This window comes from Thermobia domestica, chromosome 8 (assembly GCF_964235325.1).
Source record: "Thermobia domestica chromosome 8, izTheDome1.hap1.1, whole genome shotgun sequence".
NCBI classification, from domain to species: Eukaryota; Metazoa; Arthropoda; class Insecta; order Zygentoma; family Lepismatidae; genus Thermobia; species Thermobia domestica.
The window spans coordinates 212287751-212431929 of NC_137461.1; the positions used below are offsets into that span (position 1 = coordinate 212287751).

General features: G+C 35.1%; 1 protein-coding gene and 1 non-coding gene across 2 annotated transcripts; one reads left to right on the forward strand and one right to left on the reverse strand.

Moving 5' to 3' along the window:
- Positions 1-9340: 9340 nt before the first annotated feature.
- Positions 9341-80095, forward strand: LOC145691942 (fatty acyl-CoA hydrolase precursor, medium chain-like). Its single transcript, XM_081767244.1, has 11 exons — positions 9341-9657; positions 19921-20085; positions 24744-24885; positions 32045-32230; positions 38614-38801; positions 43205-43382; positions 49718-49810; positions 57551-57654; positions 62240-62381; positions 63889-64003; positions 79608-80095. Exons 1-11 carry the CDS (start codon positions 9448-9450, stop codon positions 79765-79767), a joined length of 1683 nt encoding a protein of 560 aa, XP_081623370.1. The 5' UTR covers positions 9341-9447; the 3' UTR covers positions 79768-80095.
- Positions 44802-44873, reverse strand: TRNAW-CCA (transfer RNA tryptophan (anticodon CCA)). The gene has a single exon. It is a non-coding gene; the product is annotated as a tRNA-Trp (tRNA).
- Positions 80096-144179: the final 64084 nt, after the last annotated feature.

Sequence of the window (144179 nt, forward strand, 5' to 3'; positions counted from 1 at the left end):
ACTGGGAATACACTATTCGAAGTGTCACAGTAAATGACCGTAAAATTTGGAGATACTCCAATTCATCACAACGTGCTACAAATGCTTCCAAAGCTAGAGTCATACAAGGACCTCAAGGACTGACACAAGTTCCTCAGCCGCAAGCGGTCATTTTCGCTGATTCTCTGGAAGAACTGTTCCAGCCCAATAGAGTACGCCCCGATCGCTATCTCAAACAGCACATCCAAACCACATTATGTAGCATAAGGACACAAAACCCTACACATGACATCACCATAGTAACACCTCGGGAAATAGAAAGACATTTAAAATGTCTGGCAGCAAAGAGATCATCTGGGCCCGATGGGATTCGATCTGATATTCTAAAACATCTAACTAGAAAACTACTGGCATTTTTAACGTATTTATTTAATGCCATTTTCAACTATGTTACCTCCCCAAGACCTGGAAAGAAACACGAGTCAGCACCATCCTCGAACCTGGGAAGAATCCTCTGCTCCTGGAAGACTATAGACCGATAAGCCTTTTGTCACACTTGAGCAAACTCTTTGCACTTTGTTTCTGTATAGACTGAAACAGCATGCAGTTAATAAAGACATTCTACCTTTCCATCAGTTGGGCTTCCTGCTCAACACAGCACTACTACACAACTCGTACGAGTAGTACATCACTTAACAGCGGCTTTTAACAGGAAACAACACTCTCTTGGAGTATACCTGGATGCCTCAAGGGCATTTGATAAAGTCTGGTTAGCAGGACTATTATTTAAACTATACACTCAAGGTTTTCCAGATTTTCTTCTACATTTACTTCGTTCGTACCTCATTGACAGAAAATTTCATGTGTCTGTCGACGGTGTCAAATCCACGTCTAGACCTATTGAAGCAGGTGTTTCACAAGGTGCTGTACTTTCACCGCTTTTATAAAATCTGTACATGGCAGATCACCCGCTTTATCACATTGCTTTTTGGCTACATATGCAGACGATACTGCCTTTTTCACTACCAATAGTTCACTTTCACAATGTTACATCTACATGCAACGACAACTAAACAGTTTTCAGCAATGGGCAAGATGTTGGAGGATTAAGAGCAATGCAAACAAAAGCTGTGCTGTCAACCACAGTAGGAGACGCATGCATGCTCCACAAAATTTAATCTAAGAGAACGCTCGAATTCCTCACACTATGCACGCCAAATACTTTGGTGTGACTTTAGACCGTGGTCTAACGTTCGTGGCTCACATCAGGGACATAAAACAAAAAGCATTACGAAAACTCTCAGCGTTATACCCCATCTTTCGCCGCAGTTCACTTTCCCATGAGGTCCTATGGGAAAATGTAGATTCCCAGAAAAAGGATTTTTTTTTGTTCTTGTTATTACACAATGATGTGTGCTTTGAATAAATGTGAAGAGACACACTGTGTATTATGAAAAAGACAATCCTTTTAGGCTTTAACACAGAATAAATACACACCCCTTCTTTGTTTTTACCACATACTTAGCGAGGAAAAAGAATTATTACTTGGTGATTTTTTTTTAAAAAAAGACTGCGTGCGACTTAGGGTGTTTTTTTTTTTTTTTTTTGGCCATGACCGTGAGAACCAGTGAAATTTTGTAGTGTTGGAATGACGGTGGAACGAAGAAGGGAAAAGGGGCAAGAGAAATTCTGGGGAACTTGGTTGTTAAAAAGACATAAAGAGGCATACTCATTTTATTATTTACGTAGCATTGCGCTTGAAGTTGGTATTTGTTTCTTCTGTGCTTAATTCTATCTGTTTGATTTTTCTGTGTTCAATTTCATTTGTAGTGATAAACCGAGTGCTTCTTCGATTAATACAAAATTAAGGTAAGAAATTTTATTTATTTTTATGCATTTGGAATGAAAAGTAAAGATAACATAGGGAGGGGCGTTTTCTCCTTAACGGGTATATGTTTGGACCAATGAATATCTGTTGATTGGTTTGGGAATAATGAAACATTAATGCTTTATGAGATACATTCATTTATTTGTATTAGTGGCATTGGAATGTGATTGCGGTAAAATGGATTTGGTTAGAAGTAAATATATTGATTGCTTGATTGCACAGAAGACAGTTTATGTACGATTGAAATCATATTTCTTTAATTGTTAGGATAATAATGTAGAAGATACATGATTTGTGCGTGCATGGAATCGATGTCTGAACTTTTATACGGCCTATTGAAGATATAAGTGTTATGAATCACTTTTTCACAGAGTTAGAACCTTAAGTTATCAGCTTTCATTGTAAACGTATGCTTTATAAGAGACGACTAGTATTATGACGGAAATATATTTGTGAGTTTCTCTTATTAGAAACAAATGAAATTCTAAAATTAGTCGAAGTTCATAGAATAAAATGTTATTAATTATGCTAATTTTTATTCATCTTAAAATATGTACGAATTATAGGTATTTTTTCGCTTTTAGTAACCAGGTTAAAAGAAGCGAATAGGAGGAAGCATTTACTATGTACTGAATGAATGCATGAACCATTGGATATGCATACTGTTTGTTTATATTACGGTTACTGCGACGAGAGAAAAGAAAGTGAGTGATCTTTCATTGATGCCTGATCATTCGCTTTTTTTTCCTTACCGGGAACAGTCTTTCCGCCTGTCAATCAATGAAGGTACATGGCAAACTGCATTGCGGAGGTAATTTTATTTCTTTTTTCTTCCTTTTAGGTTTGTTTACGGGGACCTGTGAATGAAGACAGGTTGGGGACGTTTTCTGACATTCTCAGATATACGATGAAAAAAGTCATCCTTGTGTTGATTGAATAAATTATTTTTCTATTTTTTATTTAAAAAAATTAGATTAAAAAATTTAAAGATACTCATGAACAGGACAGGAAAAAATCTATTGAATTCTTTTCCATTTAATGTTTAGTTTCTACAAACTTTTAACTCTCAAAAGACAATGGAGTGTGATGGAAAGTATTGTAATTCTCAACTTTTTCTATTTAAGTTGACAACTAACAAATGAGTTGAATGTAACGATCGGAATTCAAAAAAACATTTTCAATCACAAACTGTAGTTTTTCTTTTCATTTAGAAGCAGAAGAGGTAAGATGAAGGGTAGGATTTTTTATTTTAGATATGATTAGATCTTTGATAAACGACGAACATGACATAAATGCTTACATTAAAATCCATATGTAACGAGTAACTAATAGTTCTAACGTAAAAAAAGGTAATACACTATATTTATATGAATTATGTTTTGTGTACATTTCTATCACATTTCCCGCGAATTTAGGTTTTAAACTACTTTCTCATGGTATGACTTTTTTAAAACTTTCCTAAACGCCGTTTTAAATTTGGCTTAGTCAGCCAAACTGTTGACGTAACTGAAAAGTTTTAGATGTAAACTTATTTATTTTATTTGTTGTGTATATGTCTTTCACTTTATTTTACGGAAATTGTTTGCACTTTCAGTAAGACTCCCTATTTAAATATTTTAAATAGTCGATGTAGAATCAGGTCTTATTTTAAAATGTAAATAAAGTTTGGTTTGTGTTCCGTGGCTCTGGAATTCTTGTGTAATTATTAATGGAATACACATATTTTTTAAATTTCAAGGAACTAGTCAATAGTCCGGCTATGTTCACGTGAACTCAGCAAAAAAATTACTTTTCGACTTTCTCAAATTTGAAACCGGAAAAATCGAAATTTCTTACGTTACAATCCTTTACAAACGTAGTATAAACGATTCGTAGAGAAAAATCTTCACATTTGTAGAAATTTATTTCTTGGTCCTTCTAGATATACTTGAACTTAGCAGGATCACTTTACTTCTCGATTATGTCGAATTTGAAACCGGTACAAATGAAAATGTTTACGATAAAATCTGGTACGATCGCAGTAAAAACGACTAGTACAGAAGGATTTTCAAATTTGTAGACATTTGTATTCTGGTTCTGCTAGGTATACGTGAACTCAGCAGGATCACGATATTATACTATTTTCTGCAATTTGAAGCTGATACAAACGAACATTTTTACAGTACATTCCGGTAGAAACGTAGTTCAAATGTTTGGCATAGGTTTTGTTTCGAAATTCCAAGGTGGGCCTTGCCGTTTCCACAGCCCTTCACTTTAAAACTCTTATAACTGTGTACCGGAAGTGGTACAAACAAACGTTTTTACGGTACATTCCGGCAGAAACGTAGTTCAAACGATTTGCATAGGTTTTGTTTTGAAATTTCAAGGTGGGGGCTGCCGTTTCCACAGCCTCCCCACTTTAAAACTCTTATAACTTTGTATCGGAAGTAGTACAAACGAAAATTTTTGCGGTACGTTCTGCGGTACGTTAAAGTGCATAGTTCTGTTCTCAGAGGTTTAACACAACAGGAAGTTAATCTTCTGAAAGAAAACATAAATAACACTAGTTAACAAATTTAAACTTTTTGTTTGTTACATGAGAAAAATCAGCTGATCTTAAAGGAACTTTTTGCGCTGAATTCGAATATGCACTCGGTTTCTCCCCATCACGTACAGTTTTCCCGTAACAGAGGGATTTTCGGGAAATTCCCTCAAAAATTTCCCTTTTTCAGATATTTTATTCCCCTAGCTCCTGTCCCCTTACATATAGTAACATAGAAATTATACCTAAGTATACCTTGATTTATATTTAATAAACCCTAAAAGTTTCGTAAAAATCGCTTTGTTCTTTCTAGAGAAATAAATATATTTGTATGTATACTGTGTGCACTGTTTATTGCACCTGATAGTAATGCTTTCAGATCTCCTGAGTTGGGGTAAAAACGATTTGCTTTATTACTACAAACACAGACATAAAAATGAATATTTACAATAGTCAACAACACACTTGTATTGCTCTCTGTAAATTAGAAACGTGTATAAAAATAGAATGTACTTCCAACGTATATTTCTTTTCTCAATGCAAGATAATGTGTGCGTATGTACGGATATTAATGGGTTGATGGCGGAGCTAGGAATTCCTTACGTTCCAGAAGAATGGAGGTTATTTATCGACGCGTCAAAGGTCAGTCTTAAAGCTGTCCTTTTACATAATGGAAATAAAAAACCTTCTATACCACTTGCGCACTCAGTGAAGATTAAGGAATCCTATGACACCATGTCAACTTTGCTAAATCTTATAAATTACAAGGACCATTGTTGGCAAATATGTTGTGATCTCAAGGTAGTTGGTATTTTATTAGGACTGCAGTGCGGTTACACGAAGTACCAATGTTTTTTATGTTTATGGGATAGCCGAGCTGATGACAAACATTATGAAGTGAAGGAATGGGAACGTAGAGTGAATTACGTACCTGGAGAATGCAACGTCAAATACGCTCCTTTGGTAGATCCTAATAAGATATTACTACCGCCACTTCATATCAAGTTAGGACTTATGAAAAACTTTGTCAAAGCCATGGACACATCTGGTGAAGGTTTCAAGTATTTGCGAGATAAGTTCCCTTACCTGAGTGATGCTAAGATTTCAGCGGGAGTGTTTATTGGTCCCCAAATTAGGAAATTAATGCTTGATGATAGCTTTGAAAGCAAGTTAAACAGTGCTGAGCTAGCTAACTGGACAGCATTTAAGTGTGTTGTGCGCAACTTTCTGGGCAATAACAAAGCTGAGAGTTACACAGAAATCGTACAGGACATGATACAGAAATACAAAGAGTTGGGTTGTAGGGTGTCTTTAAAAATCCACTTTTTGCACTCCCACGTCAGCTTAGGGGCCGCGGTGGCTCAGTGGTAGAGCGTTCACCTCTGGTGCTTGGGGTCCCGGGTTCGATCCCAGCCCCCGCCAAGTGAACTTTGTGGTGGACAAACACCGCGTGCGTGGGTTTTCTCGGGGTTCTCCCGTTTCCTCCCACTTTCTTCATTCCACCATTTCATTCATCACTCATCATCACCGTCTCCTTTAGCTTAACCGGCATAACCGTGGGACGTAAAACTCAAAGATTTCATTTCATTTCATTTTCCCACCTCAGCTTTTTTCCTGCTAACCTAGGTGCTCTCAGCGACGAACAGGGAGAAAGATTCCACCAAGATATAATGGCAATGGAGAAAAGGTACCAGGGACGATGGGATCCTTCAATGATGGGGGACTATTGTTGGGATCTTGTTAGAGAATGCAACATTTCTTACAAAAGAAGGAAGTAGTGTACGTTTTTGTAACCCAATGGAAGTTTCATATATTGTGATAGTTTTGATTGTCTTTTCATGACCTTTTGGTACATTTGTATTATTGTTTATTGTAAATTGTCACACTTGTAAATTATATTGTATTATATTTTATATATGTGTTTGTGGTAATAAAGCAAAACGTTTTACCTCAACTTAAGAGATCTGAAAGCATTACTATAAGGTGCAATAAACAGTACATACAGTATACATACAAACATATTTATTTCTCTAGAAAGAATAAAGCGATTATTACGAAACTTGGAGGGTTTGTTAAATATGAATCAAAGTATACTTAGGTATAATTTCTATGTTAGTATATGCAAGGGGACAAGATCTTGGGGTGTAAAATAAACGAAAATGGAAATTTTTGAGGGATTTTCCCGAAAATCCCTCTGTTACGGGAAAATCGTACGGTGATGGAGAAAAACCGAGTGCATATTCGAATTCAGCGCAAAAAGTTCCTTTAAGAACAGGTATTTCCTTTTATGTAATAAAACCTTTGTTAACTAGTGTAATCAATCAGGGGACATTTCCCTTCCAATCGTGGTGCCAGTGGCGTCATTAGAAATAGCGGGTGGTTGGGAAAGGTGTTGGCCTCACTGATAAAAAAGGATTGGCCGAGCTACAGTCACCAGCAAAATGTTTGCAACATGAACATGTAAGTTTATTGTGAAACTACGGCTAACAGCGCAGGGAATCAACATAACGTATAAGTGGCACGAGTCACACCAAGAGAAACCTCGGAGTCCTCCTTTGCACACTTAGTTTGGAGCAAAAGGCGTCTTCGTTTCACAATAACCTTACATGGTCATGCTGCAGGTTTCTTGTTGCGGACTATACGTAGATTGATAAGGAAGTGTGTTTGGATTTCTGGGCTCCTACAGTCCTTGTTTTATAAGAGGTAAAGATCGTTGTTCTTCTTTTTACTTGTGTGTTGATCAGTCTGAACTGTGTGTCGTGAGCACGTTCTTTCCTGTAGGCATTTTAATATGCAGTAAGATTTAACTTTACGGACCCTAACACTTGAAGCTTTGCTTTCGTTGTTTTTATTTGTTTTGTGAACGCGGCATTGAACCTCCGGGTTCCATAGGCCCATAGAGTTAGTTTGTTGGAGACTTTGGTGTTTCTTGTGTTCAAGAGTAGAAATGTCATCGAGAGATGTTCTAGGTTCAGAAGACAACGTGTTGGAAGAAATGGACACAGTTTCTGACTGGGATGAAGAACAGATTGATCTCCCTTCCTCAGACGCATACAAATTTAATTTTGATGACTATGATGAAACATCAGGTTCATCAAGGCCTCCCTCACCTTCATCTACTCCTCCGTCTTCGCCTTTCCCCCTTCCAAATCCAACACTTCTCTCTCAACCTACTGTTGCCTACCCATTCCCACTGGAGTTCGGGCTGCTCCAAATTTCCAACCATTTTAAGAATATACGGGACTGACTAATAGATGTATCAGTGCAAACTCTACCACCACTGGATTTCTTGAATTTGACTTTTTCAGAGGAAATATTTCTTCATCTTGTGTCTGAGACAAACAGTTTTTGTGTCTGAGCAACAATTTGTGGTTTAGACACGGGGGCCGGAGCTCAAAATATTTATTAAAAAAATTGTAAAATTCTATTTTTCCCCACCCCTAATCCATGATTACAATGGCCGAGCGTAAACCATACTGATTATGAAACTTTCATGTATTCTTCACAAAATGCTTCAACTTTCGTGAGTTTACTGATATTAGAGCCTGAGCTAAAATCATTTGAAAATAGTCCTACATTTTGAGCTTTCATTCCTAATCAGTGGCATAGACACATTATACTTTTGACGAATTTCCTAATTACGCTGTGTGTATCCTATGGTAACACTACTGTCATATTTTATTTAGAACATACCAGAACATTTTAATGCATATTATATGCGCACCTTCAACTTGTAAAATGACAGAGTGGAGGGCAGAACCCAAAATTTTTATAAAAAGAATTGTAAATATTCAATTTCCCCACCCTCTAATCCTTGGTTACATTTCATTTGAGTCAAACAGACAAATTATGAAACTTTCATGTATTACCCGTAAAATCCTTCAACGTCCGTGAGTTTACGCCTATTAGGGCCTGATCCACAGCCATTTTGAAAATAATCCTACATTTTCTTCAAAATTGGCGCCGTATTCCAGGCTTTATTTTTAAAAAAGTCTTCGTGATTAAAAGGATAATGGAGTAATAATTCCTAAAGTATTAAGATGCTCCATTAAAGGTCTTTCGTCCGAACAACAGAAAACCAACAATGCTGCACAGAGTTCGGCAGTGAGAACTTCGGAAGCTTAAGTACAAAAAAACAAAAAAACAAAAAAAAAAAAAACTTTTTCAGATAATTATTGTCATAATTATTCTTATACTGTAACATACTTTAAGGTACAGCAACTGCTAAACCCGAGATACACTCTTGAGTCAAAACGTAATTGATATGTGGATTGTGTACCTTTTCAAGCGATGTCCGAAATTGTAACTTTGCCGCCTTCTTGATCATTATATTCAGCAGTTCGAGAACTACGCAAATCGATATCTCTCTTAATTTGGAATGCAAATATTGCTTTTGACCAGAGACTTTTGCACGTTAGTGTATATAGCAACTATTTATTATTTCTATTTATTTCTATATTTATCAATATATCATAGAATCACATTTGCTTTACTTAAATATGATTATACAACTCAATTGAGTAATTGTAGCTACTCGTATCTATTATCTGCTCTGAATTTTATCTGCTCTTATCACAAAAGTAAATGAAAATCTAGATTGCTTGTTACCAAGTACGGGAAGAAACAGTATTAAATGAATCACTACCATACCACCTGAGATGTATATATACAAATAATCATTATACAATTTTTATGAACGTTAACATATTTTAGAAAAATGTATCTTTTTTTGTTATTCTAACAACATGCTTAAGTGAAAATAGGAAAAATAAATAATATTTTATGTACATTGGTTTTAAATGCTGTGGTTTTATTCTACTATTTTAGTCTGTTTATTGAAGTTGTTAGTCTTCTTTTTCTTCTATCAACACATTTATATTTGTCTGATACTATGCTTATCAGTTTGACATGACTCAATGTGACCTTGAATATATTGTATTTAGTATAATCACTTAATATCATTACCTTCCTCAATATTTTAGATACGTTTTGAAGATATATTGTTTCACTCAAGTCATAAAAGGTGAAGTTTTTGTCATATCATAGTTCTTTAACTGAAATGGATTCCTATTCAAACATGTTGACACTAGTCCTTGTTGCATTTACGGCTTTTACAACTGTGGTCTCACAAGAGTCTCCAGTACTGGAACTACCAGAATTTGGAGTAATTCGTGGGACAACATCTCAAACAACCAGAGGAAATAGATTAGTGTATGAATTTCGGACAATTCCCTATGCTAAATCTCCAAGTGGAGAAAGAAGATTCCAGGTAAAGAACATTGAGTTAGAAAATTCTTTTTCGCCTCATTCTTTCTTTTATGCTTCCTGTTCAATGGAAATTTAGTTTACTATGCAACCTAACATACAATTGAAACATGTGTAAGAGCGTTTCTGCCATTTGATACTGAACACATTGTTTGCCCGGTTGTTCTGTGAAAACTTTTGTATCGTTTGTCTTATTTAATGAAGGATAACTCGTTTCAAACTTTTACCGTACTTCTATTACTTAGGACGGGTAAAGGTATAACATAAAATGGTAAAAAGAAACAGATAACATAAATTTAACCTCAGTTCTGACACTTCAACCACACATTATGTGAAAATAAAATATCTTGCTATCATAGATACATCCCAAATTTATTCATATTATCTTAAATGAGTATATATATATATATATATATATATATATATATATATATATATATATATATATATATATATATATATATATATAAATAGATAGATTATAGAGCTTTACTATCACTCTTACCGCTTAGGATTCTGATCGCATAAGTTTGATTGGATTGATTGATTGATTTTCAGTTTTACGTCCCGTTCAGCAGCGAGGCTATATGAGACGTCGACCTACTAATTAACGTGGAATCCGAACTACATAGCTCCCGCCGGGAATCGAACCCGGGTCTCCCACGCCAAAGGCGCGTACGCTAACCGCTTAGCCACGGAGGAGCTCCAAGTTTGATTGGATTAATGTATTCCATGTTCATAAACAAATACTCAAAATAGATTTTGAAAAAGTTTTACATGTAGTATGGCTCCAGTTTTAGATTTAAAATTACATTTAGTGTCCAAACTTACCTGAATTTATAAACAAAATGCATGTCGTATTGAATATGTTTCCACTGAAGAGAGCAGAAACCAGCTATTACCTTTAGAAATAGTTAGAATTTGTGTATATGTTTGTATCCTTTCCTTTATCATTTCTAAATATTATTGGACTTATAAGGTACATGGCATATTGTGTTTTTCAAGTAAACCTATTATTTAGTGGTTAAATCGATGAATAGTAACTGAGTAAGTCTGTTTCAAACTCAGAGCTTTGCTCATTGCCTAATTTAAGAAACAAACTTCAAATAAAGACGACACATTCTTTCCTACATTTTAACAGTTATTTTTAAGGTGCAGGCCCGTATCCACGGGGCGTCTCGGAGAGCCGGGCCCCCCTAAATTTTGGCTGGCTCCTCTAAAACTTTTACGGTAGGCTTGCAAATTAACTATAATATAGTGATGACCTATAATGTGATAGGATCGGGGCCCCCTAACTTCCGACGCCCATTCCTACATTTTGGCTGGCTACCGGCCTGATAAGGTGTAAACCAGCCTAATATGATGGGATCAAATAGTCCCTAATCCAGACAAATTTTGCAGAAAAGATGCTGACCTTTAATAAACGTAACTTTTAAATTTGAGTCAAAAGCATGTTAGTCCGCTATGATATAGAATGAGGTTAAGTTTGTGGGAGTCGGGTTGTGTGTTGGTGACCAGCAACCTGAGTTTAACTTAAAAATAGTGAATATTGACGTGAACACATCATATATGAAGCGGACTTTAAATTTAAAAGAAATGCAATAAACTATGTCAGGTTAACCTGATTCTAATTAGTGAAAAATATGAGAAGGTTAATGTTGCTAAATTGCGTTTTTGCTGTTCCTATTTGAACCAGATCGCCACTAATGAATACAGAATATTTTAAAATCATATTTATAGCTAGTGAAGGAAAAACTAAATTAAATAAAATCTTTGATTTTTACATCCCATGGCTATTTCAGGTGGGCTAAAGGAGATGCTGATGGTTAGAAATAAATAAAATGGTGGAATGAAGGAAGTAGGAGGAAAAGGGGGAACTCCGAAAAATCCACTTACACTGTGTTTTCCAATATAAAGTTCACTTGCCGCGAGCTGGGATCATACCAGGGAACCATGCAACAGAGGTGAACGCTCTACCACTGAACCGCCGCTGCCCTACCCAGTGAAATTTGTTGTTGCTAGTAGATAGTCAATGAAGTTCACAACGAATGTCTTAATTGCCATGTATTGATTATACGATTGATCCTGTTGCAGAGCAGTCAACAGTAGATTACGTTCTACACGCATGAAACTATTAGAAAGGAACGAATGTACACGAAACGCCAAGTATCGCTTGTGCACACTAAAAGGTTAAAAAAAAAAAAAAAAAACGGAAATTGCTTGAGGTACTGTACGCAAAATTCAACACAACGATCCGTACCATTCTTACGTAAATCTTTAAGCAGTAGTGGTTTAAAACGGGATTGAGTAATCGAACCAATGTTGTTTGACTGACACCATATTCGAGGAACAATTGTACTTACTAAGTTTTGATACCTTATCAAATGATTTTTACAGTTTCGTGAATATATCTCGTCCTGCAACGTTTTCGGACGTTCCTAGAGCTGTTTATCTTTGATCCATCTTTCCTTGCATTTTTTTTGTGAACGTTGTTGGTTCTATGTATGTGTACGGCACAGGCAGTTTTGTCAGTTATTAACTTGCGAGTGGCTTGTTTCTTTTACGCGTAGAGGCAAGAGGCAGAAAGCATCGCTTTATAACGATAGCAATTTAATCCTTTTACTACCAATTGTTTTTCAAGGAGTGAGAATATATGGTTACTTTAAGTTGTTTTCAAACACACACACACACACACACACACACACACACATATATATATATATATATATATATATATATATATATATATATATATATATATATATATATATATAACATTTTCCACCGTTTCGTTTTTCGACGTGGGAAGGGTGGAATATATGCATCCCACTTATATATTTACGTGGGACTTAAATATGTCTCAGTGGTAGTGACATGAATGACCATCCTGTATTTTCAATTATGATACGTATATTTGGCAGAAAAACACTTGAGTCGTATTTCCCCATCAGGATTCTGCTGCCTATAGTCGGACAATTTGTCTATGCTGACCAGATGCCGCGGTCGGATTGCCGGCGCCGGCATCTTTCAGCGCGATATTCGACCGCGACGAATAGTTGCCTTGGAGAACGGTCGGCAAACAGCCGGAAATGAGCATTAAATGCGCCGGCACCGCCGTCGGAAAGTTGTCTTGCCGAGCAGTCGGTAAACAACCGTAAAGGCGCAGTAAATGCGCCGGCGCCGCCGTCGAAAAGAGGCCGGCATAAGGAGTCGGCAGAGGGTCGGAAAGATGCCTTTCCGATTGTTTTGCCGGCTCTGACAGTCGGCAACAGTCGGCAAAGAGTCGGCAAAGGGAATTTTACTTGACGATTTTCGACCGCTTGCCGCCTCGGCAAAAGGTTGGCAACTTTGAACAAGTAGATCGTCGTGCCGCCGCGGACGAGTGCCGGCTGCCTCCGGCGGCCCGCCAACGTCGACGGGGGCAATCCCTCTTTCCGACCGCGACTTTCTGATGGGGTTATTTCTATGATTACAAATATTTTAAATTTCAGCTCCCTTTTCCAAATGACAGTACATGCAACCACTGCTTTATCACTAGCACCTTCTTCTTCACTTTCATCTGTTTCATTATCACCACGTTCACATCCACTACTGTCTATTTGATCATGTTCATAAGAATTCTGTAAACCATGAGCAGGCTTCTCTTTACAGTGGAACATAGCATTAACATGCGGTAAATTACCACAGGCCCTCTGAGAATGTATCGTGGAACACATATGTCCCAATGGTAGTGAAAGGGTTAAATACCTAAAATTAATTCTTATACATTGTAAACGAAACAATAATAAACTCATATTTGTACCATTCATAAATTTGTTTACTTCAGTTAAGTAGACTGAACCCTCATAATTGAATTTCCTTTGAAATGTTATATCTGTTTCATATTTATATGACAATTTTATCTTCACTTTTTAACATTCATTTTATATTCTGAAGGGCGGGAACGAATATGGCAATCGGCTCACACAAATACATTTAATTGTTTGTTAGTAACACACGTTCTACCATCGCACGTTTGGTAAATTCAACTATTTTCACTTATATAGGGTGCTAATAGACTTTTCTCTTATCCTGCAAACACAAAATCTAAATTCGGTTAATGTAACGCATCAATTGAAAAATCAGTATATGGATTATCAGAGCACTTTATTATGCGGTATCACCACACCTATAAATCAATTACCAGTGAAATGAGTAAAATCTGCAGAGATATTACACGAGCATTGGGTATTGATGTCAAGTTACTGGTACTGAATAAGAATACTACTGCAACAGCCACTAAAAGTAAATAACTGTTATTGAGAATTAATATCTATTATTGGAACTACTATACAGTATGTTGCAAGCCCAACTGTAATGCAATGTTAAAATATAGTCTGATATCTACATACCTCTTTACTGTTATGTGATATAAAGAAGAAAACATTCTTCAGTATCCGAATATGAATACATGTCATAGTAATATTTATGAATGGCATTCTCAGAAATGCGTCATTTATGAAAAGAGCCATAATTTTTTATCACTCAATACGAATCTAATTGATATACATTATTGGTAAAGCCAGGAGTTTGCCGTGATTCCAGGTTATTTCTGCATGCTTAACCCTAGAACGGATATGTGGGGAATCACAAATCCCAGAGAGATAATTAAAGTGCCTTCTGGTATATTAAAGCTGCATCAAATGTTCATTTTTCGTGACTTTTAATATCTAAATGTGCTTTTGCATCTTACACAAGTTTAGCCTTATACAAACGACAATTTCTGAGATTTCTACTATTTTGTATGAGTAATCTAAGTTTCCATACCTGAGGTCTTTGAGACCCCGACAAGAAATATGAACATTGTTAGATGAATGCATTTTATTGTTATATAAATCTAGACTTAGGGTTTTACAGGTGTTCCATAAATTTAATTGTTAAATTAATTTCATTTTATGTCACAATGTTAATCTATTAAACGAAACCTCATCTATATGTTTGACTATAAAGAGAACTTATTGTACCGGTCTTTGTAGCCCTTTCGCTGTAAGTTTCGCGGATTATAAACGTATATATGAACGTTCCTCATAATAATAAACCTATTTTATTCATAATTTTAATATCATAGAGAAAGTACTCTCCTTCGTGGCAAATTAGTTTTACATTATTTTATGTGATTGTAATTTGTTCTTAGTTTCAAGATACGCCGACTAGTCAGTGAAAATGAGTTCGAGAAAAAGAAGGATCAGTGAGCCCAGAAGATAGTAACTTTAACAAGTTGTGTCTGAGTGGCTTGCAGGAGAAGTTTTATCTTCCGAGGAAAGTTCTGAAGATAGTCATGAGGAGAGTGATACAGAAGGATACTTCGGAAACGCACAGGATACGTGATATGCAACAAATAGTTAAAGTCAACTCGAATTTTCTAGTGGCAACGAAACTTGTTTTAGGATTTAGAAAGCTATGCATCAAATATTTTAACCGGTAGAGATGGTACAGTATGTTTTTCTACTCCCAATCCTATTATTCAGACTTGTCATCACACTGAGCACCACACTGCATCAAAACAAGTACTCGGAATGACGCATGGAGTATTTTATAACACAAGACATGTTTGAAAAATATTACATTGTACAAATCTTCAAGGAGAGAGCATAGCTTCAGAAAAGAGGAAAACATGGTAAAATGTAACTCCTACGAAGCTAAATGTAAATAGTTGGATGAATTGTATACTTACAATAAAACACCGAATTTTTTAGTTGCAAAAATGAGTGTGGATATGTCAAAATATTACTAGTATTACTAGCACATAATGACTTTATGTTGTAGTAATCGAAATATGCAATTGTAATTACTTCCGGCTAAAATACCCGGATGGGGTCTATTAGACCCCACCTATGTGAAAGTGTAAAGTTTTTATGAGTATGAGTTCTAAGGTTAAGGATAGTGATGGACAGTGGGAATATTCCCGGTGGGAAGAAATTTAAAGTGGGAATATTCCCGGGTTTTTCCCTGGCCTATAAATTCCCGGGAAGGAATTTATTTCCATTTCTTTATCTTCAAAATTATAAGAACTATATGAGTAGTTACTTTATTTTAATATATCATGACTTACTTCTACGTTTTAAAGAATTTGGAGGTTAAAAAATTTAAGATTCTTTGGCAGTACTTTATATAACTAATAATATGATTTTTTAAGTTCCATTTCCATTTGCACTAAAAAGAAGAGTAATTGTTTAGTATTGAGTGGGGGGCAAAACTAGCAAAAGGTAGGATGATTAACGGAAGAAATGAGTATTCAAGTACTCAAGAAAGTATGGAATACATTTGTAGGGCAGTAGGGGATTTGTGCAAACCGTAAAGGTAAGTCGAAGTGATTTATGTGAGAAACGAAAGTGAATTGTTGGTGACGAAGATAGAAAACAACGTGCGATGCAGGGCTTTAACCCGTTTTCCCTCGCTGACGCTCGGTCGGCAATGCTGTCTAAATTTAATGTTGGTAACGTAACTTAACCAATGAAACCATAAAACAACCGCATCGGATAAAATATCGCAAAAAAGTAGGTGCAAAATCTGACCCGCCAAAGCCAAACAATCGCCAAAAGTAGCAAAGTACTAATTTACAAATGATGAAAAAAAAAAAAAAAAATTGTAAAATAAATTTGAATTATGTAGAAATAGAAATGAAGTACTATTAATAAACCCTTAACCACCGTTAGTAATAGACATCTGTCTGTCCCCTCTGTCTCGAATTTCTGAAGAGGTACTCGAACTTCTTTTACTTGTGAATTAACGCATGGAATTTCGAGAAATGGGCAGGAAGAAAAGTGGTGTATGGCAATGTTACATGCAAAATTATAAAGACAGGAAAGTATCTGGCAAATATTGTGAACATACATATTTATGCGCAAATGTTGACAAAATGGTGGGACATGTGTGTTCTGGCAGTTACCCATCTTAATTTGTTTATAACATTTAAAAATTTAATATGTTTATAATATTAGTATATGAAGTATACAAAATCAACTAAAAGGTAAATTTAAACTGTTTAGCGGTTTAAAAGTGTGGATTTACCATATTTGAAACGTATTTACTTTCATAGAACATATTGTAAATAAATATCCATTTTGCGTATTCTCTAAATATAATAAAATATTAATAAAAAACATAACATCGTTCAGAATATACATTCTAAAGACTCCCCTGGGGACAACGGTAATAATATACTGTGATATGAAAACGAATTTAACTTTAAAATCATAATATAGTAATAGAATGCAATTTTCTTTGTGATTGTACATAAATATCCGGAAAATTCTCATTTTTGGGAATCTTCCCGGGAATCTTCCCAGGAAATATTCCCGAAAAATATCTTCCCGGGAATTTACCCATCACTAGTTAAGGAGCTGTGAATTTTATATTTCAGTGGTAGGTTACCTGCTCAAGAAGCACTCTAACCTTCTAATTATCATAGTTTGAAACAGAATAGAAGAATAATTTAAACTTTTGACAGTTCTACACACTACTAGCAATGGTTAAAAACTCATAATGTAAATACAGCTGATTTAGACAGCTTTATGCAATTCCTATCTACTGGTAAAATTTACGTTTTATTTTCATGTTTTCACAAGAGTAAAATCTGATTAAAATAGTTTTCAAAAATGTTAAAAATAGTAAAAGGCCATGTTCTATTTTGTTGTTTTCATTTTTATTTTCACTGAGTTCTGTGACTTCTGTTCACAAAATTCCGTAGAATATTACACATATTTATGTAGTGTGTAATATTCTACCACATTAAATGGATCTAACATTGGATTAATGTTGATAGAACATTCTATCTCTCTCTCTCTTTCTGTATATATATAGATGGTGATCAGAAAAATGGAAACACCTGTAGTTGGCAACACGTCTGGTGTATGGGTTGGCAGTGGTGTCGTGGCGCCCGCAGCGCCGGACCGCTGGTGGTGGTGTGTTAGGTCGGTCTCCATACTACGTCAGGCGCAGTGGAACAGCAGTGTCCAGTGGCTCAGCAGACGGAGGTAGTATAAAATGGGAGACCTCTCAGATTTTCAAAGAGGGCAAATTGTTGTTGCGCGGTTATGTGGAGTGAGTGTGACGGCAGTGGCTACTGTGTTAGGTGTGTCGCGTGGGACAGTGTCGAAGGTGATGACGGCCTACACAACACACGGGAAAACCACATCGGGGAAGCGGAACAGTGGGGGGAAGAAAATCATGAGTGACAGGTCACGCCGGGTATTAAAGCGCATTGTCACGCAGAACCGTCGTGCCACTGCGGAGCAAGTGACGGAGGAACTCAATCAGCACCTCCCCCACCCTGTTTCGACAGTCACAGTCCGCCGCGAATTACATGACATGAACTTACGGGGTCGTGTTGCACGGGCCAAACCGCTCATTAGGGACCATAACGCTTTCGCACGCCGCAAATCGTGCCGCGACCTTGCAACTTGGACCGTTGAGGACTGGAAACGTGTGATAATGTCGGATGAGTCATCCTTCACCCTATTCCCAACCACGGGCCGTGTTCATGTGTGGAGAACGCCCAAAGAAGCTTATGATCTGCAGTGTCTCCGCCCAACTGTGAAACAGGGCGGCGGCTCGGTGATGCTGTGGGCCGCCATATCATGGTTTTCATTGGGTCCTATGGTCACACCTAGCGGACGAATCACTGCCAACGATTATGTCGCAATTTTAGGAGACTACTTGCATCCTATGATCCGCATGTTGTTCCCGGACAATGACGCCATCTTTCAGGATGATAATGCACCCATTCACACAGCTGGTGTTGTTGCAGCGTGGTTTGAGGAACATCGGGATGAAGTTCAACACCTCCCCTGGCCCGCCCAATCCCCAGATCTCAACATAATTGAACATCTGTGGTCCGTCTTGGAAACACGACTCCGGCGACGATTTCCACCTCCATCCTCTCTCACAGAACTGGCCGATGCCCTGTACGAGGAATGGTGTAAAATTCCACTTGCTATCATTCACGACCTCTATGCCTCCATCCCGCGTCGCATCAAGGCTGTTCTGAAGGCGAAAGGTGGCCCGACACCACATTAATCTGGTAAGTTGCTATTTCGTTCAGGTGTTTCCATTTTTCTGATCACCATCTGCATATATATAGGGTGTTTCAAAACAATACCAACAACGTTTAGAAAGTGATTACTGACATCAAAATAAGACAAAAAGTGTATACTAACATGGGTGCACAAATGCTTCCTTTCTGAGTTATAGGCTACCGAAAATACGCAAAATTGAATTTTAAAGGTTGGTAGCTCCAAAATTACGCTACCTACGGTAGTCGGGTCAAGACTTCATTTAGGAACTAATAGGTGCACTATCCAAAAAAAAAAAAAATATTTCAGAATCTTATGATACTCACGCAACATTTTTTATAGAGAAAGTTTCGTTACGGACATATAATTTGAATTACTCACTAACTACCTCTATAAAAGTTGTAATGGAAGTATAGCACGATTCTGAAACTTAGATATTTGGATAGGACACATACCAGTTCCTAAGTGAAGTCTTGACCCGAGGCTACAGTAAGTGAGCTATGGATCTTTAAAGTGCATTTTTTCTTGATTTCGTCAGCCTATAACTCCGAAAGGAAGCATTTGTGCACCCAGGGTGGTTAATACTTTTTAGCTTATCTGGGTGTCAGGAATCACCTCTCAATCGTTGTCGGTGATGTCTTCAAACACCCTACACACACACAAACATATAGATAGATAGATAGATAGATAGCTCGGACGGGATGTATAAAACTCGCATCGCTCAGTGGAAAGGATGCTAAAGGTAAACAGAAGGCGAAAATACAATAAGAACTTTTAGAGTCTTGTTTCGACAGTAAAGCCCGGTAATGGCAATGAGAACAGGGCACAGCATTTGGCAAGATATTTGTCTAAGAGAAAACTTACATCACTGTTTAGTGTGAAGTGGGAACAACGTGGTGACTAGCAACTAAGTATGAGAAAATGTGTAGAAATCCAATGACTTTTACTACAAAATATACTTTGATTGTAGATTTTCTGACAAACACGCACATAAGTTACATACATATGCATGATGTTCGCGTTCGTTCCGCGCAAAGCGGCTTCAAACTTATCTCTAATGTGCGTGAGTATGGTTCGAGGCCCGATGCCCACACTATTATGTAAAATGGTATATTGTTTTTAATTTCTGAATTCTTCATTATCTTAAACGAATTTCAATTTAATATCTAAGCGTACTGAATAATATATTTAATTTTAATATTTTCATTCGATAGCCACCTGAAAGTGTAGATCCATGGGATGGAGAATTTGATGCCAGTCAGCAACATCGACGATGCCCTCAGTCACCGATGAGTAAACTTTCCCAATCAACCATCACTTCTGAAGCTTTCCAAGAAGATTTAGAAGATTGCCTGTCAATAAGTGTATTCAGTCCACAGGTAAGATATCATAAAGTTTACATTCGTCATGCTTTTTATGCTCACAAAAAAGACACGTTTACTCTTTAACTGTTTAGAGAACCAACTCCTCAAACACATCACGAATAGTAGTTTGAAAACTGAAAATTAGTGTAATTAACATTAATCCTAGAAAGATCAAGAAGGGAGTGGTCCATTTTGTCAGCGAGTTCATTTTTATTTAGTTTATATGGATTAATATATGTATTCAGGATTCTTTATTTCTTTGTTATTGTTCCTTCTGTTGAAAGGTTCATTTTCTCTTTTTCTCAACTGGAATATCTTGCATTATTTTTTGTAAAACAAAAAATCATATTCTCTGGCCCGATTTGACCCTCCTTGGTCATACTTATAATCCATCTTTGTTTTCCCCCAAAATTCCTAATATTCGTTTTTTATATCTAAAACTTGTATTACTTTATAAAATTTTTACAATTCTCCTTTATATAAACACTTAGGCTTTCATAGAAATTGTCCTGTGTTAGTTGTAAAACTGGTTTTCTGCATAGTATTATAAGAAATTTTGTATAATATGTAAACAGTTTTACGCAATATATTTAGCCCGTTATTTATTTATTTACAAATAAAAAGCACACTTCCTTGAAAAGTTTCCTTTTTGAAATTTAGTTCAACATATAAACTCAAATTGAACAAATATACTCTGAAAGCTACTTAAAACCAGCGCTGGCAAATTTGACCCTCCATCCTTAGTCCTTCACGTGGCGAATGCGAGCACGGATTTTCTAGGGTTAACCTTTTATTTGTTATGGTTTACGAAAGCTTTATTTCTAAAACTGTTGTAATAATTCAATTAAAATCTAAAATGCGTAATGACAATTAGTAAACGGTTTTGGGTCAGCCGTGTTAAATTTTGGAAAAGATTTAACCATGTTTTATATAATATTAATGATGAGATTATTATTATTTTCTTCTGCGTGACAAAATTTATAAGTTACTCCTTACTTAGATTCTTAATTTTCTAAATTTTATAGGTTGTATTAATTTCTTGTCTAGGGTATAATAAAGAAGACTAACATACACAATCTAACAGTATAGTACATTAGTCCTATACTGGTATGAGACATTCCTGGTAATCAAGGCAATGTAAAGTTGACAGTAAAGATTAATTCAGTCTTACGTGGGCAATTGGATGGTAGTAACTATAACATTATGATCTTAGAACCTTTCTTTCACACTCCTGATTTAACATAAAATGACTAAAATTTATTATCAAAGATTTGTTTTGTATGAAGTAGAGGACAAGAAATTACGGGACTGATTCCCATTTCTGTTTGAATTATTTAATATTGGTTCTCAAATATAAGTGTCAGATGTTCTGGTACAGCCAATGATAGTATACAGCAACAAATAAGTACCTATTTCCTAGTTTTGTACTGGTTTCCAGAATACTACACAGAAAGTGTCTTACTCACACTTTCATGACTTGTGTTCATTCTGGTAGGGTTAAAAAAACAAGTCGTTACGTATGAAATGTGGACTGTAAATGTTTTAAACGTAGTTATACTATTTCTTCAACTTTACATGAAAATAGTTATTTACCAACTTAAACCTTGCTTTGCACCATAGTACCTTCCTTGTATCTCACGCTTCTAATCTTTTGTTTCTTTTCAGTAATGCTGTATTGAAATACAACCAATTCAGCAATACGTTATTAGCATTATCTAAATCTTCATATGCCCTGACTTTGAACCTTCAGCTAGTATATGTACACGTATTCTTTTGTCAAATTATATTGATTCATATTTTACAATAGTTCTGTTTACAATAGCCTAGACAGTTTCCATAGCAACAAACAGACAATTGTTGTTTGCGAGGTGTGTCCGGAGAGTAAGTACCTTTTAAAAATATACTAAAACAGGTTTGTGCAAGACAAATTTATTTTTACATGAAAGAATACGCCATAAACTACTTTTCGATACAGTTTTCACCTATGTTCAAACACTTGTCATAGTGAGTGAGTAACTTCTCTAAATCTTTCTCAAACAAAAACGCCGACAGTAAAGACAACCAAAACGCCACAGCGTTTGCGTCATCGTCTCTTTCAAAGCGCTTAGTTCGAGCTTCAGGTGCAGGAACAAGTGGTAGTCAGACGAGACTGTACGGCGGGTGATCTAACTGTTCCAACCGAAATGCCAGATTAACGTTTAGATGGCACCAGCAATATGGTGACCATCATTGTCATGGATAAACACAGCTCCTTTTTGGAACATTCCCTTCCATTTGTTTTAGATTGCACACCGAAGTTTTCTCGAAGTCTCACAGTATCGTCCCTCATTGACGATTTAACCCTGGATACGAAGTCAACAAGCAAAACTTTTTTTTTTGTCCTAAAACATTGTGAACATAAGTTTTTGTGCTGAGATCATCGTTTTCCACTTTTGCTTAGTGGGAGATTCTGTGTGCCGCCAGTCCATTAAATGTTATTTAGATTCGGGGGTGGCATGCTAAATTCACCCACCACGTCTTGGTTTAAAATGTTCCCTCCTTCCTCTCTGAGACGGATAAGGAATGTCAGAACACTGCCAAGACCTTTGGTTTTGAGAACGTATGTAAGCATTGTAGGAACCCAGCGCGAACACATTTTGAAATAACCTAAGCTGTTGGTAACAATGTCATGCAAAATAGTTCTAGAAACTTAAATAAACTCATATGAAAGTATTGTCATTGAAACGCCTATTCTCAGAAATTTTCTCATCGATTTTCCTCACCAACTCATCAGTCAGAAGAGAAGGCTGCCCCGCTTACTGGTTCGTTTTGGACATCTTTCAGTCCTTCAATCAACTCATGCACTTTAATAATTGCCATCACTCATTGTATTTTTTATCGTAAGTCGCTACAATTTGACGATGAATTTCGGCCGACATAACCTTTCTCGCTTGTAAAAACCGGATAACAGAACAAATTTCAGTCGGCAAGGTCAGCAATTGTTTCAAACATCGTAAACGATCACAGAACACAGTACATATGCCACAACTCAACCATACTGGTATCAGAGGAGAAGTAATGAACCAGTGAAATTTGCGCTTATGCGCAAACGCCGACACTAGCGCTGCGGTGAGGTTCAATTGAAACAGTGCATACTTGTCGGACTAGAAGGATGTTTCGTTGCGAAAGGTTTGGATAAGTTGATCACCCGCTCTGAGAAGTGTTTGAATATTGATTGAAAAAATGTTGAAAATTATTTTAATGTGTATACTCTCATGTAAAAAAAAATGACTTCAGCAAACATGATTTAGTAGTTTTTTTTTTAAATTGGTACTTACTTTCCGCACACGCCTCGTAATCATCTTCGGAAATACTAATCCTTTCTATTAGTATGTTTGCTGCCACTCCTACCAATGATTGTTAGTACTGTAGTTTACTACTTAGACTTGCTCTTGTGATCTGCTGCAATGAATGTATCTTTAAATATTGTGAATATTTTAACATAGATCCAGCTTTTCTATTCGCTCCTCAGATCGACCAGTAAATTACCTTAATTATTATGAGTGTTCTACTGCAAACTACTCTCTTTCTAGTAAATTTCTATAAATGTTTCAAAAGTTTGAAATGCCCATTTACAGTCGTGCATTGTATATATTTGCATATTTCTTATCATTGTACTCATAGTCAAATTGTCGAAAACTAGCTTTCAACTTTGGCGATAATGTCTTGAAATAACAAAAATTTGCTGAAAGGCAAGTAAGCCATCTAACTGCTATTCTTCTTGGCGAGTGTCTTAAGAAGACTACTGATGCACACGTCCCCAACTGTCGAAATATATTTCAGGCCACCACTAGTATAGTCATAAGATCCGAAAAGACTGTTCAGAGAATTACCATAGTCCATGAGGATATGCAAAAACATCCTGAAAGACAACATCCAATTGGTTCTGAGAAGAATATAAAACTTTGAAAATGAAAATAGTATATCTCGTATAAATTCAAAGCTAAAATAATATTTATAATAAAACTATTAGCACTGTGTAAAATACAAACAATGTTATATTTTTTTCTATATTAAATCTACAATGTACAATGTTGTACAACAACGTGTATTTTCTGAATTAACAACATAGGCAGAGAATCTAAAAACATACTTTAACTAAACGCATCGTAAATAACAAAATACAATATTTGGAAACGAACATAGCGATACTTAGAAAAGAGAATATCTGTTTCTGTAAAGACATAACTGGGCATTTTTTAAACAAATAATAATATATTGAGTTCGCATCAATACTACATGGTAATGATAAATTAAATAGTTAATTTTAACCGTTTTAAGATGAATGTTCCTAATTGCCCCTACGCCTTTGGCGTGGGAGACCCGGGTTTGATTCCCGGCGGGAGCTCATGTGGTTCAGATTCCACGTTAATCAGTAGATCCACGTCTCATGTAGCCCCGCTGCTGAAAGGGATGCTAAACTAAAATCAACTCAACTCAACCTAATTGCCCCTATAATCCATCATCCTTACTAAGATTTTAAACTATCTGAAGGTAATTGATATCATCTGCCAAACAAGTTTAAGGAACTGGTTAATCTTTCTTATTGGATTTTAAATCACGCTCTTAATGTTTTCAAGAATCTTTAAATTTGTTAATAAATAAATCTGTAATGATTTCTCTCTCTATTTTAGATCAATGGTAGCTCAAAGTTTCCTGTTATGTTTTTTATTCATGGAGGAGGTTTCACTTCAGGATCCTCTGCATATGAACCTGGTTATCTTCTTGACTACGATGTAGTTCTGGCTGTTCCGCAGTATCGCCTTGGCTTGCTAGGTACTAAAGTATTTTAGAAACATGTTTAAGTAATAATATTAAACAATACACACTTTAAGAGTGTAATCATCACAAGTAATAAATTGATCTATAAATATGAACCAATTGAAACAAAAATATAATATGTATTCGTAATAGATCTAATGAAAACAAGCAAAAAAGATTAGAAAAAGATAAATGAAATATTTGATTTTAACGTCCAACGATAATTACAGGTTAGAAAAAGAAACAAGTTGATATTGTTAACTAAGGACTAATGGCAATAATTTCATATAGTGTACTACATGGAATCTTTTGATAACCTCCTGTATACATCTCTGTTTAATAATTTAATAGAACATAGTAAATTTCTTCCACCTTCTTCGCGTTTAGAATTATTTCATGAACCTGTGCTCTTCCATAACAGTTAATGACGATATATATAATTATTCTTGTGAAAGAAATGCTAAGCTAATACCTCTAGGTGAATCTCAGTATGGCTTGCTTTAAGAATTTAGAAGAAAAGTTCGAAAGTTAAATAGTTCAAACATTACTTTCCAAGAGCAAAGGCAGTTTCATCTAGGATTAGACGTCTAATCTTTTCTATCACAAAATAGTAGATTTCGAAATAAGAAAGTTTCAGCTAAAAAAAATTTGTTCAGTACCTGTAATGATGTTTTGGAAATTTTGTGAAGTAACTATTTATTTATATCAAAATATATGAAATGAAGTCTTTGAGTTTGACTCCCCACGTCATGGTTCGTGGGGTAAATGAGACGGTGATGATGATGAGAATGAAATGGTGGAATGAAGAAAGTGAGAGAAAATGGGAGAACCCCGAGGAAAGCCCGAGCACGGTGTTTGTGCACCGAAAAGTCCACACGGCGCGATCTGGAATGGAACCAAGGACCCCAAGCACCGGAGGTAAACGCTCTACCACTGAGCCATTGCGCCCCCTATCAAAATATAGGACTCTAATAGCTGTAAAGAAAGTCAAATGTCAAGCTGTTATCATTAAATTTGCTACTTTAAAAACTTTATAATCAATGGGCATATAACGAATTATACTTGGATGCATACATCAAATTATAATACGTAGGACATTCATTAAGAACGCTTAGTCTAATTAATGTAGAATATCAATATTCTACCTGTGTATTTACAGGTATGCTTGTGTATCTAAATTACATTTCATCTTCAACTCCTACTCATATTGTCTATGTTGCAGGCAAAAAACGAAACGAAAATGGGAATATATATTTAAAACAGAAATGTTGACCAAGTTTCTGTAATGGAAAGCCCGCTTACCAAAAGAAAACTTTGAAATGATTAAAGATTCTTATGTGGAGAGGAAGCTCCATCACATATTTTAAAGCGTGACATCATCAGTGAAATACGGTCGGATTTCTTTAGAAACGACCCCGATTAAAGCACAATCCGCAATTTGACGAAGGTACCATTGGGCAAATGGAAATTACCGTCTTGAAGGAAAGCCGCATAATCATTCGTGAACCAGCTGAAGATATCAAGATAAGTATGAAATCATGAAAAATATAATCCATAAGTTTGATGGGTTCCCCAGATAATAACACCCTTCAAAGAAAACAGGATCGAGTCGCTTTCTCCCAAGAACTCTTGTACCTGAACTAAGAAACCATGAATACTTTATTGACAGACTAATAACTGAAGATTAAACATGAGCCCTTTGATATGAGGCAAAGATTAAGACCCAGTCACGCAATGGAAACATACCTAATAAACTCCAAAGAAGATCGTTATCCAACCCCCAGCGCACAAGACAATGCTGACGGTTTTTTGGGAACATCATGTAGTAGTAATGATAGATATCCTAGCAAATTATGCTTTACTATGCTTCACTCAAGACAACCTTCTAATTCACTACTCGTATGTTACTCAGACAGAAGTACGATCCTGCTGAGGTAAAACCATTCCCCAGTGATTTATCCAGAATTTTGAACTTAAGGGGGTGTTCAAAAAATCTGGGGGGTGCAAACTTGCATTAGGATCGTATACTATTGTCGACTTTAATTAATTTTTACAAACTTTAAAATTCGTTAATACAATGAACGATTGCATTGAATTTCCTTTCTTAGCCAGAGGAAATTAGCGTCCACCTTCTCATGCTTGGTGTGACGCCGAGATGAAATCCTTGAGAATGGATTGATCAATCGTTGTTGTGACGACCACAGCCGTGTAAAGACTGATTTCCAATCAATCTTGCTTTGCGTGTATTGCTTGAAAATTTATCTTGTCGAAAGTGTTATTTTACTCTATTGACAGTTAAAAATAAGAATTCAAAATCTTTTACAAACCAAAATAGCAAGACTTTTAATGATGTCTTCCCGTTCTGCCTAAAGGTCTTCCAGAACTTTTCAGAAAATATTTTAAAATGATCTTATCTTTAGGCAGAACGAGAATTACCGTTCTGCCTAATCTTTCGAGACTAGGAATTAAGTCCAGGGAGGGATTTCTTCAGGAAAATTTCTCTTTAGTAACTGTAACAGATTCTGTTAGAAGAGTAACTATTTCTTTAAGTTTTATCATACTTTAGATGTTATTCTACTTGTTGTTCTCTGAAAAATGACTAGATACAATTCTGTTATTAACAATGTCACTCGCATCTATTTAAGTAAAAGTGAATATGATTTTAGAAAAGAGCTACCTGAGGAGAAATGCAAAATTGATTAACTCAGTTGCAAGAAAGCCGTTTGACCTTGTAGCTGAAACGAAGACTAAACACACTTACTTCGGTCTAGTATCAAATCATTTCACAACAATATTTTGTTCAGTTTTCCAGTAGTCCACCTTAAACATACTAAGACTAGCAGTCAGGGGCGACTTTAGGATTTTAATTTTATGTAGGCTCGTTCCCTCCCATATGGATACATATGCACGTTTGATTGATTAATGAAAATAGGAAATTACTTTTACAGCAGTGGTTGATGCTGTTTATTAAATGAGTATTCACCATTAGTATAGAAAGTGGAAAATACATGTACTCTTTATTGTATCTTTAAATGTTTATATAATTTTCAAAATTTTTGGGTAGACCTTCCCGGCCTACCCGCTAAAACCGCCACAGCTCGCAGTACGTAAAAGGTGTCACAGTTCACATCCTCACAGGTCCCAAACCAGTCACAGAGGTTTGGGGTTGCATGAATATGTTAAAAGGGGTCAATTCATTAAAAATTCTCTAATAATACCTAAATTATGTGCTTTGTATTGGGATCTGCAGGGGCCAAACAGTTTAGTGGGTCCAGGCTCCCTAGCCCCCTCTGGTTGCGGTCCTAAATCCTCAAGACATATTTGGTCATATTAAGCGAACAATGCAAAAGGATGGTTAAGGCTGCCCTTATCCCGATTATCCGACCTTTTAATTTAATTGAAACTACAAAAAACATACAAGCATTTCAATATTGATATTTATATTTTGTATTGCTGCTGTATACATTAACAATATAAATATGAAAATAGAAGCATATATCGTCGCATGAGAAACAGAGGAACGTAACTTCTTAAATTCAGTTTTGTTTTTCTTTATGTTTGGGCATAACTTTGAAAGTCCCACCTAGTGTAAATGGAACGTAACGCCGTCTGTTCTCGTTGTAGATCATCTGTTGCAATGTAGCTCAATTACCATATTATTAAAAACACACTTTTCTAAGAAAATAATATTTTTGTCCTCTCGCCTATAAACCTACGAAAATGGAAAAAGTTCCTCTGGTTCTCATGCGACGATATGGTACTATTGCATAGTATAAAATTATGTATATAAAACGAATCACTTGATAAAGTGATGCCAAAAAAAAGGAGTTATGATGTTGAACACTAACATTCTTCCTTAAGAGTTGGCTTGCACGTTAGAGAGAACTACTGAAAAAGTTAATAATATCTTGATGTGAAATAATTTGACATTTTATAACGAATTAAGTTTATTTTATGTTCGTTTCAGTTACAATCTCCAACGGCTTTCATGCAGCTGAGTAAATCAATTTTCCATTTACTCGCAGGTATTTTTTTAAAGTCACATTCATCTTTACCAAAATAGATGTGAATAACAATGCTGATAAAGAACTGTGTCCTGATTATTTTACAGAGAAGAACGAAAAGAATAACATCTAAAATTTATGATGAATCTTGAAGAAATAGTTATTCTTCTTACAGCCTCTGTTAGAATTACCAAACAGATTATTACGAATGCAGGACAAAATTCAAGAGGACAAATCCCAAGAAAAAATCAGACAAAACGGACTAAATTCAAGCGACAGAATCATAGGCGCAGATCAATAAAAGAATATTTTTTTTGTTCAACTGTTATGCATCTAAAATGGTATCTGAACTTTACGAAAATAACGCTTTTTAACGTTGAAAACCCAATAAAAGACGTAAAACTGTTCTAGTAAGTATATATTTCGCATTTTGATCTTTGTTTGAAAATAATCTTGATCAATATTTAAGAATTAAAGTAAATATCTATATATTACTCATATAAAAGATTGCTATATACTACTACACAAGAACGACTCTTTTAAAATCAAATAGCATCACAGTTACCTTTATTTCAAATGTATTGAAGGTATAATAAATAGGAATACCCAGAACTTTTCAAATGGGTATATGTGAAAGTAATTGTTGCTAATCTGCCCTTTTATTATAACATTTTTACTTGTTATTGAGTTTTCAGCATTGTAAAAGAAAGAAAAGTTATTTCTGTTGAAAAATGCAGATAACATTTTAGAATATATGACAATTGAAGGGAAAAATTATCATATAAGGTAAGCACTGGTTCATACAATATATACTCCTATGATTTTGTCCCTTGGAGTTTGTCCTCTTCAGAATTTTCGTTGCATTTTGACCGCTTGATTTAGTTCCCGCTCTCGTTACTACAACCATTTTACACATGAGTTCTGATCAGCTTAGAAACACGCTAGAAAGCCAAGTTTTCGGTGCTACATTTCCCTAAAAATTTCTTCCTCGCATAAAATTCCCTGTCTCCAAAGATTAGGTAGAACGGGAATTCCCGTTTTGCCTAAAGACAGATCATTTAAAATATTTTCTAGAAAGTCCTGGAGGGATTTAGGTAGAACAAGAATGATTCTTTTTAATATTGCACCCCCCTTAGTTGGAGGTGTAAGAAATTTATTTCCGGGGATGTTCGAAAATTTTAGGGGTGCTGGGGGATGTTAGGGAATGTTGATAAATCACTGCCCTTCCTCATCAATCGTGCTCATCTGACCTTGAATCATCTGACTTTCACACCTTCCCAATGACAAAGTTATTTTTGTGAGGAAAACATTTCCAAGACAATGAAACGTTGATTTGAGAGGTCAGGTCATGGTGTCTGGATCAATTTACATAATTCAATAAGCAAGATATCATTAAGTGTATAAATATTGGGAAAAGAGTGTGGCCCACTGAAGGTTCCGAAACACCGTAGAACTAATATCAGTTCAAATTTTGTTTATTCTAGTCAACGGTAAGTGGACCAGGGAAATAACACTACGTAATATAATGCTTCAAAGCTAATTCTATTTAATGAGTATGAGAAATCAATGAATTTTCCATCAACTTACATGTAGAAAACCGGTGTACTCCACGTTCTAGAATTGTGGGTTCTGGAAAATGTGAATTTCACGAGGGGAATTCAACCAGTGCAGTGATATAAATAATATAAATGCTGCATATATTCAGGGTGCTGTGGATGTTCAGAAGTGACAGAGGTGGTTCCAAAGGTTTCATTTTGGGGACACCAGCCTCGCCAATAATTCATAAGAAAGGAAACCTGCAAGCAGCGTGAACTGACATTTATTCGCACTGTTGAAGGACTATCCAGCGAACCCAATATCACCAATTGAACCACACATAGTCATCTACAGGACCTTTGGGTCTTTTCGTATCTCTATAAGTGAATATTTCATGCTTTAAATTGTGAACAAAAGTAGCAGCAAGTAGACTTTTGAGATTTCCTACTCACCTTTCACAGATGAGTCCTTTCTGGACAAAATGAGGATATCGGCTGAAAGGTGGAGCGTCTATCATAACATTATGCTTTTTGATTAGTGGGTCTCTATAGGATGTCAATGGAATAATAGATTTTAGGCCCAGCAGTTAATCAATACCGATGTCCACTACCGGCACCTTAATTGCCTACGGACTACATTGTTGGAGAAGGTTCTGCTCTGGTTTGTGACAAAGATGTCCTCATCAACGATGATAAATCTCGCCCACACACAGCGAGCAGAACCTGTGGCTAGATAGAGGAAATTGGATAGGAGAAAATTTCTTTCGCGACGTTTTCTGCAAAATTTGCAAGAAAAACTACTGTCATTTTCGCAGCAATCTTTCCCTGAAAACACTTCAAGATCAGGATGACGAACATTGTCTAGTTCTTTGTTCCAAACTTCATAATTCCTGTCAGCTGATGATTCAACAGTTGATTGATAAGTGGCAGTTTGTTGCGGTGTCCGATTGTAACTATTTTCCTGACTAACAATGGTGTTTCAGGCAATTTGTCGCTCCTTTGCTCAAGGTGCAAAAGCATGACGATATTTATAGAGTGAACAGGAACCTTAATAATGTCGAGAAAACCGTCATTTTTAGACAATAATAGTTTTAATCACTGTACTACATATGCGTTAATTTGCCCAGTTGTTGACAGTACATCTCTGGGATTGAGAGCCTGGTTCTATTCAATCTCTCGCCAAGTCGGCTTTGTGCTGGGCAAACAGCATGCGCGTTAGTATTTTCGGACTTCTACCCTCTAGTCCCACTTTCAACATTCAACCATTATCAAACCAGCTGCCTTAGCCTTGAATAGCACAATACGAAACATTAAATTAAAAGTTACCTTTAACATCACAGGTTTATTTCAAATTATTCATTTTGCAACGATCCGAAACAAGGCAATTTTTATTGTTTATTATAATATCCTATAGTCTTCGTTTGTAACATTCGCTGAATTGTATAAAAGAAACAATTCACATTATAATAATTTATTTAACTGTACATTATTTTCTCGTTTTGTTTATTGACATGTTTCATCCACAATCATTGATAATATTTTCATCAAAATTATAAGCTACTTTTAAACAAACGTGTTCATTTTCTGTAATATCCGTAAACCGTGTAATTAAAGTTTCAATAAAATATTTTGCAGGTTTTCTATCAATAGATACAGACGACATCCCAGGGAACGCAGGAGCACTTGATGTAATCCTTGCTTTACAGTGGGTTCAGAATAATATAGAATATTTTGGCGGTGATCCTGGACAAGTAACTATATTTGGTGAAAGCGCTGGATCCATTCTTACAAGTTTGATGTTGGTTAGTCCTTTGGCAAGAGGTAAATAGTAACTAGTTTTTGTAATGCTTTACCTTTCTTGAATTATGTGAGATCAATGCCCAGTTATCTTTGTAGATTAGATATCAACTGCATACTCGAAACTAAAGCAATTTATAATAAAATATTTGTGTTGCATAAATTTATAGGTAATTGAAGTAAAGATGTATACCTGCTACTTGAAATGCTTAATCTTTGCACAGAAAGAATAGGCTTATGTAAAGTATTTGCACTCCTCTCTATTTACATATATTTCAATTAATGTGTAATGCTAAAAACATTATATCACCTATACTATCCATCACTCAATCTAACATTCCTGCTGATGGAGCAGAACTTAGAGTTAAAATGCATTGGCAATGCCACCAATAATCTCAGGGTAATCGAAAATAATAAATTGGACACTAATATTGGTTTTCTTGTTGTCTTTACATGTAATCAGTCATTACCTCTCTTCGGAATGTCATTATGCATCTCAAATAGACCAAACGTTATGGATTGGACTCTAATACCACTCATTTTTGATTATTTTTTAATGTTACCCCATTCCAAAATTAAACTCACAATTAATGCAAATGGGACTGGGTTCGGGCTTGCCCGGCGTCTAATGTGTCATGATACATCTCACAGATCCCGGTAACCTGCCGTTTTGGATTATCTTTACAAGATGCCTCCTTCCCACCTTCAACTTCACTCTCCGTAATGAAACTAATGTGGACTGGAAATGCATTGGGATAGTCCCTGCACATTTTTGCCACCCCGGAATTAACTGATTGGATGCTAATATCGGCAATATTTTATTATTTTGAACACCTAATCCTGCTCACCTACAAGTCATTAAATTCACCCTGAATGTCGAAAATGAGGTAAAAAAACTTAGTTAGGTCAGGGTTCGAAAATACAAAAAGTCATCAAAATCGGTGCAATGGTCCAGGAGGCGTTGCCTTCAAAAGTCTTTACTCTCATTTTTATTTATAAAGAAAGTGCTCACTCCCGCTAAAAACGGAGAACCAAACAAACGCTGGAACATGTGTTTCGTTATTTTATTTAGCATTTTATATAATTTCATCTTCCTAATTTGAATGGCTCGGGAAATACGGCATTTTTAACGTAAACTTTTGAATTCTATATTTCACCCTTAAAGACACTCTCTTCCGAAAAACTAATGTGGGTAAAATGTAAGTTAGAATATGACTATTTGTTTGTGAAAAAACTCGTGAAATTGGTCCAGGGATCGAAAAGAAGTTACTTGCGAAACATTTTTGCATTTCATTTTCAGTTCCTGCTGTAGGCATACGGAAGTTTATAGTTTCATTCCAAGTATATATTACGGTGGCAACCAGTTATATATGAACATTTTGAAATTTATTTTAGCAGATCCCCAGACCCTAAATTTATTGATTTTGGTTACTTAAGCATGCGTGCTAGATTTCATGAAAGTATTTTAATATTTAAAGGTCGTTCAACGAGCTCAAATTTATAGCTACATTTACGTTACTTATACATTACATTCGATACTCAGTTTGTCTTAACCTGGATCAGCCCAACTTTATCTCCTTCAGATACAGTTTCCACACTTACAGTATATGACGTCCGGATGATATGTTTATGATATATATAGGGTGCGTGACGAATATATTATATTGGGCGATTGTGACTATATTATGCATGCCCTCTTTCCTGAAGGCTGTCTGTTACCAACAAGCCAAAGTTGTGTCGACCAGGCAACATCATTACACCAGAGCTGTCTCTAGCACTGGATCGAACAAAAGTCAGCTACAGAAAAGTCACTCATGTTCTAACTGCTACAGCTGAAACTTTGGGCCACAGCTCACGAGAAATCTGTATTAATAAGGAATTTATTAGAAGAGCACGCAGAAGAAACCGCAAGGAAATCGCTAGTGAAATTAGTTGGTCATTTCAATCTGGTGGTTCACTTAGAGTGCATTGGGATAAGTTGCTCTCATTTCTAAGGAATCAGTTAATCACATAGCGGTTCTCGTTTCTGGGAATGGTGACACGAAACTATTAGAAGTGCCTCCTATGGAAGTGGTATCTCCTATTCTGAAGGTGTTTCTAAATTGCTCGAGGATTAAAACTTAACCACATGTGTGCACTTCATGTGCTTTGACACAACAGCATCTAACACGGAGTTACAAAATTCAGCTTCTGCTATCTGGAACAGTAAATGCAGAAGGATCTGATCAAATTGCCTTGCAGGCATCACATAATGGAACAAATTGTTGCGAGAGTGTTCGACATGATTTTCGGTGCTTCAATGAGTTTACGCATATAACTCTTTCAACGTTTCTTTAAGCATAGAACTCAATTGACAAGCTGAAGTTCGACTTCGGAATCTAGGACGACGATGTCGCGGAGGTTTTGACCTCAGCAAAGTATGAACTGATATCTTTCTTCAAGCAGCAACTGACGCACTATCAGCCCAGATATGATTAGAGAGAAATTTTGCAACTTGCTCTCATATTTCTTAGTGAAGTTCTATCAGGCGGTATCACATTCTACATTCTCGAAGCCTACCATAGTGCTCGAAGAAAAGCGAAATTGAAGTTATATGTTTTCCGGTCACAGTTTTACCTTACATCTCGTGAGCTAGACGCGCTTCACGACTTCAACATATTTGTCGTCGCAGTGTATTTGAAGGCATGGTATTTCTCTCCTCTTCCGCTTTCAGCTACAAGGAATGACCTCAATCTCCTAAGCCAGATTCACTCCCTCAAGAATGTTAATGCAAAAGTTGTGGAAGCAACAGTGCACAGTTCCTCAGTTAAATCTGCGGTATTTGAGCGAATTGTTGTTTCACATAACACAAGGTTTTAATACTTCTTTGTTTTAGAAGTAACGTAATCAGGAATATTGGGGTTCTGGAAAAGACGCTAGGTTGTGTATTACATTCGATATATCACTGTAGCCTATCTGAGTGGTAATGTTAAATTTGTGGAAAAGTACCCAGAATCCGACCAGCTAACGATTTAACTTGGGAATGTATGCTCAACATATTGTAGGTCCTACCATCTAATTTGTTTTCGTCTACAGCTGTTTTCAGTTGGTTCCCAATCCTTAATACCCTTCACCAACATTGAAATATGTATAATCCAACACGGAAGATTCGAATATATCGCTGTACAACAGTATAGACAATTAATAAATACTTCTATTTTGCTGCTGTCAGTGCTTTGTTGTTATCACTATCCAAAGAGGATAAAATTCCAAATGATATGATCAAACTGTAGAATAGTGAATTTGAGTGAGGACTTTTACATTTCTAATACAGGGAGAGAATAGTGAGATTGGGAGAAAAGGTTAATTGAAGAATGCACGCAAGCTTTGAGAAGATGGCCACTGCTAATAAATACACCTATTAAACTTATGGATATATTCTTAAAGTTTATGAAACAATTACATGATAAAAAATTCTATATATGTTACCAAGAAGGTTCTGTCGCCTTTCCACCCACCTCCTTCGAACATCGATATGTCACCTAAGATTCGCTGGAAGATCACAAACAGTCCCCATCAGCATCTACCAACTTCTGCCAACTTTCTGGTAGGCCATGGATTCCATCGCCGTAGAACTTGGTGGGCCATGAAGCGAAGAAAGTATCAAGTGCATTTTACCCCTCTAGAAGAAATTTGAACCGGCGTCAAATAAGATGATTGCCCAAGGAATGGACAGGTGATAATCGTACGGTGCGATATCCGGTTAGTATGGCGGATGTAATAGTGTTTCACATTCAAGGCGAAGAATGGTATCCATAGTCATCCTAGCCACCTGGGACTTAGCGCTGACTTGTAACAGGAGGAAATCTTTGCGATTCAGAAGTGCTGGCTTCAGACTTTTGAGTGTTTCTTGAAGACGGCTCAACTGTTGACAGTTCACAGTTGCATTGATGCTCTGATCAGCTGGGAGCAGTTCCCGATAGACGATGCCGCGAGTAGTCAACCAATAACAAAGAATGATCTTATTCTGGTGCAGTGCTGGTTTAGGCTGATTTTGAACCAGTTCATTTAATGCTAACCAATGGTGACGGCGCTGTGGAGCTTTGTACAGGATCCACTTCTCATCACAAGTACACCCTGTCCAGAATGTATCGTACCTCAGACGAGACAGCAAACAAACATAGGTGTCTGCTCGCGTTGTGTTCTTGCCCGGAGCCAAATCATCAGGGATCTATCGACCATACTTCTAGTGCTTCCGAAGTTAAAGGTGTTATCGAATGGTTACTCCACTCACACTGAATTGCAGCCCCAGTTTCTGACTTGTATCGCCGCTGTTCGCCTCAATTGCTGCCTGAAAATCTTCATTTTTACATGTGTTGGCTTCCGACACGAGGGGACCTTGGAGTGTTTCGTCGCCATCCTTAAACTTGTTAAACCACCGCTACACTGTCCGCTTAGACATGACACCCTTACCAAATTTCTGACATATCTTCCGTCCCGCTGCAGTTGTGTTTGACCCCAGTTTGAACTCGTACAGCTTACTCGCCCTTATGGCGCTCTGTATAAGTCCCATGTTCACTCTGTCCTTATGAAAGTTCACGGTATAACTGAAGTATCACAACCAACTAGTATGTTGGATGTAAACACACCAACAAGTGATCTTTGCCTTATCTTCATTCGGATTCAACTCACAAGGTGAGGACCAATTATACACAGATCTCCACAAAAAGCGACAGATTTTTTTCTTTTGACTATCTTTAAACTCCTACCCTCACCTCTGAACCATGGGGTCGGTTTCTACAAAGCAGATTTTGTGGCGGACACACACCGTATGCATGATTTTTCTCCCGTTTCAAACACAGTCTTTATTCCAGCATTCTCATTCATTTTATAATCCTTTGCGCATAATCATGCAGCATTAAAGTTCATGACAAAAGCAAACATCGTGTCTTACCTCTTCACTAAAAGCGTCAAAAACAAAGTGAAATATGGCGCGAATATTCATGCATTTATAAAGAAATACATTCAGTTACCAATAGGAATACCACTATGATGAAAATAGGTTATTGTGTTCTATGCCCTACAAAATAAGGTGACTTAGCAAAAGTAGACAGTATCACTCAATATACTGCAAACGTTGGACTCGAAATAGGAGTATATTCTTTTTCAATCCGGTGTTATTTGCGGCTTGTTTTTTTTTTTTTTTCAGAAATAATGTGAAAAATTGCTAATATGCTTGTTTGCGTGTTCGGTAATCGAATATTGCACTTGTTTCTCGATCAGTAAATCTCTATTGTCGTAAGAAATGATCTTATATATTTTTAATATTATATAAATATATATTTGGAAACAGGGTAGGATCCAGGAATTTCTGACGGGAAGTGCACCATAACTGACAAAATAAAATAATAACTTTTTGAAACTCTTCAAAGTGACACGTGACAATATTCCTTACATCCGAGAACGCTGATGCAGAGAACAAAGTGAGGGGGGAATATTCTAAAGAGGGTCGCAAATGATGTGCAGGAAAGATTGTCCTCTCTTCCTGGTTTCTGTTTTCTTCCCTACTTGTCAAATGTTATATTCTTTTGTTTGGTGAATCCTTTTCCTTCAGCCTTCAGAAAATCGACAAACTTCTCTTTCTTTCAATCCCCAAACGAAAACATGACTTCAGAAAGTTTCGGAAAGTGTTGCTATTTTCACTGCTAGCTTCTCATTTTAGATGATGTATATTTACAACGTAGGAGGGATGCACGTGCACCCCCTTTAAATCCAGCCTTCTTGAGTAAACTAGGAAAGTTATTACGCTTACATTTCCTCCAACAGTGTTTCAAATGTTGTTATTCAAGATTGTTAATGGTAATATTGATACATATTTCCACAGCTTGAAACACAACATATCTATATTCTTTTTACAAAACATAACTAAAATAACTGTAATTGACTGGCACTACGACTCAAACATGAATTTACCTTTGGTGAAGGTAGTCCCGAATTCCATTACTTTTGCGATTGCAACTCGAAGCTTTTTGAGGTCAGCCATTCTATGCGTTTTTCCTTTGTGAATATCCCTTTTTCACATCAGGCAAGTGCTAGGATGATTCCTAACATAATGTTCGCAGGACGCTGCCTTTTTCTCCTCCACAATCTTCTGAACAGTGCGCTCTCCGAGGGATGTCATCTTTCCAACGTAAATATACCGTAGACACGTATATCGGAAAAAAGTCAGAAATCTCTTTCCTAATCCTTAATAAAGGTTAGGTTTTAAAATATACTGAATTTCATTTCCTGTGTATACTAGAATTTCAAATAATTTCCATATAATATTGTATAATATTCTAAATAACTATTAATTCTATCTAATTTGCCTGCTAAAGATTCTGTCAATCTTATTATTTTTAATGTGCGTACTGTACGTATATTTACAGGTTTGTTTCATCGCGCAATAGGAGAAAGCGGTTCATTCTTTGGTCCATATATTACCGAAGTCTCAATGGATGTTGTATATGAAGTTTCACAAGAGGTAGGATGCAATGACCAAGACATCGATAGTTTGACACTATGCTTCAAAAATGCTACAGTTGTTAGCCTAGTTAATGCAATGGATGTATACATGGTAAGTTATGTAAAATATAAATTGACTACATTTGACCATGTAGTACTAAGTACTTCTAAACACAAAGTGAAACTTATGTACAGTGTTGGAAACGTTTTATAAAAATCACAATCACATTACTGATTAGAGTGAAATTTACAAGACACAATAAATGAATGTTTGAAGTTGAAATGCTGATAACCATTTCACGGCCACGTAGTGTACCTTAGATGCCTCGTTATATATTTTTCTTTATTTTCTAATTTAGAGGATGAAAAATATTCTTATCCTTTCTATGTTTTACATCAAACAATAGTTATCTTTGGGCACGTATCATATTTTTTTCAATTACAGTTTCTATAAAAATAAACAATAATTAATTTCGGGCATCCTAGCTTCCTACTTAAAATGTATAATGTATATTAGCGAAGTGTCCCCACGGAATTCGTGTAAAATTGATTCAAATTTGAAGTTCTCTGCTCCCCGATGTGTGTGTACTAGTAGTTTGAGACGTCCATACTGGTAATATCCACATTTATGAATCTTCATACATGTGAAATTCAACCATAAACTACTTATAAGGCACAGATTTAATTTTTTTAAAAGTTTCTTTAGATATAAATGGACATGAATATGGGCATACGTAAAACAAATTGCATTAAGTACTGCTTCTCTGACACGTGTTACACATCCAGGCCACCATCTTCGATTCACCATATTGCGTTCAACTTTCTGTTTGCAAATTGAAATAGACACAAGTCAAACATTAAATACATATACAATTTTTTCGGACATTCATTGGTGTAGTGAGTTTTACCGTTCTTGTAACATTTGCAAAATATTGCATGTTAAACGCCAGGCACTTCACGAATATTCAACTAAATATAAACTTGTGCAGAACCCCGTGTGTATTGCAAGCCCGTATCCACGGGGAAGGGGATAAGGAGGGCCAGGCCTCCCTAAATTTTTACTGCCTCCCCTAAAATTTTCACGGTAGGCTTGTAAATGAACTATAATATGATGATGAACTGATTATGGTTGGATCGAACCCCCTTTACTTCTATCTTCCCTACATTTTTGAGCTGGCTATGAGCCTGATGTATTGTGCTATTGCTGTTGCCCATACAGAAGAACTTTACATGTTTGCGAGACTTCAGGAACGAGTTAAGTAAGCATAAATATATATGACACTATGAACGCAGGATGAATGAGTCATTTTTGCACTTGGGAAATGAGCTACTCAAGTCTTCAGTTTCTCAGAGAACATTGTAGCGAGTGTCAAAGAAATCACAAATAAAGGAGAATGCAAGGACTTTTCCAGGCGTGCCTAATTATATTGCTGAATATTGAAGCATTGAAAAGATTATGGATAAATGCGTGAAGATTGATAATAGCATTTCGAGCCTGAAGGTCTTTAATATGATTGAGCAGAACTCGCTGACAAAATCGCTTGGCAAACCTCTTTCATTCACGAAAAAAAGTATATATTTAAGTGCGGTCCACCGACATATACAATTTGACGATCTGTATACAATAGATCAATTAAATCCCTCCAAGTGTTTCATGAACAGACACTGTAAAGTAACATCAGTTACATTTAGGTTCTTAATGTTGACAAATGAAAACAATTTATAACTGGAAAAATATTGTACGTATAAATAAACTCTTCACATTATTGGCGTTATAATTCTTAATACATTTCTGTGAGTGAATGTTGATGTTTCCTTGTTCTACTGTAACATGTAAGTATTGTATTACACTGAAAATGTATAACGTAAATCTAGATACGACCATATTTGATTGAAGACCTACCATTTCTGTATTGACTTCTGCGTGTTTGTATGGATGTAGGTCCTGATAATATTTTGTTAATGATAAATCACTTAAAAGTTTGCCTATGCACACGGAGCTCTGCACAACTTTCTATTTGGTTCAATATTCGTGAAGTGCCTAGCATTTAACATGTATCATCTTGCAAATGGTACAAGATACGATACAACTAAGTACATCAGTGAATTTCCTAGAAAATTGTACATGGATTTGTTGTATCATTGCACCTATTTCCATTTGAAAAATCGAAAGTTTCATCCAATATGAAGGGTCCAAGATGGCGGAAGAGATGTGTAACATGTGTCAAAGAAGCAGGACTTGATCGAATTTGTTTTGCATATACTGTATGTCCAATTACATTTAAAGAAACCAAATGTGATTTATTGTCCGAGTGTTGTAGTAGTTTATAATTGAATCCGGGATATATAATTGAATGAAGATCCATAAATATGGATATTACCGGTATTGTTCTCTAAAATTAGTACAATACACATTGGTGCGCGGAGAATAATAATAATAATAATAATAATAATAATAATAATAATAATAATAATAATAAAGCAAGGCAGAGAATGGGGACAAAATATGGTGACCCTTTCTGTATACTGTAAAGAAATGTCACCATTTAAAAAAATATATATGTCTGCTTCAGCTGAAATCAAAATTTTGCTTTGAATACTAAACAGAAGGCTACATGAAAGAACAAATGAAAAAGTTGAGAGGGAACAGTTCGGGTTCAGAAGAAGTAATTGCACAATAGATGCAATTGTATTATTAAGGGTAGTAGGTGAAAGATTTATATAAAATGGGAAAGAAATGTATGTGGTGCTTATTGACTTAGAAAAGGTTTTTGACCCATTGAATTGGGAAGTGTTTTTGGGAGTTCTACAGAATAAGGAAGCGGAATTTTAGGAAAAGTAATAACAGAGGAGAGTGGAATTGGAAGAGGAGTTCGGCAGGAATGCTGTCTCTCGCCAACATTATTAAATATCCATTTAAAAGAGATAGTGAAACAGAGCTTACGTAATGAATACGGCATTTCGATACAAGGTAAAATGATTAGGCCTACACTGTTGGCAGACAATATGGTATTTCCTGAGGAATACAAAAAGAAAATGAACAAGATGTTAAAAACTTAAGGAAGGACCGTGAAGACATAGGGTAAAAATAAATGTTAAAAAGACAAGTCATGCTTATTGAATCAAAGCGGTATTTTATCATCACCAAAATCCAACTTCGTTTCCATTCGATTTAAACTACAAAATATGAGACTTACCAGCGATTTCTTGGCACAGCTTATAACATTTAAAGATAAGCATTCACAACGGATTTTTAGTATTTAAAGCATTATACTTCTGTTCCTTTTACATCTACAAAACTGACTGACTTCAAATAATTATTAAAGCTTTTACTGCCTTAAAGAAGTCAACATTCGATAAATTAAGCCTAAGATAAGAGTAATAATACCTGTAGAGGCTATGTGGAAACAATCTATGAATTGCTATTGCATTGTTATACTCTTCTCTACTGTGTTAGCTCCCAAATTATTAATCTCAATTTATAAAAATTAAGTTTAGATTTCATACTTTTTTTTTCTTTCTTTTTTTTTACAAAAGAAGGTATTCAATTGTTCATTATATCATTTTGTCGCAAGACTAGAATTATGTTGGACACAGGAAGGGCGAAGGGAAGGTTAGCATTAAATTGATGGAATATATGAGTAATATCAGTAGTTTTGTAGAAAAAGATTATTATCCACATCTGCATTTACAATGCGATCACACTTGGAAAAAGCATTACTGTTTCATTCATGTAGTGAAGTATAAGAAGAAAAAGTTGCATCTGGACCTTCTTGCATTAGTAGAAACTAACGAGAATTAAATTTTGACATTAGTACCACATTAAATGAATTTAGCTTGGTATATAAATATTTCGTGTAAGGTCATTGTTTAAATTGTGACTAGAATGTGTCTAAACTAATTATATAAATATTCTGCTTTAACTTTCTCTGCAAACGTCTATATTGTGATGCCCCATTAATACAATGTAGTTTTTATTCCTGTTGTAGCAATTCAATATGATTGCAAAAGTTTCCGTTTGCATTTGATTATATATTTAATTGCTGTAAGCATCCATCTTTGCCGGATTTTAATTCAGAACCTAGACTAAAAGAAAAAAAAAATCCTTAAAGAAATGTTCCTCTACTATTCTCTAACCCGAGTATTTAACCTGTTTTATATAAATACATATAACAAATTGTTAATACTGGTTGCATACAGGAAACGTTCTTAGAGCAACGAGATACGTCTATGTAGATTATTCCCTGCAACTGCCCTCGAGCCCAAAATTGAGAAAACATGTTTGCAGTCGATTATATCTAATAAATATCTGTATATACATAAAATTCGGTGGAAGTGATTCCTTATGCAAAACTCCTATGGTACACATACACACAATGAAATATATATTACTGTTAAATATTGTTATTAAATATGACATATTTTGGATGTAGGTGAGGACTGTCCTTGTATGGTATTTGAAGTCTATAAAATTTTTATCAGCACTTATATTTATAAATGTTTCCATCTGTTTAGAACAGAAGAAACGCACATGCAGAACTATCGAGAGAGACTCGTATGCCAATAGTTCAAAAGGCTGGAACACTAAAATTTCTAGAGAATGATCCCATTGAATTACTGACATCTGGAAATTATAATCAGGTTCCAGTTATATTTGGAGCTAATGCACAAGAAGGAACATTATTTTTATCACGTAAGTATTGAGCTTATCTTCCGACTTACAGTCCGCAGCAAAAAAACCTACAACATGAGCATGTAAGTTTATTGTGAAACGGCGAAGTCTTTTGCTCCAAAATCAGGAGAGCCCGCCGAAGTCTTTTGCAGGAGAGGCCGCCGAGGTTTCTTCTGGCATGATTCGTGCCACATGAACGTTATGTTGATTCCTTGCGCTGTTAGACATAGTATCTCAATAAACTTATATGCTCACGTTGCAGGTTCTTTTTGCTGCAAGTTCAATTGTTTACGAACTTATTTTATATTCATGAATACAGACGTTCATATCATACAAATTTATGGAATGGACGTGTGTTTATGATACTATAACTATATTTCAAACTTTAAGAACATTTCCAGAGAGAATATTAGATAAAAGTAATAATTTCTAATCTCAACAATTTGCAGTCTACCATATATATTTAAATATCTTTAGAAAATAATATTTTTCATGCACGACATTCTTTTATTTTCCTCTACGTAGAATTGAGTCGCTGATTTGAGAAACGTCGTAAGTCAAAAGCCAATGACGTCAATAATGCCTTCAGTCAATGATTTGTGACATTTCTTAACTCAGGGACACTTGTTGCAGCTCGATATTACACTAATCATTAGCGTGACGTCTCACACATTACACTTCGAAGGTGTAGCTATCCTCCAAAAATCAATCCTGAATGTAAACTCATTATCGGCATATGGCTGATATATGACGTTCACAAACCAGTAATTCAATTTTGCTTTGAGGAGACTTTGGTTATCATGCCGAGTTATGTATAACTTGAAGCGAAAACGTAATTTAAATTATATAGTCATTTTCTTAATAATTCTAAGTCTCCTACGAATTAGCCATTCACTACATAAGACATAAAACGTAGCAAAAGTTTATGTTAATATCCTGTAATGTCTTTATGTTGTGTGTATTGATTCTAGTCTTTAATTTGAATATTAATGGTATTGAATAGTACTGGCATAATTTGAATAGTACTTCACTGGAAAATATCACTGGCTGGATTATTTTGTATCCTGACAATGATTTTTCATAACGACAGTAGCAGAAATATTAGTAGTATTTGGTGAAGGATTAAAGTATCATTAATTGATATGTAGTAAGCATACAAGGCAGTGTCTAAGAAGTTAGTGCTGGAATATTAATAGTAATTATTAAGATGCATAATAATTAACATAGTAGTAGCATTAATATACTGCACACATAATCTTAGTTTGTATCTTTAAAAGAAATGAAAAACTGAAATCTTTAAGTTTTACGTCCCACGGTTATGCCGGTTAGGCTAAAGGAGACGGTGATGATTAGAGATGAGTGAAATGAAGAAAGTGGGAGGAAACGGGAGAACCCCGAAAAAGCTCAGGAGCACGGTGTTTGTCCACCATAAAGTGCACACGGCGCGAGCTGGGATCGAACCAGGGACCCCAAGCACTGGAGGCGAACGCTCTACCGCTAAGCCACCGCGCCCCCTTACTTTAAAAGAGTACTAAGGCTGTCTTGAATCCGAGATTTTATAGTATGAGTTTGAGTGTGCAATAAGCTTGACGTTAGTTGTTCAAAAGTGGAAATTTATTTCGTACTCAAATTGGAAAATTGTTAATTCTAAAACAAGTGTATCGAAGGCCACCTTTGCGTTGAGTGTATTTTTAGCAAGTATGGACTATTATGACGGTATTTGAAAATAAAAAATCATTGAGAAGGATTGTCACAAAGACAATATACCTAATGCGGCGAAAGTAACTATAAAACTCAGTAACTGGAACAAGCCCTTTCTACAATAAAAGCTTTCTGACGAGAACTATATAATCTTTACACTTGTCATTGAGCTCTTATTCTAAAATCTGGCATCACTCCGCTAAAGCTATATTTCGAAACGATTGTGCCAGAAATATAAACCTTGTACAATCAATGATCCGAAAATAGATAATTTATTTCTGCAAGTTATCTTTCTCCATGCTTTCAACAGGAGAAAATATCTAGGTCTGGCAATACCAAAGAGACATTTAATTCGACATTTGCTTCCTACTGTTAAAGATGACAGACCCTTTTTAAGTTTATACATAATTTCATCGTATTCTGTTCGTCGTCTTATTGATCCAGCAGGATGAAATTCTATATGTAATAGCATGGATATTTTAGGTGAACACATTCACCGTATAGTACAGATGTTGTTTCTTCGCAAACATACAGGTTTTCCAGGTCATAATGAACCTTCATCTTGTTAAGCATGGTGTGGGTACCTTCAAAATATTTCCTATTCACTTCCCTGACAAAGACATTATTGAACATTTGTGGTAAGTCTTAGAGTAGGATTATTTTTGGATCTGAATCAGGAATCTTGCTCAATAGTTGTTGATGTAGTAAAGTTTTACACAGCTAGAGGTGTTATCCATTATTTCTCCGAAGATAATACATGAATTATGTGTTTTAAATCAGAAACGAGTACAATGTGCATTTAAGGCCAATTGAGTAACATAGAATTAATCAGGTAGCTTGTAGTATGTTAAAGGACTTCATTACGTTAGCAAAAGTACATATTGAACCATTTATCCTGAAATTCTCTTTAATTTTTATAGTAATGGTAACTCTGAAGATTTTAACCACGCAAATATTAATAAGGTTAAATATTTTGACATAATCTGCAATACTATTTTATTGACAGTGTTACCAAGTAAATATAAATGAAAGTCAAAAGCAATACAATAGAATATTTAAAAAAAATCTACACATTAAAGGAAAAATTACAATATCACATTTATTATTCAGTAATACAAACTAACGACATTACAGTAATACAAACATTCCAACTTTTTAAGCCTCTATAACTCAAATGAAACGGACGTAGCAAAGTTATTTACTCAAGCCAGAGCACTTTAGTATAAAAGTTAATTCTATTACATAACATATTACGAACATATATAGACAGAGATACAATAGATTGAACTTGGATCTTTTAATAAGGTTTATTTCGGGAAAGCGTTTAGACGACGCTCAGGATGCATCTTGTTTTTCATATGCGGAAACAAAATAAAATTACTAGGTGGTAAATCAAGTGATTATGGGCAATAGGTCATTAATTCGACATTTTAGCTGAACAAAAGTTCAACAGTTTGGTGTGCTAAATTGAAACTGGTGTTTTCGTAGTGAAGAATGGTGAAACAATTTTGCTTCATTTTACACAATTTCTTTATTACCTTCGGCAAACATTTTATTGTGTACTACCCACCATTAAATCCTGAGATATTTTAAAGCAATGTTTGCCACATATGTAGTATAACCACAGAAACAAACAATTATTTACATTTCATCACCCATGAAGCGAATAACTAACCGTTGATTTTGCCTCTCTTGGAAATATCCAAAGTGTGAATTATTGCTTAGTTTCGGGTTGAAGTTTCGTCCCGGTATCTATGCAATACACGATATTTGACTTACCTCGTTTGAAAGTTTCAAACATTTCACTATACAAGTTGAATCGAGCAATTTCTCTTTAGTTTCCATTTAGTTGTTTTCAAGCCACACAACTTGAAAGCTTCATACGTTCAGATGACCACGAAGAGCTTTGTCAGGTAAAATATGACCATGTATTACTTTCACGTCAACGTTCAACAATGTCTAATCGCGCGTATCTCATATGATGATCTCTCTTATTCATTTTATGTAAGACATCATCATTACTGGTAAAAACACAAATACCTTACTTTCAAGAACTTTATTACTGAGAAATGTGCGACAACACTGGGATTAGAAAAAAATTACTATGCACATTTTTACTAAAAAGGTTCTTCCTCTCCAAGAAACAAATGAACTCTCTTCATGCACTGTTTCGGTAACAAAATAAATTTCAAATCATAAAAATTATTATCAGAAACTGTTCCCTTGAATTTCCTATTCCCACGCCGGACTACTTCCTCAAACTGGTCTGAAAAAACAATGAATGCACTTAAACAAACAATCTAATATAATGAAAACATAGAAAGTATATTCTCCGGAATTCTATAATAGCATAACTTTAAGACCACTATTAGTAGCAGTTACTCAGTTCTCCTATTATACCACGGACTTGCATGGTTTCTAACTGACACCATGATAATGTCAAATGTAATAATTTGATATATATGAAACAGCATTAGAGATTGGTATAGTACCGAAATAATGTATTTGTGGAAAATATTGAGAATGATTGCTGTTTTTCTTTGTTTCTTAATCTAATGACAATAGATATGGGTAGTAATAACATTATGACGATATTTATAAATATGAAATCACATCCCTAAATGTCTTCAAACTTAGTATTGCCGTAAATGATATTACGATCTTTTAAGTACATTAGAAACCATATTCTTAGACGATATTTTAACTAAGCTTATTTTAGACGAAGAACCTCTCTAAACTGGTCAATTGTTTAGTTCCTTATCCTCGCTTCTATACAAAAAATAATAATAATAATAATAATAATAACTTCTCACTTGGTTACATGCACTGTCAAGTGCCTCATCCTCTTGCATTATTGTTGTTGCAATGATGTCCTAAAAATTCTGGATGTTTTTGAAACTGCTTTGGCTTTAACTTCTAACAGTGAATAGTAAATTTGACTGTAATTTTTCGATTAATATTTAGATTTGAGATATGTAGAGATCTGACCTAGTACTGTTTGAAAGATAGAAGTTTTTATACTCACAAACTAATTTTAGTGCTATTTCAAAGACTGACAAACCTCACCTTCTAGACTTTTGCATCGTATAAAGTATCATCCATTAGTTTAAAATTTATGAATGCATTTCAATATAAGTTGTTCACTGTATAAATATTATTAATAGTGCACTCTTTGCAACATAGCAAAGTACCATTTCTCTATTTCTTCTCCAAAGTAGATGTAAAATCTTTCTCTATCTATAGCACACATTTAAATTGAAGGACCCACTGCAATAAGAAGGTAAGTCGAGTAACCTCGAGTAACCTCGAATAGTGCGTATTCGAAGCGCCTGTTGTGAGAAAATTACAATTCATCTGCACCAAATCGCCGGTTCCCGATGCGCATAACAAGAACGGCATTGTATGCGCTAGTGAAGCAAGTGCTGGTAGATGCAAGGAGGTAACGGACCTGTCTGTAACTTTGTTTTCAAGGGTTGGTTGAAGTGAAAGCACTGGTACGGAGACATCTTGACTATTTTGTTCCGAAATTGACCAACTCCATGCAGTAGAAGAAGAAAAACAGAAGGGTAGGGATGAAAGAGAAAGAAAAATTGTGAAAAAGAAAGAGGGCAAAAGGAGGGCGAAATGATGTATTTTGTTTCTTTACTTGATGTTAATAAGGAAATTAAAACAACACAGTCAAAAATATGGATATGGGAATATTCGGATTTTTAAAAATTTCAATCCTGGATATCCGGATTTCAGATGTCGGATTTGAAAATACAAAGTCCTGATTTGTAATTCGGATATCTAATCTGGACGGTTTTCTGATTTACTAGTAGATCGGACAAGTGGAAGAGGTGAAAACCACCTCATAGATTTGCGATCGTTTCAGAAATGTAGAATGATGTAGGAGAAAAGTTTATTCGGTGGAGGAAAATCTACTGGATACCATTCTGTTTCTCCTAGAGACACCAGCCATTGACAAAATGATTCAAAGAAGACGGACGTGGAAGCTTTGTTATGATTTGTTGCTCTTGCCAAGCAGCAGTTTTACAATAAAGTGCTGAATCTTTTATCTTGTGTCTGGGCTCTCGAATTCTGAATCTGATATGGACGTATCAGATTTTGAGTTTTAGAATAGGCTCAGGACAATACAGTTTCCGGATTTTGTTGCCTGCAATGCCCAGATTGTTGACATTTTGTGTCTTCGTTTGTTGATATACATAAGCTTGTCACACTCGTCGTTATCTCTTCCTACTGTTCTTTTTGTTTCCACCATTAATTTAAAATATGCAATGACAAGGTAAATGCTCACTTTTCCACCTTCGTTATATATTATTTCACATAATCAGTATTAACCATTTTATACTCCAACAGAGACCAGGTTCTGCACCACTTTAATTCATAGACGTATATATACAGATTTCCTGCTGCTAATTATTACGTTACACTTTACAAAGTTTGTAACTCAAAATGTCAATTTTTCAATCACCTTGTTATTGCAGAGGGTCCTTCAATTATTTCGTGCAAAAGGTTCTCGTTAAAAAATATAAAATTGTTTATTTAAAAACATACTGTTTCTCGAATATATCTTGAAATATTGTTATATGTTTTCATATTGGTATAAGAGAGACGTATACAAAACTAAATACAAATTAACATTTCCTTTTCAGGAATTTACGAGCCTTATCTAGTAGCCAATAACCTAACTACAAACGCATTCTTCATACAGGATGAATTAACAGAAAGAGTACTAAAATTTGCTGGTACGTAAATATGGTTTCCTTTATTTATTTGAAAGATGAAAATGAAATAAAGAATATGAACTTGCGAACTTAAAGCTCAATAAGTAATCAGCAGAACTGACTACTTTTAAGAGATTACTGAGAAACATTAAACTTTGAAGCTCTTAAGAGTTGCACTTTATCATGTAATAACTCATTGTAGAGGAGAACGGGAGAATTTGAGCATAATAAGAGAAAACTAAAAAATTCCAGAAACCGACTTACTTTACAGTTTAACCCTTATAGGATTTCCACTTTTTGAGGTAGATTTTAGACTTTCACTCAAACAGCTACTGGTTCCTTACTATTTATCGTAGGATCATCGTTCGTACATTTTCTTTGTCAGGATAGATCCTACTTTCCAACGGTACCACTTGTTTCTCCGTATGATACACGAGAAATGGGGAAATCGGGAAAAGTAGATTTTTCGGAAAAATATGTTGTCGAAATTTTTGTGACACTTTGGTCCAAACCTGGGTTGACATAGGGATCTGAATATTTAAATAACTACGAGGTCATGTACATAATATGTGTGCAAAATTTCATACTTGTATCTTGAAAACTGAGATCGGGAGGTTTTTTTTGAAAGTCTGAAGGTGACCCATATAAATCCTTAAAAATATATTGCGTCCATCCTATTTCACGTAGAGTCCTGGTTTAAAAGCCATCGTTTCCAATATGAAGAGCCCTTTCCAATAGTATGACTGACATGTCCATATTATACACCTGAACCGAAAAATTAGGGAGCAACCCAAAAGTTGTTAGAAAATCCCACCAAAACATTTTGTCCCTCTGTCCCAGGCTTGAGTTGACGTAGGTATCTGACTTTTTTTTATGTACATAATACGACTTCAAAATTTCAATCTTGTATCTTGAAACCAAATGGAGGAAAAAGTTGCTGAAAGTATGAATTCACGCTCTCTCTATAAATACACACATACACACACACACACACACACACACACACATATATATATATATATATATATATATATATATATATATATATATATATATATATATATAGGGGAAGTCAGTTGAGTATGAGCATAGTCAATGAAAATACTAATATACCTCAAAAACGATGTATTACATAAAGCAAAATGTCTCACCAAAGAAAGCTTGATCTTTCGTTTACAAACGCTAAAAAGTACAAGGTTATGCATACTTTTGTTCGGGAGTAATAAACAGATTAGTAAAGTAGGTGCGCAGTGCTCATATTTTCCATATTACAAGGGTAATATTAGCACTTTATAGGGCAAATAAGAGCAGCACTTCTGTTTTAATATTTTCACATAAAATACAAAGCAGATACAAAAAATGTACAAAAGAAGAAATAAAACGTAAATTATTACAATAACAAGCAAAAGATAGTTGAACATACACGTAAAAAATAGTTCATTTCAAGAGTCCTGTCTATTGGTTTGACGTAAATAACTAGGCCCTAAATCTACTACAATAATCACAAAGAAAGAACTCAGGGCACTGAACGTTCCCACAAAGGACGTGATACCAGCCTTGGCACATATCACAGTTGATCCATTCTTCCCCGTTGGAGTGTTCATCTACGCTAAACTTTCCTTCACAAATATGGCAAATAATATCATTCTCCTCACACTGTCTGGACGAGCCTGTCCTCTTCACTGGCGTAGCATTTATAGCGTTCTCTTAAATAGAACTATTATTATCCACTTGTGTTTTAGATTTATTTATGGATGTCTGGTTGTTCACATTTAGAGAAAGTTTTTTTTAAGTGCCTTTGGACTGAAGTTGTTATCAATTGCCTCGATATAAGTTCTCGTGCTTTTCCTCTATGTCTTTCATTTTGTTGCTTTGGCTCTAAGTAGTAGGCAGAGAAAAAAGTGATATGACAATTTTCCGCGGTATTTCAGGAACCTGCTTGATAGTGTTTCCTAAGTCGCTTGATGGTCCTGCTTGAGGTACAGTGTTTGCAAAACAGACAAGTTCTTGTCCTGTAGATGTATTGGTTGGTGATGTGTGCAGCATAGCAACATTAGGTAGTGTAGAAAAGCTTGTTGCGTCATTATTACCAGCAGATGACCTTAAAGTGTCTTGAGAAACATCGGGAGAATAATTCTCTGCAACATAAGCGTAATCAGGAAATTCATGTACAGCTATTTGCCAGAGTCCAATTGCTTTAAACGCACCCGAAGCAATTCCAACAATAGCATTAGTATTCCATGCTTTCGTGATCATTTCAGCAAATTGTAATTTGGTAAATGCCTGCTGTTATGAACTTAAACATTGTAGAATTTGTATCATTCATGTTACAACAAGTTATGTAAGTATATGCTACGTTTTTAAAAAAATAATCTTTAGTATATAAGAATATTAAGACATTTGGCAATATTACTTATGAACATTAATTGTGAATATTACTATTGAGAGTGTATTTATGTATAATGAATGTAATGTAGTGCCATTGGCTTATATAGAAAATTATTTACACAAATAAAACAATAAACACAACATAAAAGATGGGAGCTGTAACAATTTAATGATATTAAGAATTAACCTAATAATTTAAACAATAGGTAGTAATAATGATGCATTTAATTAATTTAGCTTGTTTGTGAAAAACCTATAAACAATTTAAGATAGTAAAAGTTATCATAACAATTTAGAAAGGAACTGGAAAGGATAAGTTATTGGCCAGAAGAATGTGTTGCCATTGTTGAAGTGTTTTTTTTTTTAAAGCCAATTTAAAATTTTGCTACTTAAATTATAATTGTTATTAAAAGTGAGGCTTTATATATTGTTTTAGCAAGACACTTTTCCTTTTACCAAAAGTTGTTTATATTTTTTTTTACAAGGCTGATACAAACCTTTAACGTTTTAAAGAAATATTGCTATTGCTTTATACTTTTTACACTTTTAAACTTTGAAAAATAAAACTTAAAAGTTTGAATTATATTTAAATAAATTATGCAAAATTTTATTAAACAACAACACACACACACACACGCACACATATATATATATATATATATATATATATATATATATATATATATACAGAGTGGGCACAGAAACAGTCCAGGTTTTCAAATTAGTTTAAATTTAATATGCGAAGGAATATTTTGCTGAAATTTTGAACAGTGATACATAATCTCAAATCGTTTCTGTAGCAATAATTGAAATCACAAACACTCAATGTGAAGCATATCCGGTGTGATCGAGTTGACAGCATCACTGATGCGTTTTTGGAGATCGATCAGAGTTGCGGGTAGTGGAGGTGCATGCACTTTGTCCTTCACAAATCGCCACAGAAATAAGTCACAAACAGTGAGGTCAGGTGATCTTGGAGGCCACTTGCAAAGAACTTGATCATTGACTCCAGAGCGCCCTACCAATCGGTTTGAGTGGTTCTCGTTTAGAAACCTGTATACAGGACGATGTCAGTGTGGCGGCGCCCCATCTTGTTGTAGAACGAAGTCGTCTATCTGTCCATTACTAAGTTGTGGAATCAACCAGTTACGTAGCAATGCTAAGTAACTTTCACCTGTAATTGTTTGTTCCTGAAAGAAGAACGGACCGTGCATCCGACGCTCTGATAATGCACAAAAAACATTGATTTTCGGTGAGTCACGTTCCACATTTACAGTTGCATGAGGATTCTGGGTTCCCCATATCCTTACATTGTGTCTATTCACCTTTCCACTTAAGTGAAATGTCGCCTCACCGCTGAAAATGATCTTCGTCAGAAAGTTTTCGTCGTCCTCCATGAAATTTTGCATAGTCTCACAGAACTCACGGCGCTTTACCTTGTCTTGTGGGTATAACTTCTGAACCAACTGCAGTCGGTACGGGTAACACCGCAAACGCTTGCATAAGATCTTGCTTACTGTTGTTTGTGGCATCTGCAACTCTCTGCTAGCTTTAAGTGTAGACTTCTGTGGGCTATGTACGAAGGCTGCTCTTACGCGCTCCACAATTTCCTTGGAGAGTGGACGTCGCCCTGAATGTCCTTTTCTTTGATCACAAATGCACCCCGTCTCAATAAACGTTCTATGCCACTTCACAATGGATTTGTGTGTGGGTGGATCAGCATTAAATTGTCGTTTGAAATCACGCTGTACTTTCACAAAACTGCTTGTTTTTGCAAATTGTAAAACCCACCAGCTTCGTTGCTGTGGGGTGAACGCCATTTTCGATTTTACTGCCCTCTAGCTGCCCTGGTCAGAACTAAGATTATGAAAAGATACATGGGAAAATACAAAATTTCATGTAAATATTCAACTAAATGTTAATTATATGGCACTTTAAAATCAGGTACTGTTTCTGTGCTCACTCTGTATTATAAAATTTTGCTACGCCATTACTATTTGGCCTAGAGTTCAAACGTACACACGTTATTTTCTTCAGTATAACAAGCCCTTTTTAACGGTACTCACATGTCCGTTCTTATCATATATCTGAACCTGAAAAATAGGTAAAACCGGATTTTTTCTTTAAAAAATCACTCCTCGGAACACTTGCGCCCCTCTGGCCCAGCTCTAGTTTCACGTAGAGGTCTCAGGAAAAAAAAATAAAAAATGCCAGAAACACACACAATCCATATTCAAAGTCCCAATCTGATACGTTGGAAACTAAAGGCGAGAAAATGTTTTGAACTTTGCCTTAAGAAGAAATAAAATTGTCACGCCCCTCCGTCCCCACTTGGCTGCGCCAAGTTGACCACCAGGTGACAGAGCGCAACTGAGGTGTTCTTTGGTACATCCTTAACTTGACTATTAAAAGAAACACGACTTAAAGATCTGTTATAGAACCTAAATAAGCGATCAAAGACCATACTACGCTATGGAAATAAAAGTTTTCAAAAATCCTAAAAGGGTAAAATAATAAGGCTATAATCTACGTACATTACTATAGTATAACATATTAAGTAACAATGAACATGTTAAATCATGAAAATTCATAATAATAATAATAATTATTAATAATAATAATAATAATAATAATAATAATAATAATAATAATAATAATAATAATAATAATAATAATAATAATAATAATAGCAGAATTCGGGACAAATAAAAATCACGAGGTTTTTGATTATCTTAGGGGACTATTTTAGTGTCTCACTGTGTCAACATTGTTTACATTAATTACATAACCGTTCATATCTATTCTTAAATTATACTCTTTCTATACAGTTCGTAAATAATATAACTTCATAGGAGAAGAAAATCAATAGAGCATTTTTTTTTTACTGAAAAGTGTTAGGAATAAGATAAAATTCATTTGGCATCGTAATGAAACACGGCTACTAATTATCTTATCTGATATATGATCCTTACAAGTAGAGGTTCATCCTGGAGTGGTTTGACTTATTCTATTTGAATTAAACACTTACAAGGGAAAATGGCAGAAAGGGAACTTCTGACAGAAGAATATAGAAAGAAACAGAATAATTTCACAATATGAATTTGTAATAAATAAACTATTTTGTCATATAAGCTTGAAAATATTGTTTATGGTTCAATTGTTTACAACTTTGATAGCTAATGATTTTTCCTTTACTCATTGCTTCTATAGTATATAACCTTACACAATCTGCGTAGTACATTATCCTCAAATTTTTTATTATTATAATCTTTATGTACAATATGAGTAGCATTTGAAGACGCAGGTCTATTTATTTTTGACTTCTTGATGTTTTTCGTCTTCGAGGCAACTTTTCCAAATATCCTCATTGATAACTTGCGGTTTGTGAGAATTTGCCGGAGATTTTTCAGAGGTAAGTAGGCGTGTAGTTTGCTTCTTCTTCGATTTTCAGCTATGAACAATTTAATCAGTATTATCCAGGATTACCTAAACCTTCCGATCTGGACTTTCCTTTGCAAAGTTTCATAAGGAACATGGCAGAGTTGAGAAGCTCCACATAAACTCAAATCACCTTCTTTTACAATTTTGCATTCCCTTTACCATGTTTTCATTATTCCACTAATTGCATTTATGCTTTGATTTGTATGCCCGTACTACATAAAAATAAAACAAAGTGCTTTCTAACCCATATAGGAGAATGAACTATAAATAGAAAACTAATACAAAGAAATTAAGTATATTCACATTTGTTTACCCGTAACTCAAATAGCACGCATTGACTCGAATAGACTCTTTTTAGGACTCAAAGAAGCCAGTTTTGCACATGTAGGAATTGTCTACTTTTACAAGAGACATATCAGAGCATCAGAAATGGTGGTATAACATGCAGATTGCAGACGATCTGATATAAAAGTAAGGTAATAATTTAAAATATATATTACAGTGTAATGAGAGTAACAATCAGAAATGAAAAATTAATTACGTCAAATCCATTGTCAGGGGAAAACAATAATATGTGTTGCAATGAGTTTTACATTCTGCTAGTCTCAAGAAAAAAACTTTTAATGCATTTTTGGTCTTTTCTTCCAAAAGTATATAGATTTGAATTCTGATTTGAAATTAGAATAGCAGGAATTTAGATTTGAGCATTTGGAAAATGTACCATCATAAAATTTGAATATAGACGTGTTTCCTAAACAAAATGAAAATTCATTCGCAAGCATCAATTATTGATATTTTGTATTGAGAAATAACTAAGTAACTTAAGATAAAATATCATATTTTCTGAATCGTTGTGCGTAAAGAAGTTAAATATGGTAAGTGTTATACTTTCACTTCAGAGAATGTGAATATTTTGTGAATACATATTGAATATAATGAATAAGAATAAAAGTAATGAGGGAAAAGACTTGTTACTCGAGACTAAAATGTAAAACAATTTTAAGTCATCAAAATAAAAGAAGTTTTAATAATTTCACATATTCGTATCATTGATAAGTAAAGAGGTAACTTTATGTGAGAGAGAAACCCTATGGTATCTAAACGACCACTTGAATTAAAATGTTTCACTAAAATATTTGTTAATTACTATGGATTCTTTGGTTTTATGTTTTACATTTCAGAAATATCAAATAATAATTTTAATTACAATAATAATAAAGGAGGACAATCCTTTACAGTATTACTATTCACATCTGAACTAGAATTTTCTAGAATAGATTTGTGATATATCACATCCTTTCCCCCTCAATTTGAAATGTTCCTTTCACTGATATGTGTTTGCTAACGATAAATCTAGTGTAAAATATTAATAATTATTTAATTTTAGAAATAAATCTTAACTCTGTTTTCCAAAATATATAATAATAACACATTTTTAAAAGTGCATATTGAAAATAAATTAGTAAATAATTTTTAAATCACTGATTAGAAGGCTGAAAAATCACTGATTTTCCAAGTAGGAGAAAGTAAACATATAAAAGGAATACTTCGCGGTTAAGTGACATATATATTGCTTTCTTTGATTTCACTGCGAAATACAGAACTTTCATTGGATTTCGATGAAATTGGAATTTCATGTTAAGCTATTGAAACTGACGTTAAGCTAAAACCAAACTAAATAAGGAAGATTAACACTCATCTCATCTACTGATCCAATTCTCATAGGTAATAACACAAAATTGCACGTACTGCACCAGCGGTCGCTACGAAAATAATGTATTAGATTTGTTATATTGTGAAATTTCATTTACACTGTTGGTTGCCTAGTTACGATGATTTGTAGGTAAATAAGAATAACAATCTAGTTTGTTTTGACAGATATTTAGTATATTGCAATATTGATTAATATTATGTTTCCTTGGATTGTTGCAGGTTTTAACGATCCTGGACATGTTTTAGTGGATGCAATAAATGAAAAATATTTTAAAAATGCGATTCCTTCCAACTTTTCTACTTTTGCTCCTGGATTAGTAGATGTAAGTATTCATATCATTTTTAAGTCAATTCCATTTAGCTTTTGGGAAACACCCCACATCTCCAACATAAACACTGAAGTTTAGATATTTTACGTGAATTCAGTTTGTATTCGTTATTACTACATCTGAAAATCATGCTGGTACGAAGAGTGCGTTATTCCTATAGTATTTCCATCGCTTTACTGTATCTTTTTTTTTAAAAAAATGTGATTAGGCACAGTATTCACATCAGTATCTTAAACGTCAAAGGCACGAAACATGATAAGTACACGCGATCTGTGTAAACTTTTAGTTAAAACTCTGTTTGGAAAAGAGTTGTTTCTGAGTGTATATAGTTGAGGAAAAAGTTAAATAACAACAAGCTAATTCTGGTTTCTTAATCGACTAAGTAAGAACGATCTTGATTTTAATTAAAAATTTGTATCTAACATACGGTATTTTATAAATATAAAAGTGAATAAGGAATATTTTATTTTTAATTGGTTTCCATATACGAGGACATGTTCAAAAGTAGCATCCTTGTTTTTAGATTGAGATTATGTTTATAATTTTTAATGATTTATTTATTTATACATAACTCTGGACATTACCAGAATCTATGGCTCTAAGTCTCTCACGTAAAACGGATTACATCTCTCGGCAAGCACACTATTCTAGAACCTGAAAGAAATGCTGAAAAAGGAAGCGGCTCCGGACCAGTATGTTAGGTACACATTCCAACAATTACCCGAAGCGAATAAGGAAAATCCAGGAAAACCTCATTCAGGATGGCTGGAGTGAGAAAAGTGTAACACCTTTTCGAACTAGTATTCCCAAAAATAAACAAACCTTAGAAAGCTTGCACCGAAAGCGACTACAATATTATGGCTATAAAACAAAATCATGCACATCTCTAGAATGTTAATGTACAGAGCACAAATTATTTATCATTATAATTGCACTGGTATTGAGAATTTCTGCAAGTCTGAGACAATTCATAATCTCATCATTATAAATCTCTTTGTCTTGGCTTGAAACCTTAACTTGAATTACTGTTTCACTGCAAATCCAGAATCAAAGTTAAGTCTTCTCAGGTGTTACGAAAGTTTCGAAAAGTGATGAAAATCTGATAGAGCCAGATTTGAGCTGTATGTGGAAAATGAGATGAAATAAAATAAAATATTTGTATTCAGTGTCTTATTATTATACCCTGTTAGGCTAAAGGAGACGATTATTAAGGCAAGTTAATGACGGTGAAAGAATTAGTGGAATGAAAATATGGAAGGAAATGGGATAACCCACAAAAACAAAGACACGATGTTGTCCACCACAAATTGACTTGGCCAGGGACCGAACCACGTACCCTACGCACCAAAGGTAAATGCTCTAGCACTGAACCACTATGTAGGGCTTGCTTGGAAGAGTCCTAGCTGCTTGCTTAATTGTGCAAGAGACACCAGGCATGTTTGAGCGAGTGGGGTAAAATTTCCTTAGGCGTTGGGCTACCTGAATCGAGATTGGTAGTCGTCACTTTGTGCAGTTACTGTGAGTTTTTGATACGTACAATCCAGCAGTAGTCTCTTTGTACTAAATTTCACACACTCAGATGTAGTGTTATCACAGTAAAGCAGGTTACATCAACTTGATAAATACATTAGCTATTGAAACGTTGTACTTGATCCCACAGATTGCTGCAAATTCAAAATGGCGTGGCGCTTATACTAGACATTTTCGACCTTCGGTTTCACACCGCAAAATGCGCCCCTTTACCTCTTTATCACAGATATGAAGTTGACCCAAAAGGATATGGACACAATGGAAAATGCAAAGTATTGTTTTGTTTGAACTGTCTTCTTGGTGTTAAAGCTATCGGCAGCTTTATGATGCTTACGGGAAGCACCCTCTTTATATTCCGCTAATTTTATGATTAGCTCAGTCAACGCATTACCGTAAATGCTTGTTTATCCCTATATACAGGGTATCCATAAAGTTCTTTGCTACCGCTAAAACTCGGAATTGGTGAATTAAATGTCAAAACGAGAAAACAATATTCCATCATTTCAAAAGTACCACGTATTGAGGGAAACAAAGTTGCTCCATGGTCCCTCGGAGGGTCCCAGACGGGATCCGAATCAAAATTTTCAAATAGCAAGGGAGGTTAAGTAGTATATTGTTTGAAAGCTATTTTCAAAAGAAAGATGATGGAATAAGTTTCGATGCTCTACAATAAACCTGTACAAAATGGCGGCAGCTCAAAATGTTAATACAATTTGTAGTGAAAAGTCTTTGGCCACCCCTAGAAATCTGAAATGGCTCAACATATATCAAAACTGAAAAACACGTATTTCATCATTTGAAAAGTACCACATATTGAGGGAAGCAAAGTTGTTCCAGGGTACCTCGGAGGAACCCACACAGGTTCCGACTCAAAATTTTCAAATATCAAGGGCGTCAAGTAATATATCGTTTGAAAGCTATTTTCAAAAGAAACACGATGGAATAAGTTTCAACGTTCTGTAGTAACTCTGCACAAAATGGCGGCAGGTAAAAATGTTCATACAGTTCGCATTGAAAAGTCTTTGCAACCCCTAGAAATCTGAAATGGCTTAGCAGATATCAAAACTGAAAACACGTATGCCATCACTTCAAAAGTACCTGTAAGAGGGAAACAAAGTTTCTCCAGGGTCCCTCGGAGGGTCCCAGATGTGGTCCAACTCAAAATTTTCAAATGTCAAGGGATCAAGTAGTATATCGTTTGAAAGCAATTCTTAAAAGAAGAAGATGGAACAGGTCTCCTGTTTCAATACAAACCCTGTGTGAAATGGCGGGGCAATTAAAATGTTAACACGGCCTTCATCGAAAAGTCCATATCACTTCCAATGATCCGAAACGGTAAAACATAAGATGTCAAAACACTAAAAGTAGTGTTTCCTTATTTGTAAAGTACAGCTTTTCGATGTGATAATATTTGTCCCAGAATCCCTGCAGGTTCGCAGGTGGGGTCCAACTTAAAATTTGCAAATAGGAAAAGGGCCATGTAGCATATTGTTTGAAATTTATTTGTAAAATAATGAAGATGACAGAAGTTCGTACGGCTATGCAAACCGTGTCCAACAGAACAGGGATAGAGTGAATTGAGAGATATGTAAACAGTCACATCTATTGAAAGTTTTAATTAACTGAGTGCCATGTCTGCATTACTAATTGATACAATATTATTTCAAGTAGAAGTGTGCCTACTACTACTTCTGTCGCTATTACTAATATTCCTATTACAGGTAATATTACTATTATTAGTACTACTACAGTTTGCTTTACAAAGCTGCGTTAACGTTTTCAGTCACTCGCCATTTCACACAGGGATAGTATACCCACAAGACTTGTTCTATCTTCCCTCTTTTAACAATTGCTTTCAAAGGTCATTTACGACTTTTGCGTTGAATCCCGTCTGGGACCCTATAGGTACCCTGGAGCAACTTTGTTTCATTCTATATGTGATACTTTTGAAATGATGAAATACGTGTTTTCTCGTTTTGACATATATTTCACCGTTTCTCGTTTTTGCGTTTTATGGGTGGCAAAGACCTTGTGGACACCCTGTATATTGAGGATGGTGTGTGTTGTATGATCCAGACTTTACTAGTAGTTAATGAGACACTTTTCGTATATGGCCATTGAGTACTTCACATTGACTTATCTATTGTGCTGTGTTTTTATCAATAATGCTCTGAGCTATCGTACACTTCTATTGGATAGTTCAATTTAAAGATTTCTTCATTGCAGAGTATGTGAAATGTATTACTTAATTTAATTTACTTATGTGATTTTTAATTTTAATACACAAAACTACTAAGTGTTTGAACATTGAACTTAGAATTTCACTTAAATCAATTGCATTGTCAAAATTGTTCTCATCAACATGTACACTGCGTTAGAAGAAAGAGTAACTTGGTTTAGCTTTTTTTGATGTTGTATTACTTACCTTTTTCTGTTGTAAATTTATTGTGTACATTCAAATTAGGGATGCGCACAAGACGAGTCGAGACATAATTTTCCTGACAAAATTCGAGTCGAGACACGGCTCTTCCAATAGAAAAATTTACATTTTTCTAGTCGAAACATCACTTTTTCAGCACATTTTCGACACGAGATAGCCACAAATCTTGTCTCGAGCGCATCCCTAATTCAAATATTGAAGATTGGTGTATAACAAAAATTAATTATTAAACTCTAATATTCCCTTGCTTTCTGTTTTATAATTAAGTTAGTGAAATGAAATATTTGGGTTTTACGTCACACGGATATGCCGGATAGGCTAAAAGAGACGGTGATGATGAGTAATGAATGAAATGGTGGAGTGAAGAAAGTAGGAGAAAACGGGAGAACCGCAACGAAACCCACGCACACGGTCTATGTTCACCACAAGTTCTCTTGGCGAGGGCTGGGATCCAACCCGGGACCCCAAGCACCAGAGGTCAACACCTCTATCTCTGAGCCAAAGCGGCCCGCTCTTTAAGTTAATGAATTTATTGAATTGATTAGGTATAAACATTTCAGAATGGCCCTAAATCACTTATGAATTGTAATGTTTTATTTTTATTTTCAGTTTCTTGGGGTTGCTAATATGAAGGCTCCAACTTACAGACTTGTACAAGAAAATTCATTATTCGCCGATAGCTATTTCTACGCTTTTGACTATTATAGTTCCTCTATTCCTAGCTTACATCCTGACTACCCTTTTCCTACAGGTAAGTACTTTGGTCTCTTCCTACTTAGTTATTTTAGCTAGTGAAACTCGTAGAAAGAATTTTGCTCTAAAATAAGGTGTCACAAAATTTTAAAAAAATAATTATAAACTAATTCAGGGCCGGAACCAAGATTCTCTGAAGGGGTGTCCAACAATAACTCCCAGTACATTTGAATTACATTTGAGTTTTTAAAATGTCTTTAGGCATCTGTGATGTGAATGAAGAATTCCTTTGGAAATGCTAAGTGTTTGCACTCGATGAATTCTTTTCCTTCAGCATTCACAAAATAGGCTTAAGCTATTGATTTTGCAAAACTCAGTACTACCTTCTCACTTTAGGTAGTGTATATTTACAACGTAAGGGGGTGTACGTCCACCTTTGCAACCCCTCCCCTAAATCCGGCATTGAACACATTCCATCAGCAGTACAAAACGGAAAGAGAAAAAATATTTAACAAAAATAAATTACAAATATTATGAAAGAACATATCTACTTTAATTAATTAATCATCTAACTTTAGAATGGTATCATATTTTTGAAATTCATTTGAGAGAGAAAGTTTATCATTCTTTGTTAAACAGTACGGCATAGGTAAGGCCTTCTTTATTAAACAGTACGGCATAGGTACGGCCTTCTTTATTAAACAGTACGGCATAGGTAAACATTGGGTTTTGCATTTTCAGGTCTTGTTACCTGATATTGGTGAAAGTCCATTCTGATGTAATCATAAAAATCAATGTATAGTCATGATGCAGATAGTCTCATGTATATATTTCCAAAAGAAATGCTGCTAAAGAAGAGCCTGAGATTTTAAATAAAAGTTATTCTGAGAAGAATTTACTACCAGCAAAACTGATTATTTATTGTTTATATTTCTATACTACTAAAATTAACCATTTATTCAACACTTCTAAAGTAAACCTCTACGAAACTAGATTTCACAGCAAGTAATATAAGCTATCGTTTTTTTTTCTAAAACGACACACGTTAAGGTTTGTCAGACCTGAAGTTAAAAACACTATTATTTTTACTATGCGCAGATACACATTTTGTGAGATATCTGCACCGGTCAAGCCAGTGCCTATGCTTAGTATATTATAAATAAATAGACGTTTTTGGATAAACTATAGCGTGTAATATAGGTTTTCTCATTTTTCTCAAGACTTGGTTTCTCTGACATATTTTGGTTTATAGAAAAAAGATGCAGTTAATAACTTACTTACTTCTAACGTAAATTAATACCTCCTTCAAGGAAGTTTCAACAATGGAAAAAGCTTTGAACTACTAGTTTCATCCAAAAATTGAAAATGTTAGTTAATAGTGCACCATAATTGTTTCATTGTTGTTGGAAGCTATCAAAGACGTTTCCAAGAAACCAAACAGAAACGAATCTTACAACTCTAAAAGGAAAGGTTAACTTAAAACTTCACTCTAATTAATTTAATCTGAAATTAAATATATTTGGAATAAAAGTTGAACATCTATTCCATTTGTATTTCTCTTGAAGGTGTAGACCATTCCATTGAATTACAGTACTTATTCCCTATGACACCACTAACGGGGGAAGCCGAAGACATATCAAGAAAGATGGTGAATTTATGGACAAATTTTGCAATTTATGGGTAAGTTATAGAAATAAATGCATTATTTTTACATCTATAGAAACGAATTATCTACTCTACTGGGTTTTCAGAACATTTGTTTTATAACCTTTGTTTTTTGAATAATTACGTATTCTGGAAAATGTTGGTTTCAAACTTGTGTTCATTTTATATTACGAAGCCGTAGCAACTGTTTCAGTATAGAAGTAACAAACATTTCGCCTAAATTATAAGTATAACGCAATACTGAAAATGTGTTCAAATGTTCAGTTTCTGACACCCTTCGTCAATTGAAAGAAGTAAGATAATAATGCAATGTCATTACAAGTAATTTCAAAATGTTAGTTGTTCACCCATGGATATTGACGGCAACTACTAGATAGGTATGTCATACTGTGCAGCCCCCCAGCATCTCCACCATGTGTAGTCGCCTTTGTCAGTTTGAAAGCTCAGCAAATAGATAGTGCAAATGGGAATGTTAGAACTGTCAAGTTGCACCCAGGATTTTGTAAACATTGAATTTGGTAGAGCGTAAAGTACCAAATTGCATATAAATACGACCTGGGTTGCATATAAATAAAATCAAACATTTACAAATGAAACAGATTGGGATGTCGAAGGGGTTGAAAAGGGTGAGAAGGGAGTAACTTTTAGGACTGGTCAATCTCCTCGCACTTACTTGTAAATCTCGGTGTTTCCTTCTCCGTGATTCTCCCAGTGGATTGATGTCCGTCCATCATTCTCTCTGATCAGCTGGTCGTCCAAGTAGTTATGATTAAGGGTTTCCGAAACTCGGGCAGGAAGATCAACTTTTCGAATACAGCAAATCTAATCAAAGTCGAAATTGCTCTTTAACAGATTTTTCATCGCAACTGATAGCTATAATGTTAGCTAAGGCAAAGTGCTCTCTAAATTAGAGCAAGGTAAACTTCTCGTAAACTCGGAATCGTGGTTCGTGCTCCTACATGTTGACTTGTCTCTCATAAGATCTGGACTACCTCTTCCCAAAAGTGACTCAATGGTTTTCTTCGATATCCCTCCGGGTTAATATCCTTGGTCGTTGACTATTTCCTCAACCTCGACGAAAAGTGCGTGCTCATAGATTAACCAAAGGTGAGGTGATGATAGGAATGCTGACAGAGGAACAATCCGTCGTTTTTATTGATTGAGAAATCACATGTGTTGATGAAATTAACAAACAGCAAGAAAACTTCCTTGTAAGAAAAGTAAATGAACTTAGAAAAAAAATGATTTAACTTTAAATAAACGATTATGCTTTCTACTGCATTTAATTTTGAAATGAAATGTTCCGAAGTCCGAAATAAAATGTTTCATTATGTGTTCAAATATATATATCTTCACAATACTTAAGGAAATAATTGAAGACAAGCTAATCACAGTGTGCAACATCAAGAAAAGCTTGGAATTTTACATGGAAATGTATTATCTGTCAGGAAAGTAAATGTACACCTATTTTTCCAGTATGGCATTCCTGCGCTCCATCCGTGGAGAGTATGAGAATTAAATCAATCAAATGTTTACTGAGGGACAAAAAGAAAAGTTTGATCTGAATAGGACATTGCAGAGGAGCACAAGCTGTGAATACGAATAATGCATAGTGTAAATAAAGGACCACACCGAAAGAGAAAGCCAGAAACAGCTGTTAAACTTAGAAAAGAGAGTAAAAATTGTCGAAGTGGAAACATTAAACACAAATACAACAAATACGCCGACAACAAAACATTCACCATGCCATGATCTTGGTGTAGTGGTTAAGGTGCTGGCTTAAAAATGCAAAGGTCGCCAGTTCGAGTCCCCGTCAAGGACATTTTTAAAATTTTTTGTTAATAATACAAACAGCTCATGAGAGGGTAAAAGAGGTCGTATTTAGCTTTTCGTAGCAATTATTATTGGTAATGTTTAATACTGATAATACTTTTTGTCTTTGCGTATTGCTTTTATTCTTTTCTTCATTTCGAAACAGAAGAATATAAGAACAAATGCCACCAAAATTTCTCTTGCAATTAGTGAAGAATAAAAATGGAACGTTCCGAAGTAGCTGCAAAAAGTAAAAAAAAAAAAATGGAAGTACACCATACTCATGGTTACTGAAAATACAATTTCTACATGCCTTACACCTCCCGACCACGTTTCTACGTTAGCAAGTAAGAGGCTTGTGTTTATGTTAGGCTGGTCAATACGTTTCGCAAAGGGGCCCGGTTTAGCTCTGACGCACCACAGGTGCGAGAAGGGAACAAAACACTTTTCCTCTCACCCTCTGTGTGTCTATCTATCCAGCAGTATATATGTAACGCTATTTGTGAATGCCGTAACCACCCTAATTTTCAGCGGATTGAGACGAAACTTGGCACAAACATTAATTTTTGAAATATCTTGATGAGTTCGTTAACCAGAATAATCAGATGAAAATGTTCAAAATGGCGGCCCTTCAAAATCTTAAAAAGTTCCAAGGGAACCAAATTTCGCCAATAAATAGGTATTCAGAAAGTTTGAATAACTTTTCCTCTTTTACTGAAATTTTTGTGTGCAGGGGCTTATTGAAATATCGGATCCGATTAATCGCCTAAAGAAGGTTCACGCCCTTTCGCTACGGTCAGGCTTTTTTTTTTTTTTTGTTTTTTTGCAGGAGGGGGTTATTTTCGAATCGGAACAAGATGTTTATTAGTGATGATATGGAATTACACATTGAAAGTGAAGTAACTTGTGAAACGTGTTATTTGAAAGAATAATATAATAAATGTGCTTTCCCCTAACACAGAGAACTATAAATCATGTATTTCGAGTTCGGGAGCCTGAATGGCGAGGAGTGTTATTTGATTTGCTTTTTAGTAACACATTGCATTGCAAATAAAGGTAGGCAACATTAGTGGGGCAACATTAGTGGTAAGTAAAATAATAATAATAATAATAATAATAATAATAATAATAATAATAATAATAATAATAGGTGTTGTTTGTAGCAAGGCAATGTCTTCCTCAATTCTTCTTCAAACGTAATAATTGTAACGCCATTATCTCCCTTACAAACACAATATTAGGAATTTATATCGAGAGAACGGGAAATTGTAGTGATGGGAGCAACGTTGGACAGTATGCACTCATAGTACTCAGAAAAATAAGCGATTTCAATGCAAAATGAACGAAGAGTCATTGTCATGGGTAGTCATGAGGCCACGGCAGAGCCCTCTTTAGGCAAAATGTCGATAACATATCGAGAGAACAGGAGGTGATAGTGGTATGGGACCAACGTTGGACACCGTGGACCCATAAGGCGCATCGAAAAAAATAGGGGGGGGCCGCCAGCCAGCCTTACTTATTTCCACATAATAATATAAAATTATATTGTCGAAATACACACACGAGTTAGCTACTAATATTTCATATTATTATTATCGACAGCGTCTTTTCATTACGCGTGCATGTTTGCCACGAAGCCAAAGAGAAGATCCATCATTCGTAGAAAGAATAAGAATAGTCACTTACTTTAACTGTGAGCGACAGGGAAAAATACGAAAAGAGTGATTACCTGTAGCAAAAAGAAACAATACTTTCTCTCAAATGGATAAAAAATCTAGATGAGATAGAATCGAACTCGCATGGACGGCGCAAAGCCAGCGCTTTGTCCATTTTTTTAACTGACTCACCGAACGTGTTTCAGTAACTTACTTATTGCTAATTTTACTTGCTTCACTCGTTTAACTTGCTTTTTTTAATAACTTATAACGACAGGGATACGAACACAGAAACATCGAGAACAATTAAAAATCATAGATGCTCTCCCGCCGGGAATCGAACCCGGGACCCCACACACCAAACGCGCACGTGCTAGCCGCTAGACCAGCGGGGAGGACACCGCTCACTCTTTGTGTCGTTAGGGATTACGACCACTGTATTGCCAGCTATCACTTCTGTGGGTTGTATACTATGATCACATGTTTCTCCTTTGTTGGAAGAGTTAAACCTACATTCTATGTAATACATGAGGTATTTAGACCTACATGCTCTTCATATAATGTAATAAAAGGGCCATGCTGGGAATAAGAAAAAGAACATTCCTTGGACAAAACGGAAACTATTGCCATCAGAAATATTTATCTACGAGGCATGCGCAGTAGTATATTTTAGAATAGTTACTGTTTAATTCAGTAAACGAAGAAAGGGGTATAAAAAAGCAAATATGTCGCGTCAACAAGATCGAGCAGAGTTGACAGAGGCGGAAGCAGATGTGTAGTAATACAACAACTTGGTAAAATAGATAATTGGTTCTTTATTCTGTAGTAGATCGTAACACAAGTTTACGGGAGAGCATAGGAAGATTTACTAATGCTATCATATAGTAAGCTTTAGTGACACAATCATATAGACACAAATGGATGTAACTGTGAGTACTACAACTTGGATTTAACGAAAGCCGTTTAGATATTCAGTGGTTTGCAGAGTTGTATAAGACACAAAAAGATAAGACACAATACAATTCTTCATGCCTCAGCTTCCAGTAGCTAGATACATGCAATTTCTGGTTAGATACTAAAACTGCTGTCGGATTTTGACGTATTGCAGGATACAAAATGCTTTGCATTACTTGTTTGTTTGTAGACAGCTACTAGCTTAGTGTTCTGAAAGGTTGTGTATCAACCTAACATAACCCGAATAAAAACGAATCGTTTACTGCGTAGCGATCACGGTTCAGTGGTCAAGGTGCTTGTGCGAATGCACGTTACAATTTTTTTAAACTTTAGGATTTTTGATGGCGATTGACCGGCGATTACATACGTTTTATTATATTCAGATATTTGAATACTCGGATGTTTGAATACTTAAACAATCAAATCTTCAGGAATAATAATAAACTAAGAATAATAATTATTATCTCGTAGAAGATTAAAAGCTAGGAGCTAATTATCGCTCAGGTCATACCATTACAAACAGAAACGTGACATTTGGAAGGAATATTTCGGTTTGGTTTAATGTTCCTCACGAGAAGAAGAGTTTCTCATCTCGTTTTTAAAACAAATAAAATAACATGAGAATTAATATTGTACATTCGAGACGGGTCAAGGCTAACTCAAAATTTTCGTCTCTCTTTGGAGATGAGAATCGAGACGAGACGAAAAGTATCGTAAACATTTCCCAACTAAGCTAACTCGAGCTGTTCGCTCAGTTGATACTAGCCGAGCCGGTTGATATCACTACCCGAGTTGGTCTTCTGCTTGGGCTCAAGAATTCGACCGTGCAGGTCTCAGCCTTGATTTTAAGAACTACAGTATATACTAATATTGGTGATTACGACGTTTGAGGCTGTCTCGTAATAATAAAAAAGAAACTCTTGTCTTCTCGTTACCTAGACGAGACGAGATATACTAAAATTGCCCCACGAGATGCACTAAAATTACGAGACGAAACGCACCCCGGTCGTGAGCAACACTAAAAGTATTCCACATTACTGCTTACATTTCTCATGGCTTTCGCTTTCCACTCTACTCAGGCCATTATTACAAAACGAGTTAATACGAACTGAACGAGCGAGCGAGCCATTATCAAACTCGACTCAACTGGAAACTAGACCTCGAAAACAGCGACTTGGCTCGGAACTCAACTCCAGAAAATTATCTTTGACTCGACTTGAATGAAACTCGAGTCGAGTCGAATTTTGGCTCGACTCCTGCTCATCCCTATTCGTATTTGTATTTTATGTTTCCACTTCAACAATTTCTACACTTTTTTATCCGTTTACCTGCTGTTTCTGGATTTCTCTTTCGGTGTCGTTCTTTATTTGCACCATGCACTATTCTTATTCCCAGCTTGTGACCCGCTTGAATGTCTTATTCAGTTAGGCTTTTCTCCTTACATTGACTTTTCTCATTACATCGCACAAGCACGTTGACCACTGAACCGCGATCGCTACGCGGTAAACAATACGTCTTTAGTCTGGTTACATTAGGTTTCTTTGTCTCCACTTTCAAACTTGTATATTATATTTCTTCGAATGAAAATGGCTTTCGTGTTTCTTTTATGAAGTCGGCAAAGTTTACATTAGTAACTTGAGTTGTTCTTAAACCGTTGGTTCACAAGTTTGTTTTTTCTCCACACGAAACTACAAATATGACAGATTGAATTCTCATACTCTCTATTTCTTTCAAAGCAGTCGCCATTACCTAGTCAAAGACTTATTTCCGCCACGATTCATATTAACCAAAATAAATTCATTTTTCGGAAGCGGAACTTTCACTTTCCGGATTTCGGAAAATTATGGAATTCAGTTAAACTCCCTAACTCAGAAGGATTACGGAACTCAGGAAAAATCCGGATTAAGAAAATTCCGGAATTGAGAAAAACTCCGGATTTCGAAAAAACCCGGATTGTTCCTAATTCCGGAATGTTAACGAAATCAGAAATTTTTAAATTCGAGATTTTTCTGCATTCCGGAATTATTTCAAAATCTGAATTTCCGAATTCCGGAATTTGTCCGGTTTTACTTTCGGGAGTTCGGAAAGTAATAATTCCGGAATTGACTATCCCTAGTTTATACACAACCTTTCAAAACACTAAGCTAGTAGCTGTCTACAAACAAACAAGTAATGCAAAGCATTTTGTATCCTGCAATACGTCATGTATTAAAATCCGACTGCAGGTTTAGTATCTAACCAGAAATTGCATGTATCTAGCTACTGGAAGCTGAGGTATGAAGAATTGTATTGTGTCTTATACAACCCTGCAAACCACTGAATATCTAAACGGCTTTCGTTAAATCCAAGTTGTAGTACTCACAGTTACATCCATTTGTGTCTATATGATCGTGTCACTAAAGCTTACTATATGAAAGCATTAGTAAGTCTTCCTATGCTCTCCCGTAAACTTGTGATACGATCTACTACAGAATAAAGAACCAATTATCTATTTTACCAAGTTGTTGTATTACTATACATCTGCTTCCGCCTCTGTCAACTCTGCTCGATCTTGTTGACGCGACATATTTGCTTTTTTATACCCCTTTCTTCGTTTACTGAATTAAACAGTAACTATTCTAAAATATACTACTGCGCATGCGTCGTAGATAGGGATGTAAAATACCTGGGTATTTATTTCAGCGGGTAAATACCCTGGGTAAATACCCGGGTATTTACCCAAAATGGGTATTTTGGTGGGTATTTTATGTTTTAATTAACCATAAATGGATTTTATCGTTGTCAATGAAAAATATAATGGTAATTTGTATCACCTGCAACAGGAATATTAAATAATAACTTAACTAATCATTTTTTCTAGTAATTAAAGAATGAATTTGATATTTATTAAGTAACAGAATACGGATTTCCTAGCTGCTCACCATCATTTTTCTTTTTTACTGATACTAGATTTCCTTCTATTACCCTTCGCAGAAAATAATGGACGTCCAATCAGCTAGGCGGTAGAATTCGATAGTGGACCAAACCAACACGAAAATATAAAATTTATGATAGAACATAACGATAACTAACAAAAGTGAAGTCAGTTGTCACCAAACCAATGACTGTTATTAAGTATTCTGCCTACCAGCAGCTCCTGTATTAATGACACGTAATTTAGGTTCTTCCTTAGGTTCGCGTATAATAAAACTGCTTCTCCATTTTTCTCAGTCTGGTGCATCTTTTTTATCTTCCAATACCTTCAGTTTTTCAAATCATCGATGAACACACTAACTAAACTATTTAAATAACAGTAGGATCTCTATTACTAAAATAAACAAACACATTTTCTTTTGGTTTGCCAAATATATTAATGGCGGAAAATTAATTATTAATAATTACCTTCCTATTTTGAGGATCTAAAGTTTGCAACAATTTTATTATGCATACATATTTTTAACATTACCTTAAAAAATTGAATAGTACAGATGAAAAACAACTTTTTTGATAATTAAGAAAACTGAACTGATATTCCAGATACAGCTGGTTACTTTCTTCACGCAAAATAATGTTTTTGGTATTTTATCTATAGATAATGAGATGTATTGAATTGTCAATTATGCAAAGAATTATACCAATAAGTTTCTTATCTTTTACTCCTGGTTTACTGAACTAATAAATTTAATCTGTTTAAGAAATTACATTGTAACAACTACATTTTTGATATAGTTATATCAAAGTAAAGAAACTCGGCTTTAGTAAGTAATAACCTAGAAAATACTTAGAAACTAAACAAATTACACATTTACCCAATTTGCTATTCTGTAGACGTAATTGTATGATTACGAAAGTTGCAGAATAATCAAAGTAACTACAAATGAATTTGTCGATCAAATTATTTACTAAATATGCCGTTGCGAGAAAATTATCCATAAAATGAGGAATAACAGTTTTTAAAACACTTAAATAACGAATTCCTGATTTTTCGAGTGTTTACTAAATGAGGTTTAACACTAATGCTTTGTGAAAGTATTTTATTGGGATAGCATATTTAAAATATTAATGTGATGAACAACGTTAAGCTGTATAGTAACTCAGTGAAGGTAATATTTATATTTTAACTTATTCAGTATAGAGCAGCAATTAACCTCTATCATATTTGGAGCACTATAAAACGAACACAAATTTTACCGTCCTACTCAGAATCAACCCTAAGATCAGAGTCGGAATCATCACACAATTCGGAATCATCGTAGACTTTACATTTAAAGTCACGCTAGGGTTAAACAAATAAGGTTTATAAACGATTTCTATGTATACAACCTAAGCTAAGGCTTGAAGTCATACTATGATTTCTTCATTTTTTAGGTGTTGGTGAAACGAATCTAAGTTTAAAAGCCGTTCACACCTTGTGAAGAAAGGGCATAGGTGGGTAAGAGAGTAAAATGGCCCCAAATCAATCTTTAGATGACAAGTGGGTCCTCCTGTAGGTACCCCCAGGAGACATTAATCCCTTATGCTTCAACTCTGATTTTTTCGTGAGCAATGACGTAAAATCGGAAAAGTGATGTGAATTATTTCTCAGGCTTGATCGATGTTGTTAAAACTTAGATGTTTGTATAGGTGTACACGAGGCCTTCGTCTAAAAAATGTAACAGCTAACCCCCACAATTTCCCTCTTTCAAAAAATTCGATTCAATATTTTGATCTCTTTATCTATGAAGTTCTCCGAGGAAAAATATGAAAAAATAGGTTTTAAATGCCACGTTAACCCTAGAAAAACATATTATATCCACAATTGTACCGCGGGTGCGCCATGGTCAAAACGGTCTGCAAACCTGCACCGCATCTGAACGGGGTTAATTTGTTATTATATTCTAGTTTTACTCATGAATGAATAAAAAATTACACTCCAAAGACATCAAAATCGCTAAGACTCCATTTGGTGGCCTGTGACACTCCCATCCCCATTTTGGGTCAAAGTGAAATTTGATATTGGTGTCTATTTCATATGAATCTAACATCCTGCGCATGAATATGAGGTTCAAGTTGCCATTAGTTCCCCGTAAATACCTCATTTGATGGTACCTGAAGATTCACTGTGAGCTGTCATATAATAAAATAAATGTTATCTACCAGGTATACTTATAGTTCCCAATCGAGGTAAAAGCACCTCACCTGGGAAGAGAATAATCATTAACAACAATACTCAGTGTAATGTAATGTAATCTTTGTGGTGGTGTCCGTGGCGGTATAGAACCGTTTGCATTACATTTTCTTATATTTCTTGGGTGAAATATTTATTTCATTCAAGTCTCAATTTCATTCAAAGGCTTTATTAAATTATATTCTTGTTGATGGTTGTTCTTTTACCAGGTGTTATCACATCGATTGGACACTGCCCTATAGGTATATATATATATATATATATATATATATATATATATATATATATATATATATATATATAACAGCTCACATTGAAGCTTCAGGCACTCTCAAATGCATGCCTTGCCAACGGGGAGAAAGGTTCGTGAACCCATTCCTATTTGTAGGGTTTTGAAAGGTAAACCAATAGTCACTGAGAAAGAAATGCAATTGAATTCTGTTCTTAACATCCCTTCTGACAATGCTGAATATTTTGTTCTGGCCGAAAAGCAATTGGTTGTGGGTTCCACGAACACCCCCTTGGTACCATAACGGTTAATATCCACCTTACTAAATTAAGCTATACTAAACTGTTTGCAGCTTACGTTTGTGATTGCATCCATACGGTTCACAAATGGTGACAAAGAACCCAATTATTTACCTGAATGAGAACTAGTAGTTGTATTGCACATGAACCCAGCGATAGAGGTGCAGGGATTTCTTTTGACATTGAAGCATCAGGAATGTCTATTTCTAATAAATCAGCTATCTCTTTCGCAGATGATGTACTTGCTACGGTATTCGAAAAAGCACTTCAAGCCGTTTCACATAAGCTGGGCACTTAAAATACTTTTTTCAAATAATTTGTGATTTTATTGACATTCGCATGTTTATATTCTTTATTACAGAACTTGCAAACACCACCTTTGTTTTTGGCTTTAAAGAATGTCATGCATGACCCTTCTTCCCCATGTTACATTTCTAGTCTTTCAAAACACTGTTGAAATAACAAAAATGAAACGAAATCTTTAAGTTTTACGTCCCACGGTTATGCTGGTTAGGCTAAAGGAGACGGTGATAATGAGAGATGAGTGAAATGGTCGAATGAAGAAAGTGAGAGGGAACGGGAAAACCCCGAGAAAACCCACGAATACGATGTTTGTCCACCACAAAGCACACACGCCGCGAGCTGGGATCGAACCAGGGACCCCAAGCACCGGAGGTGAATGCTCTACCACTGAGCCACCGCGCCCCCTATTGAAATAACAGTGAAAGAATATAGTTTAGACAGAAACTGATGCAATCCCATCTTGCAGAACAGTCAGAGCACAGTACAAGACTAGTATTGAAGGCGGAGACCAACTGCAACGATTATCTTTCCTTTTTCATATTCAAACCAGTGCTGTGGCGTTGCCAGGTCTTGTATTTCTGCAACAGTACAAAGTACTGAAAAAATCTCTATAAAACTAAGGGATGTTGTGCATTTTGGTGTAAAATATCCGTAGTGCAATACTTGTAACAATTTCAGTAATTCATAAAATACAGAAAAAAGTCATCGTATGGTTAATTATTCTTAAAATTTCATAATAATTGAGTTTTCGTAAAATACCCACTTTTTGGGTAGGTAAATACAAAAAGGGTAAATACCCGGGTAAATACCCATTTTTTATTTACCTATCCACTGGGTATTTACCCGACCCACATCTCTACTCGTAGATAAATATTTCTGATGCCAATAGTTTCCGTTTTATCCAAGGAATGTTCTTTTTCTTATTCCCAGCATGGCCCTTTTATTACATTATATGAAGAGCATGTAGGTCTAAATACCTCATGTATTACATAGAATGTAGGTTTAACTCTTCCAACAAAGGAGAAACATGTGATCATAGTATACAACCCACAGAAGTGATAGCTGGCAATACAGTGGTCGTAATCCCTAACGACACAAAGAGTTAGCGGTGTCCTCCCCGCTGGTCTAGTGGCTAGCACGTGCGCGTTTGGTGTATGGAGTCCCGGGTTCGATTCCCGGCGGGAGAGCATCTATGATTTTTAATTGTTCTCGATGTTTCTGTGTTCGTGTCTCTGTCGGTATAAGTTATTAAAAAAAGCAAGTAAAATTAGCAATAAGTAAGTTACTGAAACACGTTGGGTGAGTCAGTTAAAAAAAAAGTTGACAAAGCACTTTCTTTTCGCGCCGTCCATGCGAGTTCGAATCTATGTCGGCTTAATTTTTTATCCATTTGAGTGAACGTATTGTTTCTTTCCGCAAGAGGTAGTCACTCTTTTCGTATTTTTCGCAGTCGTTCACAGTTAAAGTAAGTGACTATTCTTATTGTTTCTACGAATGATGGATCTTCTCTTTGGCTTCATGTCAAACATGCACACTTGATGAAAAGACGCTGTCGATAATAATAATAATAATAATAATAATAATAATAATAATAATAATAATAATAATATGAAATATTAGTAGCTAACTCGTGTGTGTATTTCGACAATATAATTTTATATTATTATGTGGAAATAAGTAAGGCTGGCTGGCGCCCGACCCCCTAATTTTTTCGATGCGCCTTATGGACCGACTGTGTCCATCGTCGGTCCCATCTCACTATCACCTCCTATTCTCTCGATATAAGTTATCTACATTTTGTCTAAAGAGGGCTCTGCCGTGGCTCCATGACTACCCATGACAATGACTTTTCGTTCATTTTGCATTTTAATCGCTTATTTTTCTGAGTACTATGAGTGCATACTGTCCAACGTTGCTTCCATCACTCTATAATTTCCCGTTTTCTCGTTATAAATTGCTAGTATTTTGTTTGTAATGGAGATATAGCGTTACAATCAATACGTTTGAAGAAGAATTGTGGAAGATATTGCCTTGCCACAAACAACACCTATTATTGTTAATGTCATTATTATATTATTATTATTATTATTATTATTATTTGTTTTACGTACCACTAATGTTGCCTACCTTTATTTGTATTGCATTGTGTTACTAAAAAGCAAATCAAATAACACTCCTCGCCATTCACGCTCCCGAACTCAAAATATATTATTTACAGTTCTCTGTGTTAGGGAAAAGCACATTTATTATATTATTCTTTCAAATAACACGTTTCACAAGTTACTTCACTTTCAATGTGTAATTCCGTATCATCACTAACAATCATCTTGTTCCGACAGGAAAATAACCCCTCTCGTGCACAAAAAAAGCCTGACCGTAGCGAAAGGGCGTGAACCTTCTTTAGGCGATTAATCGGGTCCAATATTTCAATAAGTCCCTACACACAAATATTTCAGTAAAAGAGGAAAAGTTATTCAAACTTTCTGAATACCTATTTATGGGCGAAATTTGGTTCCCTTGGAAGTTTTTAGGATTTTGAAGGGCCGCCATTTTGAACATTTTCATCTGATTATTCTGGTTAACGAACTCATCAAGATATTTCAACAATTAATGTTTGTGCCAAGTTTCGTCTCAATCCGCTGAAAATTAGGGTGGTTATGGCATTCACAAATAGCGTTACATATATACAGATAGATAGATAAATAGACACACAGAGGGAGAGAGAAGGTGTTTTGCTCCCTTCTCGCACCTGTGGTGCGACAGAGCTAAACCGGGCCCCTTTGCAAAACGTATTGACCAGCGTAACCTAAACACAAGCCTCTTACTTGCTAACGTAGAAGCGTAGTTGGGAGGTGTAAGGCATGTAGAAATTGTAATAACCATGAGTTTGGTCCACTTCCATGTTTTTCTTTTTATTTTTTGCAGCTACATCAGAACGTTCAATTTTTATTCTTTACTAATTGCAAATGGCGTTTACATTCAAAATATGAGGAATTTTGGTGGCATTTGTTCGGATATTCTTCTCTTTTGAAATGACGAAAAGAATAAAAGCAATACGCAAAGACAAAAAGTATTATTAGTACTAAAAAATATCCTACCTCTTTTACCATCTCTCATGAGCTGTATGTATTATTAACAAAAATTTTTAAAAATATCCTTGCCGAGGATTGTTGTATTTGTGTTTTATGTTCCCACTTCGACAATTTCTACTCTTTTTTCTAAGTTTAACAGCTGTTTTTGGCTTTCTCTTTCGGTGTCGTCCTTTATTTACACTATGCGCTATTCGTATTTACAGCTTGTGCCCATCTGCAATGTCTTATTCAGGTTAAACTTTTCTTTTTGCCCCTCAGTAAACATTTGATTGATTGAATTCTCATACTCTCCACGGATAAATCCCAGGAATGCCAGACTCGAAAAATAGGTGTACATTTACTTTCCTGACAGATAATACACTACCTAAATAACAAGCACTCGTCAGGTCTAATCAGATTGCCTAACAACATAGTTTTCTTGGAAACTCCATATTTTTCGAAATTTAATCGAAGTTTTAATAACCGTAAGGCACAAGTGTGGTTTCGTTTAAAAGCATCAATCGTTACACAAATAATGATGAACAAATCATGAATCAGAAAAGTACTAATGGTAAGAGCAGTAGAGTCATATGTAGAAGTCTAAAATTACCTTAGGAAAATAAATTCGAAAGACTTAATATTATTAGTTGCAGGCACGTAGTCAGGATTTCGAAATAGGGGGAGTCAGTGACGAGATACTGTGGTTATCACACCAGGGGCTCGATCATTCTATATTATTTTAGTGGCAACATATATTCGTTCGTTTAGCCAGGATTTCGTAATTGGGGGAGGGTGACATGAAATACTGTGGTTACACACCAGGGGATCGAGCAATCTAAACTATTTTACTGACAACATACCCATATTGGTCTTTTAGAACAATAAAATGAGGACATGTTAGTAAGTATTTTAAGAAGAAAAACTATGAAGAAATCTTGAATAAAAGAAACTAAAAAAGTTTTGAAAAAGATATAGACTTCCGAGGTTATTCGAACTCGCTTCTACTTGTCTTATTTCTTCTTCTTTTTCTTATCTTCGTTTAATGCCATCAAGGATAGCAACGAGATACTCTTTCGGGAGTAAAGACATTATATAAAATGGATTAGAGGTGTCGCGAAATTCAAAATGGCTCATATTACTGGTGATTCTGGGCATTTCTTAAGTTCTACCTGAGAGTCTGTGTTATCTATGCAGATAGATGGTATTCGGAATGCTTTGCTACAATAATACCAATTTTTAACTCTCCCTCCGGTTTCCTCCACACAAAGCTCCTCATAAGAAAGAGTAACCAAACGCTTGCTGTAGCTTTATATTTTTGACGCTGATTCATCTTTTTCTCGTTTCTTTTTGTTTCATCCTTCCTTAATATTTTTCATTTCTGGATCTGAAGGGGGGGGGGGTCCGGACCCCCCGGACCCACCCCTTTGCTACGTGCCTGTTAGTTGCATTATTTCTAAATTGGATGACGCAGGACCACAAATAAGTGCAGATTCGTTTCCAGCAGCTCTTAAGTTATAACTAACCTCTAATTATATTCAAGAAAACTTACTACTTCCCAGTGTTACCACAGAAGAGTTTTTTTTCTCGTATTGTATGCACAAACTATATGACAAAATATGGATTTTGATTTGTCACAAATGAATACAAAATATTTCATTTCTAGTTAAAATTAGCGCAATTAATTTAATATTACTAGCCATCATTGATGAATAATTTTTTATATCGTTTATCTTTAGATTTACCATTAGAATCTCAGTTTGATAGATTATTCAAATTTATTTACATTTTTAAAATGAAAATACAGTATACGTCTCAAGATTTGTTTTCTTCACGGATGTAATTTATTACTATACTAATATTTAGAGGAAGTGTTGCCAAATCTTATACTGATATTTGTTAAAACGTTTTGTTACAGAATATAGTTATAACTAACGTACTACGTAAGCAAATTCTAGAAACATTGGAGAAATATTGTTCTCTTGTTTGTGATTTAGAATGATAAGAATGTTACTACGAATTACAATCATAAGAATTCTGCTCAAGAACAGAAGTTCAAATTCATAAAATGGAGACTATGATATAAAACACTAGTAATTGTGCATAGGAATAAGAAAACAATATGTGATATACAAAAAAATATTTTTTTTCAGGAATCCAACTCCTTCTGAATATCCAATCGATGGTGTTCCGGAATGGAGAGCATACACAATGGAAGAGAGATCATACTTAAGAATTGATCAGGAAATCACTCTTCAAAGAGACTATCCGAAAGAATACACAATCACTGCAGACGAAGGGTTTCCCCAATAACAAAACCTAAAATGTATTTTCTACCCGTAATTGAAATCACATGTTTAATAATTTAAAATCATATAGCTAGAAATAAACTTAACTTTATTATAGATCAAGTTAGCTCCTTCAAATTCCTTTCTTTAATGTCATTGTGTCCCTTTTCCTGTTTCACATGAAAGCTAATTTAATATTTAAATGATTCCTTGATATTATATTTGGTTGGTTAAATATAAAGTTGACTTTTCTTTATATTCAACATATTTCAATGGGTACATTTGAATAAAATTATAATTTTCCTTTTGAATAAGGTTTATTGTAATATTATAAATAAATAATACATGCTATCATTGACAATTCAGTGTGCTTAATACGGTTTTCCTTGTTATGTCTTTCATGTTATATGCAAATTACATTGTTATCATTACATCATTTACAATTAACTAGGAATATACTGAAAAGCTCTGTATATTGTCACTGCCAGTTATGTACTGTGCATTCTTCTTATGTACATGAACAAAACACAAAGGCTATTCAGAAAAATTAATGTTTTGATTTAAAATACAAGTGATAAATTACTTTTCCAAAGCATTTATGATAGAGAAACTACGTATCTTTCTTTGCTCGTCAATACATGTATTCGTATTTTCCATACACATTTAAGTAACTGTTATACTGTGATACCAGTTTTTAAGTACGGTCATTCTACATTTTTGCATGAAGTGTTAAAACGTATTTAATTTATCCGGTATGGACAAATTGCTCAACGGAAATGGAGTCTTTCTGCTTTCGAAGCAAATGAAAGTCAATTTTTTTTTATCAAGCTCCTCACCTCAAATTTGACTGGATTATCAATTTTATTATAAATGTTCAGTACTAGTAGTTTTTTATGTTTTCGCCGTCTTCCTGTTTGGCTAAAGTTATCTGGTTTTTAGTCACCTTAATGAGTCAGTCGAGGAGCTATCTAAATTAAATGTATAAAATTCCGATCAAGGAAGCCAGAAATAATGTCCCTAGGATACGTAATCGCGCATCACTTGACTGAACGAGAACTGTACGCCTGACCTATATCTTTATGGACTATACCAAAAAGACATTTCGTTCCAAAAAGACATCTGTTAGCAAATTTCATCAGTTTCCCAATACCGCATAACTAATGAAAACAGATAAGAGTATTACTCTGCCAGCAATATACCGCACATTATAACCAATGATAGTGGTCAGGTGAGAGTTAATGCCTGCGCTGAGTAAACTGGAGTCTAATATAAGTCGATTGGCGATGGATTTTTATTTTCTTGTAAAGATAATTTCTTTGCGGAAGATCCTAGAAAACATTCAAAATATCGCGACACACCTGACATATATTCGCGAGGCGACACAGCGGTTGAGAAACATTGGTATAGGGTATTAAATTTCACTGTCAGAGGAATTTTTCACGATGTAGAAAACCAGTATAACATATTGTCATTTTTCAATAAGTAACGTTGTAAAGCGTTTGTGTGCACCTGCATCTAATTTCCAAGATTTTATTTTACTTCGACTCTATACGAGAACGTAGTTTGTTTATTAGACAAATTTCTGTATCGCTACCATGCTTCATGTAACAACTTATTGGCATAACCTCTAAATGTGAATATTACTTCTTTAACATACGAAGTCCGACCTTCTGTTATGATCAATCCCTCTTCATAGTGATGAATAAGCTTTACCTTCAACTGCTTGTCTTGAATACCCAGACATCCATAATTACTATCAATATGTTTATTGAGTATATTGAAGGGTTGGATTCCAATTTCATCCACAGGTCTCAAAACTTTGCTGATTTTGTCGCCAATAAAGAAGCTATTGTAACAATTATTATTACATTTGGCATCTGCTGCTACAAGATCAATGACATTCGATTCTTTCGATTACGTATCGTCCTCCATTGCCTCACCGGTTTTTGGCCCAGAATAAAACTGTTTCCTGAAACTCGAGTGTTCGGGAACTAAAATTTTCTGTGGCTGGAAATACTGCTACTAGACAATCTTAAAATAAACTTTGGTACACCACAAATATATCGTACAAGATCATGTCGATATCCAAGAAACGGAGCTTGTAATTTTGAAAAAATTATTGTGGTAAAGACAAAATTAAAAAAATCAAGGTTTAGAACCCAAATTCCAGTTTTTCGTACTCCTCCTAATTGCCCAATTGTGATGTTCTGTACTTGCTTTTGTTCAGTAAGGACTGATGTTCGACTGTTGTAAGTTCACTTGCTTTCGTACGTATAGGTACGAATTTATAAAAAATTTCCAAAATTTCGAATTTTTAACCCAAAAATAGGAAAATTTTAATTTCCCTAGTGCGCAACACCAATTGTGAGTAATTGGTCTAAAATATTAGATACCTTTATGAGGTATATATCGGACAATTCCAAAGTAGATCTCTAAAACGAAGGAAGTTATACTTAAAAAAAACTTAAAGAAAAATTAGAAACTCTTAATAACTCGAGCCAAGGCTTATTACCAAAATCTTACAAATCATTAATTTCTATTGATATTCATATAACAGCAAATATTTGGTAAATCTTAGCTAACAATAATTTCCTGTAGAGACGCCAAAGATAGATGAACTTCCACCCAGACGATGAACTCAGTTTGTTGTTGAAATGAAACATGATTAAATTTCCTATATGTATCTGGACACCAAAATAAAGACGAATGAATCCTTGTCCCCTGGTCCTGGGAAGCTGATATGTAACAATGCGAATTGCATTTTTCCAGTTTTCCATTCATTTCTATTGCGTCTATGGTTTGAGTAAATGCTATCTAGTTATTATCTAACAGTGATATTTTAGAGTTATACTTTAATTGCTTAGCTAGGCTAAGCACATGATTTACGCCCTTTAGTTTCACATTGCCTCGTACATTTCTTAGGTGTCTTCATATAAAGTAGTACATTCAAAAATAATTTGCATATTATTCCCATGAATTTTGTTATAAATAATTTACGATGACGGTGTCATACGTATTTTAAAATCTATACATGAACCCATACGATAATTTCTCTATTGATATATTTATGAGTCAATATTACTTAATTTGGGCCGATATGAACATATTACTTTTTGAATAAGTCTACTAATGAAATTTAACAATTCTATAAATCAATGAATTAACAAACACGAATTAATGACTTCTATAAAAAATGTTGAATATTATATTAGTTGAGATGTTTACTGAGAACATCGATACCGAGAATCGTCAATGAGGCCAATGATCGACAAGTGCTTCAAACAAAAATTTCATAATATAAAAGAGTGATAAAAAAATAAGCATTTTAAGAATTCAGACCGAATCTAAGTTCCATAAAAGGAATAAACAATAAACAGGTAATTAAAAAGCAAACAGAATAAATAATTGATACATAATAATAATAATAATAATAATAATAATAATAATAATAATAATAATAATAATAATAATAATAATAATAATAATAATAATAATAATAATAATAACGAACAAATGCAAAAGCCAGTAAAATGTCTACTATTTGAATTACATAAATAATACTGATAATAGGATCGTTATAAATTGGGTTATTCCCCGGAACATGACTAATGTTACTGACCAGCCGTAAACGCTTCCTGAAGTTTGAATATTTTGGACATTCTACACGTGTGTGTTAACTACTCAGTAGAGCGATGCACTCTTCGCAATAAGGATGTTTACCGCTACACAGTAAATAGGAATGTGTGAGATAACAAGCCTGATACGGAAGCGAGTGAAAATCACTTCATCTGGATGACCAGTATCTGACAATGTCTGTCAATTTCCCAACATAGGTTTAACAGAATAACTTTAGTTTGCCTGATTGCAGTACTTCCAGTGACAGTTGGATGTAATTTCTACTGACACTGAAGTATAGAAAAGAGTCTTTAGTGTAACACTTCCCAATTCGACGTTCTTGGTTCTAATGCTGGGACATTTGTTTTTCCTGTCCTAACGATATGTCCCCGAATACAGAAGATAACGATGATGAAGCCATGCTGCTGAAGCTGATATGTCCCAGTATGTTTTCTAAAAAAATGACTTTTCCTTAAGATATTCTGCAATGTTGTTAAAAGGAATAAGTGATTTGCAAATTAGTGTAAGTAAATGAAAGCAGTGAAGGCTGAAGTATACATTCCAGGGCCAGATTAACTGGTGTTAGTTAAGCAGTAAATTCTGAACAGAGGAAATGCAGACTAAATTCCAAACCGACCTCGTGTGTGACGAAGATACAGCCATCGCAATTCTCACGTTTTGAACCCTTTGTATAAAATATTAAAACCGTGTTCTGTTGTAGCAACGCATCGACTTCTTGCTGAGATGTGTATGTACTTTTGTATTGTTATTCTATGACGAAAACTAAATACCATGCCTTGGTGAAGTCAACAAACGTAATAGAAGAACACAATCATGTAGCAAATAAAGAGATAGTCACACAAATTAATCTCTTTGTGCGGTAGTACGAATATACCACAGGTGTGCATTTAGAGAACTGCTACATACCAATTGTAATGGACACATTGCAGAAGAAAGCAGTAATAACGGCAGGAGATACAACACACATGGGATACATAATTTATGAATTCCCTCTTATGACGAAAGGCTAAATATGTTACCTTCAGTTAGGAAGAGGTAGTGCGAAGAGCGCCAGTAGCTATCCAAACTCCCAAGGTGGAAAAGGATATCAAGTGGATTCAGCAGAGAAAATTAGCAAATGAGTATGCACCACAATCACAGTTTAATTTGAAATGAATTGAACTATGTTATAATCCTAACAGAGCAATTAGAGCAGCACCAGATTACAATAGGGTACACAAAATAAATTCGGAAAAGTAAGAGATATCGAAGAAGAGATCGGATACGAGAGTAATTAAAATTACAAATGTGTACTGCTCATGATTGTGGCGATGAAAGATCAAGGTCAGAAATCGGACCACATAATTTACGAGGTGCAATATAAAACTCCCGATCACCAAGACAAGATCTTTTTCGATAAATGTGTACCACATCGTTTCTTAGTACAAAGAGAAAGCCTATTTCTATCCACCAGCGAAAAAGGCTAGTTAGTGATAGCTGAATCTGCCGAGTAATAGTATCTCAAATATATCGGAAGAAGCATCATTAAAATAAAGCAGATAACAGAGAAAAGTCTAAATAAGCAACAGAATGGTGGACGGCGGTATTAACTGGTGTCACTAAGAATGTTCCGTTCAACTACGCCGTTTTCTTACAGAAATCACTCTGAACACCCAAAGACCAAATCTATTAAAAAAAACTAATAAGAAAATTGTAGTACAGACAATGAATGCCATAGTCATTATGTTCTTCTGATATTCCAGTACGCCATGTTGTGTTATGTCTTTTACAATCGGAAGAACATGGAAACAAGATTTTCCCAATCCTTGAAACTAACTTTTGAAAGAATGAAATTTATCAGTAATTGATTGAAAAGAGTAAAGGCCACACAGAAAATTGTTAAAAAGAGAGTTAAATCCCAATACAATATTACCTACATGCTTGTTGAACTCACGGGTGAGCAGCTTACAGATGCAACTCATGAGAAGAATGGGTTTGTAGATTGTGGCAACTCAAGCTCTCTGGTTTCAAGATTTGAAGGACCAGAGCCTGACAAAATCCTGGGAGAAAACTCTCTTCCGACCACACATGATCAAACGACTCAAGTAACGCAAGCTAAAAATCTGCTAGACTCTGCGCAGTGTATCCCAAACTATGCTTTTAATTATTGAAATAGTATTAGATGACTCATCGAAGCCAAATTTTATCACGAAAGCAGTGAAAGGAAGGTTACATTTCTCAGTAATAGCGCCACAAAAATTTAATGTATTATTGTCGCAACGACTGCAAAATTAATTAGTCAACAGAATAATCCACAGATCCAAAAATAGAACAAAAGTGTCAGTCCGATATGTTGGTATCTCTGTAAGTCTAATCCCCAAAATCCATCTAGGATTAAAGCAGACAAAAGGAATGGCCATTGGTAGAGCGAACTTGTCACTACATAGTAGATATGGATTCGCCGACTTCTAAGAGACAGGACTTACTATTTCTAACTTTGGAGCTTGAATGTTTAGTTACGTAATGCGCATAGACAAAGCAGAACGGAAAATTATTAGAGGTCCGCATTGGGATAATTAAAAGGCCAGGAGTGAGACGATAGGTCAAAATAGCCGATACCCACTCCAGATCTAATGATACCCATCTCACGCCTGTCGTCAACTGGTCCCTATTGCCCAATATTACGAATTTTTATTAATTTTCCGAGTGAAAATTGAATTCTCGCCAAATTTTAAAAAAAGTATTGATCTACTTATCAATACGAATCGAATGATACACATGTCGCTCAGTCGTCAACTGGTTCCCATTGCGTAAAGTCTCGATTTTTTTAATTTCCCAGGTAAAAATTGAATTTTCTGAAAAAGTTATATCAATTATTGATTTAGTTGTCAATACAATTCGAATGACAAGCCTACTCATCTCGTCCCTATCGACAAGAGGTCCCCACTGAACAAAATCCCAAATTTCTATTAATTTCCTGGGAAAAGTTTGAATTTTCGTGAAGATGTCAAATAACTGTTGATTTACTTGTCAATACGAATCGAATTATACCCATTTCGTCCCTGTCCACAAGTAGGCCCATTGGCCAAGTCGCCCAAAACATGTTTAATATTGTTGCATTCGAGCACTATTTTACCGGTTTCCAATACAAATAACAAAACTCAACCTTTAATTTACTTTCTACCATTGGCAAGTTTTTTTTTTTTTTGCCTACATATTCAGTTTCACTAGAAAGATTATTCTTCGTAAATTTAAAAGTCGATATTCTGCATGTTGGAAAGTAACATTGTGGCTTTTCGTAACCTGTATCTTACTCTGCACGGCTTGATACTCACTTTGCAGTTATCTAATTTTGGAACTGTAACAGTACTATTCGCAAACTGTGTCAAGGTATTTTGTTTATTCATAAGTTACTGCGTCTTTTTATTTAACTTTTCAATTACACAAGTACGAATATGAATACTAACATATAGAATAAATGTATAGCGGTTGATATACAAGTTGTGTATGTTTTATTGCTGATTATCCTCCCGCCTTGCGGTAACTAAATTATTCTCCAAACACGATACATGACAATCTTGTTATTTACAAACCATTTCCACAGTGTCTTTCCCATAAAATCATAACAAGTGTACTTCTCCACCAAATAGTCCCTTGATCCTCCATATATAGTGTTGCTTACATCAAAAACAAGTAACAACAACCCGTATTTTCTTAAGTTTAACTATTCCCCTCACCTGACTTATAGTGATTCTACGTTACAAAACTAAATAAATTCTCCAGTTCAACTGGTAAATTTTCTGGTCCGGCGAAACAGCAAGCTAACCCTTACATATTCCCAACTAACATCTGGCTCTATTTCACAACAAACCGAAAAATGAAATTGATCTAAACACTTTCATGTTTATAATTTCTTAATTTGTTTAGGGGAAATGTATATATATACTTAAATGTTTATATATATATATATATATATATATATATATATATATATATATATATATATATATGTGTGTGTGTGTGTGTGTGTGTGTGTGTGTGTGTAAGAGATGAATTTATATAAGACATAAATCTAAACCTTAGCATGGATACCCAAACCACTTAAGGTTTCACTTAGAATTGAACATGAACCGTCAGTGTCATCGACGCATTGGCACGAGTACCAATAATGGTACTCACATTACTTGCAATTGTTGTCGTGAGTACCAAATTTGGCACTCGTCACATGTTTTCTTTTCTTTTACGTCGCCCTATATCGTACTCAATTTCATGTGTTTTACCATGTATTTGGGAGAGTAAAAATCACTCTTTAAACCGATAGCTATAGCGTTCAAATATCTTTATTTTTAAGGTTGTTTTTCACGTCTAAACAGTTTGTGTGTAACACGGTAGATGGCGCCACCGTTACCAATATTAACATATACAACTATTAAAATAAAAACAATCAAAAATAAAGTGAATAATTAAAAAACTAAGCCAAAACTCTTGGAGTGTGTTTAATTTACGTTACAGAATCCAGCTAACCGTGCATCTCGATTTCACGTATTGTTGGAGGCCACTACTATTAAAAAAACAATCAACTTTATTTGACACACTTTTTACCAGAAACTGACCAGACATAGTGTACACATTTATGATTGAAATATCTAGGGAATGATACATGTCGATTTCGCATATCATTGTTAGTTTCATTGTTGGAGGCCACCATTGTTCAATAAACAATCAATTTTATCTTCATACTTTCTACAAGAATTAGTAATTTCACTTTCCATATTTCCGAAAAATTCCGGAATTCATAAAAATCTGTGATTTAGAAAAAATCTGGAATTTAGAAAAGTCAGGAATTTAGAAAATTCCGGAATTTGATCATCCCTAATGTATATATATATATTGACAACCTAACTGCATCTGTGCCTGAATAATGGGGATGAAAGTTGCTTAATGAGATGCAGTAAGGCCGCTTCTGTCCACTATCCGGAATGGACAGGAATAACCATAATTTAGCGAGAGGTAATAATAAATGAGTGAAATCAAATATCTTTAAATAACAACTATATTCTGATTAAGTTGATTTTAATGTGATGTGTAATGTTTATGCTTTTGGATATAACATGACACTCTCAGTCGCAGAACCTATAAACTTCTGAGAATTTAACATAGGCCTCAACACAGCCGATAACATACCTGGTAAGCCTGTTGTTGGAACCATGGGCGATGATTGAACTGGAGACTTGATGGCTGGTGTCCAGCTGTCACCCGACAACTGGATGTCGCCTGGTCTCGAACCTGCGACCGAGGTATCGTGAAACCTCCTTCAGCTTCTTCTTAGGATGTTCACGCTTCAATCGCTCTATCCACACTTCCTCTTTCATCCAACAAAGAATAGCTTTTTATTCCATCTTTCAGACGATGGAATGTCCCCTCAACTTTGGAATGACGTCAAAATGTCATAGCTGTTAGAAACTTTCGTTTCTCCATTGTTGTGCCATGTCCAAAATTCTCAGACAGTTTATTTCTGCTAATCTGCATATTATGTCATACCCGAAATGTGTATTTGTGAACAAAGCTGAATACACAAAATATTTTACATCATAGAGCTTACAAGCTCTTTTCTTAATTTCTGTCTTTTCATCATGATTTACACATTATGTCTAGACGACATATAAACAATAACAATATCATGCGTAATTTCTTACTGCATGATAATGTTTACTTTTTCTGATTCCTGATTAAACACAACATAATTTTATCTTATTAAGATTTCGAATCAGATTAACTTTTAAAACAATAACAATAAAATGATATTAAAAATTGATTACTTACCGGATCTATCCACAATATATATATATACTATGTGATCAAAAGTATCCAGACACCCAGAAAATCATACGTTTTTCATATTAGATACATTGTGCTGCCACCTGCTGCCAGGTACTCATTATCAGCGACCTCAGTACTCATTAGACATCGTGAGAAAGCAGAATGGGTCGCTCCGCGGAAAGCATGAACTTCGAACGTGGTCAGCTGATTGGGTGTCAGTTGTGTCAGGAGTCTGTACGCGAGATTTCTACACTCCTAAACATCCCTAGTTCCACTGTGTCTGATCTGATAGTGAAGTGGAAACGTGAAGGGACACGTACAGCACAAAAGCGTACAGGCCGACCTCGTATGTTGAGTGGCAGAGACAGCCGACAATTGAAGAGGGCCGTATAGTGTAATTGGCAGACATCTATATAGACCATCACACTGGAATTCCAAACTGCACCGGATCCACTCCGAGTACTATAACAGTTAGGCGTGAGATGAGAAAACTTGGATTTCATGGTCGAGTGACTGCTCATAAGCCACACATCATGCAGGTAAATGCAAACGACGCCTCGCTTGGTGTAAGGAGGGTAAACATTGGACGATTGAACAATGGTAAAACATTGTGTGCAATGACGAATCACGGTAAACAATGTGGCGATCCGATGGCACAGTGTGGGTATAGCGAATGAACGATGAACGTCATATGTCAGCGTGTGTAGTGCCAACAATAAAATTCGGAGGTGGTGGTGTTATGGCATGGTCGTGTTTTTCTTGGAGGGACTTGCACCCCTTGTTCTTTTGCGTGGTACTGTCACAGCACAGGCCTACATTGATGTTTTAAGCATCTTCTTGCTTCCCACTGTTGAACAGCTATTTGGGGATGGCGATTCCATCTTTCAACACGATCGAGCACCTGTTCATACTGCACGGCCTGTGGCGGAGTGGTTACACGACCATAACATCCCTGTAATGGACTGACTTGCACAAATTCCTGACTTAAATCCCAGAAACATCTTTGAGATATTTTGGAACACAGACTTCGTGCCCGGCCTCACCGGCCTACATCGATACCTCTCCTCAGTTCAGCACTCCGTGAAGAATGGACTGCCATTCCCCCAAAAATTTTCCAGCACCTGATTTAAAGTATGCTTACGAGAGAGGAAGCTGACATCAAGACTAAGGGTGAGGCAACATATTAAATTCCAGCAGTACCGATGAAGGGCGCCACGAACTTGTAAGTCATTTTCAGCCTGATGTCTGGATACTTTTGATCGCATAGTATATATATATATATATATATATATATATATAGATAGATAGATAGATAGATAGATAGATAGATAGATAGATAGATAGATATAGATATCAAGGATGCAAAAGCACTCTTCCGGGGCGAGTGGTTCATCGTTGCGGGCGAGTTTCTAAACATAAAGACTAAAAAATCACGTTTGGGATGTGGGATGTGGGCTAGTAGGTTTTTCCTTGGGCTAGTAAAATTTTGTGGCTTATATATATTGATGTTATTGTTTTAACTTACATTCTATCTACTCAAAAAGAGTGGTGACAAATAGAAAAGCAAAGAATTCATTCCCGACATTTTTATGCGTTATACACTTCAGAAGAAATCTATATACGTTGTACTGATAATTGTAGGAAAGTATTGGTATTGTTGATTTGTTTTCTGTATACAAAGGACCATTTATGTTATTTGTCTCATATTCTGGTAATAATAAAAAAAGCTTTATATGATAAACGGACGAAAGAAAACTTGCCAACCCGAATTATAGAGAATCCCAAAAGGGGAATTCCATTCAAATTACTTTTCTCGGCTACTTAATTCCCGCTTTTTTTTTCAAAAAACTCTATTCCTAACTGCAGAAAGGAAAGATTTATGTTACTCGTCAATGTTTGAGGTTTTGCCTTACAGCTAAACACAGTTTGCAAAATAGACTCTGACTGACTGCATTCCGATAAAAAAAAAAAAACCCTCTTGGATTCCTCTTCCCCGCTCACTTCAAGTATTAATATTGTGGACACATTCAAACTGAGCGCTACGATCTTTCAGTTCTTCGCATTGATTACTAGATGATGAAATGAGCGTCTAGTGTCGAAAAAGCGAAATACGTGGAGAAAGGGGAGGGAACAATTATTGCCTTATAGAAATAAGTTTTCTGTGAGTATATTACTGCTTGAATTGGGGTTTATAATGTGTATTTCTGCATGCGTAGTTTTGTTTGACCCCTCATTTGCAAAAAATTCATACTTTCGTGAGAAATGCAAGTTGATGGCGTAATTATGCCCGAGTACCATCTTTCGTACTCATGGCAACCGAGATGAAAACTTGCTCTTTTCCCAAATTTAGTACTCTGGAATAATTGCATCATCAACTAGCATATCCAGTCAAATTTGTCTCTTCCACCTGGAAATAATAATACTGCTGAATCCATGCAATTTCCACCCTTTTCCCTTCCTGGGCTCAAAAGTAGGTATACACATCTGCATTTGTCAATAATAACATTCTAGTTTATGGATTTATTTGCTTCAACTCTTTCGGGCTTAATTTGTAAGTAAAAATACATTAGGAACAAATAAAAAAGAAACCAGGTCTACCTGTTTGATAACATTAAGAAATGATATAAAATACAGTGAGCAAAAAACCCTATCGTTTACGTGTTATATGCTGCGGAAATCATGAAAAAATGAATTTTAAAGGTTCAGTGCTCCTAAACCATGGGACCTACCTTAGTCGGATCAAGACTTCACTTAGGAACTAGTATGTGCCCTATCCAAAAATGCTTACCTTAGAATCCTGAGGTGCTTCCACAAAAACTTTTATAGAGGGGGTTTGACTACTGGCCTATGATATAAAGTAGTCTCCAGCTAGCTCCATAAAAATTGTTGCGTGAGTACCTTAGGATTCTAAAACATGTATTTTTGGATAGAGCACATACTAGTTCCTAAGTGAAGTCTGGACCCGACTACAGTAGGTACCACAGTTTTGTAGCTATGGGCTTTTAGAATTCGTTTTTTCATGTTTTCGGCAGCCTATAACACGTAAACGATGGGGTTATCGCCCTATGTTTATTGGAACGTTTTGTTTGTTTTACTCTCAGGTATCACTCCTCTGCTTTTGTAAACGAATGTAGCGCCGTACTGTATATAGTTGGAACATAAACACTAAAAACACGTCTGTAGGAAGAAGGAGAATTATTTTAATATTAAAATAGTCTTATATAAGTCCTATATAAACTGCTTCACTATTTGGCCACTCTGCAAACATGCATATATATATTATTCAGCAGTAACAAGCCACAGAAGTCATAACGAGCTTTATCATGACATACGAATGAAACAATTTCTGCAGGATATTGGCATTATTTCAAAGAAAAATCGATAGAAGAATGTAATAAAATGTCATTTTCTCGGACTTCGTCTTGAAACAAACATGTTTAGAATATATTTTGATAGTATTACCATCTGAAAATACAGTGCACGGTATGATATTGTAGAAAATAAGCGGAGTATTTGACAATATTAAGCAGAATCTATTTTTTGTTTATATTCATAAAGAGTATAAATTTATTTTGTAATAAACCATAAACGTGCATTATAAGTGTCTTTAATTGCATGTTAAGAAGTGCGGACAACTCAGATTTCTTTTATTAACACATATAGAATGAATTTTCTTACAGCGTATTTTAGTGCAGTGCTAACATGACTAATTATTTGGATCAAACTGTTACCAAAAGATAACTATTTTCATTTATTTTGATGTACGATTTCGTAGTTTCAACGGGATTGGACTGTTGTGCTGTTGAATATCTCATTACAGGTAACACTGGGCAACAACATATGCATCACTGTAAATGTACAGAGAGTTCTAAGGTAAGTGGAGAGTGCTGAATTTGAAATTTAAATAACTTTTATCTAGTTGGCTCTGTTTACCTGCCATACGCGAATCTATCTTTTTAAAATTACTTCAAAATGAAGATTAACTTTGCAGTTAAATATCATCTATTCATGAATAATGTATGTTAGTCATCTCATTATGCTCCTTAAAATAATTTTATATTTGTTGTGTCTATAGAATTATTAAATATTTTCTTCAACTTATCTTCAGTCACAAAACTTTGTGGAATGTATTTTTAGTTCTTCGCGGTTTCGGTTTGTTACACCCACGATTTCATACATATCAAGTTACCATCGTAGTGTTATGCAGGTAATATTAATTACATAAAAGTTAGTATAGTATGTAGTTATTTAGTTCCTTTACGCTTAATTTTTGCAAATAAAATATGTCCTCTGGTATATATATATTCAACGAACCCATTAGATAAGATTGTCGTTTATGAACGTGATGATGTATCACATTTACTGACTCTTCTCGTACAGGAAGAAGAATACAGGAAAGATAGTATGTTAAAAATACTTCGAAAAATGCTAACAGAGGCAAATCAGAGAAGAAAGTTTACACAAACATGGGTACGATTTTGAATGATAACTGAAATAGTAACAGAAATGAAGCTGCCGCCAAGAAAATAATGCAGTTTAATTTTCTCAAGAAAATATTATAGGAGCAAGTAGTAGCTAGTACGTTAACCATCATGTTTTCTAGTAATTGCTGTAAAGCAGTTTAAGGTTGATAAATAGGAGAATGATTGGAATTCGGAATGTTTCACATCGAGTTCGTAATTTCGACCACAGACCGGATCACATGTAACACAGTTACGCATCAAACTTTTATACCAATAGTGTTATTAGAAACTGTTCGCAGAACTCGTGCATATTTTTAACTGTCCTTACCCGGTTTGTTTCCGAAGCATTTTGCATACTGTCAACGAAGCAATTGGCACCTACATATCATACACAGATCAGAGATGGATCATTTCTCCTAACTGTCACCCACATTCATATTCACCCGCTCAATCACTCGATCAAACTCACACTCACTCACCCTCAAACTCTAATATTTTTGATATCCTCACCTCATTAACGATTTTCCTCAATCAGCTCGTTCACACTCGCACTCAGTAGCCCTCATACTCAATTAATGTTAAACCCCTCACTTACACTTACCCTCAATCAACTCCCTCAGACTCACGCTCACTTGCCCTGAAACTAACACACACACTCAAATGTTATTGATGCCCTTACTGACACTTACCCCCAATTTACTGCCTCCTACTCACCCTAATCGTCATCTGCCGAAATAACAGTGATATCGACCTCAAGCACATGGGTAAGATCCACCTCAAGCATAAATTAGAAATGGGTAAGGGTAAAAAGGGTCCTTATTCACGTGAGTGAAATACATTGTATCTATATTATTGTTTCTTCTTTATATCGCACACTACATATATTTTTGTTGCTTTTTATATCTGCTTCAAAAGGTACTTGATTGTTTTAGTAGCTAACGCTCTCGTTCTCATAATAAGAACTACTAAAATAATGGGAAGTTTTGGCACATCTAGAAGTAAGTATAATATTGTTCATTTTTCATTGAATTATTTATAACATTCCAACACATACCATTAGGAACTAAAACTGCTCTTAAAAAACCAATTAGTAAAAAGGTTCCAGATAGACCTACCTGTGTCTACTCTTTATGACACTGATGTTTATTATCTAACTTATTCCGCTGAGTAGTATAGTTTCAAGTCCTTTTCTCTTTCCTTTTTGTGCTTCAATTTTAGGTGTTGAAATTGTGGATGTTCTAGATTCAGATCTTTACAATGTCGAGAAATCTATTTATTATGATCATTATGTACTTTCATTTACCATGAATGGACATCTTTCGAGATATCTCGTGCCCAAGAGTTAACGTGGCCATTAGAATTTGGATATATTTGCTTGGATATCTGACAAAGAAACACGTAATACTTGAACGTACTCTGCCGCAACACTACATAGTAATCGAAGCCGCTCTTTGTTATTGTTCTCAAGTGCAAGTAGTGAAGATAATTTTCTAGTGTAGATACTCCAGGTTTCTAGTTCGCTATAAAAGAAATAGGATTCAAAGGTGTTGAGAACGATAGAACTGAAGTTAAGAAATTGTTTTATATATTTAATTTGAAGTTCTACATAAATGAGTACTGAATCATGATGACTTCTTTATACAATTAACTTGATATTCACTTGCATGCAATAATTATAGTTCTTCCAGTATATTCGAAAAAATAAAATTTAGTTTTAACCCCTTGCATTTAAATGATAAGTCTAGCTCGTCGTGGCTTCCCGGTGCCAAATCGCACAATGACGAGTTACACTCGTCATAAAATTTAAACTATTGTAGCATCACGAAGGGTTACTATATTGATGTTTTAAAAGTTATGTAATGATATACCATACATAATACACTTTTATAACTTATACTTCAATTTTTAGAATTCAGAAAATAAATCGTAGTGGAAGGGGTTAACTTAGCATTTCATGGTTATCCTCTTTAGGCTAAAGGAGACGGTAGACTAATGACAGTGAATAATTGTGGAATGAATATAAAATCCGTGCCAATTGCCAAAACGAAATTATTGAGTAAACAGCCCAGATGTTACTTCAGAACTAATGAAACATATAGGCATGCGCATTTCACCTGGGATTATTTGAAGTACTTCCAAAGTGAATGGTTGCTGGTTAGTTTTTAATTGAGTAGTGTTAGGCACATAGGCCACATTTTAAAATTAAACTCAACTTATAAATTTTTGGCACTTAGCGCGGATTTTTTATTCAGTCTAATAGAAATTAAATTTTATGTGATCTCCCGCTGCAAATCAAATCAGAACCACACTAACCAATTATATCCAGTATATTTAAATCTGACTTATTTTGTCTGAAGCCAATGTTAGGATAGTCGGTGAAATTTCAACACCTGGTCCTCTTATGCAACTGGGGTAACAAATTCTGGAAAGAATATTTCACATATATTGAGAGAAACAAGCGTATTTTCAGTCATTTTTTTGTTTTATTCAACGATATTTCTTCAGATTCATGTATCTATTTAAAATAATCAACTTTAGGTTTGCTTAGTGGGTGACGCTTTCTTATGAAAGAAATGAACATTTCATATTTTATTAAGATGCATTACCTCAGTGCGATGCATTGTAGGCATTATATTACCTCTGTGTGTCTCTGGTATCTTCGTTTGTACAGAATTTTAACATTACTAGCATCCATTCAACGAGACACACGGTGACTTGTATAGCACTTACATCCAAACTCGGTTTTACACTGCCGCAGCAAACGTGTAATTAAAAACCTCTAGCAAAGACTCTTTCCCCAGTCTTCTGTCAGAGAATGATTTTCTAAAATATATGTAGAATAATAGTTAACGATAATTATAATAATAATAACAATTTTCGTTTCCCTTTCTAAAAGAAACATATTTTACGTTCTCACATGTAATAGCTAGTACCGCAGGCGAGAATAGAATATGGCCTGTTCAAGTAATGCTGTGACATTGATAAGGGCGCTTTTCCAGGAATTGGGACCTAAAATTTTGTACCTTTCCACTACTTTCGAGCTTCTTCAGTTTGCTTCTTACTAAAAGACTACTTTCTGCATTAACAAACAAATATTTGAAGAAACAAAGTGAGTGATTTTAACGAATACAAGAAGACTGAGAAGCGAGATGTTTCATAAAATGCTTTAATTCAAATAAAAGTGTTCTCTTAGTTTGGGTACTCACAACATAAGCAGTTCCCTCTATCTTAATCAGCATTCGAAAAATTCTAGAGTACGGCAAAATATATCCATGATAGAGATGATAATGTTCTTCTCCAAGGTTATAAATTTTCTCAAGGAGAAAATGTCTTGCACACGGAATGGCTTTCAGGAGTTGCAATTAGGTCATGCAGCAACTATTATCAAATTGTATCAGAAACAAGAAATTACGTACTTGCATTTGACTAACACTGAACTCTTATTGAAAAAATAATTCCTATTAATCTGTAGTGCATGTATTGAAGTAACATTAGGTGTGCAAGCAAGCCATAGCCTAAACGCTAAGATATGATAGGGAGTATATAATTTTGGGGGGTGAATTTGAGTTAATTTTCTTTACAATTTATTAATACAGGAATTATGTTATTACGAAATAGGTTTTCCTTAATGAGTCTCTAGAAATAGAAGCCTTTGAAATTTATCGAACAATTAACACAGTTTATTGTGATATTAATAACTTTCAAAAGTCGTAAATTGATTACGAAATCAATTAGTGATTGTATCTAACTCTATGGAGCCTAAAAGTTCAATGTCGAGTTCACAAACGAAACTCTGATTTCTATCCTTAGCAAACTGGATCCAGTTTCTACATTGTATTCCTATTTCTGCAAGATGTATCTTAATAGTGCTTTATTGTAATAGCTTTATGTTATAGGTTTTATTCATGTTATTCACGCAGCACGAGGAAAATGTGGATAATAGATGTAGGTTAAAGGACAATGCATGCAAAATAGTGCTTGAAGTTGAGGGTCTAGGAGGTAAGATAAATTATTGAGTATGATGACAGAAGTATTACCCTTACAAATCGTGTTGAGTACCAGTGTGTAAGCACGAAACCGAAGGGTTTGGAGGGGATACGGATCGAAGTGTGTAGCACTGAATGTTTAACTCATAATTCGTGAGAACCACTCCAATACTTGGGAACTCCGGGATTGGATGTGTAAATATTCGGGCGGAGTTTATATATATATATATATATATATATATATATATATATATATATATATATATATATATATATATATATATATATATATATATATATATATATATATGTGAGTGTGTGTGTGTGTGTGAGTGTGTGCATGTGTCAATCGTATATGAAACAATTCCAATGGGTCATTTGCGTGATTTCTAGTAACATTGGATAGCAATAATAAAATAACTAGCTTTATTTTTAGTATTCCAACGGATGTAAAAGACTAGCATTGAAGATATTATCACAGTAATACCGTTTCAACCTTGCGTGTTTACCCTTTATTTTGTACTGAGACATAGTGGTAGAATATATCATAACTTTTAATTGTTTTCCTCTTTCAAAACGAGTCTAAATGTCTAATAAGAAACCGAAAGCTGATATTCGTTAAACTTTAAAGTTACATGGTATTAAATTTAAGGCATTAATTGAAAGGAAAATGTGCTAAACAAGCTGTCTCATTAGGACAGTCATATGATTAGTGGAAAACTGCAACTAAAACTTTATATTATGTGTCCTAAGTTATTACAAAAAATACCTACTCTTTTTCTAGTGCAGTATTTGTACTTCCTTAGCTTTGCATCGCTAAAATTGTAAAATACACATCTGAAAACTTAGTCTTTCATCATTGGGGTAAGTACGCTACACCTTACAAATAAATTTTTATTTGTTAAAATAGAGAACGTTAAATAAATTGGGATATTAATTATTGTTGCAACCTCTGTACAAGGGCATTACCGTTTAGCAGTAAATTCTCTACACAATCGGTAAGCCCAGGCTTCATTATCGATTCGGAAATTTGTTTTATATCGTTCTACCTTGGTATTTCTATTGATGTGTTTCAGGAGTATACTATACGAAATGAATACTTGAGTGAACGTAGATGGTGTAAACATCGCTTGTTTACGTCAGAAAATATAGAGCCGTAGTTGAATGTTGAATGAATGAAGTATAAACGGGGAAATTTCAAGATTGTGAGACAGACCATTAACAAGACCAGTTGTACAGATGATACGGTAATTGTAGCTAGAATCAAAGAATGACTATAGGAGATGATTGAGAAAATAGTAGACGCTAGAAAACTATATGAAATGGAAATCAGCATCGAAAAAGAGAGTCATATGATACCTACTCTTGAGGTATCATATGAAGGTCATATGAAGGTCTTGAGAATATTCGGGGAAACGAACTCTTACGGGTCAAAGTAGAACAAAGTGAACTTGAAGAGGTACTGTAGATAATTTCAATTATTTTGGACATACTTTGACGAGATACTCTTACTACACCAAAGATATCAGTTCAAGAATTATCATAGCCTAAGAAGTACTCAACAAGAAGCGGCCACTCTTAACTACCATGGTTACTAGTGGACTAAGAAATATGTTGTTTAATTGCTGTAGATGGAGTGTTAGGCTGTACGGTTCAGTAACTTGGACATCATGAAAGATAGAGAAGATTTATTATTATTATTATTATTATTATTATTATTATTATTATTATTATTATTATTATTATTATTATTATTATTATTATTATTATATTTTGATTGATTAGCAAACAGACAAAAGACTACAGCACTGACGAGTTTTTTAATTGTGATTTTTAATCCTATGTGAACATGGAACTGAAATAAAAAGCAGTATTTCCGTGCTTTTCCGATAATCGAGTTATCGATAGTAATTCGTAAACATTCAAAACCCATTCATCGAATTTTAATTTTATCGAATTATCAAACTTTCGAGACATTCGAAATGTACGAGATATTCGAAGTATTCGAGACACTCAAAATGTTCGAGGAACTTGAAGTATTCGAGAGATTGGAAATGTTAGAAACATTCGACGAGTTTGAGACGCTCAAAACTTAATTCATATTCAAAGTTTCGATAATACCCGAAACTTCGAAAATTTCCGAAATTTCGATAATATTCGAGATTTTGGAAATATTGCAAACATTGGTAATACCCGAAACTTTGATAATTTTAAATACTCGAATATTTTGTAGTAACCCATGGCAACTCGATAGATTTTCACACCGAAAGTTCTATAAATTCTCAGCAATATCGAGCACCTCTACAGTGTTTCGTTCAGGAGGATTGATTCGGAGATATCACAGACGGTGATATTCCCTCCGTCCAGAATTTTCTGAAGACCAGAAATCAATATGTGGAACACTTGTCACTTTTCCTCGAATGTAAAAATATCAACAAAAGGTGTTTTTTTTAGAGAAATTCGAGAAGTGACCATTTTTCAAATTGATTTCTAAGCTACGTATGTATCAGTGAAAACCTCGCCAAAATGCATTCAATTGTTCTATGTTAACTGCAATATTATTTGCTACAGGCATATTTTGTTTTTCCAACTGGCGGAAGCTCATGTGGTTCGGATTCGCATTAATAAGTAGTTCCCGTCTCATATAGCCTCGCTACTGAAAGGGTATGTTAAACTCAAAATCAACGCAACTTAACTCTTAACCATTGTTCATAATATGGCAACCCCGAACCTATTTTTGAGTACAACGTGTTCATCGCACGATGTCTTGTGCTCGAATGAAAGGACCTCCCTCGCGCCAGTAAAATCCACAGGGTGTACACATGTGATACAATCACGTAAATGTTTTTCTCGTGGCGCGTGGACAATGTACTAATGTGGATTGAAAATTCCATACACAGTCGTAAATTTGTGACACCGGTAAATAGTAGTACGTACGTACTAGGGAACCGGAATTTTCTTCAAACGAGAGAGAGGACAAGGATATTTGATAATAATAATAATAATAATAATAATAATAATAATAATAATAATAATAATAATAATAATAATAATGATAATAATAATAACGTTAATCACGTTAATTTTTTACGTGACAAGAACAGCAAAAATGCAGCACTTTGAATTATTCTACTTTATTTTAGCACTACCTAGGCATAATATAGCACAAGTGATAAATTATGATTAGCTCTTTAACACAAATTATTAACAATTAAAACACTGACAGTGTAGTGTATGCCAATTATTAAACCAAGAAGATAATGTTAAAAATTAAAAGGAATAAAAAACTACATTAGTTATATTTAGGGTTGCCAAATTATCTGATTTTAGCGGGTACCACCCGATTTTCAGGTCCTATATTCGTCCCCCGCTTAATCATCTCTTAATCACGAAAAACCACCCGCTTTTTTGGATTGGAGAAAACTCTTAGACGACTTTGTTGATAAAGTGTTGGTATATTCAACGTAAAACCCTACATCTCTGTTTCAATTTCAATCGCCATTGAGTTAAATTTGGAGTAGCGCTCAGGCTCAGGCTGTGAGCTATTTCCCCAGTGCGCGTCTCAAATATTGTGAAACAGAGATAATTTTGTATGTTACTACGATTTCAAGTAGCAGTCTTTAAGAATGGTAAGAAATGATAAGAGTTATACCAACACTCCTGAATATGTCTTACCTTTGTTAGGATAAAAAATCAGAAATTATTTCGTTTTCTTAGAGAGAAAATCGTATGAACAAAATATGATATATATCTTTTTTTTTTTTTGAGAACTTGTCTTATACATATCTTTAAAATTACAGTTATCTTCCTTAACCCATAACACCCCAGGTTTTCCAACTTTCGATTTTCTTGCTCATCTTGCATATTTCACCACACTACACATATTTTGTAAACAAAACGTGGTTGTTTTTGATTTTTTTTTGTCGTGGCATTTCCCCAGGAGCTTTCGTTACCAAAGGGTAACGCTGGGCTAATACAGTAGCCCCTATCAATTAAACTTTTTTCATTGGTATCCAGCGTTACCGTATGGTAAGGTTAGGCTAATAAAATATCATTGAAAATGCGGTTATAATATGATTTTATTCCGTATGTATGATATTACAAAGGTCATACAAAAGTGTATTTTTCTATGAAAAATGCAGGTACAGTGAAACCTCTGAATAACGGACACCAACGGGACATGAATTTTTGTCCGCTATTGAGAGGTGTCCGTTACAGAGAGGTTATAGAAATTTAATTTCTCACAATGGTAATTGTATGCGGTAATATATAGTAAATGCATTATGTATGAGCGTAGATACGGAAAATTCAATATGAAAATACTCTATTTAGTACGTATTTGAGTTACTGGGAGGGATGAAGGAGAAATTCATTTCTGTTAAATATTATGATTACTGGAGAATGTGTTAATAGATTCGTTCTTTGGCGGAATGGATGAAAAGGCAACTTATTGGAAGTGCATATGTTTATTGACCCAGCCCCAATCACAAAGAATATCCTCTTAGTAAAAGTGAAAAGAAAGCCGGGAAGACCCCAAACCCAGACTTGTTTCAGTATCATACGTAAAAGAAAAATGTTGCTTTTCCAAAAAAGTAAGAGAGGAAACATTGCTCGTTGAAAATATTATTGTAAAACAAACAATATTTTGTTATTTGAGAAATTGTCGGGAAAGATGCAAGGCCCAGATGAAAAAGGACTAAATTTGTTAGGGAAGGGAAGATCTTTTGCATGGAATTCTTGGCCTTACGACTGACTCTGCATGAGTGTTATTACTTATTGAAGTTTTTTCTAGGATAACCATCAGAAAACAGTTTATTGCAGGCATAAACAAAGAAGAATTTCAAGTTCAGTTTGAAGCTGTTCTGTTTGATGGTTCACCAGGTCTAGACTCATGATAGATACACTTGTGGGGTGAAGACTTTTCTGTCTCCTGTAATATATCGCAGAACCGAGAAAAATTCCTGTCCGTTATGAAGAGGTTATTGAAACGTTTGGAGCGAAAAGGACTGTCCGCATCCGTATCTGAGAGTGTCCGTTAAAGAGAGGGTTTTGTTCCGTAAGAGAATATATAATTTTGCCGGGACAAAAAACTCTGTCCGTATTATAGAGGTGTCCGTTATTGAGACGTGTCTGTTAAGGGAGGTTTCACTGTATTACTATGTACATATTACATAAAGATTTTTAATAGAAAACACAAAATTTAATCGTTTTCTTCATCTTATTTCAAATGTAAACTTGCATTTGACAAAATAACCAAAAAAAAAAAAAAATCAAATAATTATCGCAAGAGTAACTAAAGTAACCATGTACAACACTTCTTTTTCCAGTGGTAAGGATGGAAGCAGAACATGAAAAGTCCAGCAGCACACATTACACAAGCACTACACGCTGCAACCAGAACCAGCGAATCTTCATCGCTTGATATCGTTGTTTTTGACTACTTCATGGCCCTCCCCATCAAACATAGATATTCGAAAGCAGGTATAGATTTCGGTTTGATTCCTTGTCTTCCTCCAGCTTAAGCAGGTTTTCCATATGATTTTAGGCGGCATGTTGCAATTGCTCTCTGTAAATCCAGTTGGGGCATCTTGTTTTAATTTTGTGTCATGCAGTGAAGGCTCCAAGCATTTTCTGTTGCAACATCTAGACACGAAGTAAAGATAGACCACCACCATTTGTTCCCTCGAATACCAACACAACAGCGATTTATGTTTTCATCCATCAAGTTTGTTCCTCCCATAAACTTATTGTATTCACCAATAATATAAGAATGTGTCACAGAAACCATTTTTCTTTCCGACTTTGAATATCTTCTTATATGGATAATTGGTTGTACCGAATGTCTAGTAGAGGCAACAGTAACTGTTGATTTATTTTGCCATCGAATTACCAAAGCACTGTCGTCAATGATTTTGTAATTTAAAAAAAACAACTCTTCTTTACTTCTTTTGTAGAAATGATTTGGCAGTCTTTAGGAACACGATTTGCCCTTATAGCCCCGATATAAGAATGGAATTTATAAATGTTTCAGAATCCAAAGGTACTCACACAACAATATTTATAGATGGAGTTTGACTACAGGCATATAATTTCCTTATTCGCGCTTCCTTCATTCGCATTTTCACTATTCGCGGATTTAAAAAATGCGACCCAATTCTTATATTCGCGCTAAAGATTTCTTTATTCGCGGATGTAATCAGTACGTAAATACATACGTAACAATAAAAAGGATTCCAATAGGTATCCAACACAATATCCTTTGTAAACGCAATCAAATGGATTAACAAGATGTAAAATAGACCTTATTACAAGTTTGCCTAAAGTATGTTGTTAAATGATATCGCAGCTGTATTGGTTCGGATTTGACATAAGCCGCCTTCCCCGCGATCGGTGTTTTTGAGAATGTAAACAAACAGAATGAAAGCAACCTTATTACTCAAAGAACAAAGTATATTTTTAAATGCCGCAACATTATTAAACGTTTCGTCCTTTGATAAGAGCCGCTTTGCGTGTTTTGTGGTTTCGTTTTTCCATTCGTTACAAAAATTGTGATCGAGTAACACGTCTCCACCGCTGTCTTCCTAATTTATACAGTAATGTCAACTAAAAAATGAGAAACGAGTTTTGACACGAAAAAAATCTGTGTTACCGCTTAAAATGAAAATAGAAATGCTTGATCGTTTACGCCTAGGAGAGTCGTTTGCATCCATAACACGCTCACTCAATGTCAAAGAATCAACTGTACGATCGATAAAAAATCCGAACATAAAATAAGGTCGTCTGTAGCTTCAACTTCACTGTCAGCGAAAATTGTTCGTGATCCAGCAATAGAAAAAATGGAAGTGGCGTTTTCATTATAGATCGAATACCGCATCCAAAAAAAGGGTGCCCCTGACTGGTCCAATTGTCCGGGAGGAGGCAAAGCGTCTTTACGCTCATTTTAGAGAACCTGATGGTAGTTGTAGTGGTGGATGTACAGATGGAGGATTTCAAGCATTGGAAGGTTGGTTCAATAAATTTAAGGTGAGACAATCATTGCATAACATTAAAATCGTTGGAGAAGCTGCATCTGCAGACACTGCTGCAGCAGAATGATATCCAGAAGAAGTTGCAAACCTAGTAGCTGATGGAGGATTCAAACCTGAGTAAGTATTTAATGCAGACGAAACTGCACTGTTTTAAAAGACAATGCCAAACAAAACATTCATTTCTAAAAGAGAAAAGTCTGCTCCTGGATTTAAGGCAGCAAAGGATAGAGTTACACTGCTGCTATTTTCTAATGCATCTGGAGATGGTCTCATTAAACCACTGATGCTTTACAGATCGTTAAACCCTCGGGCTTTAAAAAATCAAAACAAGGACGATCTGCCAGTGCTTTGGCGTGCTAATAAGAAAGTGTGAGTTACACGCGCTATTTTTTGTGACTGGTTCCGGAATTGTTTTGTTTCTGAAGTTGAAACTTGTTAAAAAACAGAATTTAGACTTTAGGTTTGTACAATGCACCAGGTCATCCTCGCGAACTTGAAACTATGCACCCAAATATAAAAGTGACATTTTTACTTCCCAACATGACGGCTTTGCTTCAACCTATGGACCAAGGAATAATCCAGGCCTTTAAGCTCTATTACATTCGACGAACCTTCCAAACCGTATTGGATAATAAGAAATGTAATTCTGATATGAATGTTATGGAAAGCTGGAAGAGATTTGACGTAGCAAAGTGCATCGTAAACATAAAAAAATCATTAGAAGAACTGAAGCCACACACACTGAAGTCAAGCTGGAAAAAACTGAGGCCTGCTCTGACTGCAGAAAATGATGAAGAATGTGTGCAAATTCAAACATTGACTGCAAACATAGCCGAAATTGCGAATGGAATAGGACGAGATGGGTTCGAACAGATAAAATCAGGTGACATTCAGGAATTGCTTGAATCGCAAGATGAAGATTTGACTGAAACCGACTTGGAGGAAATGTTAAATTCACAGCCCATTGAAGAAGAGGCTACAACAAGCACTGGAAACGTGACATTTAATTTGAAAAATCTTACTGAAGGCTTAAGAATGGCAAATGAGCTTTGTGATTTCTTTATGAAAATTGATCCGTCTATGGAACGAAGTCTTTGCTAATGCCATTGCTGAATATCAGTCTGAATTGAAGGAGCTTTTAAAAACTGCCAAGCAAGAAAAAATTACAAAATTCTTCAAACCATTGCCTAAGCTTGAAGATAATAATTAATCAATATGGTCAAAAACTTCAATTACAGTAAATTGATTTTTTATATATGTATTTGTTTTTTTATTTTGTCACCTAGGAACGTATCCCCTATAATCTCATATAGATTACCATTCCGTGTTCACGGTTTCTGTATTCGCGGCATATTTATGGAACATATACCCCGCGAATAAAGAGCTTTTACTGTACTCACCAAATACATCATACAGATTGTTACGGAAGTATTGTAGGATTTTAAAATTCAGATATTTTACTAGTTCCTAAGTGAAGTCTTGACCCGACTACAGTACGTCCCATTGTTCTAGAGCTATGAACATTTAAAGTTTATTCTTTCATGTTTTTGGTAGCCTATAGCTCCGTAAGGAAGCATTTGTGCGCCCAGGATAGTCTATACTTTTTGTCTTATCTTGGTGTCAAGAATCACCTTCCAAACGTTGTAGGTATTGTTTTGAAACATCCTGTATAAATATTCTCTATGTTTCTTAAAGGTTTTTCTCTGATAATTCAACAATAATTTCGGAAAGACGAACTTTCCTGCAAGAACAAGAGGGAGGAAAATGAGATAAGTTATATAGCCTTAGTTGGAAATAAAACTAAAGTCGAAGATAAAGAAAAGTAAAGAAAAGTTGATACTAAAACCACATCAATATTATTATTATTAATATTAATATTATTATTATTATTATTATTATTATTATTATTATTATTATTATTATTATTATTATTATTATTATTATTATTAATATTGTTATTATTATTATTATCGTTTGTTGCATAACATTTATGGAATTTATATAATGCATATAAAATCTTTTAAACTATGTTCTACGCACAGTGTAAAATTATTATTTTGATAACATGCCGCTTTGCTCTAGTAGATACGGTAAAAGCCCAGCGTTACCAAATGGTAACACACAAAAGCAACCGAATACAGAGACCACAAAAATGAACTTTGATTAATTGTTGTACCGTTACATGATATATTATGAATCAAACCGTGCAGGAAAAATGGAAGAAACAAGACATAGGAGGAAACAAGATGCAAACTTACCTCTCCGGGTGAGTCGTTTTTGAAGTCTCGCAAAGGCCAACAAATGAGACGAAGCTTACTCACACAAATATATATAAAAATATAACACCGTCCTCTCTGTACTACTACTATTCCCAGTCATCCTGCACCACAACACAAGTGGTATTTTTCAATGTTGTAAACCTAAAGTTGAAATGATGAAATGATGAATATATTTTCGCGCTGGAATAAAAGGTAACGCTGGAATAATATGGGTTAATACTTATTTAACAATTCGAAACTCACTTAATAAAATATTAAAGACAAAATCTAAATTTCCTTTACTTTAGTTTCATTAGAAAAGTACATCGTCACTTAACAAATAAATCACTGAAAAAATGATCCGAAGGATCTTAGGTCAGTATTTGTAATACAGAAGTTCACAGCAGTATTTACGGTTTAGAATCTCCCGGTTTTCTAATTTTAAAATATGACAACCCTAGTTATATTAAAAATTCATATTTTGAGGTATGAATTGATTATAGCTTGATAAAATGCTAGAAACTAAAATATGTTCTCTATTATGGGGTTGCAATAAAACGTTTCTCCTTGTACACCCAGCCACAAAACTATTTCCCCCAATATTGCTCTAATTAATTATTGGGGTCCAGTTCTTTTGCAGTTGTGAGAACGCCTAGACAGATGCAATTCAACTTACATTTAAATTATCTCGGCACTGGCAGCAGTTGGTAGCACTGAGTCAAGTTTTTATGAGAGTAAAATTGTGAGTAGATGACGCACGAAACCTTTCTCCATTCTGAGGTCAATGTCTCTGGTTCAGAGCGTGTCGTCCAATTAACATCATATGTTAATCTCAATATTGCTGTGTATGTAATGTATTTTTTCATTATATACTGTATATTCAAATAAATAAAAACGCTGATCACATATACTCAGAAAATGCTTGAAAGTAGCTGAAAATATCCAATCTAGAACAACTGCTGGAAACAAGTTTGCAAATGATTGCCTCCACTGAGAGACCTTCTCCAATTTTCCTCTTTCCAACATATTTTTTCTTTCTGGAAGAGAGAAGATCTTGCTTGTTACACTGAATATGTATTGAAATCGAAATTGAAACAGAAACACTTGAAAAATTTCAACCTGGCCGGAATTCGAACCCAGTTCCACCAAATAGAAGTTCAATCTGCTAACCACTCACCTACTGCACCATTTAAACTCCCACCCAAACTAACACCCAGTTAAAGTCGTTTCGTTGAAAAATATAAACAAGATAGTCAAATATAACAAAAACAAACAAATATAAACAAAATAGAAATAAGAAAATATAAGGATCTTGTGTGAGTGTCCTAAAGACTTACTTGAAACTTCCTTGTCTAACTCAGAAACAAGTTATATAGACGTTCCTTAATGAGTAAAATATCACGAAACGTTCTTCAAGTTGAGGGTACGCCATCGGCAGAAACATAACTTGTGGGGTGACAGGCAGGAAACTGCTCCCCCCAGGGAAGCTCCCCGCCGTTCGAGGGAGCTTATTTTCAGACAATATGTTCTTACTCCATATATGATAAGAACATGAAATTAGAAATGAAGCATTAAATACATTACATAAGAAAAACAACACACAAAAACTAAATAGAACCAAAATGAGTCTTGGACACATTTCAGTAAAAAATGTCTACCTTTAGGGGCTCTAGAAATAATATTTATGCGTATGGCTTTGAGATTTATCAATATTGTGCCCTTAATAATTTTGTCATGTATGGAGTGGGCCCAGGGAGTAACTAACGGGACCGCAGACCTTCCCGTGCGGGAGGACCTGCAGGTTCCGGAGGCCCATGAAGATTAAGAGAAAGTTTTAAAGAGAGGGCCCAAAATTAGAACAACTTTTTCTAGGGGGCCCAAATAATCTTATTATTGCTTGCCCCGCAGAAAAAAATCGAACTTACAGCACTGGTAATCCGTTGCATGGATGGTCCCGATTTACATTACATTTCGTCTTTCCATAATTCTAATTTCCAAATAAGAAAAGATGACAGAAATTATTTTCACATTCTTTTAGTTGTATCAACACGTGTAGAAATAGACAGTTCTATGTTTATGTTCCATACTACTAGTTTATTTTCTTATGATTATATGAGGAACTTGTGTCAAATTGAGGCCACATGTTCATGCTGCTGCTGGTCATGAGGAGCAATCTACTAGGAGTTTGAATTCCTCTGAAGAGCAAGGTCGGAATTTTAACTGTCCTCAGTATTTCTGTGTTCGTGTCTATGTAGTGTTTGGAATACGTCGAAAGGATATAAGGTGCCAGAGGCGAACAATACTCCAGTTGGGGCGATTTGTTTAAAAAAATGTGAATGCAGGAAACTCCCATTGCAGCTACCTGGGTTCAAATCCCGTTGTGGCAATTAATAATTTTTCTGAATGAGAAGATGTTTATGTAATTCGTGTTGTAATTACGTCATCGTATATTATTATTATTATTATTATTATTATTATTATTATTATTATTATTACCACAGAAGGAAAGAAAAAGTAACAGTCGAAGGATTTCATAAGAACAGAAAAGGGTTTGGGTACAAAACCTCGCGGACCAAAACCTCACCTGGCCAAAACCTCGCCTCCCAAAACTTCGCGGCCCAAAATCTCGCCGGGCCGAAACTTCGCCTGGCCAAAACCTCGCCTCCCAAAATCTCGCGCCCCAAAATATCGGCATACCCAAAATCTCGCCTGACCAAAATGTAAATGTTCCAACAGATGATAAGGATGACGGTATAAAAGACGCTGTTTCAGAAGAAGTATCACGGGTATTTGACCAAGTCCCGCGATACCTATATTTCTGTATTAGAGGATTTCAATGTGAATTTAGGGCAACAGGATGTTTTTAAACTGGTTATAGGGAAAGAAAGTCTGCATAAGGAAAGTAATGACAACTAACGGGGTTAGTTTCGTGAACTTTGGAACATCCAAAAACTTAAAATTTTAACAAAAATCTAATAATATTTATGAAAGTATGAAATAATATATGAGTTTTTACGATGTCCCTTGATTATGTCCTGTAGGTTAAAGGAGACGTAGATGACCAGGATGAAGGAGATGATCGAATAAAGAAAGTGGGAGGAAACGGGAATAACCCGAGAAAGCCCACGCACACGATGTTTTGTATCTTCTTCTTCTTCTTCTTCTTCTTATTATTATTATTATTATTATTATTATTATTATTATTATTTGTAATGTAGAATGCATATTAAGAAACTCATTGGGTAAATTTTAAAGAAAAGTTTCATTCGCGGCGACGTTTTGTCCACGCGATGTTTTGGGCGGCGAGGTTTTGGCCCGGCGAGTTTTGTCCCGCGAGATTTTGGGCGGCGAGATTTTGGGCGGCGATGTTTCGGCCGCGAGATTTTGTCCGTATCCCACAGAAAAGATATACAATTTTTCAGATGTTTTTTAGGTTTACACATGAACGCAATAATATTATTATGTTTATGGATTTACAGATAGAATTGTCATTTTATGACAACAAGAAATGGCATATAACGATTTGTTAGCTGATAACAGTAATGGATTTTCTTTCACCTTTCTTCTAAATAAAAAAGTGAGGTGACATCTTAAAGAGGGTCAATCCCGTGACTAGCGTTGTAAGTACGATCACTATTTGTAATTTGTGCACAGCTACGAAAATCTCCTTGGATCTCATTTTGGCCTATACTACAGCAGTACGGACGTGTTTAGCCCTTATGTATTCATCAATTCTTGTCCAAACACGTTAATTTCAGACGGTTACGAATGAAATTGATACGGACGACGTAATTAGGTGTTGTTAACATTTCATCTGTGAAGGAGGTCGTCTCAACTCTTAGACCCAGAGAAATTAAATAGTTTTCTTGTTAATATACATCACAAGTATCAGGTTTGTAGATTGTAAAACATTTACGGAAATGCCACAGCCGGAATCGAACTCGCGTCCCCATTATTACGAGCCTAACGCTTAAGCCACTACTCTAGGACATCGCTCTTCTGGTAGAAAGAGAAATGGAGCTGCAGTAAATTTAATAATTACACACTTTTACCATTCTAGTGTAATAGTGCTGAATCTTTCTGATTTCAGTCATGATAAAATGGGAAAGTATTATGCAGAAAGAATAGTCCAGAGAAGTCAACTTTAAATTGATCACTCATATGTAAGGAGGAACTGCCGTATGTTCTCGCCTCGGGCCCTGATTTTTCATCGCACGGCATTGGACAGATACTTATATTGATTGGAATCTGGTGTTACATTGCATTGGAGTATTTTTTAAAGTTAATTAATTTAATGAATCTTCCTCAGTATGTCAAATGTTTCTTAGGTTTTTGTCCTTGTTTCCCATTTTTTCGCGTTTTACTCAGTTTTACAGTTTTCACATTAACTCTTTAAAAACAAGGACAAAAACGCAGAAACATTAAGGACGGTAAAAATCACAAACATTATTCGCGCGCTCTTCACTTTCCTGAAGTAAAACAATAAAATAGGGTAAACATGCAATTTTTGATCTTCCATCTTCTATGTGGTGTCAATTCTAGAATTGGAGTGGGTCAGTGGGTCAAATGGGTCGAGTTTTCTGAGTTGGTTGTGGGTCAACAGCATATGGTCCACTGCGATCCATCACTCGCTATAACCACTATGACTCACGGCCCCACTCTTCTCACTTGATTGTTGTAGAGAGCATCTTCTGAACAGTATATTTTGTTCACCCTCGAACCTAGGCATAGAAACTAAAAACACGTTTCTGATTGGTTGCAGCTTGTGATTGTCCAAACCTTCTGGTGTCTGTGCTGTGTATTGCAGTAACAAGATTGTCAATTAGTTGGAATTGAAGAAGAAAATTGAAGAAGCAGTTGAGTTTAAATTTATATTGTGGCAGTCAAGGTTTAACAAAACGAGCCCTGCAGGGCTTCTAACCCGCTCCTCCTTCTCCTATTACTACTATCACTTATACTATGAATTCGTATAGAAAAACTGCGCGATACGTAATCAATTTTTGTGTATTATTTTTATCTTATTTTAATGAAAGAAATTTGAAAATTGTAAAAATAAAATATAAAAATAAAAAACTTTCCTTGGACCGGGTTTGAACACACACCAAAAGCAATTATAATTACTAGCACATTGCGCTAGTACTTTCGACCACGAAGACCGCCAGTAAGAGACAATTCATTTTTGCTATATTTCTGGTACGCGGCGAGAAACGAATAAATCCAAATTACCAGAACCGCTTATTTAGCTCCTATGAGTAGGATCGAGCGTGATTTAGAAACATGTTTCTGAACACTGGTCAATTTTTCTACGTTTTACTTTCAAGGCCTCTATTTCCCTTTTTCATTTGTTTCTGTTTACTTACCTGAGATGAGTTTCCGTAAGTGAGGAAAGAACTTGAGACATTTTCGGATATTGATGTTTGTAATTGTAATAATAGCAATAGGACGTATACTGCTACTTGGCCTTTGAGACAAAGCTTGTGAGTTTTAGAGCAGCTAACTACTGGAAACAATACATTTTTGAATCACTGTAATATATAAATTATTTTAAAGAATTGTAGTAACTATGTGTGCCTAATCACCACGACCAAATAGCAGTGAAATAAAAAGGCTTTAAATATATAGTTAGGCCTTAATCCAAACTGTGATGTTATCATATTTCTTTCATTATAGAAATATCCTAAGGGATAGTGGGTATTCGAATATTTGCGAAAAAAATGAGTATCTCACAAGCCATTAAACTTAGTTGAAATTCAGTATATTAACTGTTTATTGACAATGAACAGAACGTCTCCTAACATTTTTTAACATTCTCCTTTATGGAGAGGGGTGCACTTTCTATATATGGTAAATAGATAGTGGGTTAGTTTGTAAAAATAATCGATAGCAATCGGCCGAGTTCGATTCTCGGTGGGATCTCACGTGGTTCGGATTCACATTAATCCGCACTTCATGCCGTAAGAGTCGGTGGACCACTGGTAAGCAACTAGTGGCATCTCGCCAAAAATTAGCGGCCACCGGCGACAATCCGCGGTGGCCCCTCTTCCGTTCAGAAAATTATACCACCAGCTGCCCACCAATGGCATAAACGCGACTAAACTTACTCCCCCAAAATAGGTTAAATCACCTAAGTGTGTCATTTTTTACATTAAGTTGAGTCTAAAAAACACTAAAAAAGTACCAAAAATTCCCCGGACAGGGCTGTTTTTCCACCAACCTTATGATTATTGCGCGGGAATTTTTCCGACATCGCCACGGAGGCGATGAAGGAAACGTCGTTTGTAAAGTAATACATCGTTAAGATCTTTTTAATTTGGACAATCAGAGTGCTCCTTTAACCGTGTATATTAGACGATAACTGTTTGGGATAAGGTAAATGCGTTCGCCATGTGATTCTATAACAAAATGACACGTGCCTATTTACTTTATGTCATAGTTCTCCCATACTCACTTTCTAATGATCGACGAGAGTTGCCATCGAAATCCATACAATTATTGCTGTTATCCCAAGATTTTTCACTTCATAATGTTGAGGCAGAGGCTATTTTTGACCCCCGGAGCTCACTTTAGGAGCAAATCGTCAGGAAAAAATAATATATGACGATAACCGCATGCAAATGACTGGCGATAGTTCGTGTTGGTCCCTTCGAGATTTTCGCGACGAATTGAAGGAGCGCTAACCAGACAAAGTCATCGCTGCTATGCAGTGGTAACTTCAACACCCCGACTCGAGATATCTGCTTCGACTCGACGAAACAATGCTGCCAGTGGGACACTAGCGGAAATCTCTCGACTCGTCGCTATATTGACGATCGACGTTTACCCGCAAGTGGGCCCCTAGGTGTTGGCGACGGGGTAGGTCCACTTCTCATATAGCCTTGCTGCTGAAAGGGACGTTAAACTCAAAATCAACTCAACTCAACAAAAAATACAGACTTTCGCATCATATTTCCATATATACTTATTATGCGGTTTATAATAATTGCTGAAGCTTGTTTATTATATGCAGCGCTTAAAGCACAGGGCAATCAACCCATAAAGTTGAGAGAAAAATAGACATAAATTTGTGATGTTAGTTGATTTGGGACTTTCAAATTTCATCCGTTTTTCCACTGAAAAGTATCGATAATTCAACAAGGAAATAATTAGACCATCATATTTTAATTGAAATTCATCGTAATTTTGCCCATGAAAAACACTTTACCGTTTTATATTGTAAAGGTCAGATTAGTCGTTATTGTAACAGACCGGTGCTTGAGCGATAGACTCTAGAAATTCAAACTAAGATTAGTTAGAATTTGACAACCTGGTTTTATTACAAGTATAAACTTTTTAGTTGGTAGAGAAGAGGCCATGGATCATGTGTCAGAGTTGATGACAATGTTTTTTGGTAGGTCAATGGTTCATGGTGGGTAGTGGGTCAGAGTGATACACGGTGGGTGGTGGATCATGGGTCAGAGTGAGTCACGGTCGGTGGTGGGTCAGTGGGTCGTGGGTAAAGTTTTCAATGACCCACACCACCTCTGATCAATCTGTAAAACCAAACCAAACAAAGAACAATAATACACAAAACGCTCAAGATCTTAGCTATTCATGACATAACTATTGCATTATCCGCATAACACTAGTATATCCACAAAGCATGATTTGTCATATTTTACCAAAATACGTCATGATTTTTCCGACAACCTTATACTTTAAATGTTGTTAATACGCAAAGTTCATTGATCTAATCACTTATTCACTTATTCTCTTATTTTCATCAAAACCTTAGGATACTTCCCGTAGATATAGAAAGGTGAAATGTAGTATCCAGGCTTGGTCTAGCGTGTAAATAAACAAATGAATAGCAACAGGATAATATTTCCCTCCCCAAACCCTCTAAAGTGGAGTATGTTGATTATTCAATAAAAAGACTTGAAATCCAATCAGAAAATTCATAAAATATAAAATATGTTGCCAAGTCAGGACTTTGCAATAATAATAATAATAATAATAATAATAATAATAATAATAATAATAATAATAATAATAATAATAATAATAATAATAATAATAATAATAATAAAGGAATAACAGAATTACAAAATCAATTACGTAAACGATACCTTCCAATTAAGAAAAAATATTTGCTAATACGCAGGGCCGTAACTTGAAACCACCACTGCCCTCCCCCACCGAAGCTCCACGAGGGGGCCAAAAATAAGGAAAACGACTTTTTCTAGTGGGCGCAAATATGTGTATTAATGCTTGCCCCTCCCCAGAAAAATTTAAGTTACGGCGCTGCCACGACGGGATTCGAACTCGTGTCTCTGTCATAGGAGTTTCATAATTTGCCAGTCTACCACAAATTCCTCATACATAGATAAAAAATGAACTAGTAGTTACGGAAGATAAAAGAGAACTTTCTTTTTCTACATGTGTTGATGTAATTCAAAGAATGCGAAAATAATGTCTGCCGCAGGCAAGTAGCCAAGGGGTGGGTCCGGGGTTCCGTACCCCTCTTCCAGACTAGAAACGAAAAAAACATTAATGAAAGATGAAACAAAAAATGAGAAAAAGAAGAACCAATGTTAAAAATATAAAACTACGAGCTTTGTGTGGGGGAAACAAGGGGAGAGTCAAGTTAAAATGGATATTAGTGTAACAGAGCATTCTGAATTGCATCTAGCTCCATGCTAATCCTATGGACTACAAATGACTATCTGAGGGAGTCTCAGGTAGAACTTAAGAAATACCAATAATCCCCAATAATATGAGCCTGCCAACGTAGGTTCCAGTGACACATGTTAAAGGAATTTCCCATTTCGCGACAGGGTGTTTTCACTGCCGAAAGAGATCTCGTTGCTATCCTTAACGGCATTAAACGAAGACAAGAGAAAGAAGAGAAGACAAGAAGAACTGAGTTCGAAAGTTCTCGGAAGACTATATCTTTTTCAATTTTTATATTTTTTTACTCCAGATTTCTTCATAGTTTGTTACTAAAATACTTACTAAGATATCCTCAATTTATTGTCCTAACAAACCAATATGGGTAAGTTGTCAGTAAAATAATTTAGATTGATCGAGCCTTTTAAGGGTAACAATAATATTTCATGTCACGCCCCATCATTACAAAATTCTGGCTACACAAACCAAAATATTTTACCAGTAAAATAGTTTAGAATGACCCAGCCCCTGGTGTGATAGGCTCAGTAATTCATCACGGATCCTCGCAATTACAAAATCCTGGCTACGTGCCTGTCTGCCGGCTTGTGGATTTTCGCGGATTCTAAGAATTTCAGATATCCTCTGATCTTACTGGCCGATACAGATAAGACATCAAGAGTCATTACCCACATATAGCGGAAATTAAGGCCAACTGCTGTCAGCCTTAGTGGCCGAGCGTACTAGGGCAACATTCTAGTAATGAAAATATTATTTGGGTGGGTGGGTAATCCTGCCCAAGGATTTTAAAAAAATTTTCATAACGCTTTTTTCAATTAAAATAAGCTTGTAGTTTTACTATACGAATCCATAGTAAAAGTTATTATTATTATTATTATTATTATTATTATTATTATTATTATTATTATTATTATTATTATTATTATTATTTTATAGCAGCAGTAGTAGTAGTAGTAGGAACGGGTTAGAAGCCCAGTAGGTGTTCGTTAGGTTCTGTTCTATTGCTCAAATTTTTCTGTACATTTTACATGACCAACTGCAAACAGCTGGCTAGTGTAGCGCACGAATACTGAAACTCTTGGGATCGGCGTAGATGCTGCCGGCTTTTCCTCTTTGGAAATCTGGAGTTACAATGAAGAAGAATAATAGTGATGTAAATAGGGAGCAGTAAAAACGATGAGGTAGTCTCAACTTGAAGAACGTTTCGTGATATTTTGCACATTGACGAAGGTATATATTACTTTTTTTTGAGTTGAAGAATAATTCGAGTAAGTCACTGTGGCACTCATAAGGAACGTCTTCCCATACGAGCATTAGTAGTTTGTATAGTCTTACATGCAACGATTTTAACTAGCTAAAAGTTTAGACAGAAGTTGAAGTTACGCGGTAGGTGAGTGGATTTGGTATTCAACTTCTGTTCGGCGGACCCGGGTGCGAATCCCGTCCAGGTTGAAACTTTTTCAAATATTTTAATTTCAATACATACTCAATTTGACAAGAAATCTCTTCTCCAGAAAGAAAAGGATGTTGGAATGAAAAGAATTGGAGAAGTTTTCTCAATGGAGGCAATCATTGACAAACTTATTTCCAGCAGTTCTTCTAGATTTGGTATTTTCAGCTACTCGCAAGCATTTCCTGCTAAATCCATGGTCAGTATTTAAATTTTTTAAACATACAATATATAAAGAAATAATACATTACATATACAGCAATATTGAGATTAATATATGGTGTTTTTTGAAAAACACGATCCGAACCATACAGATTCATCTTAGAATGGAGAACTGTTTTGTTGTGTCACCTACTTCACAATTTTACCTCAATAAACACCGGGATCAGGTCTACCAACTTCAGTCAGTGTCGCGAAAAGTTACGTGTAATTTAGGTCGCATCTGTCTAGGCGTTCTCACAACTGCAAAATCCTGGTTCCCAAGTAATGGAATTAGAGCGCTTAGGGGGGAGATACTTTTGTGGCTGGGTGTACCATATGTTAGAACTTTAAAATTTATATATATAGATTTTTAAAATAATATAGTCCGAATATATTGGTTTTCAACTAACTTTGCTACAAATACAGAGACAATCAACTTTTTCCTGTCAGTCAGTCGTTCCAATTTAAAGTATGTTATCCAATTTTCATACCTGCTAGAGTAATAGTTCAGTCCTGACTTAAAACAAAATATTCTAGTATAACACTTTTTGACCATTTCAAGTTTCTTCACAAGAGTATTTGTTAGACAGTTCCAAGTCACCGATGTATACTATAGTTTCGGCTTTACAAAAAAAAATTATATGGGTACGTATGTATTTGACTGACTAATAATAATAATAATAATAATAATAATAATAATAATAATAATAATAATAATAATAATAATAATAATATTTTTATTGTCTACTGCAAATTCCAGACAGAACTGCCCACTTAAATTTCCATAGAAAAGCATGTAAATAGCAACAATAAACATAATAGGTAATAAAATACAAATGATACATGCACAGAAGAAAAATTCATGCATAAAACAAACTTACTTTTATATAGAAGAAAGTAATACTCTCAGCTGATAAAGAAAATAATATATAACTGTCTATGTATATTGCTAAAAAAAATTCAAAAATTTCAACAACACTGGCAAAATCATTGGCCACAAATAATATTTTATACAGAGGAACATCATTGAGAAAGTGAATAGGTTTAAATATTTTCGGATTTCTTATATGATAACTGGTTGTACACAGAGTTATTATTGATAACAGATTCAAATTACCGTGAACAATTGAATGTAGCATTTTAAGATACAGAATAATCCCTCTTTCAGACAACCTTAACATAGCTAAGGACAAGCTACCTTCATCTAACGACATACCTTTATAACACATAAACTTCCAGCGTAACCACTCAAGAAAAAGATTTTGAATTGCCTCCAAAGTAGTACATAAAGAATCTATACTTCTATTCCATATAATTGAACAATATTCAAGATGACTTCTAACATTGAAATAATAAAGAATAAGGCACGTTTTGACAGAATTAAAATCTTTGGATATGCATTTGAGAATTCCAAGTTTCTTTCTCGCTTTCGAGGTTATATTATCAAGAAGTTGTTTGAAAGGAAATTTACTGTCAAAAACAATATCTAAATCTTTAATAGTATCAACAATTCTAATTGGAGTATCATTTATTTTATAAGTGAAATAAATGGATTTGTTTCATTCGTAATATTCTTTGGAAAAGTTTTGTTACGATGTAAAGGTAGTAATGTTTCTAGACCAAAGTAGTATTTTATTAATATTATTTTGGAGCACCAAACAATCATCCAAATTTATAATCGTTTTGTAAATTTTGCATACATCAAAGATCTACAATCCAATTATATCATTAATAAACATAAGGAATAGAAGTGGACCGAGATTTGATAGTTGAGGAACACCGAAGTAAATGTTATATACATCTGAAAGACTACCCTTATACCTAAGCACAAACTTTCTTTGGGACAACTATGATACTAACCAAGCAATAAATACAATAGGAATATAATAATAATAATAATAATAATAATAATAATAATAATAATAATAATAATAATAATAATAATAATAATAATAATAATAATAATAAATGAAAGAGGAATAGAAGCAGCATCTTCCCTTCCTTTCTCTCACACAGTTCCGATATTCCTGTGTTAACTATTTTTTTTATCTTTTCAAAATTTTAAGATTGCATCTATATCTTTGTAGCCAAGACTCATGATTAGCATATAATAAGTACTTTTTCATTTTTACTTGTCGCAAAAATGAAGAGCTTCTGCCAATGACATTTTGTCATTTAGCTTTCCTTTCCACGCAAGAAACTAATTCTTTGCACTGGGTGTTTCATATAAAACGTTCAGTTACTATAAATTACAAATTGTTAGGGATACAAGGATCTAACCACAAATGAGATAATAATATATATCGAAGGGTGAATCAAATCTGGCCTTCTGCCTGGGTCACAGAACCATTCCGGCAAATTTTAAATACCAAGATATTTTTTATGTTGTATATCACTGAATATATCATAAAAAACAAAGATATTTTTCAATTGCATGTTCATACACATTCAAATAGATCATACATTGTTTATAAGTTTACAAAAATTTATATAAAAAGCAGATTGGAAACGATAGAAGGCTCATCGAGAGCTCTGCTTGTACCACAATGTCCCTATCATGAAGCCTGGAAAGGACCCGAAATTTTAAATGTTAGTATATTTGATTTAATATATCAATGAAAGAAACATGGAACAAAAACCTTTTTTTTATATAAAAATATTTCTTTATAAGGCACTGTTTACAAGTTCGTCCTTGTCAAAAAATCTCGTAATTTTATTTGTCTGTGTAAAAATACAGAATTCAATTGTAATCATATATTAAACTCTATTCCACACCAAAAACATCTTATTATTATTATCTTTACCATTACATGCCACTCTTTCCCTCCAGAGGAACTAATGAGGACTGATCTTGCATTTAAACAGCACTTAAGATATCACTATTAATCTAAGTGGCCCTGAAAACTGTTTAGGACAATAATATTGAACCGTTTTCAATCATTTTTATATGTCATTCACTACCATTTTTCTCTATTTTTGTTAGGAGAATTTAATCAAACAGTATTCGTTTCCAGATTGTAGGGATATGTTTGTGAGGTTTGTTTCAAATTTCTTCAGTAAATAGCAATCCCCACAGTGTGGTACCTCGTTTGAAGGGTAATCACGTGTACAGACCAATTTTGGAAACTACGTGCCTCTAACATGTCCCTATCCAACATGGCGGATATCCGTAAGTACGGTCGAAGTACGTTCCACGCATAACACTAAGGCCTATCTCCTGGAGAAACCAAGTCAAATAAAAGCATGAAGCCTTTTGTAATCTTGAAGGGACATAAAAGAAAACATTATGCTGATAAGGAAAATCCCCCATGAGGAGGTCTGAGGGGATTACGAGGGGTAATTACGAGTACTTCGATCGTACTTACAGATGGCAGTAATGAAGGATAGAGGCACGATAGCGACAAGTAGTTTCCAGAACAGGTCTCTACACATCATTAGCTTTCAAACGAGATACCATACGGTGATATTTGCTATTTAAAATTTTATAGTTATCCCCGTAACTCACTTAGGTCCCCATTCTAGGGCATTCTCCTTATCAGCAGTCTTTTATGTCCCTTGAAAGATACGAAAAATTTCATGTTTCTATCTGCCTTGGTTTCTTTAGGAGATGAGCCTTAGTGTTATGCGTGGAATGTATTCCACCGTACTTTATGGATGGCTGCCAGGTTGGATAGGGACACACTAGAAACATGTAGTTTTCAAAATTGGCCTCTACACATCATTAGCTTTCAAACGAGATACCACACGGTGGTTGTTGCTATTTAAAATTTTGTACTTACTCCCGTAAACCCTTAAGCGCATTTCACTGGGCGTTCTCCTTATCAGCATAATGTTCCTTTTTACACTGAGAACAAAAAAGTAGGTGGCGTACTTAGAAAGATAGGTTACAGGCGTAATACCTGTAGTTTTTGGACTTAACGTACAGCAGACGTATAACTGAAAACGCATGTTTTATAATACTTTGTGTAAAAGTGTTCCATCTATACATACATTCCGTATGAAACAATGTAGGCGGTCAATATCTCACATACTAATGGACGTATACAACATATAGGTGACGAAGGTAATATAAGTATATCCATGTGATATACGGAAAAATGTTAGATGTCAGATAACCTGCAACGGCATGATGTAACATCTAAGGGCAATGTCTATGTATCATACGGATACAGTATGCTCCGTACTGATTTCTATAGTAAGCAAGAGGATCCCGAATATTTGTACAATATACCGCTGTCCGGAGAACGGATTTTTCTCTGTGTATGTTCCTTGAAGGTTACAAAAGGTTTCATGCTTCTATCTGCCTTGGTTTCTTCAGGACACGGGCCTTAGTGTTATTCGTGGAACGCACTGTATATAAAACAAAGACGGCAACGTCTGGGAGGTATTTTCTGATACCAGAATAAAACAAAAAGTGTAGACCAACCTGGGTGCACAAATTCTTTCGAAATTACAGGCTACCGAACAAATGAATTTTAAAGGCCCATAGCTACAAAAGTATAGGATCTACCAGAGTCGGGTCAAGAGTTCAGTTAGGAACTAGTATGTTCCCTATCCAAAACTACATGTTTCAGAATCCTAAGGTGCTCATGAAGCTATTTTTATAGAGGGAGTTTGTCTACGGGCATAATTTCGCGTACTCTTCAACTAGCTCTATAAAGATTGTTGCGGAATTACCGCAGGATTCTGAAACATGCAATTTTGGATAGGACACATATTAGTTCGTAAGTGAATTCTTGATCCGGCTAGGATAGTTCCCATAATTTTGGAGCTATGGACCTTTTAAGTTAATTTTTTCATGTTTTCAGCAGCCAACAACTCAGAAAGGAAGCATTTGTGCACCCAGAAAGTCTTACTTTTTGTCTTATCTTGGTGTCAGGAATCACCTCCTAAACGTTGTCGGTGTTGGTTTTAAACACCCTTTATGCATGTATAGATTCGTAGTTTGTGCGCAACATGTTATTTTATTCAAATATTCTAATATAAAATTGCATGTATCTCTAAACCTCTCCCTCAATTTATATCAATAATATAACTCTATGGAGCTCAAATAATTGCGAACTAAGCCAAACAAACCTGCAGAACAAGCAACGTATTGATTTCAAGGTAGACAAACCGTGACCTCTTGCATAATAAAGCAGACAGAATCCATATTCCAATATTCAGGTGTTGACATAAATATTGACGATCTGAAAAGTCATAACTAGACGGGCATAACTGATGTAAGTTATGGATTAGAATAAATCTAGGATGAACATGGGTAGGAGAATTATTGTGTATTAAATTGATGGCAGTAAAACATATTTGCTTTGCAAAGTTTAAAAAAAATACAAACTTTTTAAATAAATTAGCAATAATTTGTTAAAGCTACTTGCTTCCTTTTAACTGCTGTACGTAAGATAAATATTTTCTGAACGGAAGATTTTCAGAGAACATTGAACCTCTTCACAGGATAGCAAGTGTCAACGCACTGAGTCACAAATTGGGATGGAGTCCTCCGAACAGTTTCCTGCCACAAATTGAGTTCGATCCTTACATGTTTATATTAAACCTGTCTACTATTGTGTGTTTCAAATGACAAGCGGCATGGCTTTGAGTTGGCTTCACGCGGCGTCCAATTGGCTTTTTACGGTGTTCACAATTCGCGACAAGCAGTTCGGCACGCTGATTTCTCGCGCTACTTGACTGCGAACCTTGACAATACCAGAGGCGCTTATTGGAAATATTGTATTAGCACATCAACTGCTCACATTGAGATGTACAGAAAACAAGTACGAACACATACGTGAAAACTACATCTTTTTATGTCAACTGGTTGTTATGATTTCCATATAAAACAATTAGTAAAAGGAGCGATGAGTCCCGCGTCTAATTTCCAGTGGATTTGTCTTCAATTTGGAAATAGAACTCAAATTTTATTACAGGATAATCAGGAGTGTAACCAGCATTTTGTTCTAGGCGTACATTACATTCCGGGGGAGGAAAGCTTTTTAGACATTTAAAAGAGAACAAATGATCTCTTTCAGAATATGAAAGCATTTTAACTTACCATACATACTATGCACATACTCGTATTATATTTCCACGATGCTACCTTATCAAAAGACGGGTCTTGACAGTACTGAATTTGGAAATCGGATTGTAGGAGATGAATCAATAACCTATTCATAAGAGAACAAATACTGTTTATAGCAGTCTGTTTATCTCACTTTGTATTCGTGTGGATTAAAATAGCAAAAGAAAAAGAAATCGAAAAATATCAACTCAGATAGTATTATGCAATAATAAAGTACTGAGTTCATGCGGTGTGTGCCCACTTAGGAAAAGAAAATATAAAGCACATGATTAATTTTAGTTGTTTTAATTAGGTACAGAAACCGTATTGATGATGTATGATTTCTTTTAATTTTCATATTTTATTATAAACGTCCCTCATTTGCATTAACTGTTAAATAAGTTTATTAAACATATACCAGACGAACCTCATGTTGGAGTTGGAAATAGATTGGAAAGACAGGGCCGCCGTTTCCCCGTGGCTACACGCCTTTGCAATCTGATTCATATATATATATATATGTTAGGGTGGTCCTTAATTTTCGATTTCCGAATTTCTTTGCTCCCAACCCCTAAATTGGTTCCATGTCGGACCAAATTAATCTGTGAAAAAATGGGCTCAATCGAAGAATATTTAACCGAACCCCAAGCGACCTAAACATCTGAATGCATTTACAATGTGTAGTATATGGCAAAAGTTTGTAATAAACTCTTGTAACTTAAAAATGGCTGAAGGAAAGGAATCATATCTTGGATAGAGGTTGTAGAAGTAGATCCATACCTGATACTAAGTAGTGACCGAGATGAGGCATATCTTTACGTCCACCATCTTGGATTCGGGCACGAAATTTTAAATAGAAATGACCTCGTATGATATATCATTTTGAGGTAGCTTTTGACGACAAACAGACGTCTGCCTTTATTTTCCACTTATCTCTGAACATACAATAATTATCAACTATGGGAAATAAAAGCTCCGAAGTAATAAAACTTAATATTCTGTGAGTTTATATCTCTGTACGGGCTGCAGATTTATAAGATTGTTGAATAGTTTCCCTCATTTGAATTAAACCATAAAGTAAAGAAAGAAATGCACATGCCCATCTACTTGGAAAGAAGATGTGAACTTTCAAGTGGGTTGAATATATTGAAAACATTGTATTGGTGAATGATGTTGCAGAGAGAGGTGTGAAACTGATAGAAGAATACGGGAACATTTTAACAAAGGACGAAAAAGAGAAACAATACATATTGCAGATAGTCAGTGAACACAGAAAAAAGTATTCAGAAGCTACAAAAATTGGCTTAATGATGCAGTAGAATTTGGCTAATTATCCACAGCCTTCAGCTTTCTTTTATTATCATTTTAAATTCATTATAATTTCATTTCATATAAATAATTTCAATATAGGCTGGTGTGTATTTCGACGGGATGTAATTATATAACAACATATATGATTATTTCCTTGTTACATGTATGTATTAGTTTATTAATATTTCAGTAACCTATAAAGAAAAAAACAATATTGAAAGATAATAAACTATTATTTCAAAGCTAAAAGGAATTAAATGGCAGAGATAAGTTGAAAATATAGGAAGATATGCTTTTATAATGAAAGGTTACCCAAAAACAATGTCACAAAACATAATTTTCATTTAAAATTTTGAGTCCGAATTCAAAATTGCGGACTTTAAAATAGCCGCCATCATGCTATTTCTCAGGGTCAGATGTGGATTACTTCTAATCCCTGTATCCAAGATTTGGTCCCTTTCCCTTTAGCCGCTTTAAAGTAAGAAGGGTTTATACCAGACTTTTCCTATATATTAACATATTGGATAGGCATTCAAACTTTAGGTCGCTTGGGGTTCGGTTAAATATTCTTCGATTGAGCCCATTTTTTTCATGGATAAATTGGGTCCGACATGGAACCAATGTATGGGTTGGGAGCAAAGAAATTCGGAAAAAAAATTTCGCCATGTAATTAAGGACTACCCTAATATATAAACACAGAGGTTCACTTTAATATTCGGCCACAACATAATGTGGAACTTTGTTGTCGCCTTCTTCGATGCAAGTAAAAGGTTTTAATACCTAATTGGATACTCTTTATTTTGTATCACCTCCTTCAAGTGATTTTGCATATTTCCAGTTATTTTTGCGTTATATTCAGCGGCAATATTTGCCCATTCTTCTGCTAACCTTCTCTCAAGTTTCTCCTTTGATGTTACCACCACTTTCCGAACTCTAGGGTCGAGTTCATCCCACAAATTTTCAATGGGATTGAGGTCCGGACTTTGTGGTGAAGTTTCGATAGCTTTGGGACAGTTATACAGAAGCCAGTCATGCACAACACACGCCTTATGTTTTGGGTCGTTATCGTGATAAAATTTAAAAGTCTCGCTGATTCCAAATTTGTCCGCACTCTTATGTAAAGTCTCTTTCAGAATGCTCAGGCATTGTTCTTTTGTCATTTTAGCATTTTAAACCTGAGTTCATCCATACCGACAGCAGATATACACCTCCAAACCATTATGTTACCACCACCATATTTGACTATTGCTTGTAAATTCAGTTTCCTTAGTTCTTCATTCGCCTTTCGCCACACTACAACCCTGCTATCTGTCTGAAAAATGTTGAATTTCCTTTCCTCAGCAAAATTAACGTCTTTCCATCATTCTGGTTCCTTTTGCTCACAGATTTTTAGAGAACTGAAGTTGTTTCTATCTGCACACTTGGTTGACAAATGGTTTCTTTCTAGCTACCTTCCGTGGTATCCTTCGTTTCTCAGTACTTTCCGAACAGTCTCTGGGTGTACATCCTTTCCACACTCTTGCAACAATTCCGCTGCAATTTTCAGTACATTTAGTTTTGGGTGTTTCTTCACTTTTTTTCACAATCACACGTTTGTCTTGTTCATTTAGCTTGCTAGGTCCACCTTTCTGCTTCACGGATTCTATCCTGTCTTTGTACTTATAACGTCGCAAGATATCACCGACTGTACCTCGTGGCATATTCAAGAGACGGGCAATATACCTGTTGGAATCCCCCTTTTATGACGAAAAATGACAAGCTGGCTCTGCTCAAAAATTGCGTTACAACTTTTTCGCCCCATTCGAAGTGTTATACTGTAAAGCCAGTACGTTTTCTGTTTCTTTTTTCTTTCACGTTTCACTACCTTATTATGCGCGACTTTAATCCCCTCTTTTCTCCTATGCAAGGGATTCAAAAGCACCAAGCGTCTGAATGGTGTCATAAATTATCGTAACCCAAAACAAACTCGATTATATCGAGTTGCTTAGGAATCAGACGAATTGCTTTTGTGACACCTACACCAAGCCGAAGAGTGTTACTTGTTATGAAATCTGATAAGGAAACAAAAGGGCTAGTTGTGTAGGAACGTTAACTTCTCTTCTAGCATGAACAGAATTCATGTGTCTTGGAGCTTTCTTTCGTAGTAGTTTGTTCTCCAAAATTATAGTTGACTATGTTTTTAAGCAAACGGGGTACAAGTCTCTGGGTGTACATCCTTTCCACACTCTTGCAACAATTCCGCTGCAATTTTCAGTGCATTTAGTTTTGGGTGTTTCTTCACTTTTTTTCACAATCACACGTTTGTCTTGTTCATTTAGCTTGCTAGGTCCACCTTTCTGCTTCACGGATTCTATCCTGTCTTTGTACTTATAACGTCGCAAGATATCACCGACTGTACCTCGTGGCATATTCAAGAGACGGGCAATATACCTATTGGAATCCCCCTTTTATGACGAAAAATGACAAGCTGGCTCTGCTCAAAAATTGCGTTACAACTTTTTCGCCCCATTCGAAGTGTTATACTGTAAAGCCAGTACGTTTTCTGTTTCTTTTTTCTTTCACGTTTCACTACCTTATTATGCGCGACTTTAATCCCCTCTTTTCTCCTATGCAAGGGATTCAAAAGCACCAAGCGTCTGAATGGTGTCATAAATTATCGTAACCCAAAACAAACTCGATTATATCGAGTTGCTTAGGAATCAGACGAATTGCTTTTGTGACACCTACACCAAGCCGAAGAGTGTTACTTGTTATGAAATCTGATAAGGAAACAAAAGGGCTAGTTGTGTAGGAACGTTAACTTCTCTTCTAGCATGAACAGAATTCATGTGTCTTGGAGCTTTCTTTCGTAGTAGTTTGTTCTCCAAAATTATAGTTGACTATGTTTTTAAGCAAACGGGGTACAAGTGCGGCGTTTTCTTTAAAAAAACGTGCTACGAAGTCAGACTCAAGGATTTTTTGTGTTTACAATTATTTTAACACATGATAATAAATTTACAAGACAGATTCAGACAATAACCAAATATTAACTGACATAGACGATAGTGAAAGTTGAAGACGAGTGTCTAGCAACACATCCACTGGAAACGTTCATAGGTAAGTAATTGAGTTGCTATACTTATATACTTCTAGGATGCACAGTCAAAATTCTTGAGTTTGCAGTAATAGTACGAATATTTACATTGTGAATAATGTTGCCAATGTATATCATAATCTCAACTGGAGGAAGAGCGAGAAGGAAAAGGGGAGTTCGCAATTCCGCAACACCCCGCGGAATATCGCGCAGCATTGGTTACTGCATGTGATGCTTTACATCTGAAACACCCAGTATAGCTAGTGACGTACGGTTATAATAGGACAAATACAAATGCGCACTCTTCACTAGGAGAAAAAGGTTTAATGAATACAGAACTAGAAATTTTACTATAGCAAAAATTGTCTTTCTTTTCCCTTTCAGAACAGGAATTGTCGAAATCGCTACAACACATTTTTATTCATTTCTAATTATTTATTTATATATGGAATTTCCTGCCTCCAACTAAAGTGAATGACGCACATTCAGAATTTTCTGAATAAAGAATTGAAAATTTTAATAGTCAAAATTGTCTGCGATAGATTATCTCCAATAGGAATACAGTATATAAAGAACCAGCTAAAGTATTGTCTAGAGTTAACAATAGAGCTTATGGGATATAGGTTTCTATTTTTGGATCAAATGATAAAATATATTTCAAGCAAATAGTTTTTTTTTTTTTTTTGCAAGCCTTATATTTGGGTAGCCACATATAACGTAGCCAAACCAATACTATCACTTAACTCAGTATGATGTGCTTATTCAGTGATGAGCTTGGTTTCGGGGCTGTCCAAAAATTTTATGGTTCCTGATCCAAAAAATCCAATATATTTCTTTCGACCTAAAATTTTCTTGTACGCCTTATATCTAGAAAACTGCATATAGTGAAGCCAAACCTTAACTATCACTAAACTCGGTATGATGTGCTTATTCCACAAAAAATACGAAAACTCGATTTAGGGTCCGTTTAAAAATTTTGTGGCCCCAGATGCAAAAGCTAATTATTGACCAAGGCTGCAAACTTTAGATGCATTTTTATCATTCATGAAATTTTTGGCCAAGATCGCAATCTTTTGATCCGTTTCTTGGATCATTCCTAACATTCATTTTATTATGTCTTTGTAAAACTCTGCTATCGTGAAAATTGATATACGTATGTAAGGAGGCGCAATAAGTTTATACGAAAGAGTCAAACGGAATATATACTACTTGAAACGAGAATCTATTTCTATATCACTGTATTAAATGTGAAAGGCTTTAGCCAATTCAGTATCCTGCCTACGCGATTAAGAAAGATTAACCATCTACTTTGTTACCTCATTTATCTTTTTTTTTTTTAAAGTGCATAGAAGTGCTATTTTATTAGCCTACTATACTGTAGTATAACTCTCTGAGAATGATAATATTTTTTCTTCGTTTTTATTTTATTGTTCGATTTCTAATTTCGAGCAACACTAGGAAAGAGGAAGAAAATCGTAAAGAAAAATCGGATTCGGAATTTCAGAGAATTTACACATTTTATGGCCCTTGAATTATTTTGTGGAGGTCTGTTTATCCGTTCCAATATAGAGACATTCACTAACCTTGAAGCCTTACCGTTCAACCTATCGACGTCAAGTTTAAAGCTTTTATAGGATTCCCTAGGGTTGTTTATTCAGCTTTCTTCCTACCACCAAAAGAAAGGGTAATTTACTGAATAGAGAACATTCAAATTTGCGCCTTTTTTAAAAAAAGAAAAGAATAAATCTGCTCTACGATTTCAATCCTATTTGATAAACTGATATTCTACAGCAATCATAGAAGTAATTTTTCTAGAAAAAAATTAAGAAGGCGTAACTTATTCTTGGGGTGCGTTGTCCAGACTTTTTCTCGAAAACGAAAGAGGGTATTTTGTCCATATCTCGGAAGCATTTAATCGATAATATGACAGCCCCTCCATGCAGCTGACCGAGGAGAAAGTAGAGCTGAGAGGGCGGCTCCATTATTCATTCATATATCATTGTCATCTGCCTGTTATTGCATATCCTCTTAGTTACGAATACCGCTACCAGACTCGTGAGTGTTTACTGGGTGTCTTCGGAGGTGAATGGTAGGGATTATGTGGATGTCTTCCGCCATCTGAGGTAGGCATGTACTGATCGTGGACTGCTGTTGTAAGTGTCCCGGGTTTGTGTTACACGGACTCCAAAGTCTTTAAAAATATGAAAAGTTTAAAAAAATAAAACATAGCAAAGTAAAAAATACTAAAATCACAAGATGTCTTACGTTTGGTTCTCTTTATCACCAACCAACAACAGGTTACTTTTCTAGTTCCAATTCTTCTTTATCCGTGGACATGTTTCTGACCACAAGAATTTTTTTATTGCACCCCATTCCCCTTGACCTCGCTGACCTCACGCTGATCCTACGATGAGAGCATGCGTATGGGTAAGCAAGGGGAGAAACCTAAGTTAGCCTTGCGAGCGATTCGGTGTGAAGTTGCGGCATTCATATACATTTTTACTGTATATATTAGAATGTAGCGAATTTATTACCTTTTTCTTTTTTTTGAAAATCGTTCGCCGATATAGTTAAGGTGTGTCTTTTGCTGGCAGAGTCTACCAGATTTTTTTTTTAGAAAATTTTATCAACGCCTTATGTTCCGGATCTATGTTTTATGGAAGAGGTAGCCAACACACACTACACGCTACCATATTTTACGGTTTTGGCAGTGTTACATGCAAATATTCTCAATTTGTTTAGACTCAACCTTAGGGACAGTTTGAACTATATGTAATTCATCTTCTGAAAGCCCACTTACATGCAATTCTGCAATTAAATTGGCCAAATTCCAACGCTTAAAGTAAGAATGTTGAGTTCTTTTATATACATGTAGAAAAAAGACGATTTATGTCTTTTATAAGCCTAAGAGCAGAGTATATTATTGCTATTTCTAGTATTTGTATTAGTTTTTGCTGTAATGCAAATTCATTATCAACATTCTTGATAATTTTTTCTTTGGCCAAAATAACTCACAACACACCACAAGGATGTGACTGCACTTCGAGTTCCGTCCTCCGCGAGCATATTTGTTTTCCTGCCCCAGCCTAGCCGAAGCCTCATTCTCATTAGCTGATCAGATCATATGACAATAAACTTTCACTTCCTATTTTAGTATATCCATCTTAGGTTAACACGTGATTGAATAAATTGAGTTCTGATGCATATTTTGTGTTTTGATATCAAATCTGATTTATACATTTAACGTTTTATAAAGTTAACATTTAAGTATTTTTTTATTAAAACAAGGAAAAAGCCAGCTTGGTATTAGCACTTACCAGGTTGATATGATTTATATATGTAGCGGTAGCTCTTTATAAAGTTACTTAACATTTAAACATTCCTATTGAAACAAAGGGAAAGGCACCACGAAATGAACATTTAAAGATTAAATTTCTCTATTTGCAAAGGGAGCTTAATGTGTAAGAAACTTATTTATAAAGGTGGCCAAATACGTAAATGGTATATTAACGAAATACAGCACTGCTAAGATTGTGCATAAATATGATATATGTATCCACAGAGCCCAACACCATGTTTCTCACAGTATTGCACAAATGGTGAAGCGAACCGCATTCAGTGGTGCAAGTCGTAGCTATTGTTTCATTAGGCAATGAATTTGCTACTCGCTAGGCTTATAGGAGATAACACCATATGCCGGGTAGGCTAAAGGAGACGGTGATGATGAAAAAGGAATGAAATGGTGGAATGAAGAAAGTGGAAGGAAACGGTAATGGGAGAATCCCGAGAGAAACCACGCACACGGTGTGTGTCCACCTCAAAGCTCACTCTACGCGAAGTGGGATCGAACCAAGGACCCCATGCACCTCAGGTGAACGCTCTACTGCTGAGCCACTGCAACCAACCAGTACTCCAAAATTTAACTCAGTGAGTGCTCCGTTTACGATTAACACATTTATAATGCCTTTAGAGAATAGTGAATAGACATATTGTGGTTTATTCTGCCAATAACATGAATCCTCTCATCCGCGTACGAAATACGGTTCTTGAAGGTACTAAGAATATATTTTATGACAAATGGAACTTGTATATAGTGATAAGTACTGAAACCGTATTCTTGGCCTGTATGTCACTCTTCTTTTGTCGGAGCATGCAGATACTCCACTTGAAACGGTAAAATTCAAGGATGCACACAAAATAAATTGTTCAAAAATTACATTTTACTAGTTATTTCTAGTACCTTCTAAATTCTGCCTGTCTACAATGTGTCTAAAGGTATATAACACACCTGCATAACTTATATACGGTAAATAAAATGCGTACACAGGTATATAACATGAAATACCTAGAAAAGAATATGATTATTGGAATATACGCACACACCTAAATTAAGCGGTCACTACAAACAAATTTTCTATCGGTTTAGGGTAGGGCTTAGCTGATGGACTAGCGAAGAGGTACGTCCTTAGGGAAGAGGCACCAACCTAAGGATACCATTAAAGGCTAATTTTGAATTAACATATATATATATATATATATATATATATATATATATATATAATTTTTACCTTGTGTTGATGTCTACAGGCGGACTACGTTTTGTATCTTCATAAATAAGTTCATTAATCTTTACTTTGCCTATTTGAATTAATAATTTACTTGTAAGTTTTAATACAAACTTGTAAGTTTCGATAACAGTTTATCCTTGGAGGTAGCTAATTGCCTGGAGAACTATTTTAAAAATGGATAATATTTTGTGAAAATTCTTAGTTTATTTCCTCTGAAGTCCAGTTGTCTAAGATTCCGCAAATGACAGAAAGTATCAGATGGAAAATTCAATTTTCTTTAATAAGACTTCTGTTTCATTTTCTTTTCTTACTCTTAACCGATCTTTCTAAATAAATGCTCCTTAGGGTTTATGAAAATTATTCAGATTTACCTCCTTCAAAACAGTTCCCTTTCCCATTGTTCCTAGCATAAAGTCTACTGCTTGAATAGCCAGGAATAGTTTAGAAAAGCCAGAGTTCACGTAGCGATTGTCTTCTATGGATTGGAGACCTTTCAGGATGGATTTCAATTGCGGAAAAAAATAAATCTGCGGATACCAAATCAGGTGAATAGAGTGGTCGAGGTAGAACAGTTGTATTGTTTTTGGCGAAAATTTCCCTGATGAGAAGCGACGAATAACTAGGAGCATTGTCATGGTGCAGCATCTATGTTCCATATTTGCTAGCTTCCAATCTCTTCTTCCTCACACTCTCCTTCAAAGGCTTCACTATTTCTAAGTAAATACTCTTTATTGATAGTTGCGTAGAAGTGCAAGGGTTTGGAAAAAAACTTTGAATATTTCAACTTCAACGTAAAAGTAACACTACGAAAGTAACATTTCATCTCCCAATACATCAAAGAGCGTTTTTTAGGTGGAACGATTTCAGGAAGAAAACTTAAATCTCAAAAAAAGCCGTGAATTTTGCAGCTAGGGTTGGTTAAGAAAGATTATTTTTCTCAATATTTAGAGATAATTTATAACAGAGCACTCCGGTTGGAACCAAACCTTGATTTCTGGTGGTCGTCTACTAGATGAATATCCTTCGGTGCTTTAACTGTTAAAGCACCTACCGGCAGAAGGCTACCGGGAGTTTCAGATTCGAGTCGTACTCGAGATACTGAAAATTATTCTCTGCATTTCACAATAATAATAAGTACCAAATATTTCACATACCGTTTTACTGTTTATAAACACAAATAATCAACCATCCTGGCATTTGCCTGGTGCGAGACGCGAATAACATAATTTTTACCTGCATTGTGCGTGGAAACAATTGCTGTAATTTCTTTTCCATAAACAGAGTCAAGCAGATGGGAACCAGTGGTCTGCTAGCAGTTTTACGTTTGAGTAAAACGAGGCTAATCATTCAGTACCATTAATAACACTGTTCAACAACGAAAATGTAAATTGAACAAATTCAGCTAATTCTTATTGATTTTGTGGTGCTGATCACGAATTTGAAAGTTATTTTCGAATATTAGCTCTACTTTTCGCTTTACAGGCATGTCTAATACTAACGCTTTAAAAATAAATATATTCGCTTCGTTTGGGGTAAAATGTTACACTGATCCGGCAACACTGGAGGAACTATATGAACGCTTGGTTTCATTGTGTTCCTTATATCAGTAGTGTCCTGCTATTGTTAGAAAAGACAGGTTTAGTGCAGTTATTAGCGTTTTGGGTGTGACGTTTGTGTAGTGCAGGACATAAAAACACAACTACAATTACGCAAAAATATTGATATTTCGAATGTATATTTTTATATAGCTGTCGGAACTATTTCAAGTGACACTTTGAGGATTTCAATAAACTAAAATGCCGCGAAATTGTGTAAACAGTGCGGATAGCTTCTGCTACGTGTGTGGGGAAGTGACATTTTCCTCACAAAAGCAGACTGTAATACCACTAATAAGAAAAGCCTATCAATATTACTTTGGTTATAAAATTGGAGACCAAGATAAATCTTGGGCACCCCACATTGTATGTAACACTTGTGCCAGCAAACTAAGACATTGGATTAATGGAAAGGGGCGCTCAATGCCTTTTGCAGCACCCATGATTTGGAGGGAGCCAAGCGACCACTTCAGAGACTGTTATTTTTGTATGGTTCCTTCCGTCAAGAAGGGAATTTCCACGAAGAAGAAGCGGGCCTTGATCTATCCTAACATTCCTTCTGCAATGCGCCCTGTTCCACATGGAGAAGAACTACCTGTTGCTGACCCACCTAAAGAATACGATCTTTTTTTTTTTTTTTTTTGATGATGATCAACCAGTTGAAGCTCCTGAATCAAGTACTTCGAAGGACCCTACGTTTGTTGTAGAAGAACCTCCATGTGAACCACATAGACTTACTCAAGAGGAACTAAGTGATATAATCAGATACTTGGACCTCTCGAAAAGCAAAGCCGAAATTTTAGCGTCACGCTTAAAGCAATGGAATTTATTGCAGGAAAAAGTAAATATTTCAATGTATCGGAATAGGGATATGTTCACTTCATTTTTTACTATGGAAGACACACTTGTGGCATGTACAGATGTAAATGGTCTCATGAGGGCACTTAAAATTAATTACGAACCTACCGAGTGGAGGCTCTTTATAGATTCGTCCAGGGTGAGTTTAAAGGCAGTGCTTTTACATATTGGAAATGAACTTCCTTCAATTCCTGTAGGTTACGCAGTTCATATGAAGGAATCTTATGAAAACTTGAAACGTTTACTTCAAGCCATTAAATATTACTATTTTCAGTGGCTCATTTGTGGTGACATTAAAGTAATAGCACTGTTGCTAGGTATGCAGTTAGGGTATACAAAGTATTGTTCCTTTATATGTGAATGGGACAGTAGAGATCGTGGATCTCATTACCGCAAAAGTGATTGTAGTACCAGAGAAACTCTGCAGCCGGGAGTGAAAAATGTGCAGCATGAAGCACTGGTAGATCGTAACCGAATTTTGCTTCCCCCTCTACATATTAAATTAGGTCTTATGAAAAGTTTTGTTAAGAGCATGAACCAAGAGGATGAGGCCTATAAGTACCTAAGAGGACAATTCCCTCGATTAAGTGATGCCAAAGTTAAAGAGGGTTTTCATAGGGCCACAGATTAGGCAACTATTCAAAGATCACAAATTCGACGAAATTCTCCAAGGTGAGGAGAATGCTGCGTGGGAAAGCTTGTAGAGTGTTTGTTCACAGTTCTTGGGAAGACACCGAGCAACAAATTACAAACAACTGGTAGCAAAGTTGTTATTGTGCTACAAAAACCTTGGTTGCAATGTGTCTCTGAAACTCCACTTTCTTCATTCACATCTAGACTTCTTTCCAGAAGATAATGGAGCAGTAAGTGACGAACATAGTGAGCGTTTCCATCAAGATATTGCAGCCATGGAGAAGAGATATGAGGGAAAGTGGAGTTCTAACATATTGGCCGACTACTGCTGGACTATTGCAATGGATGCACCAGATGTAATCTACAAAAGGCAAACCAAGCGAAGACGCTCAAAATAAAATAAACATAATCCTGTACAAGGGATCACTTGAAACTTTTGTCTACATTGCAGTGTAGTTCTTGCACAAAAAGGTATTTGTACATATTTATAATGTGTTGATGTTAATACTGATTTTTATAACGGAATTGTTAATGTTTAACTTGACCACGGTTACTTTATTTTCTGTATCGCTGTGAAACTGGTATTTGTGCAATTTTGAAAAAGGAAGTACAAGGGTATAGAAAGCTATAGGTTAGGGTTCTTCTTAACTCCCAGCTTATCACATCACAGTGAAATAGATAAAAAAGTGAAATGTAGGTTTTTACAAGGATTTTGCTTAACGTTCTATAAATATTAATACATTTGTATATATACAGCTACTGTTGTACAAGGGCGATTTTTTTCACAACCTGAGCTAAGAAAATTCTTCTATTATCATTTCCTTTCATATTATGCTTAAATGAATGTAAAAATCGCAATTTCAAAGAATTTACATACTTTCGATCAAACTTTGTTGAACAGTGAATCCTTCTTGAGTCTAGAGGGTATACTAGAGCGCAGATATTTTAATTTAACCGTTTCGGACCTTGGTGGCCACAGCGGCACACACAGTTTTCACTTCTTTAATATGCTCATGTGTGGACAGTAATAAACATATTGGGATATTTTGCTTTTTTGCCAAATACGGTTGGAACATAGTTTATCATACTAGTTTCCTTTTCTTCTGGGTGTCGGATTCCCATCTTAAATTTCAGCCCAAAGTAAAAGATTTGAGAATTTGAGAATTTCGAATTTTCTTTTCAACGTTTTCCCCTGTAACTTTCTTCATTGTAGAGAGATCTCCTTAAGACTTGCCAGGTAGATACCTCGAATTTATACACAATTGTTGATATTAATTGGACCGTGCTGGCCCAGCGTTGCAAATTAGGCAAATTAAAATTTCCCTAAATTTGGTAAACAAAATCCGCATCTATACGTCCGAGCACAAATCAACTTACACCAGTCGAACACTGAGCCTTACTGAACTAAAGTATGTCCGATTGTTACAAGGGGGTAATTAGTGGGCGCACGGAAAAAACGTATTTAGGTTCTAACACTTGATTTTTCTAGTTTCTACCTACTTTCCTGTTTACTGTAATTTACTTTTTGTAATTAGAAATTTCGTTTCTTAAATATATCCATGATACTTGTAGGATATATTAGTAATGTATCAATGTTTATTTTAGGATTGTTTGAGTCTGTCTGGTGGCAGTGTCTCGAGTCGAAAAGTTAATTCTCGATTTTAGGTGAAGAATTTGGAAAATGTCCCTTTTTCCCTCTCTATTTATTCCCTCTTGCAGGCTACATTGGAACAAACGCAACACTATCTAAAAGCTTCCTCTTTGTCCTACACAACGCAGCACAATAAGATTCAATAGGAGAATTAAGGAAGTTGTATCCCCGGCATATGTGTTGATTTTTGTTTGTGAGGAGCAAAAAGTGTCAAAATTTCATGTGTATGATGACAGTGATTTTTTTCTTTCTCTCTTTGTATGCCAGCCACCGACTTCAGGTTTTAATGTACGTTATCAGTACACCAAAGACGTTTTAGCTGACTTAGAGCCATTAGGCAACAGTGGTGCCAGCTACAAGAACACTTGAAATTCTATTAGTTAATTTTTTATAAATTTTTAACCCTACATTTCCTTTAGCAATTTCCATCCCGTTGTCAACACTGCAATCTAACTTACAACGGAACATAGCAAGCTCTCTCTTCTAGAAAACAATTCCTTAACTATCTCAATCGGATAAACAGTTTTTAAGCAATAAGTCACTAATTGAAAATGTAGGAAAACACCAAAAATGAACTGTGTCCGATAGAGTTAAATGCGTGAAAAGAAATATACAATGAACTAAAAGTCGATTAGGCAAATTGGCCCAAGTGATAATAATCATCTTCACGCTCACTCGTGCCACCAGGTAAAACCTAGTCGGAAGCAAATTTGATGGCATTAATTTGTTTAACTTGCAAGTTGGTTAGTTATTTTAAATTACTATCCGGTTTAAGCATATGAATGCTATGAATACCGTAATTGGTTGGTATAAGACAGAAAAAAAAAGAGAAAAAAAGAAGAAAAATTTATGTATAGGTTTTTCATTTTAGTAGAATTTTCGAATCGATCTGTATATAATTTTCACTCTCAACTATCATACCTACACAATAACAGCAAATGTTTAGTCACTGATCATAATCAGAAAAAAATGTACTTATATTAAATATCAGGTTAAAATCACAAACATATAATCAAACTTTATACATAATGACAAACATATTATCTACTGTGTCAATTTATTATTATCTACTATGTGCACTAGTTCCGGACGCAAAATTTCCAGTTGCCAGGTCGCCATTGGCAACTAGAAATTAGAGCTGGCTACCAGTGTTCAGTAGGAATGATTTTACCTAAACTCACAGGGCTCTGCAGTATTTGATTCACACGAAAATAATTGTCAGTGAGTGAGAGAAACACGGAATGTAAAGTCTTCACAACGTTGTAATTCATCCCTCCTTTCTTGGACTTAGTACCTGTTTCAGGAAAATTGAAGAATGTGCACCTCACAAATGTTCAATCTGGAGAGCAAGACTTCCAGAATATAAGAAGAAATATAGTCAAGAATGCGAAATTGCACATAACAGAATGATTGTAATCTGTATCATCAGACGTAGTTCTGGCTCTTCATGTATTTGACGCTTTGGTTGTTCTCCTAAAGAAAAAAAATCATTGAATTTGGTATGGAAGAAATAAAAGTACTTGCAACCAGATAAATACAGTGATAAAGTGGACCTTGTCTTGGAGCGGGCAGAATATGATTTTTTTTTGAGTATATATAACATGTAGTCTACATGAATTGTCGAATTCAAAATTGATTATCCTGAGTCTAATTGTCCGGTTTTGAAATTTTATACACTGATGTAGTCTCTTTCTCTGTCAAACCGAAGGCTGTGTGTGTGTGTGGGGGGGGGGTTCCTAAATTTGTATGTAAGAGATACTGGCGACCATCATTTTTGGATTGGCGAGTGCGTCTGATTGTGAAATTTTGCGACCTGCACTAGTTCCCATCTAGTGCAAAACTACCTTTAATTTAAACTTGATGCTTGGCTCAATAGCATTCATATTTAATACTTCTAAAAAAAATGTTCTTTACTTAATAAACACAAGTCTACTTATCCAACTGTGTATGTTTCGGCAAATGGTTGTTATTCACACACCATCTTCTTTCAATATTCGGTAAGCATACACTTTCAACCTGCATCATGGCTCATATTCCAAGATGTATACACTGGAAAACACGACGAAAAGACAGTTGTCACGTGATCTCACTAGCCAATGAAAATGAGCCGTACCTTGGCTGGGGCAGGAATAAACAATAAGCCTTCCGCCCTGTACAATTTTATGCCATGGCTTTGTTGTCCTCCCTTGCTCTACATTTCTAGGTGGTATAATCTTTTCTCGATCCGAATATTGGCATTTCCTTGCGAGAAAGCAAGGCACAGCGTATGAAACCGTCGCGTTGCGACTTGCCGGTCCACATGCGTATTGAGAAGCTTATGTCCCCAAACGCACCATTCCCACAACTGCGTGGCTATAGCACGGAAATGCAGTTCTTCTCCGGGCATTGCACCTGTCTTCATATTTTCTTCAACCTTGTCGTCAAACAGCATCTTTATGAATGTAGGTTCTGTTGGCGACAAGGTTATCCATTGCACCATGTCGTAGTAATCGTCCGCGACAAAATGTATTGTAGGAACTGTGAATTCTCGGACTGAGTTTTTAATTTTTATGTGTCGGAGAGCCTTTAAGGAAGATATTGTTTTGTACATAACCTGTGTCGAAACATTTCTACTAGTTTCGAAAATAATCCAGTTTGTTGCCAGATTTTCTTTCAAAAGAAGATGACGTTATTTTATCCAACCTTATATATTAAACGTGTCCCAAAAGTAGGTATACACCCCTTCACTGATTAAGGTTATAACGTTCTAGTTTATGGGTTTCTTTGCTTCTGTTGTTCCGAGTTTAAGGTCTAAGTAAAAAAACATTAAGAACAAATAATAAGGAAACTAAGTCTTCCTAATTGATAACAAAAAGAAATGATATGAAATACAGTGAGCATATCAGTATGGCACTATATACCTACTTTTGGGTAACCTTGTATAAATACATTTCTTGCAAGTCAGAATCATAAAAATAGTCAAATAGATGTAATTATTACTAAAAATGAGAAATAAAATATACCTTGAAATACAAATGTAAAATATACTTCTTTTACACAAATATGTCTTCATATAGTTACTGAATCTGTTTTTTTAAGGTGAGTATACCTTTATGATTTTACTGAGTACCTTAAATATTCGGCATTACATATTTATTCTTTTGAAAGAATTTAAAATGCTTCTACAGGATTGAAGGTCAGAATTTAAAATGTACAACATTGAATTGTCGTTTTATGTACAAAATTGCTTTTACAATTGATGATACTCCAAACAAGTAAAACTATATTTGATGGATATTGATAATATCTGATGAGTATTGAACCATTTCTAAAGTTAATTGTAAGAGGGTGAGTATTATTTATACCCATAACACAATAATCATTAATTCAGCAAAATATTCAGTTACCTTAACAAGCCGTTACTATTATTACGTTACTTTCATAGCCGTTTTTATTTATTTCCGTCTGTTAGCTTATTTTTGTCACCCTTTACTGTTTTAACAACTCGAAATTTGTAGTCAATTCTCGTTACTTTTTCACTTTATTCTGGTTCCAAATGGAGTAAACGATCCGCATAGAATATACAAAAATATACAAAGATCTGCATAGTACTATTAATATTAATACGACTTACAGGCATAAGTTTCTAAAGGACTGTATGGAAACAACTTGTTTTGTGTTGGGTAAATAGAGTGCAATTAAGACATTATGTTACTATTTGTTTTAAAAAATATTATGGTTGTTTTTAAAATTAAATTTTCTAGTATTTTTCTTTCACCATATTTATTCAGTGTCTTTCTTCCACCTTGTTACAACTTACTATGAATTCTAGTTTTAACCGTGTTTTAATACCTTCTTGTGTTATGTACTAGAAATGTATATACATTGATGCATATACCTTACATGAATTATGGTTTAGTATTAATTGGATTCCATCTGCATTACAGTAAATACAACATCCATATAATTAATTAACAGTTCAGTATTATATGTCTTTATTTGACAATTCTGGGGACAACATATCAATAAGGCTAATTGGAATATAGCTAACCAGATTCAAAATAATTAATAGATCGCTTCACCTACTTTTTAAATTCTTGTTTACACATATTCTATTGTAAAATTGTCTTTACAACATTTGTAATTCTTAATTAATGTTACCTTTTCAGATATATTAAAACATTCGAATTTTTCCAATGGTGAAATATGTTACGATGTTTTAGAAATATTCTATTGGAAACTTCTTTTCATGGTTTTCGACATGTTGCAAAGAAAGGCACATCTATTTGGGAAAGGTAAGGGCAACAAATTTAATAGCAACCTAATGATAAGTTTTCATATATTTATTTTGTATAACTTATACTTCGGATCAAAAGAATGTTTCATGAAGTTACACTAGCTTCTTTTATATTTTGATTAAATGATGTATATTATGGCCAACTCGAAAAGTGCATTTCTACCTGCAATACTCCCTTCCTCCAATAGTAGGCAATCTAAACAACAGGGCCGTTGGGGTAATTGACAATTAGAAAGTGTTAGACAAAACGTCAATTTTCCGCGTGGTTCGGCTATAAATTCGGTAGTGCTCATTAAACGTACTGATCCGAAACACATTATAATATTCCTGTAGGTAGTGCAGGTCATATCTTCCATTCCAGACTACGAATGCAAACTGAACAAAAAAGAAAGAAAAAAAGGAAAGGTAGAAAGAAGACAGAAAGAAAAAAATGGAATGATTGCCATTTTCCCGCTAAGTTTTAAGAGAAGCCTACATTAAAGGTCCAAATTGTATAATAATGAAATGTTACAAATGTTTAAAGGAAAAATTGAATGCTGGTTCCTTATAGACGTAGCACATCCGGAACATTTCGGATTTCAAACGTGGATAAAACTCATTGAATTATAAGATGGAAACGATTTTTTCTATTAAATTAGTATAAATAAAATCTTTCTTGAAATAACCGAAAAGGGGACCATTTTCTAGTCATTTCTGAACGTTTCTCTGTTCCGAACATCCACTTTCGATTTCACCTATTGCGGATATAACGCTGTAATTCGGAATGATATAATGAACACAACAAAGCTGAAAAGGGTCATCCCAGTGGCACAGTGATCCGATTAAGACTCACCGTGTCTATACTTATTTTCATGATAGGAGAAAAGTTACTATACTTATTTCCTTTTCATAAATATGTGTTTATCTGTGTGTGTGTGAGAGAGAGAGAGAAGAGAAAGATGGAAGACATGGTAAGGAAACGTGAGGAAAGACGGAAAGAGACAGAGAGACGAATACAAATATGAAAACTACTTATCATTACTCTGTATGCTGAAGATGACACACACAGTTTACTTGGTTTTTCGCCAGTGTGACTTGTAACTTCTCCAACCAATTTTGGTAGCGAATGTTTTATGGGAAAAAAATGATACTACCAGATGTGGGCTCGATTCAAGATTTTTCGTATGGAAGTCTAAGACGATACCAATACTCCACCGATTACTACACCCGAAACATGTTTAACAAATCGTATAATGTTTCTTTCTAAGAACAAAAACATGAAAGTTTGTTACTACATACCAATTAAATATTTCTAATTTCCTAGTAGCCCATAGTTAATAATAATGATAATAATAATAATAATAATAATAATACTTATTATTGATCATTTTACTGTGTAATTGTCAATTCAACAAATAATAATATCAATATGCGGAGTCGATCTAAAGAAAATTCCTTGAAGATTAGGCACTTTACCTTTTTACTCTTTCGTTTCCGGAAACTACACGCACGTGGTGTTTATTCACCATAAAGTCCATATGCCATGAGATAGGATCGATCTTATGTATACATAAGAATCGGGAGCAGTACTACATATGTTATTGTCGAATAACTCAAGCTTATGTGCAGCTTTACAGAAAGATTTACTTACATCTAAAAAATCAAATTTCCATCGTTAGAAGTTCAGCTGTTGGTTTTAGTCTTTCGTAGCAATTATTATTGATTATATTTATTACTGTCAATAGTTTTGTCCAGACGTTTTGTTTCAATTCTTTTATTTGTTTTAAAAATATATTCAAATATATATGTCACGATTTTTTCTCCTGTTTTGAATGTAAACGCCATTTACAAATTATAAAGAACAAAAAATTTAACGTCCCGACGTAGCTGCAGAAAGCATGGAACAGAAAGTTTAAGGTTTTGGGATTCGAACGCATACACATGGACAAAGAAAGTATTATAACTACATGCCTGAAGCTCGTATTTCTACCGAAAATTTCCAAGTAACTTGATTAATTATTTATTATTGTGCTTCACTTAAGCTTTATTTGGTTTTCTAGTAAGATACGACCATAGAGTGCCAACCAAAAATTTTCGGGGGGAAACAGTACCCTTCACTCAACATTGTGGGCCATACTTAAAGAAAGGCTGATGTCATTGCACCCCCTTAATTTTCAAAATGTCACATAACATGAATTAAAGTGTTGCAATTTAGGATAGATAAATCCTATTAATGGTGATAACAGGTTCTACTCCAGCTACACATAAAGTTATATTTATTGTACTGGTGACAATATTTATTACAATTAATGGGATCGATGATCTTAATTTGTAAGTTTCATGACAGTACAATGATGAGTGACTAAGTATATTACTCAAGTTTATGTTTTCGTTTATGATTTGTATTGTGTCCCGTTTTGACAATGAAACTGGGTCTTTAAGTCTTGTTAAAAAGCTCCAACCTCTGATATTTCTAGCCATATGAGCCCAAAAAACGTAGACCCTTCTTCATAAAGCCCCAAAAGCCAAGCTGCTGATCCTGAAGATGTGTTGACAATTCCGTCAGGCTTCATCTTTTCCAACGTAGAGAGAATTTCTTCGTGTTAAACAACTCCCGTTATTAGACTAGGTCTACAAATTCACCTAGTGGAACACAAGAATTTAATGTTAACAATGTTTAAGGCGAGGCCACCAGCATTAGCCGCGTTTAGAGCAGAAAATCGTGACCTAACTGAAAGTGACTGCAAAAACAGTACTCATAGTTCATGCACCCACTGCAAGGAGTTCCCACTACTTCTGACACACTACAGGCACCCTTAAGCACCAGATTAGTACTGTGAGCTCCACAATGTACGTAGAAGGCAAGATATTTACATATAATAGATGGACACTAATTCCAAAGCCATCACTCGTATTTCCAGAGCCATCATAAACCTTTCCACTGAGTTGAGCA

Excerpts from the sequence above, each read along its gene's own strand:
- LOC145691942 (XM_081767244.1), top strand. The coding sequence starts at position 9,448 with ATGGATTCCTATTCAAACATGTTGACACTAGTCCTTGTTGCATTTACG. Across the intron at positions 24,886-32,044 it reads GTATCGCCTTGGCTTGCTAG|GTTTTCTATCAATAGATACA; the intron begins GTACTAAAGTAT and ends AATATTTTGCAG. Across the intron at positions 43,383-49,717 it reads AGGAACATTATTTTTATCAC|GAATTTACGAGCCTTATCTA; the intron begins GTAAGTATTGAG and ends TTTCCTTTTCAG.